The sequence below is a fragment of the Canis lupus genome, chromosome 18 (assembly GCF_011100685.1).
Source record: "Canis lupus familiaris isolate Mischka breed German Shepherd chromosome 18, alternate assembly UU_Cfam_GSD_1.0, whole genome shotgun sequence".
Taxonomy (NCBI): domain Eukaryota; kingdom Metazoa; phylum Chordata; class Mammalia; order Carnivora; family Canidae; genus Canis; species Canis lupus.
In genome coordinates, this window is record NC_049239.1 from 1,397,967 (window position 1) to 1,519,862 (window position 121,896).

Genomic DNA, 121,896 nt, shown 5'->3' on the forward strand with positions numbered 1-121,896 from the left:
AGAAAGGACAGCAACTAGCCAGGCATTTTACATATCTGAAGACGCAACGATGTTTCTGTACACATTCTCTCCCAGGAAAATCAATGAACAGAAGCACAGATCTCCCCAAATGGTCCTGTTAATGAGGATTCCAAGGCAACTACTTGTATTTTTGGGAGTAAAACTAAAATAGTCCAGAATGCATCTCTTAATTAAAACCAAGGATTTTTATTTTTACGTGATGGCTAGTTATTTTTCTCAGCTATGTCAATTATACGAAATACAAGTTGTGTAAAAGGGTGTCTGATTTTGGACCCGTAGTGCATGAAGACCAGCGTCTGTCCTGCTCTGCACAAAGTCCCCGTGGCAGCGGAAAGGCAGAGAGTTCTAGAAAATGGCATTCAGATAAGCCACGTTTTAGTGGTTACCTGGATAGCTTCTGCTTGGAAAACGGAACACTGCTTGTTGTCTCATACCAACTGTGCTTTATATGGAAAAACACACAGGGCTCGTAAATTGTCGACTTCTATAGGTTTTCAAAGGTCAGAATTTTCCTCGTTTAGGATAGTAAAGTCGGTGCGGGTGGGGGTGGGTAGGCTCCCGTATATGGCACAGTGCTCCGACAGCCTGTAGCCGCCTTCACCGAGTTAATTCAACCGAAACAAGTCTTGCAGGTTGGAAACTGTAGTTAAGGACGTACAGCGTTAAGAACGAAAGTCCAACAGGCACCTGGGTGGCTCAGTTGGTGAAGCATCCAACTCTTGACTTCAGCTCGGGTCATGATCTGAGGGTCACGGGATCGAGGCCCAGGGCCAACTCTGTGCTCAGCAAAGGGTCTGCTTGAGGTTCTCTCTCCTTCTCCCTCTGCCCTCCCGCTTGTACGCTTGCTCTCTCACTCGCTGTCTCAAATAAGTAAATAAATAAATCCTTAAAAAAATAAAAAAGTCCAACCCTCTGAGAGGGAGGCCCGCTGCTGTGCCCAAGGCTCACCCCGCACCTCACGGCAACAGTGTCTCAGCACACCTTCAAAACTGGATGGATACACCCAGATTAGGGCATTTCTTTTTTTGTTTAAGATTTTATTTATTTATGAAAAAATGTGCAAGCATGGGGGAGGAGCAGAGGGAGGAGCAGACTCCTGTTGGAGCAGGGAGCCGGATGTGGGGCTGGATCCCAGGCCGCTGAGACCATGACCTGAGCCCAAGGCAGATGCTTCACTGACTGAGCCCCCCACGCACGCGACCTGGGTCTCCTTTTTTTCTTATAAACTATAATACAGTCATTGTAGGAGGATAGGAAACATAGATTTAAAAAAAAAAAAAGACCATGAGAAAAGTTACGTAGAATTCCATTTTCTAGAAAGAACCACTGTTCACCTAGTGGCTATGTGCTTGCGGTTCATACGCACACGCATGTAAAATGCTTGGTCTTTCTTAACCTCCTTCCTCTCAGAGCGCCAGGCTCTGCACTGGGTGAGTAAACGCCTCTTCTCCTTTCAGGGACCCCTGCTTCAGGTTTGGCCCCGTTTACTGGAAGATTTGTAGCTGGAGGCTGGAGAAGCAGCTTTATCAATAAAGATGGACTTGCAAGGACGTGAAATGGCAAAAGACCCTGGGACACTGTGTGGGCGAGCACTCTATATTCTACTAGATGAATCCCCTTGCGAAGAACGTCTTGTGGTGAGTCTTCTGCACACACGGCAGCTCCCCAGGGTCCCGGCCGGGAGAATGAAGCGCGTGAGGATGCGGAGCTCGCCGAGGGGCAAGGCCCCGGGTAAACCCCCAAGGAGCCGCAGCGCATGCCCGGAGCTCATCTCAGGGCCCAGGGCGGGAGGCCGGGGGGCAGCTTGCTCCGTGGGCCAGACAGGGCTGCGTCAGACCAAAGAGGGTCGGGGCACCGGTGGCGAGGACGCACCCCGATGGGACCCACAGGAGGGGAGCACAGAGGGCGCCGCTGGACATGCTGCACCTGCCCAGCCCTGGACACGCTGCACCTGCCCGACCCCTGGACATGCTGCCTCTGCCCGGCCCCTGGACACGCGGCACCTGCCCGGCCCCTGGACACGCGGCACCTGCCTGGCCCTGGACACGCTGCACCTGCCAGACCCCTGGACATGCTGCCCCTGCCCGGCCCCTGGACACGCGGCACCTGCCCGGCCCCTGGACACGCGGCACCTGCCTGGTCCTGGACACACAGCACCTGCCCAGCCCCATGGGGTAGGAGTCACAGTGGAGACATCCCGACATCCCAGGTGCAGGGCAGATCTGAGCTCGGCCTCCTGCCCCAGGTGGGTGGAGGGGCGTGTGGTCGGCCTCGAGCTGGCTGTGAATCCAGCAGAAGCTCTAGGGGCAAACATCCCCCCTGCTTAGGACAGGTTTGCGGGGCCCAACACAGGGGAGCAGCAGCATCCTTGCAGGGGTGCTGGGGGGCTTCCTTGCGGGGGAACATCGCAGGAAATCATGGCCCGACGCCCTCCGTCTGAAGGGGCCCCCCTGACTGGGTTTTGTAAACAGCGAGCAAGGAGGCTCAGGGCCCCAAACCAGCCCCCAGGCCCGCAGGTGGTGAGGGAGGTGGTGAGGCCGTGCAAGCTGCCGGCCCTTAGCTCTCCAGACCATCCCCCTGGGGTCCCATCACCGCCTCCAGGCAACACCTGAAGGGGACTTTTACATGAAAGCAAGGCCCACGCTTGTGGAGGAGTCCGGGTGGGGAGGAGCACAAGGCCAAGAGCCAGCCAGAGCGTGCAGACCCGCGAGTGCCCGGCAGCGTGGGGGGCTGACCCCACAGGCTAGACCAGGACTCTGATGTGCCCGGTTTCACCAGGACCTGTGTTCTCATAAGCTGCCCGCGATCGCACAGCACAGAGCTACAACCACAGACCGGGGTAAGCCCCGACCTCCTGGGGCGACAGGTGGAACCCACCCAGGTCCACAGCTTGCAAAGCACAGGCCCACTTGGGGGATTCGGAGCAGAAGCAAAGCACTGGAGCAGAGCGCTCCCGGGCCAGCCCTTGCCCGTTCTCCGCCCTAACCAGGCTGCATCTCCCCAGCACCTTGGGTTCCAGGCAGGGAAGGCCACACTGAAATCCCAACATGCTGGGCTGGGAGCCCCTTCTCGGAAGGAGCTGGGCATGCGGGGGGAGAGCTGGGGAAAGAAGGCTGGGAGAGATTGGGAAGCAGCAGCAGAGAAGGAGCATGACCCCGCTCCAGAGCCCTGGCAGGTGGACATCTCTCCAGTAAACTTGGGGCCAATTGGGGAAATGACTGCCCAGTTCCCAAAGCAAGTGGAAGTGTCTCTGAAAATTGCTTTAAAAAAAAAAAAAAAAAAGAATGTAAGACAGTATTCCCTGCTAACCCAGACATTCAAATTGTAAGCTCTGTTTCTGGCTCTAGAAGGACCTCTCTCTAAAAGCGCAGGCTCCGGGGTTCTCTCACTTCCATGATCTGTGGGCAGACTTGTGCCTTCGTGACAAATTCTTTTCCAAAGCAAAGAAAGAGCCCCAGTCTCCTGTCACAGGAAGATACTAACTTTAAGCAACACGGTGTAATAGAAACACTACATGCACCAGCCAACAGTGAGGCCCCAGCCGCTAGCTGCATAGACGACCGCACTGTCCCCTAGGAGTTCTTATTTGTCACGGCAGTAAACGTGCTATGGATGAGATTAATCTTCCAACAAAGAGGCATCAAAAGCTATTTCTAGACCATTAGAGATGGCCTAGCGCTACTTCTAAGAATTCCAGTATCTTTTGTGTTTGGATCAGTTTTATAGTTTCTTCAGCAATAAATGGCTGCCACTCAAGATGGCCCTTGCCTCCGTTGGCATGGGGTGGAACAGCTCCTCCATCTGCCAGCAAGTGCCAAGGGGATGGGAAAGCCAACTATTCCCTGGACTCAAAGCTACGAAGAAGCAAGCAATTAGCCGCTGTTAGTGGAACAGATGGGCATCGGGCAAAGGAGAAGCCAGGGGATTCTAAATGGGATGCCTGAGATCGCACGTATCGTTCAGCGAGACAAGGAGTCTGGAGTAACAATCCCCAGGACAAAGAACAGAATGGCATCTGAGGACTTCAGAATTACAAATGTGTGCATAAACATCAATGTAGTCAGCATTTTTAAGAGTTGCCTTGCAGGTCATTACAAAAAGTTGCTTCTGTTGTCATGTCGATGGTCACAAGCTGAGGCCCAGTGAGTCTACAGATGTTACACACACACACACACACACACACACACACACACACCGTTCTCATATCTATATAAAGAGTAAAAAGAATCTATCAGAATGGGAAAGAGCTTCTCTTGGGTCAGGAATTTTTGTTGCTTTATTTTCTTAATGCAAGGTTATAATTCTCCAAATGTCCTTACACGAACATAGGTTTTTTATTAAATGCCCTTCATATGATCTTTAATATCAATAGAAAGAGTGTGTCCCTTCCCACAAGGAAATTACAGTACAATGAAAGAAATGTTAGTCCCCAAAAACATTTGCTTCGATCCTTTCCACAAATCCCAGGATCATGAAGTGATTTCACTGTATGTCAAAAACCTCTATCAGCAAAACTCTGATCACACAGAAGAAAGAATGTCAAAAACTCATTTTTTCACCTTTTGATTTAGGAAGAAAAAAAAAGGAGAAACTTTTATGATAATGTCTTCTTGTAGAAACTGCTAACATAAAAGGAGTTGGTATTATGCAACAGAAATAGGGTCCTCAGGTTTAGCAAATAAAAATGCAGGATTCTCAGTTAAATTTGAATTTCTGATAAACAACATACAATATTTTTAGTATAAGTATGCTTCCTGCAGTGGTTATGCCTTCCCAAGTGGAAAAGGTCCCAATCCCAAGTGGAAAAGGTCTAGGATAAGAAGACTTATTTTTTATTTTGATTTATTTATTTTATTTATTTGTTTGAGAAAGAGAGAGAACACAAGTGGGGGGCAGAGGGAAAAGGAGAAGCAGACTCCTTGCTGAGCAGGGAGCTGAATTCCGGATTCTGCTGGATCCCAGGATCCTGAGATCATGACCTGAGCTACCTAGGCGACCCAGAACACTTCTCTTTTATTCTTAAACTCTTACCCTGGCCTTAGGACCTGGAATTCAGTTTTCCATATTAAATAGGACCACTGGCTAGTGACTGTCTTAATGTCCTATGTAGAGGCTTCTCATGCCCTATAAGAAGCTTCCCAAAGGTTGTGATGACTTAAAATATTTTTTGCCAAATTTGGGCCTGAGCATCTTGAGACACAGGCTTTGAGGTATTTGTTCTGTTTGATTTAAATTTTTTAGTTTCAGTTTTTAAATATATTTTTAAATCATATAAGAAGGTACTTCCTGTTAGTATTCAGAAGACTGTGGGAAAAAAATTACTCCCATCACACCAACAAAAAGGCAAAGGAAGGTTTTTAACAAGTCATGGAAAAGCTGTGGGTGCAAAGAAACTGAAAGAACTAAAGTCTAGAAGGACAAGCCTGTCCTAGTGATGGAGGGCAGCCAACATCTTTTCCTGTTGCTACTGAGCTTGGTGGCAGAAATGGGGGGGGGGGGCTAACTCAACCTGAGGAAGTGCAAGAGTGTTCAGATATAAAGACACCACACAAGCTGCTGATAAACATTTGGGACAACATGACACTCTTGAGTCTCGGAAAAAAATAAGGGCAAAGATAATCCATCCCCTCCACCATAATTATGTAACCTATGACTTTTGCTGGGGGTCTTGGATGGGGGGTAAGGTTGGATCATGAAACTCCCATCTGTGAATCTCACTCCTGCACCATCTGGAACTCAGCCACTGGCCTCACAATTTCCGTAGCCAGCAGCCTCTGGGTCTTCTAGATGTGAGACACTGCAGCCTAGTGGTTTTCCTGTGTGACCCCAGAGCCCCAGGACCTTGCAAGAGGAAGAAGCCTGGACTCACCTCCAAAGCATCTGAAGTGACAGGTGAGCTGAATCTAAATAAAGATGCAACCAAATACCAGCCCAATTCAGCTTGTGTTAAAAATGAGGGTAGACATCCCTTTGCATTTCAGAAACTTAGAAGCCAAGCTGATAAATGAAGTAATTCTGGTGCTTGCATTGCTGCTATAAGTATAAAAGTCCATCTAACCAGTTCAAGTCATGATCGAATCAAACTCATCAGTCCAAATATTCTAGTTGTCCTATAGATAAAAGAGAGTGTTTCCTAAAATAAAGAGAAAATTTCTGTATCTATATCATGTGAATTGGTATATGTCTATATCTAAACTGTATCTGTCTACACACATATGTATACTTTTTTTCAGCATATATTGTATTATCCTCTTAGAAAACATCCAGTACATCAGCACACAAAAAAATAAAGAAATATGCAAGGAAATAAATGATAGCAAACTATACTCCAGAGAGCCAACAGATGGCTTACCTTTCAGAATCAGCAGATAAGTACTTTACCATACCTATTAAATGAACATATTTTTTAAAAGTATAGGCAGAGTAAAAAGATGAATAATTTTAGGAGAGACCAAAAAAAAAAAAACTATATAAAATGACAGTAGAATAATGAAAAGTGAACTGGAAGAAAAGTCAATATAAATCATCCAAGTTAAATTATAGGCTGGGAAAATACTGTTGTTGTTGTTGTTGTTTTTTTTTTTCAAAAAAAATTGAATAGAGGAAATAAACAAAGTAGATACTAAAAAGACAATACAAAAGATCAATGGAACTGAGAACTGATTTTTTTGAAAAGATAAATAGAACTTTAGCTAGACTCATCAAGAAAAAGAGAGAGGACTCAAATAAATAAAATCATAAATGAAAGAGGAGACATTATAATGGATACCACAGAAATACAAGTAACACTGTGAACACTTAGACACCAATCAAATGGAAAAACTATGAGAAATGGGTAAGTTCCTAGAAACCTCGAACATACCAGGACTGGATCATGAAGAATTAGAAAATTTGAACAGATCAATAATGAGTAAGGGGATTGGATCAGTTACCAAAAACCTCCCAATAAACAAAAAGCCCAGGACCAGATGGCTTCACAGGTAAGTTCTATCAAATATTTAAGTAAGAATACCAACTCTTTTCAAACTGTTCTAAAAAATACGAGGAGGGAACACTTCCAAATGTATTTTATGATGTAATCATTACCCTGATACTAAAACCACATGAGGACATGACAAAAAAAAAAAAAAAAGAAAGAAGAAAGAAAGAAAGAAAGAAAGAAAGAAAGAAAGAAAGAAAGAAAGAAAGAAAAGAAAATTACAGGTCAGCATCCTGGATAAACATAGATTCAAAAATTATCAACAAAATATTAGCAAAGCAACTGCAGTAATACAATCGAATCACACATGATGATCAAATGGGATTTATTCCAGTGATGCAAAGATGGTTCAAAATATGCAAACCAAACAATGTGATACACGCCATTAACAAAGCTAAACATAAAACTAATACGATCATAGGGGTGCTTGGCTGGCTTAGTCAGTAGAGCATGTGACTCTTAATCTCAGGGTTGTGAGTTCCAACCCCATGTTGGGCATAGAGATTCCATAAGAAAATTAAAAATATAAATAAAATGATTATCTCAATAGATGCAGAAAAAGCACTTCATGAAATTCAATAACCATTTATCATAAACACTCTCATCAAATTATGTACAGAAGGTGGGGACCCTAACATAATGAAGGCCATATGTGACAAGCACACAGTCAATATCATCTCAATGGTGAAAGGCTGATAGCTTTTCCTCTAAGACCAGAAAAAAGACAAGAGTGCCCATACTGACCTTTTTTATATATAGTATAAAGTATAATATTGGGAGTCTTATCCAGAGCAAGGACAAGAAAGAAAAGGCATTCAAATCAGAAAAGACATAAAACTGCCTCTATTTGCAGATAACATGAGATTACAAATAGAGAACACCACAGATTACACCAAAAACCTGTTATAACTAATAAACAAATTCAGTAAAGGCTTTTACTGGAGCAAAATTTATAAAGGGAGATTCAAATATACAGAAACGGTGGAAAGAACTTTCTAAGGAAGACTTATGTCCTGCTTTTGATCATTCACCAACCAAAATAATGACTGAAAAACACAATGGGAATAGGATAGGCCTGGAAGAAGAAAAACTGACAGGTGACAGATATACAGGACTATCCTCTAAAATACAGGATACGATGGAGGAGAACAGTGAGAGCGTTCTACGGAAACGTATTCGAGAGGACAGAAAAGCTAACACAGCTCAGAGGGTGCAGCAGATGAAACAGAGGCTAAATGAGACTGAACGAAAAAGGAAAAGGCCAAGATTGACAGACACCTAAATATTCATGACTTGAGAATATTCTGCAGCTATAAATTTTGAACCATTGATGTGCAAAGCAAGACCTGAAGCCCACTCCGGAAACTAAAGTGAGGCTTGATAAACCTGTAGATTGCCTCACATTTGTCTGTTTACAAAGTAAACTTTACATCCAGGGAACGAAGAGCGTCACCAGCAGAAGACTTTGCAGAACCCTCTAATTTGATGTATTGTTAAGTTTTTTTTAATACATGTATGAAATGTAGAAAGATGTAAAAGAAATAAATTAGGAGAGACTACTTTGTATTGTACTGCCATTCCTACTGTATTTTTATACTTTTTGGCAGCATTAAATATTTTTATTAAATAGAAAAAAAAACTTTTACAGGATACAAAATCAATGTACAGAAATCATCGTATTCCTATACATTAATAACCATCTATCGAAGGAGTTGAGAAAACAATCCTATTTATAATTGCATCAAAAAGAATAAAACACCTAGAACAAATTCAACTGAAAAAGTGAAAGATTTTTACACCAACAGCTCTAAGTCACTGATGAAAAAATTAATGACACAAATGAAAAATAATCCATGCTTATGGTTCGGAAGAATCAATATTGTCAAAATGTCCATACTATACACAGCAATCTTGATATTTAATGCCGTCCCTATCAAAGTGCCTACCCAATGGCATTTTTTTATTGCAACAGAACAATCTTGAAATTTCAAGCTACATTACAAAGCTAGAGTAATCAAAACAGTATGGTACTGGCATACAAACAGATCCATAAATGGAAGGGACAGCAGAGACAGCCCAGAAATAAACCCATGCATATGTGGTCAATGCATATACATGTGTGGTCAACTAATGTGCAAAAATGGAACCAAAAGATATTATGGGAAAAGTATAATCTCTTCAATAAAAAGTGTTAGGAGACATGGCCAGCTTGTGTGCAAGAGAATGAAACTAGACCTCTATCTTACTTAATACACCCAAATCAATCCAAACTGGATTAAAGACTTCAAGGTAAGACCTGAAACAAACACGCAAACAAAAAAAACCTGTAGAAGAAAGCACAGGAGTAAGCTCCTTGACATGAGTCTTAGAATGATTTTTTTTTTGGATCTGATACCAAAAGCAAAGGCAACAAAGGCAAAAATAAACAAGAGGGATTACTTCAAACTAAAAAGCTTCTGCACAGCAAAAGAAACCATTAACAAAATGAAAGGGCAACCTGCTAACTGAGAGAAGACATTTATGAATGATTTATCTGATAAAGGCTTAATGTCAAACCGTATGGTCCTCAGATACCTAGAGGCCTCTGCCTGCTTCAAACCTTGTGTGGAGTGGTGATGAGGGACAGTGGGGAAAGTGGGGGAGTATGAGTAACTGCCTCTCCTTGAACCCCAGATCCACTTTCATCCTGACCAAGGACTGGAGATTCACCTTCAGAGTGGCCCGGCTGCCGCTTAGGAGGAGGAGCCCATGGTGATAAAGCACATGCTGATTGGATCCTGCCAGATGTGCAAATAGAAGGCGTTCAAGTCGAGATGATGCTGAAATATCCCTCAGTTTCTCCAAAACCCATTTGCGCTCTTCTGTTAATGGTTTTGGAGGTGAGGGGGGGCAGAGAGGGAGAGAGAGAGTCTTCAAACAGACACCCCACTGAGCGTGGAGCCCCATGTAGGGCTTAATCTTGGGACCCTGAGATCATGATCTGAGCTGAAATCAAGAGTCACACACTTTAAAGTGACTGAACCACCCAGGTGCCCCTCTTCTATTATAATTTTGACTAAGTTTTCATGTGTGGCTTGTGAAATCAGAGGAGGAGCAGTTGTTGCCCATATATGTTATCACACGTTTAGCTGGCTTTGCCAATGCTTTCAAGGTCGCCAGCTAGCTTCATGAGTACATGCAAATAGAAAGCAGAATGACTCTTTTTTTTCTACCATAAAAATATCCCTTAAAGCAAAGAATCCATACTAAACTTTGTATTAAATTAAATAAATCTGCAAGTAAGACACACTTATTTAAAAGAAAAAATATGTATAATTAAATATATATATTTATATAAAGAATGCATACAATTCAATATTTAAAAACAATCCAGGGACTCCTGGATTGGCTCATTGGTTGAGCATCCACCTTTGCCTCAGGGTGTGATCCCAGGGACCTGAGATTGAGGCCCCATGGGGCTCCCCACAGGGAGCCTGCTTCTCCCTCTGCCTGTGTCTGCCTCTCTCTGTGTGTCTCTCATGAATAAATAAATAAAATCTTAAAGAAAGTAAAGTTGCAAAAAGAGTAGATCTTAAAACTCTTAACACAAGAAAAAACATTTGTAATTATACAAGGTGATGGATGTCAACTAAATTTATTGCAGTAATCATTTCGCAATACATACATATATCAAATCAGCACGTTGTACACCTACAATAAATCTCAATAAAGAAAGGGGAAAAATAATTGTTAAAAAATGAAGAACACCCAGTGACCTGGGTTGTCAAGCATTTGGAAGTAGGTGTAATTGGAGTCCCAGTAGAATAATAGGAGGGAGAGACAATCCAGGAAAGAAAAATGATTTTTTTAGATGTTAGCCAAAGGCACCTAGGTGGCTCAGTCAATTAAGGGTCTGCATTTGGCTCAAGTCAGGATTTGTGGGATCTAGCCTCTCATGGGACTCTGTGCTCAGCAGGAAGCCTGTTTCTCCTTCTCCCTCTGCCCTCCCCCTGCTGGTGCGCAAGCTCTCTCTCAAATAAATAAACAAATAAATCTTTTTAAAAATAAATAAATAAAAATGTTGGCCAAAATTTGTCAAACTTGATCAAAAACAGCAATCCAGATATTCAGAAAGCTCTGTAAATTTAATCAGGATTGATACGAAATGATAACTGACAACAACATACAAATGGCTTAAAACCACTGATTTCTACAAAATCTTAAATGGAACCAAAGAAAAATCCACAATAGATAGAAGGGATCAATGTATTTTGTTTTTTGTTTGCTTGTATGTTTTTTAATGCTGGATTTCTCATTCAAAACAGTGGAAGATCAAAATACTGAGATCATACCTTTAAAGATCTATGGAAAATAAAAAATCTATCACCCTAGAATTCAATATCCAGTAATCAGAATTTTCCTTAATGAAAGTCAATGTTGTGATAAATGAAGGCTAAGAGATGTTGCTGCTTAACCGTCAGACCTGCTACTGGGAGTTTTAAAGGCTGGAAATAAACCCCAAGAGGATATGAAGTGGAAACCTGCATCTAGAGAAAGAAATGAAAAGTCCTGGAAAGAGTAAGTCTGTAAGTAAATAGAAATATTATTTTCTCTTTTCCCCTATTAAAAAAAATCTAAGTGACTGTTAAAAGTAAAAAAAAAAAATAAGTATATGTTGTAGTGTTTATAACACATGCAGAAGTAAACTACATAACCACAATAGCATGAAGAATAGGATGGGGTGTATCTGAAATTATGATGTAAAGGTCTTGTATTATGGACGAAGTGCTATAGCATTAATCAAGGCTGACCATGATTAAGGTAAGGATACCCGATATAATCCCCAGAGCAACTGTAACAAAAGTAACACAGATATTTAGCTTAAAAAGCCAACAGAAGATAGGTCATGACATAACAACAGCAACAAAAAAAACTAATCATTCCAGAAAAATAAAAATAAAAAGAGGAACAAAGAAATAAAGATCATAAGGGACAAACGGAAAACAAACATCAAGATGGTAGACGTAAACCTGACCATAACAACAATTACAGTAAATAAAAATGCACTAAACACTTCCAATAAAAGGCAGAGATTTTCACTTAAAACGTATTAAAGACCGAGAACCGAGAGATGTTCATGCTTGGGGATGGCCAGCTGGGCCTTGCCCACCTTCATGCAGTTTCCGGGCAAGAATGTTAATGCAAAAGGTTAAATACAGAGGGATGCAGACAGATTGAAAGAAGAGAGAACGAGAGCTCATACAAACCCTAAGCCTAGGAAGACGGGCGTGACTCCCTCAGACAGGATGGAATTTCAGAGGAGAATTGCCAACAGGAAAGAAGATGGCGAGGGGACGTAAGCGTTGCTAAAAGGGTCATTCAAAGTAGTGCCCAGGGGTCCTAAGGAAGCCCCCCCACGCCCCTGCTGGGGCCAGCCCAGTTCTCCCGCTGCCATTGCCCAAACACGGGGACTTCCCCCTTTGGGTCCCTGCGGCGAGTCGGTTGCACCTGGATGGCCTCCTACCGCACGTCGCTCTACTCTGGGCTGAGGCAGAGATAATGCAGCATCTGTGAGCTAAATAGCCCATCATGTATTAGATTGTCAGTTTAATTTTGCCAGCACCAATCATAATTCTTTCAAAACAAGTTATGTAACCTAGTGTTTTTTGCCTCTGCAAGCCTGCACTCCCCACTTGCAATTCGGAGCACACGTTCAATTTGGGTCAACTCTGTGTCTCCCTGATTACAAGCCCCAAGACCCCAAATAAACCCTTTTGGTTGCTCTACGTCCTCTCCCTGGTTGGTGCCAGATATAAGGGGAGTCTTTTTCATGGTGACAGAAAGGTCAAATAATCAAAAAGTCATAGCAATCCCCAATGTGTATGAAAATATGTAACCATCTGAAAGCTCACGGAGCAAACATGGGCAGAACTGAATGCACTTGGAGCACATGGTCATAGTTGGAGATTTTAATGCCCCATAAACGATAGAACACTTTTTTCAAGCAGAAATTCACTAAGAATAGAGAAGATATGAATAAAATTCTCAACACAATTGACATTTATAAAACACCACACCTGATATCTGCAAAATACAAAATGTTTTCCAGGGCTCGTGGAATATTGACCAAGAAGGATCATGCTGGGCCATGAAAAGAGGCCCCGTACATTTCAAAAAGACTACAATCATGAATATGACGTCCTCTGACATCTCGATTACATTATAATTCAGTATTAGTGATCGCAAAATATGCAGAAAATACTTGGAAAATTTGCAGCTGACTTTAAATAAGAAAGCGGTCCTCAAAAAAATCCCCAGAAAAATTAGGAAATATTTTGAACGGAATGATGAGAAGACATTTACAGGATGTCGTGTAGTGTCTTTTGAAGTAAAATTAATAGCTCTAAATAGTTATATCGTAACAAAAGAATGTAAAAATTAATTGTGTCAGCTTCCCATATAAAAACACTAGGGAAAAAAGAGCAATGAAATGGAAAACAAATTATAGAGCATAACTGTGGAGCCCAACTTTGGTGCCTTTGAAAGATTGATGGGAACTTCCAAGGGAATAGAAGAAAACCCCTGTTAGATGGAAGAAATTGGAATGACAACCAGAGACTGGATTGTTCAGGCATTAAAAGGATGGCAAAGGCACATTATCAGCACGACTATGTGAAAATAATTTGACATCTTAAATAAAATGACCAAAGTTTTTGAAAATATCTTACCAAAGTGGCACAGATGAGATGATCTGAACTGTCAGATATTTATTTTTTAAATTGGATTTATAATTAAAAATCTACTCACGGGTGTCGGTGCACAGCCTCGGGAGCTTCCCGGTGAGATCCGAAGCCAGCCCTGGCCTCAGAGGGCGGGGGGCCGAAGACAGGTAGCCACCCCGCACGGGCACCACTGGGGTCACGAGCAAGGGACCTCACACATGGGCCTGGTCTCGGGTGCCACGGGGCGAGGAGCCCTCCGCCCCACTCCCAAATCGTGCGGACGGACGCGGTCCCTGGGCTCAGTTGCTGAACCACGTGGGTAGGCTCTGCTGCACATCACTGCCGCGGGCTGTGTCCTTGGGGCAGCTTCTGGCAGCAGGGAAGGCGAGGGGGACCGGCTCCCCCAGAGCAGGGGAGAGGCTGGGGAGCCGGCGGTCACCCAGGTCGGGCTCTCAGGTCCACGGGCAGCCACGGCCTCTCGATGACCCCCTTCAACAACAAACCCCTGCAGGTGTGGATGCCTTCGCTGGGGAGTTACATCAAACCCCTAATGAAAGATCATCTGAAGCTCTTTCAAAAGCGAGAGGATGAGACGACGCTTCGCAGTTTCTCCTCTGCAGCCAGCACTGCCCAGCAGCAGAGCCCGACGGAGAGCTCTCAAGAAAAAAATTACGGACCGATATTTCTTGTGAGCATAAACATAAAAATCTGCATTAAATACAGCAGGTTGAATCCAGCACCGCAACCGAATAGGGTTCGACCCAGGAACGCTGCATTTGCTCGACGTTCGAAGATCAATCAGCATTAATTCAGACGTTAGGAGGAAACCTTGTGATCGGGTTAACAGATGCAGAACAGAGGGACAGAACTCGGCACTTGTCCTCATAAAAACAATCAGCAAAGAAAAAATAGGGAGGGATTTCTTCAATCCGAAAAGGACGTCAGATACAAAAACCTATAGCCGGCACATGTTTAATCATGTACTTTTGAACGCTTCCCATGTGTGATTAGAGACAAGGCTCTGATCCTTTATTCCGTGTTTTGGTGGTGGTCCCCAAAGAATGTAGGCAAGTGTGAAAAGATAACAACTAGTAAGGACTGAAAAATAATTAAAGCTGGCTTTATTTGAAGTCCCTATGAGTTCTGCTTAGAAAATCGTGAAGAAAAAAAAAAGAGAGGAAAAAAAAAAAAAGAAAATAGTGAAGAATGTAAAAAATAATTATTAGAATTAATAAGCGAACTTAGCCGAGTAACAATAATGCCCCGATTTGTCATCCTCCCGCTCAGAAACACGGACACCTATAGTCACAAAAAGACTCGTACAAGAATGATCATATCGGCCGTTATCGACGAAGCAGAAACCACGCGTGCGTCCACTGGCGGGTGAGCGGAAGGACCAGCCGACAGCAGGATGCTGCTCGCAAGGAAAACGGGCGGCTTCTCGGTGCCCAGAGCCCGTGAATCGTCCCAGGAGCATCGCAGTGGGTGACAGACCCGGACCCGGGAGGCCTGTGGTGCCAGGGATGCCGTGGGCACAGGTCACCACCCAGCAAGACGGAAGTGATTTGGAATATAACTACTACGTGACGCTGTTAATGCCACTTAAAAAGACACTGCACTACCTCCCGTAAACGTCTTCTCGTCATAAATCAAATCTTTAAAAGAAATATAAAGTCTGCAGGTTTTCCGAATATTTTCTACGTATTTTGTAATCACTAATATTGAAGTTTAATTGAAATGTCAGGGCAGCCCGGGTGGCTCAGGGGTTGAGCATCTGCCTTCAGCCCAGGGCCTGATCCTAGAGTCCTGGGATCGAGTCCCACGTCGGGCTCCCTGCATGGAGCCTGCTCCTCCCTCTGCCTGTGTCTCTGCCTCTCTCTTTCTGTGTCTCTCATGAATAAATAAATAAAATGTTTGAAAAAATAATAACTGAAATGTCATAGGACGTGTGCTATTTATGATTGCAGTCTTTCAAAACGCGCGGGGATGCAATTCACGGCCGGGCGTGATGTTTGTCGGTCAAGGCGGGAAGGACATGAGGGGCAGTCAGGCAAGGGACGACTGAGCAGGGAGCGAGGCCAGGCGGGGTCTACGCCGAGTGCAGTGTTGGCCACACCTGGACACACATTTGTCGACACGCGCCAGAGTGAACACAAGCTGTGCGATGTGTTGTATGTAAACAGCTCCTCGAAAAAGTCGGTCAGAAACCACAGAGGATGTTTGGGGCCCCCCGACGGCCCGCTGGTGGGGGAAGGCGACCCGAGGTGGCCTCCGTGCCGCTGCGACACGTGGCACAACTCCAGGGCTCGCAGACTTGCTGCAGAGCGACAGGGAGGCTCCACGAGCAAACGCGGCCGTGCTCTGTGGAGGCTGCCGGGACCTGGTGGGGAGCACGGACAAGGCCTGGAGGGTGCAGCCCCCACGAGGCCGAGCTCAGAACCCGCAGACCTGGGGACCGAGCCTCCCCTGTCGTCCGTCCTCGTAACCAGAGGGGGCTCGGCACAGTTTCGTTAGTCCTGGGGTCCCTTTGATATCTGACCTGCAAATTCATTTTCCTGGTCGCTTCCAAGCCAAAAGCCCAAGAGTCTGTAGGCGGTTACGTCCGCATGTATTTAAGTGGGATCACAATAAAAGGAATGTGCGTAAACACTGGGGGGCTGTGAGAATATTTTCTCCTTCGAAAGGGATCAATACGTTATTCAAGGCTGGGAAACGCTGAGTATTTCTAAATGGTGTTATAATTGGAAGAGCTCCAGAAGTCTTGATTGGATGCTGGGGCTGCCAGAAAAAAATGCAGCAGAGCTGGCAACGGGGACGCTTTGCACAATTCAGAAACAGTTCTGCCTCTGAGCGCACAGAGGCCGATTTGCTGGAAGAGCATGAAAGGAATTCTTGTGCGAAAGGAAGCGGGGGGCCCAGTTTCCAAGGGAGGGGGCGTTTTGGAGGATGCCCAGGACGGGGCTGAGGCGATCTACAGTCTGACCATTGTGGGGGGACCCGGGGCTCTGCAGATACGCTTCGGGCCACCGTCTGAGTTGGGGTGTCCCTGAATTCAGAGAACTGTGTTATGTCTCAGGGCTTTGGGGTTTGCAAGGGAGAGAAATTCAAATCACTGCCCCCCTCCCCAGCCCCAGGGCAAGAGAGAGATTGAGACTGAGAGAGAGAGAGAGAGAGACCTGGGCTTTGGCGACTGGAGACACCGGGGAGAAACTTCTTGAGGCTGTGAGGGCCTCACGTAAACATTTTTAGGACTTTTTTTTTTAATTTTTATTTATTTATGATAGTCACACAGAGAGAGGGAGAGAGAGGCAGAGACATAGGCAGAGGGAGAAGCAGGCTCCATGCACCGGGAGCCCGACGTGGGATTCGATCCCGGGTCTCCAGGATCGCGCCCTGGGCCAAAGGCAGGCACCAAACCGCTGTACCACCCAGGGATCCCACATTTTTAGGACTTAATTTGTCTTGTTTTCTTGCTTTGGTTTTCTTCCATGCTGGCTCCATTTCAGGTACAACCTCTCACTCCTGAAGCCCCTAGCAGATCCGCCCTTCATAGTTTTAAGACTCGATTCTAGGGGCACCCGGGTGGCCCCATGGGTGCAGCGTCTGCCTTCAGCTCGGGTCATGATCCTGGGGTCCCGGGATCGAGTCCTGCATCAGGATCTCTGCTCAGCAGCGAGTCTGCTCCTCCCTCTGCCTCTGCCCCTCCCCCCTGCTTGTGTGCACGTTCTCACTCTCTATCTCTCTCCGTCTCAAATATGTAAATAAAAATTAAAAAAAATAAAAGCTCAAGTCCACTGGGAAAGAGAAAAACTTTTGTTTTCAGATGGCTCCAGTGTGAGTCTCTTGGTCCCCAGTGAGCTCACATGAGCATCCGTGGCCACCCCCCCAGGCCCAGGGACCAGGCTGCCGGTGGCACCTGCCCAAACCAAGCGACGGCTCTGCCTGAGAAGCAGGCGACTGAGAAGCGGCGCAGAGCTTGGCTCTCCAGAGGATAATCAGATTAGGGTTTGTTACCAGAAACAAGCATATAGGCCCTGGATTTCAGGCAGTTATATTTCTAGAGCCATGGAGATTCCTGTAGCTATTTACCTGCCCACAGGCTCCAATGCAATAACTAATGCGCACGTTTGTCACGAATCATGAGCCCAGAGGCTCATGTGTGAAGCCAGCCCAGCCTGTGAGCCCCAAGCTGGGCCCCAGACCCAACCGTGTTCAGAACTCCCTCCGTCCTGTAGCTCCCCATCCTCAGATCCCATCACCAGAGCAGCTGATGACATCGGGGAGAACATGAGATGCCCCCAGGCTATTTCAAAGTCCCCTTGGTATATCATGGAAGCTTCTAGTAGCAGCTTGGGGTCTGGGAGAGAAGTCATCCCAGGAAGGCTTGTTGCCTGATTTTCTACCAAAGACACATGTGCCACCCGTTTATGTTCTCAATTCACCTGGACATACCCTCCTCGCCACGCTACTGGCTGCTGGGCCCAGCCCAGCAAGGCAAGCCCCGCACAAGCCATGCTGGGGGCCCTGGGAGCACGGGACAGAGGTGCTGGGTCTCTGGCTGGGCCATAGCTGGACCTGGCGCCGACTCCTGCAAAGACCGTGGGCCAGAGAAGCAGTCAGGAGGGAACACATCCCGCATTAGCAGTGCCCCAGGGGCACCGGGGGGCTCAGTCAGTGAGGCGGCTGCCTTTGGCTCAGATCACCATCCCGGGGTCCCGAGCAGGGGGCCTGCTTCTCCCTCTCCCTCTGCCTGCCGAGCCCCCTGCTGGTGCTCTTTCTCTCTCTCTCTCTTTCTCTGTGTCAAATAAATGAATAAATAAAAATCTTAAAAAAAAAAAAAAAAAGGTGGTTGAGAGTGGCTTCCGGATTCTCTTTATGAACACCAAGGAGGTCCTGCCCGTAGTCTGGGTGGCACCCGGCACCTGCCATAGACTTCCTACTCTGGAACTGTCTAGAAGAAGGAGAAAACCTTAAACAGGGCAGCTGAGCTCTTTCCACTACCCTGCGGTGCACATGGGCCCTGTCCTCCCAGGGCACAGGGACCACGCCACACCTCTGACCTAGGTGCCTGCTGCGCCCCTTGGGCCGACACGCTCTGCTGGGCCCGGGCCCCGCGATGATGGCTTCTGACACTGTCCTATGGGCCAGCGTGTGTGGGGCCTAGGATGTTAATGCAGTGCACGACTTGATAGTATATTAAAAACAGATCCCTGGAAACCTCCTTTCAAGGAACACAGTTTTGCCACTGATTTTAGAAGAACGTCTGTGAGTCATCCACTCGCTTATCTGAACAGATGCCGCAGACTTTTGGCCTGACGGCCGGAGGGAGGCCTCTCCGAGGTGCAGGGCAAGAGCCTCCCGGGGAGCAGTAACTACGCCCCAGGCGTTGCCTCTGCTGACTGCGAGCCCAACCCAGGGCACAGCCTTAATTACTGGCCCCTTTGCCGCCAGGCTGCTCCTCTGCGCACGTGCAGAAGCCACCCGAGGGCCAGGGGTGGCTTGTCCCACTCGTCAGGTTGAGCTAGTGGTCATCCTTCTGTCGGGACCACAAAAGCCTGCTCATCCTGGATTTCCCAGGGAGGGGCCTATATCCTCCTAACGCCACAAGATGAAGGTTTTACAGCTTTTCCCTTCTGCGGCTTCTCCTTTCCCCTTTTCCTCATTCCTCTGCTGGATCCGAGCCACTCTTCATCAGGTCACCCTGCCTCAGTTACAGGGCACACGGCCTGGTCTAGTCCCTTCCGTGTCCCAGGGCTTCTCTGGGCCTGGGCGTGAGAGGCCCAGTGTGCACAGTCCCAAGAGAGGCAGGATGGGGGTTGGGAAGGGCTGCGGGTCCAGTCCAGGAAGGGACTGACACAGTGTTCCCCCTGCAGACCACCCGTGGTGCCCCCCCTCCAGGGGACAACAGAAGCCCAACCAGAGTCTGAGGTTTCAGTGCCAGCTGGGCTCTAGCTCTGTTAGCTGTGACCCCAGCGGGTCTCGCAGGGAGGGGAAGGGAAGATTTCTTGTATCCATGTAAAATCCTTCCATAGTCTTATTTAAAATGGAACAGAGGACTGAAGAGTCACCTTGGAGCTTGGCCTGGAACCAGTGTCCTGTGCCTGCTGCTGGGGATGGGTGCTGGCTCCCAGACTCCCTGCGAGGGTGCTAACCCGGCCCCCAGAGGGCACGTGCATGGAGCCACTGGGTTCGCACGGACAAGGGGGCAGGAACACGCCACAGTGCCCGGGCACCTCAGGCTCCCCATCCATTTGGAGGCTTTCTTTTCTTCCTTTTGAAGATGAGAAGACAAAGGCCCTGAGACACCTGGTGACTCATCCCGGGTCCCAAAAGCTGCCCTTGCTGGATCCCAGATGACTCCCATGTCACCTCACCCACTGATTGGAAATCTTTCTGCTGCCACCTCTTTATCTACAGCCTGACAAGACAGTAGGCAAATACAGAGGGGAGGGGGGGAGGGGAGGGGAGGGAGGGGAGGGGAGGGGAGGAGGGAAGGAAGGAAGGAAGGAAGGAAGGAAGGAAGGAAGGAAGGAAGGAAGGAAGGAAGGAAGGAAGGAAGGAAGGAAGGGAGGGAGGGAAAATAGGAAGAAAGGATCATTTTTCTAATGCAATGAATTGCAAATCCTTCTGATGCCTGCAAAGTTCCAATAGTTCCTTGAATTTCTCGGCTAATCAAGGCTGCATGGGTATTATTACCTAAAAGGACAGAAGTCCTTCTAGAACTGCCCCCTCCCTTTCTTCCCACCACCTCTGAGAGCTTCTGACAGAAAGTGGTGTGGATGCTGGCTCGCACAATTAGCTCCTAATTTTGTCAGGCTTCTCCCCGCGAGCCGCTCCGTCTCATAATCACGGCTCTCCGGCTCTCCGCTGTGCCCCGGAGGCTGCGACAAAGGCTCGCTGATTCAACGGGAGCTGTGATTGAGGTGGGATCGATGCAGAGACATCACCAGTCCTTCAGTCGGACCCCCGGCCAACTTGCCAGCCAGAAGCGGAAGCTTGGGGGCACACAGGGTTTTGTTATCAGCCCATGGGCTTGGGGCTACCCCCAGGCCATGACCTGAAAAGAAAGGGATACACGGTGGCAGCAGACTTAGCGGTGGCAGCAGACTTAGCCTGGGTGGCCGGGCTGCTGCACCCCCCACGCGAATGTGGCCTGCTTCTTGAGGTCAGGTGACAGGAAGGAGAGATGGTAGGGACTCCAAGGCAGAAAGGCTCAAATCATTTTGGACATACAGGCCCTTTACCCAGCCATGGTTGTTTCTTCTCCTTCTCCTCCTCCTCCTCCTCCTCCTCCTCCTCCTCCTCCTCCTCCTTCTTCTTCTTCTTTGGATTTTTCATGTTTTTTTTTGGGGGGGGGGGTTGGTTTTTGTTTTTGTGTGTGCCTGTGTGTATAAGGGGAAGCAGCTTCTCTCCACCGCCTGCAGACTCTTTGTCCTTTCTAGTACCCTCTGTTTGTCCACTCTATGGGAAGGGGGAGTGGCACCCGGGGGGCTCAGTTGGTTGAGCACCCCCTGCTCATCTCAACTCAGGTCTTGATCTCAGGGTCCTGAGTTCAAGTCTCAGTTGGGCTCCAGGCTCCACCTTCAGGGCACTTAAGAGAGAGAGAGGGATGGGGGCCCTCCTCCCACGGCGCACTCCCCAGCCCAGAGCCTGACCTCGCCTGGAAGAAGTGTTTGGCCCCAACGTTTTCAGGGATTCTCCGAGGACACTGCCCCGGGGCTGCACATCCCTATAGAGATGCCATTAGGGGAATTCAGGGGAACAGGTACCGTTTTCCCTTTATCCAAGAAAAGTAGCGCATCCCCTGGCCAAGATCAAAGGGCCAGCGAACCCAGGGCTGCACAGGGCTCTGCTGAGCAGTTTAGCATCCGCAGAAAATTAATCCGAATGTTTCTATTTGGGGCCTAAGAGCGCGCCCGGGGAGCCTGAGGGGCGGGAGCGAGGTGGTCCGCTGCCCGGGGGTGTAGAGTGTCTATGCCTTTGGGGCTCTGACCCTAAGGAGGAGGCAACTCCCCGCGGGCTAAGCCCAGCGGCCCTGGGTCTCCAAGCCCGGCACCGCTGGCCTGGGGCTCTTCAGCCGGCACAGCCACGCGGCCGAGGCCGGAGGGGGCCAATTAGGCAGGAGGAAGCCGGGGAAGAGCACGGAGGCGGCGGGAGGCGCGGGTGAGGGGGGGGGCGGGAGCCGGCGGGCGCCCACAGGTGGGCGGGGCGCGGGGGGTCCCCGACCCCAGACCCCGGACCCCGGACCGGGACCCGGCAGCGCAGCCTCGCCAGGCAGCGGGGCCGCGGAGCAAGGAGCGGGGAGGGGGAGCGCGCGGGGCGGCGGGAGGATCCAGGGGGCGGGGAGCGCGCAGGGGGCGGGTGGGAGTAGGGAGCGCGCGGAGCGGGGTGTGCAGGGCGTGCGGGGGGGTGCCGGGGCCGCGCAGGGGTCGGGGGGGCGCGCGAGGGTGCGGGGGGCGCGCAGGGGGCGTGGGGGGGCGCGCGGGGGTACGGGGCCGCGCAGGGGGCGGGGGGGCGCGCTGGGGGGCGGGGGGGCGCGCGGGAAGTGGGATGCGGGGGGGGCGCGCGGGGGGGCGCGCGCAGGGGGCGGGGGGGGGCCGCGGGCTCCCACGCCGGCCTGGGTGCCCCGCGGCGCGCTCCGGCGGCTCGTGTCCCTGGGCGGCGGCGCGGCGGCGGGGCTGCGGGGTCCCGCGCGGAGGTGTCCCCAGCCCGCGGAGTGCAGAGCGCGGGCGGCGGCGCCGCGGGGACGAGAGCCGGGGCGGAGCGGCGGCGGGCGGCGCGGGCACGGAGGCGACTCGGGCAGCGCGCGGAGCAGCCCGCGGAGCCGCCCGGCCGGGTGCACGCGCCGGGCGGAGCGCGCAGGTGGGGCGCAGGGCCCCCGCCCGCCGCTGCTGCCCCCGAGCCCGCGGCGAGCCCGGCGTCCGGCCCGCGCTCTGCGCTCATGTATGTAGGCTGCGCGCCTCCCCGGGCCCGGGGGTGCATGCGGGGCGTCGGCGCCCGGCGCGCCCTTCCTCCTTCCTGCAGCTCTGAGGACCTCCCGCGCCCCCGGCCCCCCGGCCCCCCGGCTCCCACCTGGAATTCGCAGATTGGAGGGGGTGGGGGCGGCTCTCCCGCGCTGAGGACTTCGGCCGGGCTGGGAGTGAGCACAGGGCAGGACTGTCCCAGCCCTACCTGGGGTGGGGGGTGGGGGGGTGGGGGCGACCCCTGGGCGCGCCGGGCGGAGGCCGCTGGCTGCAGGGCGAGGTGGAGAGAGGCGGCGCGGCCCGCACCCCGCGGCGTCGACGGCTCCCTTGGCCCCTTCGGGCTGCAGAAACTTTGGGACCTGGAGAGGCTTTCGGAGCTGGGGAGAGTGACAGGGACGTGCCCCCGCCCTGCATCCCCGACGCGCACCCTGGGGCCGCAGGGACCCTCGTGCTCCATCGCTGCGCCCCCCTCCCGGGTGGAAGCGGCCCGCGCGGGGGTCTCCCACCTAAGCTCTGGGAGCCGACTGGCTGGCTGGCTGGGGGGGGGGGGGGGCGGGCGTGGAGGAGCCGGAACTCCCGGGACCCCGACCCCGTGCCTGTGGTGCTCAGGACCATACTTCCGCGCTGGGGGCCAGGGAGGAGGGGGCGGGGAGGCGGCGTCCGCTCCCTGCGCTCCAGGCTTTTGAAAAGTTGTTGGAGATGCGTCCCGGGCCCCGGGAGCTCTGCGAAGCCCCTCCCGCGCCCTCGGCCTCGCGCCCTCGGGCAGCCCCCGCGCACCGGCCCCGCGCGCAACTCCACTGCGGAATCCTCAGGCATGTGGCGAGCCCCGGGAAAGTGTGGCTAGCACCCGGGGAGGGGCGCGCGGGGGGCTCCCGGGCTCCGGATCGCGCGGCGCTGTCCGGGGTGTGCGGGGGGCGCGGGCCCGGCTCCCCCGTGCGCCCCCCCGCCCCGCCCCGCCCCGCCCCGCGCGGCCCCTGCGCGGCAGAGCCGGCGTCCGCCTGGGCACCGGCACCGGCACCGGCTCGGGCACCGGGGAGGTCCGGGCTGGCTGCCCCCGCCCGCGCCGCGCGGCTCGTTCGTCTGGAGCGCGGCCGGGGCCGGGCGGGGGCCGGGCGCGCGCGGGCCGCGGGGCTCAGCTGTGCTGCTGTTCTCTCCGCAGGGACGGCGGCTCCCGGCTGGCGGCGGCGCGCCCCCGGGCCGTGAATGCGACTCGCCCCTCGGCCGCGCCCCCCGCCCGCCCGCCCGCCGGGACGCGGGAGGGGATGCCCCGCGGCGCTGCCATGGCCGTGGGCGCGCTGTCCAGCTCGCTCCTGGTCACCTGCTGCCTGATGGTGGCTCTGTGCAGCCCGAGCATCCCGCTGGAGAAGCTGGCCCAGGCGCCCGCGCAGCCGGGCCAGGAGAAGCGCGAGCACGCGTCTCGGGACGGCCCGGGGCGGGTGGACGAGCTCGGGCGGCCCGCGAGGGACGAGGGCGGCGGCGGCCGCGACTGGAAGAGCAGGGGCGGCCGCGGGCTGGCCGGCCGGGACGCGTGGAGCAGGCAGAAGCAGGCCTGGGCCGCCCAGGGCGCGGGCGCCAAGGCCGGGGACCTGCAGGGCCGGGCGCGCGGGGACACCCCGCAGGGGGAGCCCCCGGCCCCCGCCGCGCAGGACGCCGCCCGCGCCGACCCGGCGCCCACGCCCGAGCCGCCCGAGGAGTACGCGTACCCGGACTACCGCGGCAAGGGCTGCGTGGACGAGAGCGGCTTCGTGTACGCCATCGGGGAGAAGTTCGCGCCGGGCCCCTCGGCCTGCCCCTGCCTGTGCACCGAGGAGGGGCCGCTGTGCGCGCAGCCCGAGTGCCCGCGCCTGCACCCGCGCTGCATCCACGTCGACACGAGCCAGTGCTGCCCGCAGTGCAAGGAGAGGAAGAACTACTGCGAGTTCCGGGGCAGGACCTACCAGACTCTGGAGGAGTTCGTGGTAAGAGGCGAGCGCCCGCCGGCCCACTTTGCACCTCCCAGCGCCGCGGGGCGCGACCCCCCGGGCGCCCCGTGCGCCCCACTTTGAAGAAGAGGCGCACGGCTGTGCCCGCGTCCCCTCGGCTCGATCCCTCTTTGGGTGCAGAGGTAATCTCCAAAGCGGTGTGGCCCATCCGGGTCCGCGGTGACTCCTGGGGCCTTGGGGTCTCCCCCGCGGAGGGGTCTGGTCTGGAGAGGGCGAGGCCCCCCGGCGGGGCGGGGCGGGGCGGGGCGGGGCGCGCTGCTCCTGTTGCCGCGGCTGCAAACTCAACCTGTTTCCAAGCGCAGGCCGATTTGCGTGCCATTTGGGATACATCCTTCGGATAATGCCTAATGAAGGAAGACTAGTCACATCAATAAGCCATTTCCCCAGATTAGGGGGTGGGGTGTCATGCACAAGTTCTAAAAAGGAAAAGGAGAGGAAAATGCTTGCTCATGGGCCCCCGGGACGTCGAGGAGGGCAGAGACAGGAGGCCCAGGGGTAGGGTTAGAAATCGTGCAGGTCCAGGTGGGTACCGGGAACACTGTGCAAGGGCGCCCGGGCTCCTGGATGCCCACGCTGTGTGTCGGGCTCTCCTGAGGTTTCCAGGTGCGTGGACTTAGCTAAACCGCGCACCACGCCGCCAAACAGGTTATTACCTAAGATCTCCAGTTGATGGAGAGGAGGAAACCAAGGCACTGAATCTTTACATAATGTGGTGAAGGCGAGGCGGGTGTTGAGAAGCAGACTCATGTGTCGGTCGGGCCAAGCAGTTCAGTTCCACTGTGACACCTTCTCCCCCCACACTCTGTGGGACACACAACCCCCCCGTTCAGCCAGGGGCAGGTTTGCATGGAGGTGCTGGCTGGCACCACTGTGGGCCCCTTGGGGAACTTGACAGCCCTGCCTGTCACTGGCGGGCTGGGCTGAAACGCTCAGCTCCTCTTCCAGGGCCCCCCCCATGGCCGGGCTGGACGTGGCCCGCGGACGTGGCACCTGGGAGGTTTCCTGGGCGGAAGGGGGCAGCGTGCAGGTGCAGCCGCGAAAGCCGAACGGAGAAGGCAGTTGGGAAGGAACCCTGCCTGCTGCTGGAGGCTGCCCAGCGCCCAGCCTCGGAGACCTGCACTTCAGGGTACGCCCAGGATGCGATGGCACCGTGTGGATTTCAGGAATAAATCATCAGGGTTGTAGAGCCAGAAAGCCAGGAAGGCCAGACCTGGAGATAAAGTGGAGACAATGCTGGGATTTAGTCAGGAAACCGGGGTGTCCATCCCAACCTTGCCACTAACCAGCGGAGCGCTTGTCCCCTCCGGGTTCGTGTTCCTGGTCTGCCAGGTGAGGGGCCGCCAGGTGAGCTGAGGCTTGCTGGGGCTCTGGCAGCCTGAGGCCGGGGGCCCACCTCCATGCCCACTGCCTGGGGGTACAGCTGTTCAGGGGGCCCTTTGGAGAAACAAAGAAAAATTGGTTGGGCGACTCCTCCGACCCAGGCCGGGCCTGTGCCATGAGGACGGTGGGAGCGGGCGGCCCGGTGCTCTGGCTGGGGGCCAGCTCAGGCCTCTCGGGGCGCTGGCGCAGAGGCAAGGCCAGAGGAGGGCCCTTCTGTGCTGGCCTGCGCAGGACTGTCGCCGTGGGCCTCGCACACAGATCTCTTGAGTTTGAGGCTCGTAAGGAAACCTAGGACGCAGGAGAACACATGCCAGCTGTAGGGTTTTAATTAATGACGTTGATTGTGAGCCCTGGGTGTCGTCGTCCGAGGAATCACTGCATTTTTTATCTGGAAAGCCCAAGCACATCACGAGGTGGCCGTTGCGTCCCCGAGACGGCAGACAGAAGGGAGAGTTCGCACTTCGGCTTCCGGGCTCGGCCGCTGAGCGCGGGGGCCCCCCCGAAACTGCCTTTGCCGGGGGACGAGGGAGCCCTTCCCGGACTCCCCGCTTCCGAAGGGAGGGGCTCAGTGAGGAGACTGTGTTTCAGGCGCTGGACACGGGCGACGTTAGCAACAAAAGGGAGATTGCAAAGATTATGATCTTGGGAAGATTAAGGTACCGGCGAGCCTCTTTTTAGAGCATGAAGAGCATCTTCCATCCTCAGGTGACGCCTCACTTCTAACTTTCATCCAATCACCACCGGCTGCCGGGCTGTGCGTGGGCGAGGGTGTTGCAGAGCTGCTGCAAGCTTTCAATTGTGTGCTTGCTCCTGTGACGCGTGAAGATTTCACGCCTGGACGGTGTGCACCCCGTGCTCCTCTGTTTCTGTTGCTGTCAGGAACATTCTAGGCATTTCCCTAAGTCACTGTGGTTTGGTGCAAGTCATTTCGCGTCCATGTCTTTGTTTCCTCTCATGTACCAGAAGGGCTGTGGCACATTGCTGGGGGTGTCAGAGGGACGAGGGTGCGGGGCCAGCACTGAGCCCCGGGCGTCTTGGGGGTTGCCGTCGCGCAGAATTGCGGGGCTGGGCGGCTGTGTCCACCTGCCTGGTCTGGGGGCGCCGAGCTTTGCAGGGAGCGCCACCATGGTTGCCATGTGCAGAGCAGGGGCGTGGAGAGAGGCTGTGGAGAGGCCTTGCCGTGGGAAAACGCTCTGCTCTTCTCCGAAGATGTAATTGAGGCGAAGCTTGTGGGACCGTGGGGCCCTGCGTGGAAGGCTGTGGACCGTGGCAGGGAGGAGATGGCAAGGCGGCGGGTTCTGGGCCTCTGTCCCTGGGAGGCACCTGTGCTCTCTGCTGGGTGGGGGTCCTGCCGGGGGCTCGGGGGTCACACTGGGCCTCCTTCCCTGGGAGGCACACAGGCACCTGTGCTCTCTGCTGGGGGGGTCTCCTGCTGGGGCTGGGGCTCACCCTGGGCCTCCTTCCCTGGGAGGTACCTGTGCTCTCTGCGGGGGGGGGGGGGGGGTCCTGCCGGGGGCTGGGGGGTCACTCTGGGCCTCCTTCCGGAAGCCACTAGAACAGTAGATCCTGCCCAGGGCCTGCAAGGCAGGTTTGGCTCCAGGGGGGCCTCCCCCGCACCCCCTCCGTGCCGGGTGCCTCTCCATCTTGGACCCGTGGCTCCCTGCCCAGGTCCAACAGTGAGCTCCGTCTTTTCCTTCCTCTCCGGGCTCCCCGCCCTGTCCCAGCCCCGCTCTGCTCCTCACCACCTGCTTGATCTCAGCCCGGTGTCGGCAGACAACCTCGCTCACTGCTTCCAAGGCGTCCCGTTAGGCTGCTCGTAATAAGATACCCACATTTTTCTGGGGGCATTTGCAACTTAACTTGTATATGCAAACCAAACACCGAGTAACGAAGAGCATATTCCGCGCTGGCTCTCAAATTCTCCCAAGTAGCCTGGTGGTCAGCTTATGCCAGCAGGTATCCGACTTTGAATGAGGAAGCTGGTCTGTGGGTTTATATTTTTGTATAACAATGGTGTTTTCACGTGCTGCCTCCCAGGTCTGTTCACTCGTGGGGCCGCTGTGACAAAGTGCCGCTGACCCGGCGGCTCCAACGGTAGAGACTCATTGATTCCCGGCCCTTGAGGCTGGAGGTCTGAGATCGAGGTGTGGGCCGGGCTGGCTCCTTCCGAGGCCTCTCTCCTGGGCGTGTAGACGGCCGTCTTCTCCCGTGTCCCCACCAGGGCCACCTGTGTCCTCCTCGTAGCCGACGGGGGCCCACCTGTATGGCCTCATTTTGACGTATCTCGTCTCGTGTCTCGAAATACAGTCACGCTCAGAGATACCGGGGGTCAGCACTCGAACACGGGAATCTGGGAGGGAGGACGCGACCTGGGCTGTAATGCAGCTGTCACGGGTGTCGAGGCCACAGTTGACCACAGATGCAGGAGCCCAGGGAGGCACAAGGAGTGTGGGTGGAGGGGGTCGCGGGGAAGGCTGCAGGGGCAGGTGCGATGGAAGGCTGGGAGGGACTGATGACAAACTGGACGCCGAGAAGCAGAGCCAGCAGCCCGCCCGAGCCCGCTCGGTCCGTGTCTGTCCCATTCTGGGTGCCACGTTAGGGGCTACTCTACTACCTCTGCCCTGGGGTCTGAGCTCTTGGGGGCTCCACGGGGCAGTTTCCAATCCGTCCCGACGGCTACCGGGCAGGCCAGCAGCACACCAAAGCTGGACCCTCCTGTGGAGCCGCAAAGTAACTCATCCCCGTCCTGGGGTGTCTTGACCCCCAGAAGCGGGGTCTGCGGGCTCATTTCAGTGTGCTGTGGGACCCGCTTATATGGCTCTCGCGGCCGGCGGGACACCCGTTTGGTCTCGGCACAGCGGCCCTCGTAGGGAGCAGGAGCTCTGAGGGGCGGTTGTGGCTCGTTGAAGAAAAGGGGGAACTTAATTATGAACGAGCACGGCCTGCTCGACTGTCTTTGAGAGCAAGAGGCCTGTTGGACGGGAGGCAGCTGGCCGGAGACCCACAGGCGCGGGGCCAGGGTGGACCCAGGCTCCCCCAGGGTGCCACTGTCTGCCCCGAGATTCACCCCGCTGCGCAATCTCACTTCCAGAAGTTCAGCGATGAAAAAAATTCTTCCATGAGATTTGGAATCCAAAGCTCCACTGACGGAGATCTCCGTCGTTACCAGGAGGTGCCGACGGGGAGGGAGACCCAGGCGTCGTACTTTTCAGTTTCATGGTCTTTATGTTCTCTTGGCTGATGTCCCCTAACACAGAACAACACTGTTATTATTTACCTTTGCAGAGAACGCGGAGTCCAGCTGTGTGAAGCTGGCGTTCTTAAGCTGGCCCTGATGCTCGTGCTGTGTGCTCCTTCTGAGTTTGTTTTGGTTTCAAGTCAGATTTTCTAAATTCTGGACTTTTCGGTTTCTGCCTTTCTATCCAAAGCCATGTAAATAGGTAACAGTTATTTATTTCTTTATTTTAAGGATTTTTATTTACTTATTTGAGAGAGGGAGAGAGTGCACACACACAGGAGCGGGCGGGAGGTGGGGTGGGGAGGGGCAGGGAGCCCGATGTGGGCCTCGATCCCAGGACCCTGAGATCAGGACCTGAGCTAAAGGCAGACACTTCAACGACAGAGCCCCCCGCCCAGTCGCCCCTAAATGGTAACAGTTATTTTATTTTATTTTATTTTATTTTATTTTATTTTATTTTATTTTATTTTATTTTATTTTTATTTTATTTTATTATTTTATTTTATTATTTTATTTTATTTTATTTTATTTTTTATTGGTAACAGTTTCTTTAAAGGGGGAAGTCCATATGCTTCCTTGGGAACGTTCAAGTGTGGTCAGATGTTAAGCTTTAAGATTCAACGCAGTTAAGTAGGTTGACCAAAGCCACGGAGCCAGTACGTGGGGGGACCGGGGTCTGAGTCCTAGGCTGTTGTACACTGATAATCGTGGGCTTCCAGTGGCACCGTCTTAGGTTCGTGACCAAATGGTGATGAAGTGTCATCTTGTGCGTGACGGAGAGAGTTCTAGGCACGTGAAGAAGGGAAAGCTCCTGCAGGTTCAGAGCACCTGCCTCACATTCGTGTCCGGGAGATGTGGGGTCAGCTTGACCAAGCATTTATCGATGTGGGTTTATGCCCTATTTGAGGCCGCCTAGGACAAAGTAAATACCCGTGTCCTTCAACGTATGCCATCTCGAGTTGGAAGGAGGACAGAAGCGTTTACTTCCAGGAGCTCCCTGAGGGCAAGCGGGGGGAGGATTCCCGTGGGCAGTGGACAGAACAACAGATCTCCAGACGTGGGCGGGACCCCAGGCGTTGTCAGGCCCGCAGCAGGCAGACTGGTGGCCCGAGGCCAGCTCCAGCCCAGGGAGGTGTTCTGCTTGGCTCACCACACGGAAGGCGTCCGTTTGGCTAGTACAGATATTTAACAAATGAGTCGCTCGTGTCTATACCTCGATTGCCAATTTGCTGTCAAAATGGAATGATTCCCAAATGGCAGCCACCTGCCGACGCTGTGCTGGGCTGCTCCCGTGGAAGGGCCCTTGCCCTCCAGCTGACCGCAGCCCACGAGGCGCGATTCACCCTCGGCCCTACGGCCACGGGGCTGTGTAATGCCTCTCTGGTTACGGGGGGGAGAGATGCCCGCTGAGGAGCCCGGGTCCCATGCTAGCATGCCCTGCCCCTTCCGTGTGAGTAGAGTCAGCGTCTTCTAGAACTTCGAGGACAGAGAACTTGCCAGCTAAAGAGCTCTGTGTGAGCCATTTTTCCGTTGTGTCCCTGTGTCCCTGAGCAATTCTCAGACCTCCTTGTGGTACAGAGCGGAGAGTATCCTGATTATCTCTCTGTTTATGAGAAGTAGATGAAATATATGTGAAAGCAATTTGAACCTACACATCTCTGAACAAATTAAAAAAAAAAAAAACAGAAACAAAAAAGCCTGCAGCTAGGTTGGTGTGGTTTCTCGATGTGTCTTGTTGCCTGTGCCATCTCATGGGGATGACTACCCCCTGGCGGGGTGTTTGGTCCCTGGTAAGCCTTCCTGCAGAGGCTTGTCATCAGGGAGGGGCTCTCTGGGGCCTGCCCATAAGTATTTCCTTGGTGAACGGCATCTCTGAATCTGATAAATCCCCCAAAAGAATTTATTCTTGTATGCTTTTTAATTCAAGACATTTTTTTCTTTTTCTGTTTTTTCTTTTTTCTTTTTCTTTTTTTTTTTTTTTTTTTTTTTTGGATAAATGTTTGCCAGGCACTGCACAAGGTACTGGAGACATGATGACAAACCTTGGAGTGCCTCCAGTAAACAGGCAGTGACCCCAGAGTGTGTGATATGCTGTGAGGAGCATCATGGGGCTCTGCAGGGTACACAGGTGGAAGCCGCCCATCGAGACTCTCTGGTTGCTGGCTTGTTTTTAAGCGACCGAGCAATCCTGGGGCAGGTTTCTAGGGAAGAGATGAGAGTTTGTCTCGAAGAGAACAACTGAGAGTCTGGGTGGAGGATACGATTTTCCACCCCAGCCTACATACCCTATAGCCATCCTTCGTGGTATGGTTCTGACCACATAGCTGGAAATCCTTTTCTTGCTGCTTCTGTTCCAAGCCTGAGATCCTGCCAGCTGGATTTCACTTCTCATTCTATTTCTGTCGGGCACTGGGGTGCGGCCAGGACATGGAGTGCCTTTCGAATCTGCAGAAAAGGATGATGTCAGGCATCTGCCCATGGCCCTGCAAGTTCTCTCGGAAGCCCTAGGCCCCTGGAAAAGCATAGGGATGGAAAATTAAGATGGCATGTGGCTCTGAGCATTTCCAGAAATGATTTTGCTTTAAACATGATGAGACCACCCCTTGCTTGCCTGGGAATATGTAACAACGATAGCCTGAAAACCTACCACTTACAAAACTCGTGAAATCCCAGATATCATATAAAATACATTTTCTTAAAAGCACAGCTTAAATGGCAAAAAAAAAAAAAAAAAAAAAAGTAAGAGAAATTAATCCCTGGAAGTAGAATCCAGACAGGAAAGTCAGCCCTGCAGCAGTGGCCACCTGAGAGCATCTCCTGATGCCGGGGGTCCAGGCCGTGGGTACTCAGGGCCAGGCTGGGGCACGTGACAAGCCCAGGGCCCCGAGGAGAGAGCGTCAGGTCAGGATGAGTCGCAGGAGACCGTGCTCCCCTCAAGAGCACGTCCTGCAAAGAAGCAGCAGACTGCCCTGCGTGGGCCTCAGGGCTGAGCCCAGTCGACAGGCTTGCTCTGAACACTTGCTGTCTCCAGGGCACACGGTCTCTTATGAGCATGAAGCCCGTATTCATACTCCCCTGGGTGGCCCCCTCAAAACCCGGGTGGGGTATTTTCATTTAAAGGATCCACTGGTATCTGACAGTAGCCGATGCTCCCAGGAGGAATGCACACTCCACCCGGGCTGCAAAGAATCTCCACAAACAGTGTTCCAAGGAATGTGACAGCACAACGGAAATCACACACGAGGAGGGGCATCATAAGCAGAAGTCCGCTGAGACCAAAGTAGTCCAGTAGGACCCAAATGTGGGGGTATAAATAGGGCTACTTAATGTGCAAAAATATACATGTTGACATAAACTGTACGGGTAAGCATAGTCCGGATACTAGTCAGCTTCATGAAAGAGGTGGGACTTCTACAAAGAGAGGATATGAGAGTCTGGATTAATGCTCAACAGGGGACTCAACAGCACATCAGGTGGTTTACGGGTCAATTCAGCGAACCGGCAGATAGATTTGTAGAGGTCACCCAGGTCAGACAGGGACGCACAGATGGAACATAGGAAGGAGATGTTTGGATCCATGGAGGACACGGAGAGGACATTCAATAAGGATCAGATCAGAATTCTGCAAGAGGTGATAGAGAGAATATGGGAGAAACGAGGGGTTGGTGTCTCAGGCTTTTGGATGGAAAGACTGCTATTTTCTTTTTTTTTTTTTTTTTTTTTTAAGACTGCTATTTTCTGATTCAAGAATCCCCCCCGAACCTAAAGAAAGAGAAACCAAAAGGTTGTCCGACCCCCTTGCCATGTTATAGTGAGACGGCAAAGCACCCAAGGCAAGAGGTTTTAAGAGCAACCAGAGAGAAAAGACTTGACCTGCAAAAGAGCAGCATCTAGGTGGACGGCTGGCTTCTTGTCAACAGTGGAAAACCCAAATGGTAGAGCATCTTTAAAGGAGCAAAGAGGGAAGAAGAGTTAATCCAATTTCTATATCCAGCAAAACTATCCTTCAGGAAGGAACCTGAACAAAGATATTTGATTTTTTTTAGAATTATTTTTGTTTAAGATTCCATTTATTTATTTACAGAGTGTGAGTTGGGGAAGGGCAGAGACTCTCAAGCAGACTCAGCACTGAGTGTGGAGCCTTACCCGGGACTCAGTCCCATGACCCCCGAGATCATGACCTGAGCCGAAATCAGGAGTTGGATGCTTAACTGACTGAGCCACCCAGGTGTTCCCGATCAAAGATTTTTTTTTTTAAAGATTTCATTTATTTATTAGAGACACACACACACAGAGATACAGACAGACAGACAGACAGGCAGAGGGAGAAGCAGGCTCCATGCAGGGAGCCTGACGTGGGACTCGATCTCGGGTCTCCAGGATCATGCCCTGGGCTGAAGGCGGCGCTAAACCGCTGAGCCACTGAGGCAGCCCCTATCAAAGATATTTTTAAACAAAAATAGAGCGCATGCTGTCAAACGAGCATGCAGGGCAGCCTCTGACAACCACCTTCAGCAGTGCGGGTGCTGAATGCCCCACCTGCCTGAGGAGGGGAGTGGTCTCCGGGCTGAATTTTGGGTTGGGCACTTTATTTTTGAACAAACAGGAAATGACCTTTGATAGAACTTAAATGTTCTTGGATAAAGGTTATTATGGGCGGGGTGGGGGGGGCAGCTAGCTCAGCTCTAGGCCCAGTAATGCCACAGGTGAGCGGTTCCAGAGGCCCCTCCTGCTTTCCAGGGCTGTTGGACACAGACGCCACCAAGCTTTTATGGCCTATGGGTCATTGTCCTGACCTTCCTGTGGTAACACGTCCAGGCGACAAGCCCCCCTTGCTTGGCGTGCCATTCCTGTGCTCCATGAGGCAGCTCGGAAGAAAATGGTAATGCCTCTACCCGGATCTGCCGGTGGGTTGGTCCTTCTGGAGGGTCTCTCTGCTTTCCCCGTGGGTTGACGTGCTACACAAACATATTTCCCTCATTCAGCTTTATTTCTTTTTTAAAATATTTTATTTATTTATTCATGAGAGACACAGGGAGTGGCAGAGACACAGGCAGAGGGAGAAGCAGGCTCCATGCGGGGACCCCGAAGCAGGACTCGATCCCAGGACCCCGGGGTCACACCCTGGACCAAAGGCAGATGCTCAACCACTGACCCACCTGGGCGTCCCCCTCATTCAGCTTTAAAAACAATTTCTTATTTATATTTTACTTTCAAACCTCATGTGTCTCTTGAAAAAGTATCTCGGTGTCTCCATAGAGGCTTAAGGCAGATAAAACACACGCTTAGTTTCAGGCGAGCCCAGACTCATTTATTAATCCCCGTCAGGGTGTCAGAAGTGATCACCGTGCTCCTGGTCACACTGTGGCATCCTTGACAGTTATGTTCCGGGGACACGAGCCTTCGGCCAGCGGACGGGCTATCACGGTGGCGTCTCTGTCCCCACGGGAGCAGTGCAGGAGGCCAGCAGTCCCCTGTCTCGTCCCTGCGCACCTGTGCCTTGACCCGCTGGTAGCTTCGCCGTGTCGCACATGCGGACGTGTCAGGGGTGCAGAGGTGGGCAGGGAAAGAAATCCGACAAGGCCACTGCCTCTCCGGGAGCCTGTGCGGAGCAGGACGGGGCAGCCTGAGGGATCAGCTGTGTTCTGATGCCAGCCTCAGCTCAGGTCGCCTCCTGCTGATGGCAGAGTCGCCCTCTGGTCGCTGCGGCCTCCGGGAAGCCAAGTAGGAAAGCACATCTTGCTCCTGGGGGCGGCGGGCGGCTGTCAGGACCACGCGGCTTGTGAGAGAGCCCAGCTTAGAGCCCCGTGGAAGGGACCTCGTTACCTGGAGGGACGGCTGGCGGCGTCCTGTCGTGATTCCAGGAGGTTTGGAAGAGGCCCAGCTCCAGGGAGAAGCACGGGGCCCGCGTGTTAGGCGACAGCGCCCGCTGCCCCGGGCTCCGGCCCTGGTCCAGCACCTTCTGGGTAGTTGGCAGCTCACACTCGCTGAACGGAGCCTCAAGGCAGCCAGACTCTGACCTCAGATGCTGTCCAGACAGGTGTCTGCGGGCCACCTGAACCCTGGGGAGTACGAGCCCTGGGCCTGGGGCCTGGCCAGCTTGGGGGAGAGGAAATGCACCTATTCCTTGGCCACTTTGATTCCTCTCCGCGAAGATGCGCCTTATTACTGTCCTCTCAAATGAGGGATGCCGCAGCTGAGCGGCATGGCTTAGTTTTCTTCTGGGGTCTGTGTGCGCACCTGTGAGGACGACGTCGGCCTCTTGTGTCCCGTGCGTTGTTTCCCTTCTAGTGCGTCGCAGTCCCCACCCCTCCCTACTAGGCACCTGTTGTTCACCAGCTTGTTTCCTTACCCTGTAGGCCCCTGAAAAAAAAAAAAATCTAAATTTGTGACCCTTGCGAGAGCCAATCCCCCATCACACCCTCACATCCACCTTTGAAAAGCCTCGTCTTTGGATCATTTTAGTCATTTGTATATTAAGGGAGGGGCCGGGGTCTCCGCTTCTTTCTCTCGGGGGTTTACTCGGCTCTCACCCTTCACTCCAATTCTGAAACAAGAGACTTTAAAATGAGGAAGTCTGGCTTCCGGAACATTTCTCGCAGGGCTGTCGTCCACGGGGTGTGACCCCGGGGTGGGGGGGGGCACTGCCCTGTGGGCCATGTGTCCCCTCTGCTCAGGGCTCGGGTAGGAATCTGTGCATGAGCAGGGCGTCTGCTAAGGGAGCTGCACCCTCTGCTGCCGGGTCGGGCGGCCGGGGCCGTGAGCGGGGGGCCAGGGTGCGGGCTGGGGCTGGCCCTCGGGAGCACGCACGTGCCTCCACCGCACACGCTCACAGACACTTGCTTCTCCCCGTGGGGGAGGCCGGGAGCCCTACCCCGAGGTGCCAGCGGACCTGCTTCATTGGCGGCCGGGAGGTGGCCGCCCTCTCCCCGCGTCCTCCCGTGGGCAGTGCTCCCGCGGGGGCCCCAGCCTCCTGACCTCGGCTCCTAGTGTCCCCGCCCCCCCAACGCCGTCCCTCTGAGAACGAAGGCTTGGCCTGGGAGTCCTGGGGGGATGCCAGCCACGTAGCCCAGAGCGGGAGGCTGGCGTGGTCCGACTGCGTCCCGGGGCTGCATCTGGAGCCCAGGAGGAGTGGCCTCCTCGCCGTTGTCCTGACCCCGCAGCGGGTGCCCCGAGCACAGCGCACTGTCCACACTGCCAGCCCGGCCCCTCCTGGGTCAGCTTCCGGGGGACGGTTCTTAATTAAGTCCCTTGGTGTGCACGTCCGTCTCTGACAGAAAGCGGAAGGACAAAGAGAACAAAACAATGCAATCCTCCTTCCCGACGGGCGCGGGAGGCAGAGGCTTCCTAGGGCTGCGGGGCCGGGGCGGGTGTTGGAGGCGGGAGGGTGGCCTGGCAGGAGCCGCATTCCCCTCGGGCCCGGGAGGCAGGTGCGGAGGGGCGTGCGGGAGGCCTGGCCCTGAGGCTGGGGGCGCCCTGGGGGCTCCTCTGTGGTCCCTCAGGTGGGGGCGGGACAGGGCCCTGCGGTGCCGCCGCCGCCTTCGTGACATGGCTCCAGGGGAGGAAACTGGCTGGGCCCTGGGGACGGGCTGAGAATCGGTGACAGCGCGGTCCCCCCACTCCCCAGCTTCCTGCAGGGGCAGGGGGGAGGCTGGGAGAGGCGGCCGGCTGGTGCCTTCCTGGGACTGCCCCGGTGGTAGGGGGGTGGCCTCACCGGGTCCCTGTCCAGGCTGCCGTGCACGTGTTCCTGGCGACGCTCAGACTCCTGGGTGTGTTTTGCTCCAGAAACAAACAAACAAAAAAGGTACAGAAACCCCCACCTGAAGGGCAGCGCCCGCAGTCCTCTCGGGCTCCCAGGTCGCAGGGCTCCTGCAGCAGCGGTCCCACCCGAGACTTCCCTGTGGGCAGTGGGAGCCCGGAGCTCGGGCGCCAGCTCAGCCGCTGGAAAGGACGCCTCTGCCATCTGGTGACCAGAACGCAACTATGACTCGTGGGCCGGCTGCCTGTCATCCCCACCCGGAGCCACCCGGCCGTCTGCCCGCGCCCCAGGCACCTCGTGGCCCCTTCACCAGGGTCAGGATGTGCAGGTGGGGCCCAGGTGCAGGGGCGGGGGAGGGACGCCCCGTAGCTTTGGGACGATTGCCCTGGCCTGTGGCCCCCGCATCTGCCGACGGGCGAGACCATGGCCCTTGGAGCTCTTGGGAGTCTCATGGTTTGGGGTAGTTACTCGGCATTGCAGGATTCCTCCCTGCTTGAGGACGTCTCTCACCTCCTTCGTTCCTCCGCAGACCGTGCCGGGGGCTCACGCCGCCATAGGGTGTTGGGGAGGGTGGCTCGGCCCCCGGAGAGGGGCCCTGGCAGGTGCGGGGCTCCCGTGGGGCTGAGGCCGCGTGTGGGTGCTGTGCCCCCCAGGGCTGCGGCCGGGGCCTCCCTGCAGGGGAGCTTGGGGCGTCCGTGCCGCCCTGACCCCCCAGGACCCCCTGGCCCCTCGCCCTCCCCCCTGCGCCGTCCCCGCCGTCCTTGGCCATCGTCCCTCCCTTTCCGATCAGAGGCCACAGCTTTGCCTCGCAGGTTCTGACCACGCACGAGCTGAGTCCGCTCCGGCCACTCTTGCCCTTCGTCAGCGTCTCATTGACGCGTCCTCGTCCTACCCGGGCCGAGCACCGTGCCGCACAGTGACCTGTCCGCTCCTGACCGCGGGGCTGCGGGACCCCTCAGGGCAGGGGGGCCGTGGGGTCGCACAGATGTGGGGGGCCGGCGTCGGGACCTGGGGAGGCTGGTCCTGCAGTCGCCGTCCTAGGACCTGTGTGTCCGTCGTCACCAACCCACAGGCCGCGCACCGTCTGCTGGCTCAGCGAGCGAGTCTGGGTCCCCAGCCACTCGGACGGAGCAAGAGGGTTAGGAGCGGAGGCAGGAGGGGCTCGGTGTGACCTCTGACCCCGCCTGGGGACTGCTCCGGCCGCTCCCGCAGGGTCTGGGGACCCTGCCTCCCCACGTCGGGCAGGCGCCGCGTCTCTGGGTGCACCCGGCTCACCCGCTCTCGCCCCATCCCTCCGGGGACAGGCCTTCTGTTCCGCGTGTGGATGACACGTGGCCCCTGCCCGCGGAGAGGCTCGTCTGTGTCCCCCCGCCCGGGTGTGGGCACCCCGCGTGGCCCCCCTGTTTCCCAGGTGCTGAGCGACCCTCCTGCAGCCGAGCCGTCCATCACCTTTCCAGGGTTTTCCGTCGTAGGTGGTGAGCCGGGCTCACTCCGTGACCACCCCCGTGTGACTGATGCGCGGTCTCGGCTTTGAGTCATCCCGAATCCGGCGGCTGCTGCCCTGGTGCTTGGGAGCCCCGAGCTCCTGGGCCTCCGGGGAGGGGGGGGAGGGAGCGGCCGCCCAATGCCAGGCCCTACTCCGTTCTCAGGTTTGTCTCACTTCAAGGCATTGCCGACCCCGGTAGTTTGGGGGTCACGAAGGGAACAGCTCTGCTGATGGCAGACACAGAGCCGGGGACAAGTCTAGCTGACGGGGAGCCCCGTGCTCTCAGCCCCTCTTCTGCTGCTTCTCTCTGGGCTGACACCCGCCCCATCTCCCCGCATGCTCCAGCATTTTGGGGACGGTCTGCCTCCCATGTGCCTGCCCCTAGGGAAGCCTCTGCCTCCAGCCTGGGATGGCTTGCTGGCCACCAGGAGCCACCAGGAACCACCAGGAACCTCCAGGAACCACCAGGAACCTCCAGGAGCCACCAGGAGCCTCCAAGAGCCACCACGTCGGGAGCCACTGGGGTTTCGCGGCCGCTCCTCCGGGAAGCGTGGTACAAAGTTCCAGACTGGACTCTAGCAACGGTGACAGGATTCGGGGGACCCGCGGCGTGGTGCACCTGTCCCGCGGCCCTGTCTGGCAGCACACACCCAGAGGGAGGCCGAAGCTGTCGAAGCTGCACTTGGGGGACGTGGGTGGCTGACTGGCCAGCGGACGAGCGAACGCGGTGGGCGGGAAAGACGCAGTCTCAGTCTCCCCGGGGGGACGGGACTTGGGACACGCAAGACCAGGCTTCCTCGTGGTCACGGCGACTGAGATCCCAGCTATGATGTCGCACGAGGCGCGATTCCCGCCGGCCGACGCCTGTCGACAACCCAGCTGGCTGATGTAAAACATACGAGACGAGGTCCAAGAGATGAGGTCCAAGGGGCGCACGTCGGCCTCTTTAGGACCGTCCCACCCGCCTGTGCCCCTCTGCCGTCGACATCCTCACTGATTGCGTCCGGGCACTTGATTCAAGCAACACCCTCCGAGTGGGCGTCCCTGCACACAGAAGAGCCGCTCCCCTCGAGGCTGGGGCGCCTGTGCCCACGCGGCTGGTTGGAAATAGGTGCGACCTGGATCTCCCGGCCCTACTGCTGGCGTCCGGGCTGCGGACACAAGCACCTGACCGGGAGGCCGTGTGGCCGGGGCGCCAGCTCCGTGCCTCTCCCAGGGCCCGCGGCCGCTGCCCGGCTCGCGCACCCGCCCCAATTCCCGCCCGCGCTCCTCCTTCCTTCCAGAAACAGGGCGGGAGCGGGACTCGCCCGTCTGACTTCGGGCCCGGGGTGGGCGCAGGGCTACCGCGGAGCCGGCCGTGCGCGTCCACCTGGTCCCTGCTCTGCCTCCCTCCGGCCCGCGGTGCAGACGCTCCCTCCACGCCCGGGGGTTCCTGGAGGCCGTGCGTGCCTGGAGGCCGTGCGTGCAAATCCTGTCCATCCGCACTCGGGGCTGCGCCCGGAGGATGGCAGGGTGTGTGTCGCACGCCGTGCTGCACACGCTGGACGAGCCGCTTTGCCAGCAAGGGGCACTGTGGTGTCGAGGTTAGGTCACCGCTGGCCACGCGTCTGTCGGGGAGAGGACAGCTTTGGAAGCAGAGGCAGGGGGCCAGTCTGTCGGCAGAGAGGCGCCCGGAAGTTGGCGCGGCCGGTCCCAGAGGTGGAGGTGGGGACGCGGCAGGAAGCGGGACACAGGACACGGCGATGGCGGGAGGCCTTGCGGAGCTCAGGCTGCTGGGGGAGGACCACGCGGCCTCAGGCCTCCCACGCAGACACGGCGGCCAAGTCCTCCCCCCGCGCCACATGGGCACATGGCGTTGGGGTGGCAGCGTCGGGGGCTCATAGCTCTGCAGGCTTCCCGCCCCGGTGCTGCGTGTGGCCTGGGGGGCATCAGGGGTGACGGGCTCCACGGGGGACCGTGCCACAGGTGCGCCGCGGGAGGCTTCCCAGAGGGGATGCGCTCGGGCTGAGCGTCAAGTGCAGAGGGTCCAGCCGATGCTGAGCCCTCCCTGGGCGACGGGACAGCACACGTGGCGGCGGAGTGCAAAGCCCGTGTCCGCGTGGAGCCGTGCTTGGCTCGCATGGGGCCGGCCGGGCTTTGGTCGGCTGCATTGTCGCCGGCCGGGTAGGTGGCCCGGGGCCCAGCAGGAGGTCTGTGCCGTGGGCTGGGGGCCCCCGCAGGCCCGCAGGGGTCCGGTAAGTGAGTGGATTCCCGGGATCTGTGACTAGATCGGGGAGCTCGGCTCAGAGGGGACCCTTCCCTGGTGGGTCGGCGGCGCCCACGTGTCCTCCGAGGGGATGGGGGTCTGGCCGCCTGTGTGGGCCACTGGGCTCAGCGTGGGGCTCGGCGGGGCCGGACCCCTGTGCGAGGGCGGAGCTGGGCCGGTGGCCGGAGGTGAGGTCGGAGCATGATGCATGCGCACCTGGGATGGTCCTGCCTCTGAGCTTCAACTCATGTGTAGGATTCATTTATTTGAGAGACGGAGGGAGGGAGGGAGGGAGGGAGGGAGGGTCGGAGGGAGACAGGGAATCCCGGACTCCGCGAACAGCGAGGGGCCACAGGGCTCGACCCTGCGCCCCTGAGGCCATGACCTGAGCCAAACCCTGCTCAGCCGTTGGAGCCCTGAGCCACCTGCCGCCCCCCCACCCCCCTGCCACTTCATGGTCTTGAGACATCGATGTCCGAGCCGTTGGGGCAGGATTCCTACACGTTCTGCGGCAGCAAAACTCCCCAGGGACCTTGATAGGGTTGCAGAGCCTCCAGGGAAAGAGGCTCAGGCCGGGGCACCGTCGGGCCTGTGTGTGCTGCAGGCGGGAGGGGCGCCGGGACGCGTGTGCCCAGGCCTGTCCTCCCAGGTGCCCTGCCCCGCGTGGGGCTGTGGGCTGAGGTCCACTCTGTCGCGCGGCCCGGCGTCTGCGTCCTTTGGGGCCTGTGGTCGCCCCTTCGTGGCTTGTCCTGGAGCCCCCCTGGGGACACAGCTGGAGGCCTGGCCGCCCCTTCCTTCAAGGCCCCACGAGCTTCCCGCGTCCCCACAGGGCAGCCTGGGCCATGGCGCCGGCCTGTGCCCCTCTCTAGGACAGACCCCAGCGATTCCGGGCCCCCTTGTTCCTCTAGGACGACCGTCCCCTCCAGCTGGGCTGTCCTCGCCCAACCCAGGGCCCCCATGGGGCTCTGACGCACCAGGAACCCCGCCTTCTACCTGCACAGCCTTTCCCTGTGGTGCCTGCTACCTAGTCCACCTTGCGGGGGGAGGGGGGCATTGCGGGGGGGCGGGTGCAGAGGCCCTGCCAGGAGCAGGGGAGCCCGCAGTGCCCACCGCCCTCCTGGGAACCACAGCCCCACTGCAGCCAGACAGACGGGCGTCCGCTCCCCAGGCCCCTCGGTCTCCCTCACACCCGGGCACACACTTGCTCACACGCTCACTCACACACACCGCTCTCGCACTTGGCGCTCACTCGCAGCTCGGCCAGCTACAGGCCAGAGCTGGACCATGGCCCTGAATCCTGCCCAGGTGATCTCCAGCCCCCCGAAGCAGCCAGGGGGTGGGGGGGTGGAGGGGGTGCAGGTCTGAATTCTCCTTTCTGCGGGCAGGGGCGGCGGGCGGAGCTGGCAGTGGCCCACCTGGGAGGGCGTGGGGCTCGACCAATGGGGCAGTGGCTGCAGCGCAGTGGCAGCCTGGGAGAGGCCTGGGTCACCCAGGTCACCCAGCAGGAGGGAGCCCCGAGGTGCTTGGTGGGGCCACACCTACATTCCCTTCCGGGGGCAGCCTCCTCAGGAAGCGTGGACCTGAGGCTGTCCTGGGATGGCCCCAACAGGGACCTCCTTCCTCACCCTGCCCCCACTCTGCTCTGCCGTCCACCTCTGTGGGGGGGGGCACCTGGGGGGGGTGGAGACCTGTGTGCACCAGGCGGGGGGGGGGGCGGGGGGGCTATGAGCACCAGGCTGGGGGGGGCTATGAGCACCAGGCTGGAGGGGGCTGTGTGCAGTGGGCCAGCAGCCAGTGACACGCAGCCCCCCGCTCGGCCTGGGGCTGGAACCTGTTTGACGTTGTAACACACCTGGGCGTCCGCAGGCGGTCGGGGGCGGGGGGGGGGAACGCGGCGGGGGGAGGGGCACACGGAGTCTGACCCCGCCTCTGTTACAGGTGTCTCCGTGCGAGCGCTGCCGCTGCGAGGCCAGCGGGGAGGTGCTGTGCACAGTGTCCGCCTGTCCGCAGACGGAGTGCGTGGACCCCGTGTACGAGCCGGACCAGTGCTGCCCCATCTGCAAGAACGGTAGGCCCGGCGCCCCAAAGCCCCAGAGCCACCCCTTGTCGTCCCCCACCGCCCCCAGACCCCGTGGGGGCCTCACGCCTTCCCCCGAACCCCCCTACCCTCCAGGGCCGTGCCCTCCCCCCATATCCTTCATCTGCTGCCCCCTCCTCCCGTGGGGCCACCCCCTGCAGTCCCCTCACTCAGGTTGGCTGCCTGCTTCCTGGGGGAGGAGGGGTGTCTGCATGGGAGGGCTTGAACCCCTGTCTACCAGCCTCACATGCACCCCACGTGGCCATCAGAGCTGTCCCCAGGACGGCGTGCTCCCCGCGGGTGTCAGCCCGTGTCCCTGATCTGTCAAGGAGTGCGTTGGGGAGAAATTCAGTTTCCAGAGTGCGGAGAGTCACTTATTTTAATTTAACTTTGTTTGCTCTTTGCAAAGCAGTTTCTCTCTTTCCAAGACAAATCAAACTTGCCGGTTGGGCTCATTTACTTTTCATTACTAAGTGAATTAAACTTGGGACGTAATTGAATATTTTTCATAAGTAAATCAGGCAGGAGGAGAACCCCTCTGCAGCGAGAGCCCGTGGCAGAGCAAAAGCCTCAAGGATGTCCTTGATCACCGCTGGCTCGGGGAGAGCACTGCCTCATCCTGGACACTGGGAGTTGCCTTGTGCGTGGAAGTGCCGAGTGCCACGTGAGCCTTCAGGGGTTTGAGTCCCTGCGAGCAGGACGGGGTGTCTGTCGCTCTGGGGCCCGGCGCTAGGACTCGAGGTCAAAGCTGCAGATTGGCTCCCGACAATGCAAGCAATTCCCCAGCCCGAGCAGATGGGAGAGGGGTGGCCGTGTCCCCAGGTGGCTAGCTCGTCGCCGTGGGCTCGCGGGGCCCCTGCGATCAGGCTGTGAAGGTGGCGGGTGATGAAACAAGGCTGTTGGTGCCTGAGAGGAGCCTGAGCTCTGCAGTCAGGCCATTGGAAGCCGGGGGGCCGCAGAGGCCCTGGTGCACGCAGATGCTGGGGGCTGCAGCTGCGGGGCCCAGGGGGCCGGAGGCTGTGGATGCCCTGCAGGGGGTACATGCAGATGCTGGGGTTTAAGGGGGTCGGGGGAGCCACAGAGGCCCTGCAGGGGTGCATGCAGATGCCAGGGGCTGCGGGGGCCGGGGGCCATGGATGCCCTGCAGGGGGTACATAGATGCTGGGGGCCGGGGGGTGCCCTTCAGGGGTGCACACAGATGCCAGGGGCTGTGGGGATCACAGGGGCCGGGGGGCCGGGAGTCGTGGATGCCCTCCAGGGGTACATGCAGATGCCAGGGTCAGGGGGGACCCTTCAAGGGTACACGCAGATGCCAGAGTTTGCCACAAGCACAGACAGAGGAGGGAGCGCAAGCTTCTGTGAAAGAAGGACGGTCCAGGAGGAACAGGCTCGGGGGCTCGGCCTGCACAGCGCTCTGACCCTAAGGGGACAGTGTGAAAGGGTGGGGAGTGCACCCCGTGGTGTTGGCCGCGTGGACTGTGCCGAGTGTGAGGAAGGGAGCACAGGCTTCGCTTTTTACAACTCGGGTCTCACCCCCGGTGTGCAGAGCGAGGGGCCTGCGGGTGCCGGTGGGCCCCTGAGGTCCGGGCGGCGCGTGTCCAGGCTGCGGTTCCTGCTCGGAGGCAGGGGCGTGCACTGCACAAGTAACCTGGCGGGGAGTCCGCGCTGTTTCATGAGTGGCTTACCTGGGGGTGCTCAAATATTCGGTTTCTTAAGAATCCAAGATAGCGTGTGTCTCTCTGGCCAAGCGCGGTAGGAAACAAAGTTTGGGCATTAAAGAGGGAGTCTGGGCATTTCCAAAAGATGGAAGATGCGATGTCAGCCTCTGAGGAGGTCCTAATCCTTGGAACTTGGCAAAGGTTTCACACCCACGGAGAAGCTGGACCGCCCGGACGGTGCTCGGTGTGTGCCCTGCACTGCAGTTACCTTTCACGACCCTTTTGCCATTTTTCTTCATCTCTAGGGTCCCTGTCCTTGTCCCCGCTCCTCCCCGTCTCTGGGTATAACCCAGCGCCCTCAGTACGTTTACTTCGTCGCTCTTTCCCTTCATACAGGTCTCCCTGGAGACCTTCCGTTTACACCACCCCTCGCACGAAGCCTACACGGTGCATTTCCAGATTTTTCTTTGTAGCTGTTTGCTCTTAGGATTTACCCCAGTTAAGGCACAAGAGTCAGTGAACGATGTTTAGAAATCGTGTGAAAAAAAAAAAAAAAGAAATCGCGTGGATTAATTCTTTTTTCTCATCCCCATGACGTTGGTTTTATAAGTGAAAGTTTGCGCCTCTTGATCCCCTTCACCTGTTCCTCCCAGCCCCACCCCTTCCCCTTGGCGGTCACCAGTTGCTGGTTTGTTCCTGAATTAACCCCTAATTGGTATGCGCATGTTAAAGTTTCAAGGATTCTCACTTTGAGAGACGGCTGGGGATGGAAAGAGGCAGGATTCCGGGATGGCATATAAGAGATTCTTAGAAGGAGCTTAAATATGTTTCTTAAAACCAGATTCAAGAAGGATTACAGATTATAGGATTTGTATGGAAAGGCCTGATCCAATTATGTCAAAACATCAACAACTTCTTATTTGCAGGAGTACCAAGTAGAAAGAAGTTTAAATGTGCCCAATGGTATAAACACTAATGAGTTTTAGCATATTCACCAGATGCAACGGGGCTTTCTGCCGGCCACAGATAGCATTCTGACCCCGACAGGGTGGATGGCGTTGGGATTCTTACCAAAAGGTTGGCTTGAAAAAATGAATTTCTATTGAACGTGAATGCCCTGTAATAATTAACTGAGTTTAGCGACTCATTTATGGTAGTCCATCCCACCACCCGCACACGGAAAACAATGTTTTCGTAAGAAAATATTACACGTGGACTCACAGATTATAAGACATCAAAATCAATGCCTTACACAAAATGAAATGGGTGGATATTTAGTCTGGGTAGACTACGAAGGTTGAAATCCTGATCTCAGGAAACAGGCCTTTTCTCTGCATCCTCTAGTGTCTTGACCTGTAGCATGAAATCCTTCCTTCTCCCGACGGAGGGAGAATTGGAGATTGGTTGCCAGCTGCCAACGTCAACATTCAAAAGTTTGAATCCAAGAATGCATGAGATATAAATAAATGATCACAACTCAAGTATGACATAATATATTCACTTTGGTGACTTGTATAGTTCAGTCCCCCAGGGATTTTCTTTTGATAAAATGGCTTGTGTGGCGCTGCTTTTTTTCTTCTTCTTCTTCTTCTTTTTCCAAGTGATACAAACAGCAAATGTGATTTATATGGATTTTTCAAGATTTCGTGTTTGCTCTGGCGACAGGTGTGCTCGCAGGGGGGTTCCCAGCACTCATCCCACCCAAGCCCCTTAGTCTCAGGACACTTGTGACGTGAGAGATCAGGAGACTGTGCTCTGCACCTGGGCACGCTCTTCCTTCGTGCATGCAAGCAGGGCACGGCCTTGACTCTGTTGGGATCAGCTCTGGTTCTCTAAAGGGGAAGAGCACACCCAAGGGGGCATGAGGCATTTCGAGAGCACCAAGGCCCTGAGTTTGAAGATTGTACATGTGCAGTGTTTCTGCCACGAACAATACAGTTGACCCTTGAACAACATGGGTTTAAACCATGTGTGGGTCCACTTATATGCAGATTTTTTTCCCAATAAAGACAGGACAGTTCTATAAATGTCTTTTCACTTCCTCATGAATTTCTTAACATTTCCTCTTCTCTAGCTTACTTTCTTGTAAGAGTACAGAAAATAACACATACAGCATACAAAATACGTTAATCAATTCTTTGTGTTATTGGTAAGACTCCTGGTCAACCCTAGGCTGTGAGTAGTTAAATTTTGGGAAGTCAGAAGTTATACACAGATTTTTGACCGCACAGCAGTCAGTACCAGAAACTCCTACACTGTTCCAGGGTCGACTAGTTACTTGCAGCTTTATTTCCACAAGAAAATAAATATGGCTTTTTGGGGAAGGAAATGAAAACTTTTATTAAAAGTTTTTAAGAAAAATATTTTATTTTATTTTTATTTTTAAAAGATTTTATTTATTTACTCATGAGAGACAGAGAGAGAGAGAGGCAGAGACACAGGCAGAGGGAGAAACAGGCTCCATTCAGTGAGCCTGATGTGGGACTCGAACCTGGGACCCCAGGACCACACCCAGGACCGCTGAAGGCTGCGCTAAATCGCTGAGCCACCTGGGCTGCCCAAAAAATATTTTATTTTTAAGAAAAATACTGAGACTTCAAAGCACTAGGAGCCTTCCATGAAAAACACATGAGAAACAAAGACTAAGAATTTGGGTTTTCTGTTTTTTGTTGTTGTTCTCTCATGTATTTCAAGTGGGATAAGATCATAATTAAACCACATGTGGTGAGTTGGACAGTACTGAGTGGTGTGTGTGCATGTGCGTATGTGTGTGAGAGAGAGAAGGAGAGAAATTCCTATCAAGGTCCTTCTCACATGGAAAAACCTACTCTCATTTGACCTCATCATTGAATCTTTCCAAAATCTTTACCAAAGAAATAGTACCAATCTTATGGAAATGCTCACATGACATGATTTTCTCCATTAAAAATATGAAGAACACTACAAATATCAGAATTAACCCTTAATACAAAGTTGTTGTACAAGGTCAATATGCAAAAATTAGCCATGTCTCTATACACCAGCAACCAATAGAATGACTTCAAAACTAATCTTTAAAATAGCATCATACACATTAAATATTGTACCGTGTTCATAATTGGGAGACTCAATAATGTGAAAATTGTCAGTCTGTCTCAAAGGAAACTCTTGGTTCAGCACGATTTCAGTAAAAATGAAACCCAATGATTTTTGGGTATGTGTGTGGATGTTAATATTAACATTGATGTTAATAATTAATAATAAATAAATAAATAAATAATTAGCATTAATATTAATATCCAAAATAATTGTAAAATCCACATGGAAATATAAAAGTTAAAGGCTAGCCAGGAAAACAACATAGCTGGAAAATGTATGCTACAAAAGTAATGAATATACTGTGATACAGTCTTGAATATAAAACGATTGATCACTGAGAGAAGAATGGAATCAGAAAGGACCCAGACATAAGGGTCACTAGATGTACAGCTAAGCTGGTCCTGCAGTGTGGTGGGGAAGGGGCGTCTTTCCAGTAAATGGTGCCCGTTTGATTGGATACGAGGTGTAAGATACCTTGCCTTCTACCTCACACTGTACAAAAAAATCAATTCCAGATAGGATTTAAATATGAAGGTTAAAATAATAATGCTTTTAGAGGAAAACATAGGAGACCATTTTTATGATTTTCAGTAGGCAAAGATTAACTTAAAAGGACACTAAGAACATTAACCATGATGAAAGGAATTGATAAATTAGACTTTGTTAAAATTAAGAACCTCTGTTCATCAAACATTTTTTTTTAAGCCAGCAGGGCAAAGCAACCCATATATTTGGGGAAAAATGCAGTACATATATCTGATAAAGAACCAAACAACCCCAACACATTAAAGCAAAGTTTAGAGATAAAAAAGAAAGAAAAATGTGATGAGGATTCCCAATGCTCTTTTGACCTCAGTGTCCTTCTTCTCTTTATTGATCAGAGAGACAGGTATTCTCACTGAGTTTTGAGCACTGCCACTCCCCACTCCTTCCACAACATAGCACTGGTATGACAGGGCCTATTCTTGGTGCAAAGACATGAGTGGGGGAAGAAAAAATTAGATTTCTTATTTCTTATTTTGGTGAAATTAAATCAGTATTACTCTAAAGGATATTGTGATAAATTGAGATGCATGTTAAAATTCTTAGAATGGTAATTAAAATCAACAAAGGAATTAAACATGGCACGCTAAAATTATTTATCTGACTTTAAAAAGGCAGTCAGGGAGGAACAAGATAAAAGGCCAGAAAACATGCAGAAAACAAATGAAAAACGTCTGGGTGCTTAATAACAAAGCCCCAAAATACATGAAGTAAAAATTGACACAGTTCAAAGGAGAAATAGGAACTTTGAATAACTATAGTTAGAAATTTCAACAAACATTCAATAATTCAAAGAGAAATTAGAAAATTACCAAGGATATAGAAGACTTGAATGACTCTCAACTAACTTGACCTGACGTATGTGTAGAAAATGGCGCCCAGCCACTGAAGAATTCCTTACAAGGAAGGGTGGACGGTCTCTGGTGTAGACCATTTGTCAGGACATAAAACAAGTCTTCACATATTAACATAAAGGACAATCACATAAAATATATTCTTTAATCATGACAGGATTCAACAGAATTGGGATCCCTGGGTGGCTCAGCGGTTTAGCGCTGCCTTCAGCCCAGGGCATGATCCTGGAGACCCGGGATCAAGCCCCACGTCGAGCTCCCGGCATAGAGCCTGCTTCTCCCTCTGCCTAACTCTCTGCCTCTCTCTCTCTCTCTGTCTCTCATGAATAAATAAATAAATAAAATCTTTAAAAAAAGGATTCAACAGAATTAAATTAAACAAGCACTATAAACAAAAATCTTGTGAAACTAAATAAAAACGTACTATATGTCTGAATATTGAGAATATGTGTCCACATAAAGATGTGTATGGAAATGCTCATAGCAGTATTATCCATAATAGCTAAAAAAAAAAGAAAAGAAGAAAGAAAGAAAGAAAGAAAGAAAGAAAGAAAGAAAGAAAGAAAGAAAGAAAGAAAGAAAGAAAGAAAAAAGAAAGAAGAAAGAAAATGGAAATAACCCAATGCCCAAGGACTGGTAAATGGATCAACAACGTGAGGTATACGTACATAATGAGATACCGTTTACCAGTAAAAAATGAGTAATGGGATGTGCTACAACAGAACGGCCCTCAAAATCATTGCTGAATGAAAGAAGCCGATCACAAAAGCCGACCTGCTGTAGGAGTCTATTTTTGTGGAAGGTCTAGAGTAGGCAAATTTACATATAACAGAGAAAGTCTGTCACTAGAGGCCTAGGCCTGGGGTCGAAGAGGGAGGTTTCCCTGCGAATGGACGTGAGGGGATTTATTGAGGTGACGGAATGTTTATAAATTGGGTGGTTAAATATATTTACTAAAATTATTAAACTATATACTTAAAATGGGTAAGTTTTATGGTATTTAAAATATCTCAATTATGCTGCCAGAAGTATTGACAGTCTCTTAAAAAGATAGACAAAGTTGGGGCGCCTGGGGGCTCAGTTGGTGAAGCATCTGACTTCGGCTCAGGTCGTGATCTCAGGGTCCTGGGATTGAGCCCCGCGTTGGACTCCATGCTCAGTGGAGGAGTCTGCTTCTCCTTCTCCCTCTGCCCCCACTTCCTGCTCATGATCTCTCTCAAATAAATAAATAAATTTTTTTTAAAAAAAAGAAAAAGTGTAACTTTTGTAATTTGCCTCGACTCACTCCCGAGGCTATGCTAAGTACGCGCCCTTTCATCGTCCCTCGGAGACCGCCTTTTCAAATCCTGGTCTGGGGCCTTTGATAACTATGGGCTCTTCTAATGAAGCCTGTTGAAGCTGAGCCCCTGCTGGGTGTTGGGCCCCTGCTGGGTGTTGGGCCCCTGCTGGGTGTTGAGCCCCTGCTGGGTGTTGGGCCCCTGCTGGGTGTTGAGCCCCTGCTGGGTGTATACTGTCGTTGACGTTCAAGAGCTAGAGGGTGGTAAAGAATAGCAGACGTACAATCCCAGCCGAGGTGGACGGCTTCTCCCAGACTGGCCGTGCTCCGGCTCCCCTGTGCTAGCACCGACGTCCGGCTCCCCACACGTACCCCGTCTGGTTATCCTTTGCTTGCATTGTAGATACCTGTCCTCCTTCCAGTGCTCACTTCTCCTAGTCATTCTAGACTCTTCCTCTTCATGACTGAACTCCCCAGAACCTGGGGCCGCCAGTACCAGGAGAACGGGGGCCGCGAGGTGCCTGCAGGCCTCAGGCAGGTAGATATTGTGCTCTTGTGGCAGCCCAGACCCCAGGATGCAACTTGCACCCACCTGAACCCTGGTGAGCATCAGAATTGCTTCTAGGGCTTATCCAAACACAACCCTGCTGCGCACCCCTGCCAGAGCTCCTGACCTAGAAGGTTTGGGGCCTGAGAATTTGTATTTTTTAAAAGGAAACTTTATGCCCAACATGCAGCTTGAATTCTACCCAGAGGTCAAAAGTCTCACGCTCCTGCTTTGGTTGCTCCTGGGGTGGGGAGCCCCCCTGGAGAACCATCGATTTCAGGCAGGCACTTTCTCACTCTGTCCTCCTGGTCAAGTGTAAGAAGAGAAGGACACGGAGGAGCTGTGAGGCTTTACACATGCATGACATCATCCAGAAGTTTGGATGCATTTCCTTTTTTTTTAGAAAGGTTTTATTTATTTATTTGAGAGGTGGGGAAAGAGAGCAAAGAGAGAGGGAGAATCAGACTCCCACTGAGCAGGGAATCTGATGCAGGACTCGATCCCAGGACCCTGAGATCATGACCTGAGCCAAAAGCAGACACTTAACCCACTGATCCACCCAGGCACCCCTGGATGCGTTCCCAAAGGCATTATTTTATAGCTGGTGTTTCTCTAGAGATTTTAGAGTTTATGGAAATCTATAACAGGTAAAAGATTGAACTATCAGGGCGGAGAGAAAATGACTTGCGTGACAAATCAGAAAGGCTCCTCGCGGCCTGTGCTCTCCATCACCCCACACGGCTCATAGGGTAGATGGGCCGCGGATTGGACTCTCAGCTTCCTAGAAGCCAAAGCAAGAGTGAGAAGGGTAAGAAATGGGACCTACAAAGAGAAATACACCACAATTCTGCTTTTCAGTAGTGAACAGTTTGCCTTGGAATAACACAAGAGTGGATTTTTTTTTTTTTTTACAAATATAAAAGCTTTTAAGGGCGCCTGGCTGGCTCTGTTGTAGATGCAAGTGGCTCTTGATCTCAGCGTCATGAGTTCCAGCCCTGCATTGGGTGGAGGGATTACTTTAAAAAAATCTTTAAAAAAGAAAAGAAATGCAAAAGTTTTATTCGGTTTCTATTAGCATTTCTCAACACATAGATCAAGTGCTCAACTCCTCTGAGTGCTGACGTGTTTCTTCTCCACGCGTCTTTTACTTAGATTTTGGTGTTGTGGGAAGAGTGATGCAGATGGCATCCCATTAATGCTCATAAAGTGAGCATCAATCATCCTTTCTTTCTTTCTGAAGATTTATTTATTTATTTATTTATTTATTTATTTATTTATTTATTTATTTTTAGAGGGGGTGGGGTGGGGTGGGGGTGGGGAGCAGACTCCTCGCTGAGCATAGAGCTGATGCGGGGCTCCATCTCATGACCCTGAGAGCATGACCTGAGCCAAAACCAAGAGTCAGATGCTTAACTGACGGAGGCACCATTTGTTCTTTATTTTTTTCATTTTTTATTTTTAGATTTTATTTATTTATTCGTGAGAGACACAGAGAGAGAGAGGCAGAGACATAGGCAGAGGGGAAGCAGCCCCCACGCAGGGAGCCTGACGTGAGACTCTATCCCGATCCCGGGACCCTGGGAATGCGCCCTGGGTCCAAGGCGGATGCTCAACCCGCTGAGCCCCTCGGGGGTCCCTCATTTGTTCTTTAGGGAAGCTCTTGAATGTCCCCTGGTGTCCTCCTGGCTCCCTTCACCAGCCCCTCACTCCCTGGAGGTTGCACATTCCAGGCTCAGATCCTCGGGATCCACAGGGGAGCTCGGATGGCTCTCAGGGCTCCTCCTTTCTGTTAGATAAAGGGATGAATAGAGCGTGAAATCTTAAATTCAGGAGCTTAGTTTGTCTTCATCTCCTCCTGAGATCTTTGCCTTAGCTGCTCTTCTTTGTAAATGTGTGAGTAGCTTAAAAGGACCCTTCTGTTTGCAAACATCGGAATCCCATTTGTAAGATAAATAGCTCAAGTGAGACCTGGACTGCCCCAAAGTGCTTGCTACCTGATTATCATGAAGAACTGCTTTCCAGAGTGAAGGGTAATTCTTAAACTCCCGGGCAGGAAGTGTATGACGGTGGCTTTTGTTGTTGTCATTGTCGTTTCCTAAAGTCAAACTGCATTTGGCCATGAATTAAAAAAATAAATAAATAAATAAATAAATAAATAGAAATAAAAATAAAAAAGAATTTCAGACAAAGCAGGGCCTCTCAGGTCAGCAGCTCGCGTCCACCAGGCTTGGCCATTTCCGTTGTGTACTGTACCTGGGATCTTGCTGGGGACCGGACCTGGAGTCCCTCTTTCGTCCCCCTTCTTTGTGAAGAGGTGTGTTCGCCTGTCCTCACCTGGAACACCTTCTCTGGACTGCTTCTGAAGGCAGGTTCGTGGCACTGTTGCTGCTTCTCAGAGGCCAGAGCCCTAATCACCTTGCATCCTGATGCAGGAGCTGGGGGGACATCATGAGTTAGACGTGGTCTTCTCTTGAACACTTGGCTTTTTTTTTTGGACGATGAGAGAGGAGTGTGTATACGTGCACGTGTGCACTCACACAGGTGCATGGGCGCATATATGTAGCTCTTATAAAACATTGAGGCACCTCTTACCTATTTTACTGCAGGTACAAAGAGGAGTGGAGCGATGGTGCGGGCCCTTAATGAGCTCACAGTCCAGGGGGACGCTAGGCCTGTAAGTGACTCGTGTCTGCTGCTTTGCTGGGATTTAGGATGACAGCGGGGAGGGGGACCTCTGAGTAACACGGCAGTAAGCGTTACCGTGTGAATGGCCTTTATTTGTTTTTGCATCATTTCATTTGGATCAATTCCCAGCAGTGAGACGATTAGATCAAAGGGTTGGAACATTTTTATGATTCGGATACATATCGTCATGTTGTTTTGAGGAAGGGGGTGCGCATTTATAAAGTTTTTGGTCTTGTGGTAACCTTGCTAATCCTTTTAATTTATAGAAAATGTTGTTGTTTTCATACTAAGCACCCAGACTCTAAAATATTCCATGGCGTTTTTTTTTCTTCCCTGCAACATAGTCTACTCTGCTGCCTTCTTTTTTTTTTTAATGTATTTTTTATTGGTGTTCAATTTACTAACATACAGAATAACCCCCAGTGCCGTCACCCATTCACTCCCACCCCCCGCCCTCCTCCCCTTCTACCACCCCTAGTTTGTTTCCCAGAGTTAGCAGTCTGCTGCCTTCTTAACAAAATAACTTGGAGCAGGACTTTAACAGCCCGTGATGTCTGAAAGTTGCTGCTGTGGAAACCACATCCCAGGGGCCCTGCAATGCAGACAGGTGTGGAGAGAGAGTTTGCTCAAGGCCCTGGGTTCCTCTGTGCCTTTTCGTATCCGTAGAGGGGACGTAGAGCCACATCAGTGGAGGTCTTGTAACAGTCAAGGCGCAGGGTGGGCTCACAAGGGCTTCATTGGTTCAGTCCAGATTCTGACATCATCACAGTCTGCCCTAGGAGGTGCATTGGCAAACGGGAAGAGCTCTGGAAGCACACATCCTGAGAGGGAGCCAGCCCCCTGCTCCCCACTGCCGAGCTGGGAAGCTCCTGGGAGAGGAGGAGGGAGCTCTGGACACGGGAGGAGCCAGGACGGTGGTCCCGGGCGGGGGACACGTGCAGGAGTGAAGGGGCTGGGATAGCCTGGATGGGGGAGAGAGGACTGGGGGACTGTAGGATGGGCGCAGAGAAGCTCGCCAAGGAGCTTTGTGCCAGGCCAGTGGTCAGGGAGGCGCCCCACAGGGGGCTTTAGGGTAGACGAGGCACGAATGTATTTGAACCGAAGCAGCCAGTCTGGGTTGGGGCTCGGCCCCGGGGACAGCGGGCTGTGGGCTGGGTGGAGGTGGAGTCTTTGTGGACGCCCTTGCTGGGCATTTGGAGCTGTCAAGTTAGGCTAGATTCCTTGAAGAGGTGTGGAGACCCCTGGCTTTGGAGCCAAGCAGGTGTGACTTTCCGGCCAGCCGAGTCCCCGTCCCTTGGGGCCGGCCCGTGGGCGCCCTGCGGGGAGGCTCAGACACATCAACGCCTTCTGCGGGGTCAAGACTCAAGCTCCCTTTCCTCCGTCCCGAGCTCCGCTGCCCGTTGTGCTTCTTCACAGTCACACTTGTCGCCAGGTTATCGCCGGAGGGACCCCCAGATTCGTAGCAGGGACGCTGTGGCCGCGTGCCAGGCCTCAGGCAGACGGAGGGGGCCGAAGGGCTCGCGCTTCCCTGTGTCTCCGGACTATCGAGTCATGGTCTTTGGCCGTTACTCATCTGGTAAGAGCCGCTTGGTCGTTAGCCCGGGGGCCTACGTGTCCCCAGCCTGTGTCCTGGGCAAAAGGGCAGTCAGTTGTCGCCCTGTGCGGTCAAGCCGTCCGTGCGGAGGCGGGCGGGTGTCTCCGCGCGTCCAAAGCACGGTCCTGGGGCCCATCACCGCAGGAGCGTGAGCCGCATCCGGGGCGCTCGGCGGGGTGCGTCGGGGAGACACGGGCCGACGCTGTGAAGACAGGAGCCCGCGGCCCGGTTCCCCAGTCGGCCTCCACGTCCAGGAGAACGAGCCACGGAATATTCTTGGAGCGGAGCTCGGGGCTGCGCCGGGAATATAAAGTACCGTCTCTGTTGATCAGAAGACACATTTGGCGCTTACGGAAAACCCACACCTTCTATTTGTCTTGCAGGAAGATAAACCTTAGGTGTAAAGGTGCCCATTTCCCCAGGAGGGATCCATCAACCACCGGTTCTGAAAATTGTATCTCATCTTTTCTAGAACAAATGCCTTCACTTAAGGGTGCTTACGGTTTGGTAACCCCGATGGCTGTGTGCTGAATTTATCTTTAACCAGACATTTGCTGAGTCTCTTGAAAGCACATCAGCCAACACTAAGGAAAGCATTATCGTACCGGACAAATCATCACCAGTTCTTTCATGAGAAGCAATTAAATTTCATAGATAATGAGAATTGGGAGCCCTGAAAGGAGGGTCTGGGTTTTAACCTGTGTCCATTTAAAAAAAAAAATTTATTCATGAGAGACACAGAGAGAGAGGTAGAGACCCAGGCAGAGGGAGATGCAGGCTCCCTGCAGGGAGCCCGATGCAGGACTCGATCCCGGGACCTGGGAGTCACGACCTGAGCTGAAGGGAGATGCTCCACCCCCGAGCCCCTCAGAGGCCCCTTAACCTCTCTCTGTTCCAACTTGATTCTCAGAACACGGGAGACAAAAGCAGTTGTTGGAACAAATCTGTGGTCGCGTGAGGCGCTGACCCTGGTGGGTAGACCTCGGACCCCAGCAGGAGGGAGGCGCTTCCAACCGTGAGAACAATCCCTCAAGAGTCTGCAAGGCCCTGGAGCCCACGTCACACGTGGACAGGAGCGGAGGCTGCTCTTTGGCTGTAACGCGCACATGTGTCCCACATCGATACTCAGCAACCCACTTTGGACGCACGGAGAGAACAGGGGTGCTTTGTCCGTCGAAGGCACCATGGTTTCTTGTTTTTCCCCCCGTCTTACTTGTATCAGTAAGTCATTTTGTACATGAACAAGATACTCGCTTAAAATAACATGCGCACGCTTTGCAGACCCACAGAGAGACGGAGAGACTCATAAAATCCAGGCAGGGGACCTGGGAACCCTGGCAGGGTGGCGGGCGGGTTCCACTCGGCCCTGCCGCCGCCTGCATCCCCTCCGGTCCTCACTCTCCTCATTTGTAAAAGGAAGTAGGTCACATGGGAGAGAAGACATATGAAGGCGCCTTTGGGATTTCTTTAAAAGGTTATTATTTAAAGGGGAGGAAATGCCTTAGAACATAAAAGAGGTATGACTAATACGGTTGACCTTGAACCACGCGGGTTTGAACTACGCGCTTCTACATGGATTTTTTTCAATAAATTTAAAGGACTCTAATGCATTTTCTCTTCCTGATGATTTTCTTTTTTTTTTTTGAGATTTTTTTTTTAAGAGAGATTGAGCACAAGCAGGGGCAGAGGGAGAGGAAGAGGGAGTGGGAGAGACAGGCTCCTGGATGAGTGGGGAGCCCGACACGGGGTCAGTCCCGGGATCCTGAGATCATGACCTGAGCCGAAGGCACACATTTCCCCATCTGAGCCCCCCACGTGCCTCCCGATGATTTTCTTAAAAACATCTTCTTTTCTGTGGGCTCCTTTATCGTGAGAACACGGTATATATTACATACAATGCACAAAATACGTGTTGGCCAACGGCTTAAGGTGTCGGTGAGGCCTCTGGTCAGCAGCAGGCTGTTAGTGGTTCTGTCTGGGGGGTCAAGAGTAACATGGATTTTCGACTGTGTGGGTGGTCAGTGCCCATAACCTCCGTGTTATTCAAGGGTCAGCTGTATTTACGAGACGTGTTGCACAGTTTACCCCTGAAAAGTGCAAATTTACTTACCTCCTAACGCTTAGACCTTTGGAGTCCTCCCACTGGCCCCCGGGCACGGCACGGCACCCGCACCCCTCTGCAGCCACCTTCTCGTGTTGAATGGACATGATGCTGCGGGCTCATCCCTTCGCCTGCTCTTCCTCCGTTGCTCAGTTCCCCGGAATGCCTCGAAGCCCTTCTAGAACAAGCAAACCCCCATCTGTTTTCAAGGGCCAGTGCCCGTGCACCTCGCTTGCCTGTTCCCAGGCGCCCCACCCTGGCATCCAGACCCCGAGGAACCATCCCTTGGTGGCCTGGTTCTCCCCAGGAGCCTCAGGACAGCCCAGGGCTAGGGGACTGGGCTAGCTCATCTCATGCCCCATGGGGACGGCTGCGCAGACTAACGTGGAAGCCACTGTGCCCTGGGGTCATGTATCTCCGAGGTCTTTATCTCATCGGAATGAAGCCAGCCCAGAGGGGCCAGCTGCCCTGCGAGCTTTGAGAGGGTGACCACGCCACGCTTCTGGAAACCCCCGGAGGAAATTGTGTCTCTTAAGCCCCAGTGGCTACTTCACCGGCCCTGTACCCCTGGGCTTCCCTGGGCTTCCCCGGGCTCCGAGCCATCTCGGGCCACGCACGTCCCTCACGCCACTGCTTCCAACTGCAGGCCCCGTGAACGCTACTTGCCAAGGCAGCCTCGTGTTCATTATCTCAGCTAACAGCCTCGGGATGACGGGGATGCCTGGTCTGCTCCCTCCAGGCCCCAGCAGTACTGAAAAGCCCGAAGGAAGGGCTCATTCGTTAAGATCTTATAAGCAGGCGAGAAGAAGATGTTTGTTTTAAAGAAAACCAGTTTTGCCCCGTCTAGTCTCGCTTTAGAAGAGCTGTGTCAGAGAATGTAAATTTATTTGAAAAAATAATAATCACAATGAAATGCAGTGTCTGCAAAAGGGGGCTTTGACCCGCTGGTGAAAGGTCTCCCTAGTAACAGCTTGTTCACAAATTCTAATGGGCCTGAGGATCATCCGGGTTTTGCTTTGTGTTCTGAGGGGTGTGCATCCGTACGAGCAAGTGCTGGGAATACAGCTTGGCTCCTCCCATCCTTTAAACCGATGGTGCTGTTACGGCTTCTGACTAAACGGGTAGAAATCGGTCATTTGAAATGACCAAAAAGTTAAAAAGTGACAATCATACCCCAAAGAAGCAACGTGCATCCGCGTAAGCCGAGGCGGGTGCATCCACGGGGAGCAGTGCAGGGGATCCCGAGAAGGCGGTTGGCGTGCGCAGAGGGGAGCCGTCCCGCGGCCCGGGGTGCGCTCCGGGGAGCTCTGTTCGCGGCTAATCACTTTATGAGCAATGAGCTAAAAAAAGGGGGGGGGGGAAGGAAAGGGATAAGATTCGGAGGAAAAGTGAACATTTAGCAAACAGTATTGACTTTGTATTTCTCGAGGCTCTTTTTTTTTTAAAGATTTTATTTATTTATTTATTTATCCATGAGACACACACACACACACAGAGAGGCAGAGACACAGGCCGAGGGAGAAGCAGCCTCCATGCAGGACTCGATCCCAGGACCCCAGGGTCACGCCCTGAGCTGAAGGCAGACGCTCACCCCCTGAGCCACCCTGGCATCCCCCACTCTTTGTTTCAGCTCAGGTCCAGATCTCCTGGGTCGTGAGATCTAGTCCCATGTCTGGCTCCCCACTCGGCAGGAGTCGGTTTGGATAGTCTCTCCCTCTTCCCCACTTGTGCGTGTGCTCTCTCTCCCTCTGTCTCTCTCTCAAATAGATTTTAAAAAATAAAAATTAAATTTAAAAAAGAAAACATTGCTACCAGTTCAGAAGTTAGTACTGATTTTAAGAAGACTGTCTAAAAATGATGATTTCAGGTGGGAGGCTACCGAAGGTGTATTTAGCTGGCCTTCTCTGAACCATGAATTCTCATGAGAGTCACTAATGGTGGGTTAATGCACTCATTTTCAGTTGCATGTATTTGGGTTTGTTTTTTGTTTTGTTTTGTTTTTTTTTTTTTTTTTTTTTTTTTTTTTTTTTTTTTTTGGTCTTTGTACAAAAGGTAAAACAACAGCTCTTAATCTGGTATCTCCAATACCAGAAGAAAAATGCAGGGGGAAAAAAAGCCAGTTTTCTATCAGTTTCTCCTATACCTCGGATAGAAAATCAACTTCATTATTTTCCAAACCAAAGTCAGTTTTGTTTTGTTTTGTTTTGTTTTTGAGATTCAGTTCCTGGAATCAAAGCAAAATTTTTGAAAATTAATTCTATCAAAAGTAAAACATGAAAAGCAATTGCTAAGTCTATTTTTGATGCATTTTAATGAGTTAAAGGTTGCAAGTAAAATCATTGTCTGGCTGCTATTATGAATACATTTTTGGCAGAGTATCACCATAAAAACATGATCTTGGGCGCCCGGGTGGCCCAGTGGGTGAAGTGTCTACTCTTGATTTCAGCTCAGGTCATGATCTCAGGGTCATGAGGTCAAGCCCCGGGTCGGGCTCTACCCCGGATGTGGAGTCTGCTTAAGATTCTCTCTCCCTGTCTCTGCTTCTACACCAGCCCCAACCCCCGCCTTGCTCTCTCTCTTTGCGAAGCAAAACAAAGCAAAACAAAACAAAACAAAAAAACCCACTGTGATCTTGCTAACTTCATAAACCAGTAGGATAGAAATGCATTTGAAGTTGAGTGTGGTGCACACGATATTTGCGATTGCATCCCAGCAAACCGTGGTAGTATCCGAGAGATAAATATGGAGGCTCTAATTGTCAAAATTTCAAACTAATCCAAGCACATCATTTTGTGAAAAAAAAAAAAAAAAATCGCTGGCTGATTTGTTGGTGCCTCTTTCGCCTGCTGGGTTTTCTTCAGAAACAGGTGAACCTTGGAAGGTCTGTAAAGTCAGCCTAAGTGCCTAACAGTGCTTTTTGACATATATATTTTTAAAATAAAGGCATTGTCTGTATATTTCTTTTGAGATCAATTGGAAATCTTTGGTCAAATATTCGACAAATAGAAGATTTTAGCTTTTGACGTCTTAGAAAGTTACCACTGTGAAAGCCAAATTTTTGAACCAGATAGTACCTCGATGGCTCTGGGCAGACTGAGCAGTGTACACAACGGGCCGCCACCGTGTGTGATTTAGTTTTCACATCATCATGTGTAGGGATATATCGGTGTGAGAAGAATATTTCTATGGAGCTCGTATGTTAAATTGGATCTCTAGGTACTCCGTACTGAAATGACACAAAATTTAGAAGCTCTGTGGCTTTTCTAGCATTTGAATTCTGGGAACACTAAAAAAAAATTTGTAAACAGAGACAAATTATATGGTGAATTTTGTCTTAAAACATATTTTTTTTAAGGAAAATTACTCTGCAGTGCTATAAGGGTAGTACCTATGAAAATATTTGGCATACCCATAAATACCATTATTAGAAATGAAAATGTCTGCTGCTTAGCACTTTTTCTGAGTTTGCCAGGTAGTAGCTCAGCACCCATAGAGAGAGAATTTTCTCAATTAAAAACACACTCTTTAAAAAAAAAAAAAAAAAAAAAAAAACACTCTTTAGAGAAGTCTATTCAATTTGCTAGTAATTCCAAATTTATAGGCCCCATAAAATATAATTTGGAAAAAAATTCCATGTAATTTTATGGAAACATTTAAAATAGTAAGACTATTGAAAAAACTCTCTTGAAAATGGGGTTGTATCCTGAAGAAACTGAAATGAAGTTTCTGGACTATACCAAAAATAATGATTCCCGGTGTAGGGGAGAAGAGAGTTTTCCTTGTCCCTTTTCAGGGCCCTGGCTGGGTCTCAAAAGAAAACTGATAGAGACAGATCAAGAGAAAAGCACACAAATTTCATTAAATTTCTACACATTTATGGAGTCTTCACAAGGGAATAAAGACCTGAAAAATGACCACAGCAGGCAGCTCTTTGACCTTTTAGACAAACAAACATCACACCTGGGAAGAACTGCCAAGCGTGTTTGGGCCCGGGGGTAGTTGGTGTCGAAGAATCACGAGGCTGGGGCTCCCACCTGGCTCACTCAGACGAGATGGGACTCCTGATCTCAGGATTGAGCATCCGAGCCCCTTTGGGGTGTAGAGATTACTAAAATAAAAGAAATCAACTGAAAAGAAGGAAGTACTAGGAAGGATGGTTTAGCAAGGTTGGTTTGTACAGATTTTCCTTCCTGGTTAAATTAATTTTGTTTGATCATATATAAATGTCACAGTACTTTAAGCTCAGTTTTAGCGTTTACAGTGTTGCAGCAGTTTTAGTTGATACGTAACAAAGAGCCCTGTTTGTGACTGTGTGGTTCACCTCTCAGCCCCCACCAGACACCTGTTCTGAGGCAACTGTTGGTCGGATTTCTGTCTCAAGAGGTTTTTTTTTTTTTTTTTTACCTATCATTTATGGAATTTCACAAAAATGGAATCATAGAGTGTGAGTCTTTGTGTCTGGCTCGTTTCACCTGCCAGGTTTTTGAGATTCATGCACGCAGTTGTTGCACGCACCGGTCCTCTTACCCGCTGAGTAGCATTCCGCTGTACAGCGCGGCTGATTGCATTCCTACGTGGAGACCACAGCTTATTGAATTCCACTTATGAATATACTGCGGTGCGTCCATGGACGACTTGATGGTCACTTGAGTCGTTCCCAGTTTCTGACCAGTATGAGTAGGGCGCCTGTGAATCTTCACGTATAAGCCTTTGTGCAGAGCTAGGGTCTCGCAGATTCCTAGCGAAGGGATTGCCGGGAGAGAGTGTGTGTGTTTGACTTTGACAGCACAAAGGAATTCAGATCCCTGGAAGGAAGACCTCTGTTAGGACTCCAAAAGGCAAGGTTCCGGGGGGCCACACAGCTGGTGCATCCAGGGACAGGGTGAAAGCAAACCGCAGCCATAAGAGGTGCCTTGTGTATGGCAGGCGACACTCAGGTGACCAAGCGGAGCTACCTAGACTTCCTGGGGGCCGGGTTTTCAGTAATTCCGTGGTCCCAGGTGAGAAGGGGCCATTCTTGGGTGTGAAGTATCAGGGTTTTGGCAGCTGGAGATGTGTGGGTCCCAACTCAGGAGCGTTAGTGTTTGCTAAGGGAAGGAGCTGGACTGAGGGCTTAGTAAACCGCCTTCAAAGGGAGATTGACAGTTTCAACCATGACTTCAAAACTGGGTCCATGCATTCTGAAATATATTGCACACTCACGTCACATCCTTGCCGGTGCTTGGCATTGGCAGTGTTTAGTTTCAGAAATTCTGGTAGTTCTAGTGAACTTCAGCTTGACTTTCCCTCAGGGCTGTTGCTGCTGAGCATCTTTTGACATGCTTATGTCATGAAAGGCCTGCTCAAGTCTCTGGCTCATTTTTTTTTAATTTTTTTTAAATTTATTTTTGATAGTCACACAGAGAGAGAGAAAGAGAGGCAGAGACATAGGCAGAGGGAGAAGCAGGCTCCATGCACCAGGAGCCCGACGTGGGACTTGATCCCGGGTCTCCAGGATGGTGCCCTGGGCCAAAGGCAGGCGCCAAACCACTGCGCCACCCAGGGATCCCTCTGGCTCATTTTTTTATGGAGTTATTTGGTTTTCATGATTGACTTCGCGTAATGCACCTCCTTTGTGATCCATAGTGACTACTTTCTCTCAGCCTGTGTCTGGCTTTTCCATTTTCTTAATGGCATCTTTCAAAGAGTGGAAGTTTTAAATTTTGGTGAAGTCTAATCATCAGTTTTTCTTTTACAGTTTACACTGTTTATCTATGACGTGTTTGCCTAATTACAGATTAGGAAAATTTCTTTTATGTTGTCCTTCCGACGTTTTATGATTTTAAGTCAGATTTGTTGACTGTGGTCCATACTCGTAATAAATGGTGGAAGATTAAGGGTGATGCTTACGTTTATCCCATGTTGATATCCGAGCACTGTATGTTGAAAAGAACATCTTTTCCCTATTGAATTGTCATGACTTTTTTTTTTTTTTTTTTTTTTTGTCAAAAAGCAATTCATTGAAGTTTGGCCTAATTCTTGACCATCTTTATTCTAGTCCATTTATCTACCCATTTATCTTTATGCTAATGTCAGACCCTTGATGATTGTAGAATCATATTAACTCTAATATAATTGGGAGTTGGGAAATGTAAGATTTTTTTTTAAGATTTTATTTATTTGAGAGAGAGAATGGGCGGGGGAGAGGGGCAGAGGGAAAGAGAGAAGCAGGCTTCCCACTGATCAGGGAAACTTTCTGGGATCATGACTTGAGCTGAAGCCAGAAACTTCCCTGAGTAAGCCACCCAGGGGCCCCCGGAGCTATAAGAAGTTCAACTTTGTTTTTAATTGCTTTGTTTTTTGCATTGTTGTGAAAATTTTAAATCAGGTTTCAGTTTCAGCCTATTTGGATTTTGCTTGAGATCTATTGAGTTTAGAGAATAATATCAAGGAGAATAGACAACTTAGCCAGATTGAGTCTTCAGGTCCTTCATGGTATGCCCCTCCATTTGGGTCCTTAATTACTTTAGATGATGTTTTAGAGTTTTTTTTGCACAGATCTTGCACAACTATTGTTAATTTAATTCCTAGTATTATTTTTCCCTAATGTGAAATGGAAATGTTTTATTACATTTCATTTTCCAGTTTTTTGTTGCTTTGGCATAGGAATGCATTTGATTTTTGTTAATTCATCTTGCATCTTCCCACCTTGCTAAATACACCAGATTCGCAAGTTTTTCAGCCATTACTTCTGTGGTTTTTTCTCTCTCCTGTCCTCCTTGGATTCCAGTACACATAGGAAAATTTCCTATATTGCCCCACAGGTCTTTGAGGACATAGTATTGTTTCTCTTATTTCCTTTCTGTTGTTTAATTAGATGGTTTCTATTGACGCACCTTGAAGTTCACTGATTCCTCTGCTCTTCAGTGTGCTGTGGAGTTTTTGTCATATTAGGAATTCCACTAAATCATTTTTTAATTTTCATTTCTCTGTGTCCAATTATTAAGATTCATTAAGACCATATTTAAGGAATATGTATATATCTTTTTTATGGATTTATTTTTTATTTTAGACACACACACACACACAGAGAAGGGGAAGGGGCAGAGGGAGAGAGAGAATCTCCAGCAGACTCTGGATGCAGCAGGGAGCCCGACATGGGGCTCAGTGTGGGGCTCAATCTCACAACCCTGAGATGGTGACCTGGGCGAAATCAAGAGTCAGATGCTTAACCAGCTGAGCCACCCATGCGCCCCTGGACATATCTTAATAGATGCTTTGATGCCTTTGTCTGTGGATCCAACATCTAGACCCTCTCAGACTTAGTTTCTAATAGTCTTGTTGCTTCTGCTTGGGGTAGACCTATTTGTTGTCATTTCTTTTTGTGGCTGCTGATTTTTGTTTAAAAACTGTACATTATAGATATGCTGCTGCAGCAACTCTGGATTCTGTTGTTTCCTCTAAGGATAGACGTCTTTCTGCTCCTGTGGGTGCTAGGCTTACCTGAACTCACACTGTAAATGCAGGCCTCTCCCAGGAGCCTGGCAGCCTTGCCCTGACCTTTGTGCTTACGGCTGCTTCTTTTCCAGCCAGGCCCTCTTGGGTCTTGCTGTACCTGGGCAGGTTAGTGGCCAGCTGTGTACTCATGCCATTTATGCTGTGATTAGGTCCAGCTTTTTTTTTTTTTTTTAAGATTTTATTTGTTTATTCATGAGAGTCACAGAGAGAGAGAGACAGACGAAGACAGGCAGAGGGAGAAGCAGGCTCCATGCAGGGAGCCCGATGTGGGACTCGATCCCAGGACTGTGGATCATGCCCTGAGCCAAAGGCAGATGCTCGACCACTGAGCCACCCAGGTGTCCCTGGGTCCAGCCTTTCCATCAGCTTTCTTGTTTCCAATTTTCTCTCCGACTTTCCAGCTTCTCTACCCATCCCACCTGTGTCTTCTGACATCTGCCGCCAGCAAGACTTCAACTTTATCTTGCACAAACTACACTTCTGCTGGGAAATGCATGTTGTCAAAGGGTAGCATAGTCACAGATGTGACTCGCTATGCTCTGTCTTTCAAGGATAGACGTCCTCCGCATTTGCACCTACTTTATAGCAAGTTCCTCCGACTCTGTGCTGCACATGTGTACTTGCTAGGAATCCAGGTCGATTTTGTACTTGGATTTTGCATCTTATCCTTCTGTGGCAACTCTCCCTTCAAGCCTGTAAACTTCCAGCTGTTCGATCAATGCTGACTCTGTCCTTAGGGCAGTGAGACTGATATTTCAGTGACTAGAGGAGAAAGAGGGTGTTGGGAGTGCCTTCAAGCAAAAAGCCACACCCTCATTACTCCCATGCTTTGCTGTCTGTGCCTGTTAAGCATAAACACTCTTGGGTTTTTTGCCTGCTTTTGGTGGCTTTCCAGTACCTTCTAATAGTTCATCTTTTTGTGTTGTTTTCATCATTGTCAACTGTAGGTTTTTTTCAACTGCATTACCACCATTACAGGATGTCTACTACTTTTTTAAATGAAAATGTGAGAATTCTTTAACACATTCAGTTCAATAATCCACAAATAAAATCTTGTAGCCAAAAAAGAAAAGAAATGGCTAAAAGTTTTAGGACCTCTAAAAAAAGTAATCATAGACTAGGCCATTAATAGATTATTGATGGATTCAAGAAGGTGAAGCCCATAATCAGGGAAGCAATGATTTTCAGTCACGTACCTGCCACATGCCGAATGTGGTTCTAAGTACAGGGTATGCAGATAAGCAAGTATGGGTCTGTATCTGGAGGTACCTATGTGCCTGGCCTGAACAATTCCAATTAAAAAAGAAAAATTCTCCTCTCCGTTATTTTTAGCTTAATGAAGAAATCAGGCTGAAATCATATAATGTTTAGCAATGAATGGAGGGTGCCTGGGCAGCATAGTCCATTTAGGATCTGACTGTTGGTTTCCACCCAGGTCACGATCTCATGGTCATGAGATCCAGCACAGCATCTGGCTCTGCACTGAGCGTAGTGCCTGCTTGTCCCTCTCCCTCCCCCTGCTCACTAGCTCTCAAATAAATAAATAAGTAAATAAATAAATAGAAATAAATTTTACCTGTCAAAAAAATGAGTGACAATTTTTTAAGGATTTATTCATTTCAGTGAGTGAGTGTGCAGTGGGGGAGGAGGGAGTGGAGTGCAGAGGAAGAGGAGAGAGACTCTCAAGCCGACTGCACTGAGCCCAGAGGGTGATGTGGGGCTCAATCAATCTCACAACTCTGAGATCAGATCTGAGCTGAAACCAAGAATCAGACGCTGAACCCGCTGCACCACCCAGGTGCCCCAATGCGTGATAATTTTTATTATTGATATTTTTGTATACTACAACCTGGTCAGAAGTTTTTAGCAGGTACGTGTTAAGTCTATAGTAGATTTCTTTTGCGTGGAGATAGATTTGAATTCCTTTTTGAAACTTTGGAAAACATTATCACAAAAGCTGACATAAGTTATTCTGACACCTAATTAAGTGTACTGTATAAATATACATATGAATTCAGCAAGTACTATGTATTATTTGCCCTGTGGTAAATTTAGCATTGCATGAATTATTTATATTTTCTAGGGTGAAACTTTCATCTTTAGCAAGTCAGGACAAAATAATGTATTCACAACTAATTTTTCTTTGTCTTATATACACCGTATGTATACATATCTCATCTCTGTAACTTTCCCCTGTTTTAATATAATATTTACTGTATTTTCAGTTATTCTTATAATTTCTTTGTGTGGTGTTTCATATTCTTCTTTTTAAATATTTATTTATTTTAGAGAGAGAGGGAATGAGTGGGAGGGGCAGGGGGAAAGAGAGAGAATTCCTCAAGCATATTTCACTTTGAGTGCGGAGCCTGGATAAGGCTCAGTCTCACAACCATGTGATCATGACCTGAGCTGAAATCAAGAGTGAGATGCTTCACCAACTGAGCCACCCAGGTGTGCCTCAGTGTTTCATAGTCTGATACTACAGTTAGATATTACAGATTTCAGTTGTGTTCTTGAGTTAAGGCTTGTAATTTTTGTATTTTTTATAGTTTTCAATGTTTTTGGTTTTTCATACTCGATTTTTATACATTTATATTCATGCCAGGTAGCTTGAAGCTTTGCCCATTCTAAAACTTTAGTGTATATATTTTGATCTTCAGTGTCTTTTTTTAGTTTGAAAAGTTTCAATTGCCTTAAATTTTATTATTCATCTTAAAGGCAGCAAGGTCTAATTTTTTACACAAGAGTTCAGCACATTTTGGTATTTTTAGAGATACTGAATCCCATTTTCCCATAGGTTCAGCATTGTTGCTAGTCTTTTGTTGTCTCTCTTTTTATTGAGGTATAACTGACACATATTAGTTTCAGATTTGCAACATTATAATTGAATATTTGTGTACACTGTGAGATGATCACTTGCAGTAGGTCTAGTTAACATCCATTACCATACAGAGTTACACATTTTTCTTCTTATGACCAGAACTGTTAAGATTTACTCTCTTGACAACTTTCAGATATGCACAATATTGTGAATTATAGTCACCTCTCCATCCATTGCATCCCCATGACTTATCTATTTTATGAATGAAATTTTGTATTTCTTGACCCCTTTCACCCACTTTACCACCTCTAGACACCATCCCCTCAGGCAGCCATCATCCTGTTCTCTTTATCTCTGAATTTTGTTGTGTTGGTTCATTTGTTTTGTTTTGCAGATTCCACATATAAGTGAGATCATATGGTTTCTGTCTTTCTCTGTCCAACATAGTTCACGTAGTAATAACCTTGGATCCAACCATTGTGTTGTAAATGGTAAGATTTCATTCTTTTTTTATGGCCAGGGAGCATTCTATTGTATGTATGTATCACATCTTCTTTACTCATTCATTCATCAGTAGACCCTTAGGTTGTTTCCGTATCTCAGCTTTTGTAAAAACTACTGTGAAAACAGAGGAGTGCATATATCTTTTCAAATTAGTGTTTTGGTTTCCTTTGGATGAATACCCGGAAGTGGAATTGTTGGATCATACGGTGGTTTCATTTTTAATTATTTGAGGAACCTCCACACCATTTTCCATAGTGGCTATGCCTATAGTGAATAAGAGTTCCCTTTTCTCCACATCGCTGCCAATAGTTGTTATTTCTTATCTTTTGTATGTGAAGTCATATCTCATAAGTGGTTTTGATTTGCATTTTCCTGATAATCAGTGACGTTTAGCATCTTTTCATGTGCTTGTTTGCCATTTTGCCATCTGGATGTCTTCTTTGGAAAAATACCTCTGCCCATTTTTAATCAGATTATTATTATTATTGTTTGCTGCTGAGTTGTGTAAGTTCTTTATTCATTTTGTATATTAACCCTTTTTCAGATATATTACTTGCAAATATTTTTCCCAGTTAGTGGCATGCCTTTTCATTTGTTGACAACCTTTGCTGTGCAGAAGCTTTTGATGTAGTACCACTTGTTTGGGATTTTATTGTCTTTGCTTTTGGGTTTCAATCCAAAGAATCACCAGGACCAGTGTCAAAGAGCTTGCCACCTATGTTTTCATCTGTGAGTTACATGGTCTTGGGTCTTACATTCAAGTTTCCAGTCCACTTTGAGTTGATTTTTGCATATGGCATAAGGTAGTAGTCTAGTTTCATGTTTTGCTTGTGGCTGTCTAATTTTCCCAACACTATTTTTTGAAGAGACCCTCCTTTTGCCATTTTATGTTCTTAACACCTTTGTTATGAATTAATTGACAATATATGTGTGAGTTCATTTTTGGGTTCTCTATTCTGTTTTGCTGATCTATGTGTCAATTTTTATGCCAATACCATGTTGTTTTGATTACTGTAGCTTTGTGATGTCATTTGAAATATATGAGTATGATGCCTCCATTGTTGTACTTTTTTTCTCAGGCTTGCTTTAGCTCTTTGGAGTCTTCTGTAGTTTCATACAAATTTTATGATTGTTCTATTTCTGTAAAAAAATACAATTGGAATTTTGATAAGGATTTCATTGATCGCTTTGGGTAATGTGGACATTTTAATAATATCAATTTTTCCAACCAATGAGCACAAAATATCTTTCCATGTATTTGTTCTTTCTGCAACTTCTTGCATCAGTGGCTTACAGTTTTCAATGTACAAGTCTTTCTCCTCCTTGGTTCAGTTTATTCCCAGGTATTTTATTCTACTTGATGCAATTGTAAATAGTATTTCCTTAATTTCCCTTCCTGGTAGTTCTAGTATATAGAAACACAACATAGTTTTATATGTCAACTTTGTACCACAACTTTACAGAATTTATTAGTTCTACCAGTTTTTTGTTGAAGATTTTAGGGTTTTATATATATATATATATATATATATATAATCATGTCATTTGTAAATAGTGACAATTTTACTTCTTCCTTTCCTGTTTGGATGGCTGTTATTTCTTTTTCTTGCCTAATTGCTGTGGCTAAGACTTTCAATACTATGTTGAGTAAAAGTGGCAAGAATGGGCATCCTTGACTTATTCCTGATCTTAGAGGAAAAGACTTCGGCTTTTCCACTCTTGAGTATATTTGCTTGGATCATGCCCTGAGCGGAAGGGAGATGCTTAACCACTGAGCCGCCCAGGCATCCCTGTGCAGCTATTTTTATTTTTGTCTTTAACCTTCATACTAGCTTTGTAAGTGAATAATCCACTGCCTTTACTATGTATTTACTTTTATCACAGGAATTTTTACATTTCTTGATTACTAATTAGTACCCCTTTTATTCATCTTAAAGAATCTTTAACATTTTTAAAAGATTTCATTTATTTATTTATTTATTTATTTATTTATTTATTTGAGAGAGAGAGAGAGAGCTCATATTAGTGGGGGAAGGAGCAGAGGGAGAGGGACAAGCAGCCTCTATGCTGAGTGCAGAGCCTGATGCAGAGCTTGATCTCTTGACCCTGAGATCATGACCTGAGCCAAAATCAAGAGGTGGATGCTGAACTTACTGAGCCACCAAGGTGCCCCTCCCTTTAACATTTTAACAAAAGACTGGCTCTGTGGTATGGAATTCTTTTAGCTTTTGCTCATCTGAAAAACTCTATATCTTTCCTTCAATTCTGAATGATAAACTTTCTGGGTAGAGTATTTTTGTTAGGAACTATCTCTTTTAGTGTTTTGCATGTATTTTACCACTTCCTTCTGATCCGTAAAGTTTCTGCTGAAAATCTCCTAATAGTCAAGTGGAGGTTCCTTTGTATGCACCAAGTTGTTTTCCTCTTGCTGCTTTCAAGATTCTCTCTTTAACTTTTGACATTTTAATTATATGTTTTGGCGTGGATCTCTTTGGATTCCTCTTGTGTAGAAGTTTCTGGATGTCTATTTTCTTCCCCAGGTTAGGTAAGGTTTCAGACATTACTTATTCAAATATGTTTTCCACTTTTCTCTTTATCTTCTCTTCATGGGACCTCTATCATGTGAATATTGTTCCCTTTGATGTTATCCCATAGGTCCCTTAAGCTATCTCCAGTTTTTAAATTCTTCTTTGTTTTTTTTTTGTTTTTTTTTTTCTGTGTGGGTGAGTTCCACTGCCCTGTCTTTCAGATCACTGATTCTTTCTTCTACTCCATCTAGTCTGCTGCTGAACCCTCTATTGTAGTATTCACTTCAGTTATTTTGTTCTTAAGCTCTGTGACTTCTGTTTGGTATATTTTTATGAAAGAAGAAAAGAAAGAAGGAAAGGAAAGCAAGAAAGCAAGCAAGCAAGAAAGAAAGTGAGGAAGGGAGGAGGGAAGGAAAAATATATACTTTCTTATATATCTTTGTTGAAGTTCTCACTATGTTAACCCATTTTTCTGGGTTTAGTGAACATCTTTATGATCATTACGTTGAAATATTCACCAGGTAAATTACTTATCTGTGTTTCATTAAGGTCTGTGTATGTGTTGAGGTTTTATCTTGTTCTTTCACTTGGAGCATATATCTCTATTTCCTTGTTTTGTTTCTTTCTATGTATTAAGCAAAACAGATACATCTCTCAGTCTTGAAGAGTTGGCCTTGCATAGGAGATGAATCTTATCATTCCACTTTGCTCTAGCTCTTGTTGTCTTTCTGAGCTTTGTGATTCTTTTTTTTATGGAGCCTGGTTTATTCCTAAAAGATCCAAGATGTTGAAGGTGTCAGTGTTCCACAGGGAGAGATGTCAGTTAGTACCTAATTTCAGGCTGACTGGAAGCAAGAAGACCCTCAGGCAGCAGCTTTTGGGTTTTCTAAGATTTTATTTTTAGAGAGAGAGCATGAGTGTGAGTGGGGGGGTGGGCAGAGGAAGAGAGAGAGAAGCAGCCTCCCTGCTGAGCTTGGAGCCTGATGCAAGGCTTAATCTCACAATCCTGAGATCATGACCTGAGCCAAAATCAGGAGTTGGTTGCTTAACTGACTGGGTCCCCCAGACCCCCCCAGGCAGTAGCTTTTAAAGTATTCAAACATTTATAATCCTCTGAAACCACAGTTGTAATCCTTGCTGGTCACTAGACTAGGTGATCAGGAGGCAATGGTTGCAAAAATCAGAGCCCTAGACAAGTGCAGAAGCTCCTTTCTTGGAGATACTGGTGAGATTTAGTGAGACTGAGCGAGAACCCAAAGATGGTGTCCCCCTGATCCTAAGAACACCTTTATAGCCTCTAGATATGATGTAAACCTGGAGCCTGTCCCTCAGGCTGAAGCCCTAGGACAAGTAAATAGGCCTTTTTCAGAGAAAGACAGGAGGTCTAGTTCAATCCACTATCTATGAAGTACTGTGGGGATAGTAACCTGCCAAGAACAATCTCTCCAGTAGTTTCAGATCCATGGGACCCAGAAATGCAACATGTCCCCCACCCAAGAACCATGTGATCCAAGGGCATCCCCTGGGTGGGCTGCATGTACCCACTGGCTTTAGCAAGTTGTCAAGATAGCACAGAGCCACGGTGTGTCTGCAAACTTTAGAGTACCAGCAGGAGAGCTCAGGGCTGGGATCCACCTGCCCATTTTAGTGGGAGCAGCAGGAGAGCTTAGGGACTGTGTGCACCTGCCAGAGCTAGCAAGGTAGCTAGCAAGGTAGGGAAACAGTGCACAAATGACAAACCACACTGCCTCCACGTCAGGAGACAGTTCTGATAGGCCCCAGCCCTCCAGCAGACCCTTCAAGATTTGCAAATGAATCTCCCTAACTTATAGTCTAGGTACTTCTTAAAATGCTGCTTTTGTGCCAGGCCAGGGTGAGTGAGTCTGCACATGAGTCCTTTAAGAGCAGTGTTACAGTTCCCTGGGTCTACTGGACGTGAGCCCTGTCGGTTTTCGAGGCCAGATGTTCTGGGAGCTCCTGTGTCCAGTGCAGCTCCTAAGGGCTGGCATAACTGCTGTGGGGCAGGAGCCCCTTGCTTCTCAGAGAGAAGCTCAGGATTTGTGAGATCTCTCCCCGTGTGGGTCACTGCACCAGGGGTGGCACTTTGGCAAGACCGTATCTTGATATGGTCCTTTTAGCGCTTGTGAAGGAGCCGGTCAGCCAGTTTTCAGGTGTTTCTCTGAGGAAATTATTGGATATGCAGCTGTAGGTTCAGTGTTTCCATGGGAGGAGGGGAGTTCTGGATCTGCTTGTACCGCCATCTTGGTGGCCTATTGTCTTCTTTTATTTCTATATTTATTATTCTAATCTCTTTGTATGAGACAAGAAGTAATTGCATGTGATTAAATTTATTTTCTAGGACTGTTTTTGAGTGTAGTTGACACACAATGTTACATTAGTTTTAGGGGTATGACTTATCAATTGAAGAGATTTATACATCATACTGTGTTCACCATAAATGTAGCTACCAGCTATCCCGTTCCATTATTACAATAATTGACTATATTCTCTGTGCTGTGCCTCCTATCCCTGTGACTTACTCACTCTGTAACCAGAAGCCTGTATCTCCCATCCACTTCACCCATTTTGCCCATCCCCCACCCCCTTCCCCTCTGGCACCCATCAGTTTGTTCTATTTATAGATCTAACTTGTTTATTCATTTTTTTTTAAGTTTTATTTATTTGTTTGAGAGAGAGAGCATGAGACTGGGAGGGGCAAAAGCAGAGAGAGTAGCAGAATCCCCACTGAGCAGGGGGCCTGACGCAGAGCTCGATCTCCCAGGACCCTGGGATCACAACCGGAGCCAAAAGCAGATGCTTAAACTACTGAGCCACCCAGGTGCCCCATTTATGAGTGGAATTATATGGTATTTGTCTTTCTCAGTCTGACTTACTATAATATTACATTTTAAAAAGGTGCTTTCATTGCTTTCTGCCATTCTTACAGGAAATCCTCTTGTTTACGATAATCACCATGTGAGATGTCCACTTTATACAGGGAACAATTGTACACTATCTGTAATGTCCTATGGACTCTCTGCCTCCCTGACTTTCTTTGAATCTTCTCTGATGGGGCATCAGGGACAGGTCCTCTGGACATCCCTTCACTTCTTAGTTCTTTAGTTTTGTAGCCTGAGGCTGATGTCTGAATATGTTTTCAAAGTGAATTTTGGTTGTTTCTGTATTCTGATCAAGCTTGTATTGAGGCATGACTTACATGCAGTAAAGTGCATGTATCTTAATTATCCAGTTTGATTTGATGTGTACATTTATGTCATGTACATCCACCTACCCATCACCCCAGAAAATTACTTCAGGTACACAGCATTTAATCTTCACCCCACTCCACTTGCCAGAGGAACCTATGTTCTAGTTTCTATTTCTATAGATAATTTTTGCATGTTTGTAGACTTCATATAAGTGGAGTCATACATGAGATATTATGTGCCTGGCTTCTTTCACTCAAGCAGCATTTCTGGTAGTCTTCCATGACTCTGGCTTTTTTGTGTTTTGGCTCCTTTTTCTTGCTGAGTGGTTCTCTGCTGTACAGGTAGGCTACAACCTGGAGATCTATTTCCCTGCTGATGGACATGTGAGTCGCTTCCAGGTCTGGCTATAATGAATGCAGTGCCATGAACGTTTGTGTACCAGTCCTTGCATGGACATACACTTCTGCGGCTATTGACTGAACCATAAGAAGTCGGCCGTGCATTAGGTCTATGTTTAAAGTCACAAGAAATTGACAGTTTTCAAGTGTTTGATACCATTTCACACATCTCTCATGGAAGGCTTGTCTTTATCCACTTGGGGCCTTTTTACTCCAAAATGATTAACACATTAAACACCATCAAGCCCAGCTATGGTTCTCGAGTGTATCCAGCTCCTGGTTTTGGTGGGAGGGATGATGTCCTGAGACTGTTTACTTGCTGGAAACAGTTCCAAGTACCTGGAAGCCGAGCTTCCCAGGGCTTCATTTGTATATCAGCAACTCTTTTTTTGGTTATTGTTGCTTCTCTACTTAATCTGCTCTCAGATCTCTGTTGCTGCTTATAATGATTTTTCCAGCCATGGGAGTGTATTCAAGGATTTTTCTTGTGTCCTCCAGCTACTGAGACATTTTTCTTCTGCCTTCAAAAGAACGTCAACACAGCGGAGGGTGGTGTTTGAAGGGGTGGCTTCCCTTCTCTTGGCTGTGTTTGTTTTTTTCCTTGAAGGTCTCCCCTGGTTCCAAGTTCCCAGGAGCAAATCTGAGGCATTCTCCTTTTCTCTGTTCTTACAAGTCATAGGATTTTCAATTTTCCTTTAAAGTTTAAAAAAGTATGGGATGCCTGGGTAGCTCAGCAGTTGAGCGAATGCCTCGGGCTCAGGGCGTGACTCCAGTTCCTGGGATTGAGTCCCACAGCAGGCTCCCTGCACGGAGCCTGCTTCTCCGTCTGCCTTTGTCTCTGCCTCTTTCTCTGTGTCTCTCACGAATAAATAAATAGAATCTTAAAAAAAAAAAAGTTTTAAAAAAAAGTTTTAAAAAGTATCCTTAGCAAGTAGAAGTCCCAGAATGGAAGTGAAGCCACTTCCTTAAGAACTCTGGGTGGTGCTGGGTGCTCTATGTGGTTGGAGTTCTCTGATCTCTCTGGAGTCTTGATTTCCTGGTAGGGGGAGTTAACTGGAATTTGTGAATTCACCTTGTGTTGCTTTTGTTTTCCTGTCCATTTGTCTGGTGATAGTTTTCCTGGACTAGCATATATCTCACATTAATCTTCCATTGTTCCTTTCTAGTCAGTAGTGTTAACCTTCTGGAAAGTTCATTAATCCCAAGTCCTCTGAATTCATGTTTTAGCATGCACAATGCAATAGTGTGTGCTTGTCACTTCCTCTAGGGAGTAACCCTTCTTCTGCTGCTTCGGGAAGGCTGTTCCTGGCTCCCAAGGAGAGGACACGTGTCCCCAGCTGCCTGTTCTTGTGTTGTTCCAACAAACTTGCTTCTGGCGGTTCTTTGGGGTTGTCCTAATTAATTTTGAGTGAAATATTATTCTTTTTTTGTGAAATATTATTCTGTGCTTTAGATTATTTGTACTTTAATCTTTTTAAGATTTATTTATTTTATTTTAGAGAGAAAGAGCATGAGCAGGAGGGATGGAGGGAGAAGGAGAGAGACAATCTCAAGCAGACCTTGATTCTCTGTGCTGAGCACTGAGCCCAATGTGGGGTCCGATTCCATGACCATGACCTTGAGATCAGGAGCTGAGCTGAAACCAAGTGTTTGATGTTCAGCTGACTGAGCCACTCAGGAGCCCTTGGTACTTTAAGTTTTTAAGTTGTTTCAGCCACAGTCATAAAAAAAGAATCATTCCATGTAGTATGGACACCAGGATTTAGGGATGATACTACAAAAGTTGTATTTCTTTAGCATAACTATTTAATCTGGAGAAGAGAAGATTATAAGGTTTCAAGGGAGAAATGTAATAACTGAGCCCTTATTTAATGGGGAAGAAACTAGATTTATTCTGCATAGCTTAGAGGGCCCTGTGGATAGAATGAATGCACAGGTGGCAGATTTTGGCTCAGTGTAAAGAGAAACTTTTAATAATGACTAAGGGTGCATTTGTCATGATGAACACTGAATAAAGGACAGAAATGTTGAGTCACTATAGTGTACACCTGAAACTAATACAACACTGTGTTAATTATACTGGAATTAAGAAATTTAATTTAAAAAAATCCTACTTAGTAGGACTAGACTTTCATTCAAGAGGATTATTGCAAGGGGGGAAGGGAGCATTGCAAAAGCCAAAAACACTGTGGCCATAAGACCTGCAGGTGGCCTCAGGCCATATGGGTTTTCTTTGATAGGAATAAACAAGGCAGAGATAACTGGGTTTGGGAACATAGGATGAAGGGAAGGAACATTCTACCTGAGGCCAATGTGTTCCAGGTAGGGGCAGCATTGTTTGCTGCTCAGGCTGACAGTGGACCAGAGGAGAGGTTAGCATGCGTTTTGTTCTGATCGATCAGGGGGGATAAATCAGTCCCACTAATCACTTATGAGAGCAGAGTAGGAGTATAGAGGTTCTGTGTCTGGCTCTGTCATGAGTGAAGAAGGGAGCATCTATGAAACTCATCTAAGTCATGTGGGGAAGAGTCATTCTTGGTAGTCAGTCATTTTCCAGAAGGCAAGACGATGGACCTACCAAAGAAGGACCTACAGAAAAAACTCAGCATTGTCAAGACTTTCTCATGTGTTCTTAGCTTCTTGGCAGTGATCTGTGCCCCATAGTCATTTTGCTTTCCTCGACCATTTATCAAATGCCTACCACATGCTCCACTAGGCCCCAGAGTTAATGATGTGGCCCATAAATTGACCCCGCCCCAAGGAGATCACCCTAAAAATGTTTCAGGGAGAAAGGCATTTCCACAATTGCAGCTCTAGACCATGTATGTCTTGAGTGGGAAATGCACAGAATCCAGGAAATCAGGATGAGTAGAATCAGGACTAAAGACACCCCAGGAAGCCTATGTGACTTGCTAATGGATTGAGTTGGGGCATTAAAGAGAGATGTGCAGATTAAGTACAAGAAATTCAGCCTAAGCAGCTAGAAGAACAGCATTGATATCTGTTGATGCTGAGAATGTGGGCACACCAAGATGGTAGGGATGGGTTAGGAGTCCAGTTTTAGATGAGTCAAGTTTGGCAAGGCTGTTAGAAATTCAAGTGGTTTTATCACTTAGAGAATTGGAGTCTGTCAGGAGGCGTCCAGGCCGGAGAGGCAGATGTGAAAGTGGTCTTTGCATCATCATATCCAGGGTCTGGAAGGTTGGCCTTGTACCACGGGGACAGTATATTGGTTGGGCAAGACTAACAGTGGTTTTCCAGAGTCATGGGTTGATGCATAGATTTGGGAAAGAGGTAGGGTTACTATTTTCCAAAAACAATCCTCCCTGATCCTTGAGCAGGGCTGCTGCGTTTAACTGAATAACATTTTATGGGTTATGTGGGCCTTGGGGCAAACTTCAAGGTTGACTTGATGCAATTCATTTGGTATGTTCCTCTGTCTTCTGCTCATTATCCCCAAGGGCTAATTCATTTCCAGGAGGGACTCTGTGGGAATTAAATAGTTCAATTATATGGAGAGTGAATCTAGGCAGAGAGCTTTCATCACACATTAAGAAGCCCATGCTGGAAAGAAGATACAAAGCTTTACGAACAGAATTCCCATTATGCAAATATATATTCTTCCAACAAGCTAATGAGCAAGTTGACTATTCAGCAATTTCATCAGTCCTACTAAGTGTCAGTGTCAGTGTCTGCATTATAGGCTGAGGTATCAGTAGAAAATGTAAGATTTTCTGGAAACATGGGAGACAGTGCTGAGGCTCATGAGTCTTCCTACTACTCACAAGAAATTCTGGAAAAAATATATATATTTTTGTTTTTGAAATGTGTAGCTTCATCTGAAAGTGAAAAAGTAAGTAAAATCCCCCAGGTGCTAGGCATGAAGTGGAAACCAGATTAATATCAGACAGTCATTATCACAGTGACCTGGCAGTTTGGGACTGGCTGGAGGCCCCAGCGATTGGCCTTGTGGTCCCCCATGGGGATGGGGCATTTGGCTGTAGGTGACACAGGTAGGAGAGGAAAATAAATCCCTCTAACTTTATGAGTTCTTGCCCAAGGCCCCTGTAACAAAAGACAGACTTAAATGGGAGAAAAGTAAACAGATTTATTAACTGTACACTCCATGTCTACTTGGAGAGACCCAGAAAAAGCAAATAAGTCCCCAAGATGTTGGGGCGTGGAAGCCAGTTATGGGAGGTGATCAGGAAAACAGCAAACTAGGGTAAGGTTGTTAGGAGATTTAAGGCACTGCCTTTCCCAACAATAAGAGTTTCTTATGATTTAGCCTGCTTTCTCTTCCGGATATGAATCATGATTTCTCTTATAAATTTTCCTCCGAAAGGGCAATCTCTGTTTGCAGAGATTTCCCTGTGTTTGCAGCCTCTCAAAAATAATCAGCCTCAAATGGTCCTTATACTAAAGAGGCATATTTTAGGGTGGTGTATTCTGCTCCCCATCACACACATGGGCTTGGGGTGCAGATTTTTCTGTGTGCAGGGTGAGGATCAGAAAAAACAGGGTTAGAAATTGTCAAGGGGCAGCAGCATGGACAGTTGTTGCAAGGGGCAAGACTGAATCTCTTCAGCCCACTTCAGTCGGGGAGAGAGACCAGTGTAGACAGAGCTCAACGTCAGCCAAGATAGGTAAGGAAGTTTCTGGCAGAGAACAGAGGGAACAAAGGGGTTTTGGGGAAGTGAAAAAGGGGAGCAAAGAGGGGATTTGGAGGCTAGGGAAATGGAAGTTTCCAGAAGAGAGGTGATGGAGAGTGACCGAACGTGGCTTGGCTGTGGGTTGGATGAAGTAGTTTAGCAAAGTTTAGCAGCTTTGCATTTTCTTGAGCAGAGACTCCACAAAGACTAGAGGAGCTGGGGTGGCCTCAGTGGGCCATGCAGGTGGGAGCCAGCTACAGACAGGTTGGAGCATGCAGGTGGGAGCCAGCACAGTCTCAGGGGGCCTATCACACTTGGGAGTTCAAAGCTCACAAATTAACATTTAGACACATGGAACACTGTGGAAGGAAGCTCACACCACCCCTGTGACATTTTCACAAATCAGGAACAAAGGAATCCCTGAAACTATAAAACTGCACTGAAAATAAGGTCACAGTGAAAAATAATGATGGACTCACAGTATGAAGCATAAAATAGAGAAAAGACACAAGCAATATTTAGAAAAAGACATGAGACCTAGTCACAACTATAATTGGGTTTATAATATTTAGAAGAATACAATGAATAATTTTGTGCAAAAATATTGAAAGTGTGAGTGAAATAGACATTTTTGGAGAAAGATAAATTTCCAAAATTGATCCAAGAAAAGAATAAAAATCCAAACTGCCATGCAAACATTAAAAAAAAAAAAAATGGAATCAGTGACTTAGTCTTTAAAAGTCTAATCACAAAGAATAGGTCCAGATTGTCTTACAGACTTTCAAGAAACAGGTAACCCTTGCACTTCTATACAGGGTGTGGTTGACAAAGGGTGCCAAAGTCACTCAGCCCTTCATGAAGCAAAAGAAAAGAAAAAAATCTTTGACAAAGGTAGTGTCTGTAACAGTCCCACAAACACAGATAAAACAATTACTACATAAAATATCATCAAACCAAATCCATCAAAGTGGCACGAAAACCCCTTGATGATCAAACAGCATTTATCCATGAATTCAGGGACGGCTACGATAAGAAAATCAGTTGAGATAATCAGTCATATAAAGGGATTAAATGTGCGATTCTTTTAGCAGGCTTCAAAGAAGTATCTGACAACACTCGGTTCTTATTCATGACCAAAAAATAAAAACCACCATAAATGAGGAATAAAAGCGAAGTTTAAAATCTGATACAGTATGAAAACAAGACAAGGACCTAAAGGAAATATATTTAAAGGTGAAACATGTTAAGTATTCTCTTCAAGAAAAAGGAAAGACTACCCGTTCTCATCATTTTCCTTTTTTTTTTTTTTTTTTTTTTACTCAACATTTTATTGGAAATCCTAACAAATACAATGAGACAAGTGGAAGACACACGGGAATAAGAATTGGAAGAGGGGTGAAGGCAGTGTAGTAACTGGACTGATGTGAGTCCTAGTGTCAACCCTATGGGATGTCATCACGCAAAGGAGGCTTTATTTGCAGCAAATCATGGGGAATAGCTTCCACAGCCCTGGCTCCCCAAGTAAGGGTGAGTGGGTTCCTTCTATTTAGGGTCAAGATGACTGAACACTCAGGGGAATGTAGTCATCACATGTGAGGGTGGGCTTACGAGTGCACAGGTGTGCTTAGAGCACATGCCTCAACGTGGGTGGGATGTGAGCTTAATGACGCGTGTGCTCCTCCTAGAGTGGAGACCTCAACATTATAATGAAGCAAAGGTATTTCTTGGCTCATTTGCACTGGTGTTGACTTGGTGGCTGAGCTCAAGCCGGCCTCGGCTGCCTTAGGCTGGCTAGTTCTGAAGAGTCTGGGGCTATTCTGTGATCTAAGACCAATAGGGTCAGGAATGGAAGACCTGGCTTGCTCCTGGGCTGGGACCGTACCAGTTGACCTAGAGTCCAGGCTTCTGCAGAGACAGTAAAGGTTCAGTTCTCTTCCCAGAAGACAGAATGTAGAAAATCCAAAGAATCTAAAGATAAGCCATCCGAGCTAGTAAGAGAGTGCACTAAATTGTCAATACGAAAATAAAAAGGAAAAGAAAAGAGAAGAAAAGAAAAGGAAAGGCCAGTGGTTTTCCTATGCACCAAAACCAACTAATTAGAAAGTGTGATAAATGGGTTATTGACTGATGTCACTGGAAGGACACATACAAACTATCGTCATTGGCCATCTGGCTTGTTAATACTTTTCGTTTCCTTCCTGACATATTTTCCCCCATTTTGTTATAATGACCATCAGGGGAAAGAAGAAAATGGAAGCCTTTATCGTGATGTGGGTAAGTTCCTTATACAAAACAATTGAAGATAAATTCAGTTGCTTTAGATAAAAATGTCATTCCTTGGCGTTCTCTTCCCGGATGTCGTCTGTAGATAGTAGTGAATAGAAGCGGGAGGACAAGGCTTCGTTAAGCGGCTTTCATTCTGGTTTTAACCGCAGTCTGTGATGCTGTTTTCTTAGATTATTAACCCAATACAGGCATCAGGCCGCCTCTTTAATTTGGACACAATATTTCAGCTGGACCATTCCAGAGGTGTATTGGCACATAGAAAAGAAATCAGTAGCAATCCTTGACTTAAAGTAAATTAAGAGATAGCTGACTAGGTTGACGACGTTCATTAATATTTTTATGATTTTACCAACAATATCACAAGAAGTAGTGTTTTGTCCAGGGCTCTTATTCCAGACTCATTTAAAATCTATACTTAAGTGCACACCAAATTCATAAAAGTATTTCTTGGGCTCTGGCAAAATAATTCAGAATTTGGGGACACAAAAGGATAGTTGTGCACTCAAAAGGAAACCAAACCTCTATTTAGTTGTAGACGTGTCTATATTATGTGGTCTGCTCGGAGAGAAGTCAGGTTCACACAACCTTTGTCCTGCCCGTGAGCAAAATTTCAAAAGACGCGAGAACGTGCGCACAATTAATTGCTACAGAATATAGTCAGTGATTACTCGAAGTTTGAGTCTTTGAAGTCTAAGTTATTTGGTTTGTGTGACATCAAAAATTGGCTTCTTGAGATGATGTCACGTGGCAACCATTGAAGTGAGTTGAGAAACTTAACTGAAACGACCCAGTTCTTTTCAAACATTTTTATTAAACATATTCCATAGAGATGTGAGTATTTTAAATTAAGAATTGCAACTGTGATATTCAATGAGGGAATATTCAAATAACCGGAGCTCTGTGGAACTCAGTGGACCATGCAAACGTTTTTCATACTGCCTTGTGTAATCAAACTTAATTAAATTCAGACATACTTAGAATAATTGGTGAAAAAGGGTGTCTGTCGTTTGCAAAACTCTGGCATTCAGTGCGAGGGAAGCCATACTAACAAGGGACCTGGATCAGGCGAGAGCACAGCTGGAGGACCCTGGGGTCCAGGATGTGTGACGGGGAGCTTTTGCATCCCCCCTTCTTGGGCACCAGTGGAGACCCCGTACTCCAAGCCCTCCCCAGAGGCCCGAAGGCCGTGCTGGGCCACGGAGGCGCTCCGGCAGCGGCTCCCGTGCACCCTCCGGTGCGGGCCTCTGCACCCTGCGCTCGCGGGCCGCCTCTGATGATGTTGGGCCGCGAAGGGCCGTCGGGTCACGGTCAGGGTCAGGTTCCCACAGAAGCACCTGTTTGAACTGTCCTTTGCTTTCGCTTATGGTGTGAATTGTGAGATGATGTTTCTCCCCCCAGATATCTGGGGCCCTGACTTCCACGCAGCACCAGGAGCTTTATGCCTAATAAGCTGCAGACTCACCGGTTGGGTCTATGGGTCGGGCGTCCGGGAAGCTTCTCGCGGGCCTGCGGCAGCGGCCCAGGGCCTCCGGTTCGCTCTGAGCCGGCCCGAGTGTGGCCCGTGGCGCCCCATCCTCGTGGGCCCTGAGGCCGCGGTAGCCTCAGGTCAGTAAGGCCACGGGGACGTGATGCAGGGGGGCGGGGACCCAGACGTGGTGGCCGCGGCTCAGGAAGGCACCCACCACCTCGCGCGGAGCTAGAAGTCGCACCTACACGCAGACGCCTTGCAGGCCCGCTTGGCGGTGCAGGCCGCTGGGGCCCATGTCCTGCGGGACCTGGACACGGGCCTCCTCCAGCCGACCTCCCGGGAGGCCAGGCGTCCTGCGGGCCTGCCCTCCCTGGCGCTCGTGCGCACCTGCCTCCTCACCTGCCTCCCCATCCGGTGTCCTTGTGCACATGCTGCGCGATGTGCCGTGGGCCGCGGGCACGCGTGACGCAGAGCCCGTTGCGGGGAAGCAGAGCTCGCCTCTCCCCGTGGCCCAGCACCAGAACCTGTGTGGGGTCCGGCCTCAGCCCTCGGGGTCACCAGCCAGGTGCCACAGCGGGCTTGATGGAGAACGGGGTGATGTCGGGAGCATCACGGAAACGCTCGGGCAGCCCGTGCCGATTTTTCCCTCATGTGCTTGCATGAAAAGTAATGGCTGTTGCGACACCGCGGCTTACACGAAAATGCTGTTGCAGGCAATGAAAGTCTTGGAAAAAAATCTCTCCTCCATCCACCTTAACAGAATAGGGGGAAAAAATGCCATGACTTATTTTTATTTTACTTTACTCTTATTTTGCTTTATCTTATTTTATTTCACTTTTTTTTAAAATTTTACTTTGATTGTAAGCAGATGCCTATCAGGCATGGCAGTTCAGGCAGGTCATTGTGGGAGAACAGAAAATTCCAGATAACAGGAGCACAAAGCATGGGTCAGAGTCCGAATGTGGGCGGGGGGGATCCACCCTGGGGGGGCACTGGATGGCGTGAGATGAATCTGTGGGATTCATGCAGAAGTAGATAAACAGATCACCCCGAACCCGTGTCAGTGAGCTTAACTGGAAGCCCTTGCCAGAACGGTCCACGCCCGTGCACCTGGTTAACTGTCATCGACGCTACTGAGCATCAACACGGGAGATGATGTAATAAGCAGGGCAAAGGCAACGTGAGCGATTGCTGTGGGGCTGCGGACAGAGAGAGCCCCGCGGGACCTGCAGGAAAGAGCCGTGCTTGCCCTGCTGAGTCACGGGGCCCGATGCCTCCGTGAGGTCATCCACGTGCTTTGGCGCCCAGACGGCTTACTTCCCATGACCCAGAAGACACAGCAAATACAGGAACTCCAGTACTTGCCCATATTCTTGTAAATCCAGATTCAAATTCTGCTTTTTAAAAAAAAAAGATTTTCATTTACTTATTCATGAGAGACACAGAGACAGAAAGAGGAACAGACCCAGGCAGAGGGAGAAGCAGGCCCCGTGCAGGGAGCCTGATGCGGGACTTGATCCCGGGACCCCGGGGTCATGCCCTGGGCCAAAGGCAGACGCTCACCAGCTGAGCCAGCCGGGCTGCCCCAAATTCTGCTTTTTAACTTCATTTTCTCTGGGTTGAGCCGCTGTGTCGTGGGGCCCGGTTACTGCAGGCCCCGGAGGGTGCAGGCTGCAGGTCAGCAGTCGCCAGGCCCACAGCTTTGCGGGGTAAGGAGGGGCGTGGCTTGGGGGCGCCGGCTGGCACCGGGCGCAGGTCTGGAGGTTGGGGCACATGCTCTCAGTCGTCGTTCCAGGGCCGGGGTCTGCTGGTGACGGGTCCGGGCAGCAGGGACACAGCCCCTGCCCGTCCTGTTTCCCTAAAGCAGCTCCTTGGGGAGGACAGACCAAAACACTCGAGAGTCCCCCTCAGCGCACGGAAGGGGTTCCCATCCCAAGTGCCTGTGCTCCTCCCTGCCTGCCGTCCTTGTTCCGCGGTCCCCAGGGGGCTGGGGGCTGGGGAGCCCGCTGCAGGGCTCCTACGCAAGTACGGCTAGGGTCTGGCCCCAGGCCCACGAGTGGCCCCCCAGGTCCCGGACACCTGCCTGCATCCTGGGGACAGGCCCCGTCGGACCGTGTGACGGTGCCGAACGCGGACACACCTGCTTTGGGGAGGCGCCGCAGAGTCCTATGGGAAGGCGGCTGGTGCAGGGACCGTCCCCATGGGGTAGGGCCACGTCTTCTGACGCATGTGTCAGGGGCGTGCTCGGGCTGAAATACCGCAAGGATGGGTTTCGGAGTCACGGCAGTGACCACTCCTGGAGACCCCGTGTGAGTGAGCACACACGTCCACACACACCCTCTCCTTCCGCCCCGGATGCCCCCCTGTGCTACTCCAACGGGAGAAGCTTCTGGAACTGGGGCCTCGTGCCACGTGCCACAGAGAACCATAAAGCTTACCCAGCTCTTATGGGTCATTGGTCTGAAATGTCAGCACCTCCTGCCACGAATTATAATTTGTGTCCAAAGCACCACGGGGGCTTGTTGGCTTGACACCGGGGACGCCTGCTTGTGAAGACGGACCTCGTTCTCGGCCCAGAGATTCCTTCTCATGTGAACGTCTGACCCGGGTCACACAGACGCGCGGCCACCTCTTGCTGAGTCCTGCAGTCTCATGGCCTGGCTCGCTCTTCACGCTTCGTTCTTTTTTTTTTTTTAATTATTTATTTATTTGGGGGAGAGAGCAAGCGAGTGGGAGGAGGGGCAGAGAGAGAGAGAGAGAGAGAGAGAGAATCTCAATCAGGCTCTGCGCTGACGGAGGAGTCCATGGCAGGACTCGACCCCGTGACCCTGGGATCACGACCTGAGCCGAAAGCAAGAGTCGGGTGCTCAGCCCACTGAGCCCCCGGGGGCCCCGCGTTGGTGCTTTTGTAGTGAAACTACTAAGTGTCGAAGGGGCGTCCCTGGCTGGGGCGAAGGTCACTATTGAAGTTACTGACCCACGTGCACATGGGCGTTTGCGTGGAAACTGTGGCCCAGAAGCCCTGGGGAAGCTGGGCTGGGCCCTGGACATCACGCGCTGATTGCCTGCCTTTGCAAAAGAGCAAACTGAGGCCAGAGCTGGGGAGGAGTGACTCGCATACGTAAGGTGGCTGCTGTGTGTCACAGCCAGTGACCCCCCAGACCAGAGGGTCCCGCGTGGCTGGCCTCCCTTCCCCGCCTCTGCGCCCCCTCTACTTGGGAGACCAGGTTTTGCTGCTGCTTCGTGGCTGATGGGTGAGGAAGCCTTATCAGGGGCGCAGGTGAACGGGGTGTTGTCCGCGAACCGCCCAGGGGACTTCCTAGGACAGGGCGAGGACCATGCCCGGAGCCGGGCGGTGGGGATGACAGCCGGGGCTCCCCGCAGTGTGAGGTGGGGAACAAGACCCCCAGCTGAGCCGGCGCGGTGCTGAGCGGCTGGAAAGGCGCAGAGGTGCAGGTGATGGCTGCCCAGGCCCCGGTGGCCATCCTCCCGCTGGATGTGGGCGCCCGCACCCTCCACCGTGGCTTCCCCGTGGGGGGGGCACCAGGCCTGCCCTCCTCCACCCTCCCCCAGCAGACCCTGGGACCCTGGGCATGGGTCCCCCCACCTGGTCCTGCATCGCATCCCGCAGGCTCCCGGCCCAGCCCAGCCATAGGCCCCCCCACCCCGCCTCCCCTCCCTGACGCCCTTCCTTCCCTCTCCATTCTTCTCGGAGAGAATAACGGGCTGGCCTCCCACCTCCGCTTCCCTCTCACCCACCGCCTGACGTCTAAGGTGACAGTGGCCTCAGGGTGTGGAGCGGCTCACCTCCCCAGGCGCCGGGCGTCACGTCACAGGGCTGGCCCCTCGCTCAGGCTCCTCGGCTGTCCTGCTGCTGCCTTCCTGTCCCCCCAGGCCGTGCTGCTCCCCACGGGCCACTCCCCACGGGCTGTGCTGCTCCCCATGGGCCGTGCTGCTCCCCATGGGCTGTGCTGCTCCCCACTGCTCCTCACAGGCCATCCTGGTCCCCACAAGCTGCTCCATCCTGGTCCCCATGGGCTGGTCCTCACAGGCTGCTCCCCACAGGCGATCCTGGCCCCCCTGCCCTTGTGGCTCCCCACACCTGCAGGCCACAGTGAGGTGTCAAGAGCCTTCCCCTCCTCCCGCTGCCTCTGCACCTGCCGCTCCCTGGGCTCAGCCCCCCCCGCCCCGGTTGGGCTGCAACCCCACGGGCCCCCTCAGGACACCATTGTTAGCATCGCCTTGGCCAGGAGTGTGATACTGGGATGCTCTGCCGGCTGCACTCAGCGGGCCCACCACGCGGACGGCGTCGGGCATCCACGGACCCAAGAGTCGCTCACACGCTAGTCCCTCACCAGGGATTGGCGGTGCTCGGGGCCCCTGCATTCCTCCCACCCCCACGTGCACCTGCCTTCCCCAGCACCCCCCACCCCCAGGCCCAGGGCTCAATTCCTAATCACCCTGACGCCTTGGCAGTTTCTCGTGGATGCGGTAAACTATTACGATACAAATACTTGATTGTTCTTAGAGAGAATACTTCGCGGCCTGGCGCCCCGGGCGTGTGATTGCGCAGCGTGAGGCTGTGACTCTCTGCCCGCAGAGTGTGGCTCGGGCGAGTTCCAGCTGTGGACGGCCTCGACGTGTCGGCTCCTTGTTTGCAAAGTGTCTTAAGAGAACAGCGAGCTGCAGGGATGGTCTGGTTGCAGGAGGAGCGGAATCGTAAAGGTCACCCCGCGCCGGGACCTTCCGTCCTAGTGATTGTAAGAAGTGGGAGGGAGAGCGTGTCCCAAGGTAACGAGCAGCCGGGTGACACATGGCTTATCTGACAGGGTCGGGCAGGTGACCCTGGACAAATCATGTGCCGTCTCTTGCCTTGTGTCTCCGATCTAACTCGGTGTAGTCGTGGGCCGGGGGGGCAGGCCTGTCGCAGGGCCAGCAGTGCCCTGGCTCGCCAGCCGGCCCGTTTCTGCGCCCCTCCCGGGACACGCCCTTTGCAGGGCCCTGGCTGGGTTATCAGGGCAGGGGAGCCCACACCTGGGGAGACCAGGGCACCTGGGGAGACGGGGGCACGCAGCTGCAGACGTCACGCCAGGATCCCAGGGGGCGGCCTGAGGTGGAGGGAGATGGACGCACCTGCACCAGAGCCTTCCTTGTGCTTTGCATGGTGGGGAGCGAGGCAGGGCGGGGAGACTGACGGGGGTGCCCTGCTGATTCCAGAGCTCCTGTGCCCTGCTCCCGCCCTGGTGCCCGGTCCCTGGCCCCCGTCTGGCTGCTTGTGTGAGGACGCCCCGAATTGCGTCCTTCTGTAATACAGGTGTGGTGCTTATCTGATACCTGTTGTCCCAGGGGCTCAGTCGGTGAGCTCAGGATGCGCACTGAGGGAAGATTCTGGAACCTGGGAGCCAACCTGAAAGTAAAAGCCCTTCAGGGGTGCACGGGTGACCGGGAGATGAAGCAGGGGTCCCTGGCACTTTGTGAGAGCAGCTGTGCCTTTGCCTGCCATCGCAGGGGCAGGTGGGCTGCGGGCGGCAGGTGCTCCTCGGGGCGTTGGGAGAACCTGTGGTGCCAGACACGCCCCGGGGCTGTCAGGTGTGTGGCGGTCCCCAGCTGGGGGTACAGCTAACACAGGGGCTGCCATTTCCGGGCGAGGGCCCAGGTGGAGCCAGGCAGAGAAGCCCATGGGCCTAGACATGTGTGGAGTCCTCCGCCCTCCTGCTGTCCTCGTACCTGTGGCCTGAGCCAGCTAAGGGCTCTGGGGCCTTGTCGCCTTGGCCACCTGCCTGCTGGGGTCGCTGTGCTCGTGCACATCCGCTCAGAGGACAAAGCGGAGGGGGCCTGGCCAGTGTCATGTGCAGGGATGGCTGGGGTGGGGGCGGGGGTACTCGTTCCCATCGTGAGACCAACGTGGAGGCGCCGGGGCCTCAGGCGGGCACGAGCCCAGCTCTCAGTGTGGCTCAGGTCAATTTGTGACCTCAGGGCTATGAGGTGGAGACGGACCCACGTGGGGCTCCAGGCTCATGGGGCGTCGATGGTCTATCTGCAGATCTCTCTCCCCCGCTGGCCCCTTCCTGCACTCTCTCTCTCTCCCTTAAATAAATACGTCTGTTAAAAAAATCAGTTAGCTACAGACTTATTTTGATTTATTATTATTTTTTAAAGATTTTATTTATTCATGAGACACACACACAGAGGCAGAGACCCAGGCAGAGGGAGAAGCAGGCTCCATGCAGGGAGCCCGACGCGGGACTCGATCCCGGGACCCTGGGGGTCACGCCCTGGGCCGAAGGCAGATGCTCACCCACTGAGCCACCCAGGTGTCCCAGTTTATTCCTTTTTCATTTCCATTTTTATACCGAGGTAGAGTTGACCCATGCCGTGTCTGTGTCTGGAAGCATGTGTGCATTTCATCTGACTTAGGGAGCACACTATTCATATAAAATCTAATCCTTCTTACTTTTGCAGGTTCCCATTTTTATTTCCACCTTTAGTTCTTTGTCTTCTATCTCTCTCTCTCTTTCTCTCTCTCTCTCTCTCTCTCTCTCTCTCTTTTTGGCCTCTAGCTACAATTTGTCTACAGCGTTGATCTTTACAAAGAACCAGCTCTCTGTTTTTCGTTTATTCTCTCAATTGTCTTCCTGTTCTCTGTGTCATCTAGGCTTTCAAGTTTATTGTTTCCTTTCTCCTGTTAGCGGTGGGCCTCATGTAGGCCTTTTCCCGAGTTCTTTAAGGTGTAAGTCTGGTGGATTGATACAAGAGTCTCCTTATAACGTAAGGATTCACAGCTATGAATTTCCTTCTTAGCACGGCTTTTACTGCATCCCATAAATTCTGATGTGTTTTCATAAGTTTATTTTTTATTTTTTATTTTTTTATAAGTTTATTTTTTTATTATATTTTTTCATAAGTTTATTATTGAAAAACTGGAGATGTGATCGCTACAACGTGACAGAGGCAGTGGTCAGATTCTCGTGGCTGCACCAGCAGGTCGGCCTGGCTGTCACGTCCGAGGCTGTCGCAATCGGCTTGTGTGGTGATTTTTCTCAACCTTTTTTGTGCAGAGTGTGTACCTTGTCATCGTGCCACCGAGTCTCTGTTCCTTAGCAGCCGTTTCGCATGTGTTGTGTCAGAGATGTCCTTGAGTGTCAGGGAAGAGATGGCAGGCTGTGCAGACAGGCTGTCCACACCCGGCCCCGGCCCCGGCACCGTGCTTAGCGGGGCTCCTGCGGGCTGCACGGATCGGCCAGCCCGAGGTGGGAGCTTAGGGTCTTTGCAGGACTTTCCTGGGCACGCGTTTGGCTTGCAGTGCGTCCGTGGCTCGCGAGCTCCCCGCCTCAGCACCTGGGAGCGCTCGGCACCCCAAGGACACTTGGCCCCGGGCTTCCCCTCCTTCGCTGCGGGAGGCGGCGGGCTGCGACGTCCATGAGGCCGGGGTGCTGCAGGCGGTCACCGTGCACACTGCACCCTGAGCGGCGGGGTCCGAGCTCACAGAAGCCCGTAACGGTCCTGCCGGGCCTGGCAGCTCCAAGCACCCGTCCACGTGCTGGGTGCCGCTCCCCGTGCCCAGGCCCGGCTCCCACGGGAGGGGCAGCTGCAGCCTTCGAGGGGCACACGGGGTGGGGGGGACTCCGTTCCTCTGCTGCCTGCCCCTTGGTCCCGCGGCCACGGCTCACGGGTGGCGCCTGCTTGTCGGCCCCGCTGCCCGGCTCTGCCGTCTGGCCCACGCGGCCCCACGTGTCCTGAAAGGTCTCGTTCTTGGTTGTAAATAATCATGAATGGTACACGGCATGTGCCACGTTTTCCAGCTGGAACAGGTCGTGTAGAAATGTACTTCGGTCCATTGCTTTCATGAGCACATGGACGTGAGCGAGGGGGACTGTCCTGGAAGCGGGGCCGGGGCGAGGCGGGCAAGGTGAGAGTGTCTCGAGGGGCTGCAACCAGAGTGCACCTGACCTCCCCTCCGTCGGATCACAGGTCCTCTCCCTTCCGCGGGGTCACCTGTGTAAGTCACTGAAACGTCAGCCCCGGGGGGCATTTCCCGGCACCATGGCCGATGCCGTCGTGATCTCAGCAGCCGTCTGGACCAGCTGAGGCCTGCACTCGCCTGACATCCTTAGCGTCGAGGCCGCGCCGTGTGCTTCCCGGGGCCGTGTCCTCCTCTGAGAGCCTTTCTCTCGTTGGCCATAGGAGAAATGAGAGACTCTTGTGTTTCACCCCCGAAATGCCTGGCCCCCAGATTCCAGTACATTCTGCTTCTAAGCGAAATAGCTCCTCCTTGTCCCCCCATTCACACCCTGCCATTCCCGGCTGGGAGGACAGTGACTCCCAGGTGCATCCCAAAGCAAGTGAGGTGCCAGCTGCCCTGGTTGTCACATGTGCCAGCAGTGTCACCCCCGCCAGATCCGGCTTGGCTGGCGGCGTCCGTCTGCACTACCCGCCCAGCCTCCGCCGGTGGCCCAGGCCCCACGCCTGCACCACACGGCAGCTCGCAGCTGGTCCCTGGTGACCTCGGGGCCGCAGGACAGGTGACAGGTCGGGCCAGCGGGTAAGCCCTTGGCAGGCCCACTCATTAGCTGATGCGCCACAGGCTGGAGCAGGTCACACGGCCACATCCTGGCTCAGAAGATGGAGAATCTGACCCTGGTTCTTCCTGGAGGGAGACGCGGGGTCTCGTCACACAGGGGTGCCAGGAGCCGCGTCGGCAGCGCGAGGAGAGCTGCGGTTTCCCGTTCACTAGAAGGGGGCCCGTGGGAGCCGCTGTCTGTCGGGGCTGGACCCGCACCTGGAGCCGGGCTCTGAGCGGCTCAGCCCTGCGTCCCCGCTGTGGGCTTGCACGCGCGTTTGCTCCGTGCCAACCTGGGCAGCGGGGTGGGGGGACGTGCCGAAGGCGGTGCGGGCCGGGGGATCCAGGGAGGCCCCTGGGGCCTCTTGCGGCTGAGAGAGGCCTAGGTGAGACTCCACCGGGGCAGGCGTCATCGTCGGGCCCGGTGACCTTCATTATCCCGTACGTCGCTTCAGAGACTATGGCTCGTGGAATTCAATGACAACACCCAGCGCTCTTGCCAGCGGTCCGGGGCAGGCTTCGCTAGAGTCCAGCGTATGCGGAACAGGGTGCGGGAAAAATCTTTCTGCTGTGGCCGCCTCGCTGCACGGAGACAGACTAACCGCACCGCCTCCCGACTCCTCAGAGAAATTATGTTGCCCCCAAAGCTGTCACTGCGATATGTATTTAAAGATCTTTCGCTCCCGGAGATGGCCGGGGAGGAGGAGCAGGGGGAAAGCGCGGAGAGCTGTGCCTCAGCCCCTCGTCGGTGCCGGAACCTGCCTGGGCCTCGCGGTGCGCCGACCGGCCACGCCGCGTGTGCTGGCCCGGGGCCCCGTGCAGGGCATGGCCCCGTGCTGCGCTGGAAGGACCAGAGGCCCGAGCAGCTCGCCCCTGCAAGCTCTGGCTCCGGGAGCGGCCCGGGGTGAAGACCGGAGAACCCTGGCCCTGAGGGACACCCGCCAGCTTGCCACACGCCGGGGCTGAGAACATCCCCCCGGATACCTGTAGGAAGACCGGGCTCTTTCCAGGTGCCCACTGTCCCCAGCAGCACGGGTTGGTGGTTTTTTTTAAGAAAATCCCATTGTGGGTCACAAGGACTCAGCTGATAATCCATTTTCCCAACAGTAATGGCGCTCTTGTCCCTTGAGGTAACGCTCCATCCATCGGTAACCTCTGTCTCCCCAGAGCTCAGGGCGAGGTGACGTTCAGTTAGCAGAAGGCATCAGCTGTTTTAATTTATTTAATTCCATTTATTTATTTATTTTTCACTGCTTTAGGCAGACGCCAGGTTTGGGCCTCCTTGGCCACGTGAAGTCTGTGACTTTCTCAGGGAGCACGGGCGGTTGGTCTCCGTGACGCTCGCTGAGCGCTGGTGAGGCGAGGCGCATCGTGTTCAGGTCACCGTGTGCGCTCGGGGCTTATGTTTATATTTCACAAAAGCACCTGAACCCCCCGGAAGGAGAGAAGGTGCTGACAAACGATCCCAGATGTGGATTCCCGTACGCCGATCATCAAGGTCCCCAACGTTCACACAGCACGAAAACGCTCCCGCGTGGGGAGGCAAGGAAGACGGTTGCGTGGCAGGAATTGTTCTTGCCTCAAATATGTGCAGGGCAGCCTCGAGTATGATTTTCAGAGGGATAAGCCACAGCGTGAGAACACGTCGGTGCCTGCGGATCTTTCTGAATGGCTACTCTGCAAGTGCTGGGACGTTATGCTGTCCCGCAATTCCTCCGTAACTGCAGACGATGACGAGCTACCTGCTGAGGCCCTGCAGGAGTGGCATGTGGCGTCCTGTGGCTTCGGAGAAGGGCCGGGCTTCGGCCAGTGCGTGCGATGAGCGCTGCGGATGGAGGACGTGCAAGGTACACGGTGGCCGGAGGTAACGCTGAGCGGGTCTGCAAGGCGGAGCTCATGAGTCCAGGTCGGGGAGCAGCAGGCCAACAGATGAAAGATTTTAAAAATCAAGGCCCTGCTAGAGTAGGAGAATCACAGACGAGGGGAAAGAACGGTCTCACGGTGCCACAATCACCATGTGTGTCACAGTATTTTTAGGTTTTAAGTAGCTTAGATTTTTATATTTGATCCTTTTGCAAAAAAAAAAATTGTTTTTTGGTGTTTTTTTTTGTTTTTTGTTTTTTTTTGTTATTGTTGTCCTTGTTTTGTGGTTTTTTGGAGAGCACGAGAGAGCAAGCAGGGGACAGTCAGAGGGGGAGAAAGATCTTCAGGAGGTTCCATGCCCGGCCCAGAGCCCAACTTGGGACTCTGATCTCACAACCCTGAGATCATGACCTGAGCTGAAATCAAGGGTCAGATGCTCAACCAAGGAAGCCACCCAGGCGCCCTGATCCTTTTGCCAACTTTTAAATCCTTAATGGGACACTTTGCTGAAAGTAATTGAAATAAGGGTCGTAAACGAAGACTTACCAGAATGGTTAAAAATGCGAAGCCTGCCGGTAGCAGGAGACAGGGGACGTACAGCCGCCGGGGGCTCCCGGACTGTGCCGAGCGCCTCCACTCCTGGATACAGACCCAGGAGGAGCCGTTGCACCAAAAGACATTTGCAGAACTGGGCATATCTGTTTTAGTCAGAAGAGCTCAAAATTCCAAGCGGTGTCGGTGCGCATCCAGAGGAGGATGGACTAACAGACTGTGACAGACCCCAGGGTGCAGCATCACTCAGCCGTCGAAAGGGATGAACTACCTCTTGCACGCGAGCCCCGGTCCAATCTCAAGAGTGTTGTTCCGAGAAAACGAAGCCTTGAACAAAACAGTGCGTCTGTATGATTTTATGTATTTGAAGTTTAATCTACCCTGGGGGCCTGGGGAAGCTTCCTGGGCAAAGAAACGTTTCCGTCGGTGATGGGCATAGGTGGTCCTTCTGCGTGGGCATATGCAAATGTCCTCCAAGCTGTGAGATTTGTATTTTTTACTCTGTATAAAACTTAAGGTTTTTTTAAAGATGAGTAAAGGATAGGGGGGCCTGGGTGGCTCAGTCGGTTAGGTGTCCAACTCTTGATGGCGGCTCAGGTTGTGACCTCAGGGTCGTGGGATGGAGCCCTGAGTTGGGCTCTGCACTCAGCAGAGATTCTCTCCCTCTCCTGGTCCCTCTACCCCCTCCACACACACTCTCACTCTTTCTTTCTCAAATAAATAAAACATTCTAAACAAAATTTTTAAAAAAGACGAGTGAATGATAGATGATAATGGTGATGGTCACCCGGGCAATCATGCACCGGGCATGTCTCCAGGATGGAGAGTCTCAAACCTGCACACGTGAGCTGAGGCTGCAGGTGCCTTGTGCACGGGAGAGGGCAAGAGAGGCTCCCCTTTGGGGGAAGGAGTTGGGGAGCCGTGACATCGTCCTGGGCCGATGACAGAAAGCTCCCCCCATTCACTGGGCTGGGAAGGTGCTCTGTGCACGAGTCATGAGGACAGTTGAGTCCTCGCCGGAGACGAATATCTTTCTTCCATCTCATTTTACACTGATCTTCGTGGAGGGTCCTAATTCAAGAAACTTTTGGGGGGTGCCCGGGGGCTCAGCGGTTTAGCACCACCTTCGGCCCAGGGCATGCTCTGGGATCGAGTCCTGCGTCGGGCTCCCTGCATGGAGCCTGCTTCTCCCTCTGCCTGTGTCTCTGTCTCTGTCTCTCTCTCTCTGTGTCTTCTGAATAAATACATAAAATCTTTTTTTTTTTCAAAAAAAAAAAAAAAAGAAATGTTCAAGAAACTGGTTAGTGACAGGTGAATTCCATAGAGCCTGGGCGAAACTGCTCTGGGAGGTGAGACACCTTCTGAGAAGAACATCCTTTGGAGAACGAGTTGACCATTGAAAACGAGGAACTGTACTAAACACTACAAAGCCGTGGAAAATACCCCATGGAGCCGACACGTTGGAGAACTTAGTCGGAAGGATGCAGAGAGAATGGAGCGTTTCAAAATGGACCTCAAACAAGTGTATTCCGTTAGAAATACATAAAGGGCAGGGCGCCTGGGTGGCCAGGTGGTGGAGCCTCCGACTCCGGATTCAGCTCAGGTCACGAACTCTGGGTTGTGAGGTCAGCCAGCACCCCGCTCTGCGCTCAGCACAGAGCCTGCTTCTCCCCACCCCCGCCCGCCAGGCTGCCCTCCCCCTGCTCAGGTGCGCGCTCTCCCTCTCGCTCTCTCTCTCTCTCTCTCCCTAAAATAAATAAATAAATAAATAAATAAATAAATAAATAAATAAATAAATACATAAATCTTTAAAAGAAAGAAAAAAAAAAGGATGAAGGGGTATAGTCTCCATTTGCAGTGAAATTTTACTGGGAAATGTAAGATGAGTGACAATACGGGTCGCCAGTGTCTTCATGAGACTCCGGCTGCCTCGGGTGAACAGTGGAGCCTAAGGCTGACATCCGGTGGGGCCTCCAGGCCCAGGGGTTGTTCTGGGGAGCGCTGCAGGGAAGGCCTGCGGGGAGAGGACGGGTCCGTGGTGGGCTGGCTGAGGAAGGGCACGCACGCGGTCCTCAGTGACTTCAGGGGCGACGTACTGGTAGACGGGATGCTTGGTGGGGTTTCCAGGGTGTGGTTTCAGGTAGAAAAGCAAGAGACAGAGACGTGGTTTTCCGTAAGAGAAGCGTTAAACAGAACAAACCAAGACCTGTGTGTTTTTCTTCATCCGGTTCCCAAGTGACAGGAGGATGGGAGGAAGCACGCGAGGGTGCAGCACTGTGGGTTTGCACACACATGGGGTGGGGATTTGGGTGAAGGAAGGGGGAAATCCAAATACATGAATAAATGGCTTCTTTCTTTCTGAGGGACTTCGAGGAGTAGGAGGGGAGAGGGGACCTCCAGCAGGCTCTGCGCTGGGCTGGGCTCAATCTCACGACCTGGGGATCATGGCCTGAGCTGAAATCAAGAGTCTGATGCTTAACTGACTGAACCATCATGTGCCCCTAAACAATTTCTTTAAAAAATAGAAATGACAGGGACGCCTGGGGGGCTCAGCGGCTGAGCATCTGCCTCTGGCTTGGGGTGTGACCCCGGGTCCCGGGATCCAGTCCTGCATGGAGCTCCCCACAGAGAGCCTGCTTCTCCCTCTTTCTGTGTATCTGCCTCTCTCTGTGTGTCTCATGAACAAATAAACAAAATCTTAAAAAAAAAAAAGAAATGACAGTAGAAAATAGCATGGGTTATATAATCAGACTTCTGGGAAATTGCACACCCAAGCACACATGTACATGGGCATGCACAGCACAGACACAGGGAAAGAGAGACGGAGAGAGAAGCGGGTGGGAAGAAGGAGGAGACAAGGAGAAGTGACAAGACCATGTACATGAACAATCACTAAGAGCAAACCAAGGAAGAGCACCATAGAACAGCTGGGTACAAAGCAGAAAAAAGTAGTTACACTACAGAAAGAAGTAGAAGCAAACCCCAAACCTCTAACTGCAGTGGACTGGTCCCAGTTAGAGGGCGGATGGGGGAGCAGGGGGTGGAGGGGGCAGATGAAAGGGGCTTGAGAAAGTGCCCCTTCTGTGTCCTGGGACAACCGCCCGCACGTCACACCCAGCTGCGTCCCAGGGAAACCACGGGAGAAATCCTTGTAAATCATCCCAGAGGAAAAGCAGTTGCCCGTGGACGGCGTCCATGCACGGCGACGAACGTTCGTGTCCAGGCGCGGAGAGCAGGTGGTTTGGGCCTAGAGCCTGCAGTTCATCAAATTCCCTTTGCAGACGAGGCCGGAGGAGACCCCTGCGTATCCACAAGGATGAGGAATGCGCCGCTGCCCGGTATTGCTGAGAGACGCAGGGCAGGTGCACCTCAGCAAATCGAGTGTCATGCACGCAGGAGGGGACGGTGCCCAAGAGTGTGCCCCCACGCAAATAATCTCCAAACGGGTGATTTTCAAAAGTCTGGCGGTGGGCATGTTGCAGCAGCAGGGGCGTCGCGGGCCCAGAGAGCGGGCAGGTCCCCGTGGGAGCCCTGGCAGGGAAAGGCCTCCCTCGCGTGCACACCTAAGTCCTGGCTGGCTCAGACGTCCGTGTGTGAGAGCAGGTGATCGGGTCTTCGGGAATCTTACGGGCAGTGAAGATGTTCTCAACCAAGATAAAAATAAAATAAAATAAAATATAAGAAAATAAAAGAGAAGAAAAGAAAAAAACCGTGTGACATTTTTTTTTCTCCAGTAAAATATAACAAAGGCTGCGAAGATAAGGACTTGGTATCCGAATTGAATTAAACTATGAACGAATAAAAGTGTTGAGAAGGGAGCAGGTGCAGGAGAAGGAAATATTGCTGAAAATAGTCTACGGAGCACATATCCAAACTTGCTGGTTGCAAGGGGACCGCCAAACACTACCGAGGAAAGCGAAGCCCCACCCGGTACTTAGAGGAATGATCGTGACAGCCACCGGCGAGGATGCGGACGGCCGTGTTGCACCCAGAAGGGCAGCTCTGGGGAAAAAAGGGAAAAAAACCTGGCTGCGTATTTTACGTTTGTAAGTGAGCACAGCAAAGCAATTTGCAGCAACCGTGCATCTTTGATTCCGGGGAGAGAGAGAAGCCCACGTGGAATTCGTACAGGGACCTGGGACCGCGTGCACGGGTGCGACTGTTTTTAGTGACAGAAGAAGGAGGCAGGAGTCCGAGTAGCGGTCATCGGTGGAAGGGTGGAGAGGGGACTCGTGCACCCTGTGCACTGTACTGCTGCACGGCGCCTGTTGCCGGGCGCGCAGAGCACGATTGCAAGACGTGGTAACTACGTGAAAACAGAGGAACCATGATGCGTCCGTGTGAGCATGTGACGGTGTACTGGTTTCGGTGTAAACATCAAGCAAATAATGAAAATCAGTGCATTTTGTTGATGGGGGTGTGTGTCCGTGGAGCCGCAGCGCACAGCACAGCTGGATGGGGTGCTCTCTGCCGCGGGGGACAGAGGGGGACTGGTGGGCGGGCAGGCGGGCCCGTCACCCTGCGGTCACAGCGGCGGCCTAGAACAGGGAAGCCGCGAGCCCGCAGCCGCACACACGTGGACAACACGGGAGGAGGCTGGCGTGGCCGCCTCGTGAGGCACCATGATGAGGGCGTTCATGCCGGGCCCGTCTCTGTCCTGGGACTTCAGCGCTTACTGCACGAGTGGCCGGAGCGTGTCGCAGCCCGGGGGCCATGAACCCGTCAGCCTCCGCCTTCGCCTTCTCTGTGCATGTGGTTCCCCCCACCTGTTCCCTCCTGCTGGACGGAGCGCTGCCGGGACTCCAGGCTCCCCCGGAGGTTGTTCTGAGTTACGTGAAGACAGTTGAAGTGGTTTCATCATCATGATACTATTCACGTGCGTAGACTAAGACTGGGAGACAGGACTAGACGCTGTTGGTGACCTTGTTTCTAGAAAAAAAAAAGAAGAGAGTCCCTAACAGACATGAGTAATGGGGGAAATATGGGTACATGGATGTGATCCAGTCACGGGCCAGGTGGGGGTGCTGAGCTTGAGCCTCACCAGCAGCGTGTGTCCCTGTGCCACACGCTCTGGTTGGACCCGGGGATGCTCTCCACAGGGTCCGTGTGCGGGTTAGCACTTCAGCTAAATCCTGGTTTGAACAAAGCAAAAAAATAAATAAATAAATAAATAAATAAATAAATAAATAAATAAATAAATAAATAAATCCTGGTTTGAGGAAGCCATGCAAGTAAGTGAGAGCAGCCCCGGAAGAGGGGCCGGGCAAGAGTCTCCCCGTCAGAGCCTCTAAGATCCCCTCCTCCTCCCTTCCGCGAGGCCGTCTGTGCACTCAGTTATCACCTGTTGGGTATGCATAAATACGGTGTAATTAGCTGGAAAACGAGTCTCTTAATTGCAGTGTGGACTTGCTTTATTTGCTCAGCCGTCACATCTCAGGCGTGTGACACAACCTGCCAAGTCAACTTCAAACGCAGGGTCTAAATTTATCAGCGTGCAGCCTCCGACACGCTCATTCCACGGCCCCCGTGCTCCACTCCTTCCTTCCGACAGGACGGGAGGGCGCGCAGCCACGGTTGCTCCTTGTTCGCCCCAGAGTAGCTGGGCCTTCAGCCTGAGGGCCGATCTCTCCCAGGACGAGGGGCGACGCCAGAAGGATGGGACACCACAGTGTCCCCTGCTGCTGGCATCAAAGTCCTCAGAGAAATGATATGTGGACCCCTGGTGCTCTCCGGGCGGGTCGCTGATGCTCACCAGCCTCCCTGCAGCCACCTGTTCGCTCATTAATCCTTTTGCCCTCCTCCCCAGGGGAGGCTCCTGGAGGGACATGCTGTGGTTTGTCACCGCTGGATGTGCCAGCTAGTGGGGGGGCAGTGGAGGGGACACACAGAGCCTGGAATTGGGGTCACAGGCTTTACGTTGAGTCATGACTTATCCCCTGGACAGTCACTATCAGCTGCTTTCATTTGGCCTTGAGGATGATGATGATGATGACGACGATGATGATGACGACGATGATGACGACGACGATGACGATGATGATGACATGATGATGACGATGATGATGACCATGACGATGATGATGATGGTGACAATGATGATGATGATGATGACCATGACGACGATGATGATAACAATTATGATGATGATGATGACAGTGATGATGACGATGACATGATGACGATGATGATGATTGACGATATGATGATGACGATGATGATGATGCTGAAGAAGAGACGGGCGGTTCTCCGTCCCTGTCATCCCCCTCCCCCATCTGCTCCCCCTCCCCTTGAATCTGGGCTCCATGCTGTGGCTGCGGTGATAATGCAGGTGTTCCACTGAGGGCCTTAGCACCTGTATCAGCTACATTAGGTTTTCCTGTCCTTTTTTAATTCTTCTTTGACGTTTAAGTGGTTTTTATTCAATTTTCCCCCCCACCCCCAACAGCTCCAAAACTATCCATCACCTTATTAGGTAATTAGTTATTTTTTTGATGAGAACACTTAAGAGCTACTCTCTCAGCAGACTTCACATATACAGTCAGTACACAGAGACTACCCGTAGCTACCTGGCTGTACGTCAGATCTCCGGGACCTACTCACCTCACCACTGAGAGTTCGCACCCTCTGACGGCTCTCTCCCTACAGCCCCAGCCCCAGCCCCCGGTTGACCACTGTCTGTTTCCGTCTGATTGATCTTGAGGTTCGGCACATAAGTGAGATCATGCGGTCTTTGCCTTTCTGTGTCTGGCTTACTTCACGTAGCCTAAGATCCTCCAGTTGCTTCCATGGGGTCGCACATGGCAGGACTTCCTTCTATCTTAAGGCCAAGTAATGTTGAACCGTGTACACACCACATTCTGTCCATCCGTTCATCCGTCAGCAGACATTTAGGTCGCTCTCGTGTCCTGGCTGCAGGGAACTTGGGGGTGCAGACGTCTCTCTCAGACGGCGTTTTTATTTCCCTTGTGTGATAGCTGGATCCCATGGTAGTTCCGCTTTAGGTTGTTTCGGGAACGTCTATGCTCTTTTCCATAGTGGGCGCTCCAGTTCAGTCCCCGCCCCCCCCACCCCCCCGCAGCATATGAGAGCCCCTTAATCCAGGTCTCCGCTGACACTTTGCTTCTTTGTTTTGTTTTGCTTAACAGTGGCCATTGTAACAGGTGTGAGGTGATAGCTCACCGAGGTTTTGACTTGCGCTTCCCGGATGATGAGGGATGCCGACCATATTTTCATGTACCTGTTGGCCACCTGGATGTATTCTTGAGAAAGACGCGTCTTCAGGTCCCCTGCTGATTTTTTATTTGGGTATTTTTTATTTTTTATTTGTTTGTGTCTTTTTGCTATTGAGTTGTATACGTTCCTTATGTATTTTGGATATTGACCCTTACCGGGCCATGTGGTTCACAATGATTTCTCCCGCTCCGTAGGTTGCCTTGCATTTTTTTGATTGTTTCCTTTACTGTGTAGAAGCTTTTTAACTTGATACAGTCCCCCTGGTTTATTTATTTTTGCTTTATTATTTTTTCTTCCCCGTGTGCTTTTGGCGTCACCTCCAAGAAATCATCACCAAGACCCATGTCAAGGAGCTTTTTCTCTCAGTTTCCTTCTAGGAGTTTTACGGTTTCAGGTCTTATGTTTAAGCCTTTGATCCAGTTTGAGTTGGTTTTTATGTCTGGTGTAAGGCAGGGGTCCAATTTTTACCATTTGCATGTGGAAATCCAGTTCTGCTGACATCATTTATTGAAGAGATGGTCCTTCCCCATTGTGTGCTCTTGGCACTTTTGTGGAAGATTAAGTTACATAATATATATATGTATATATTATGTAACTTAATATATTATGTATATATTACATATACATGATTTAGATATATATATCTTTAAATAAATACAAAGAATCTTTTTTAAAAATAAATGAACAAAAAAAAGAAATAAACAGACATTAAGATAAAAATGTTTGTTATTTGGTATAGTCAAGTAATTAGTTGAGTAAAGTTTTGCTATTCCTTGTTTAAACTTGTCCTGAAAATAAATTATATTTTGATACCATTTTACATGCCTGAGAGCAAATGAACACAGTTTCTCCATAAGCATCCAAGTGCCATCTGCTTGCTTAACTGTTGCACGCAGATTTTTTTTCTGTTTTAAAAATTATTTAACACAGAAAATGATTGTGTATAAATATTTAAGAATAGATTTACACATGCCATCAAAACAGACTAGAGATATCATTAATACGCATTCTGTTCTTTTGTTAATTTATCAGAGAACAGAACGAAGGGAGTGACACTCTCTTCCCTACCAAGAGCTTGTCTGATATTTGCAATAGAAGTAGGAGCAGAGGTTCCTGGATCTCCCTCTCCGTTCTGCAAAGCCTCCCCCCACCCCGCCCGACCTCATCTTAAACGTTCGCACATATGTCATAACAATAAAAAGCAAACGAGGAAAACACTTTCTCGTATCAATAAGCCCCCACTGCCTTCACTTCTGTGTTCTCTTTTATTCTCTCCCACTGGAATGGTTGGATACAACAGTGTCGCTGGGAAGGAAAGGAGATGGGGAGGAGGGGAAAAAAGCGACAGACAGACAGATGTTGTCCTGCAGGGCTGGCAAGCGCGTGGCTTCCCCGCCCCCGATTTCAGGTGAAGAGGTGACCGCGGAACTGTCCTGGAGCCACATGTGAGCAATGTTGCATTCGAGAAGCCCAAGAAGAACCTACGCAAATGAGGTCGATTCTCTGTTCTAATTCCTGAAAGGGGATTAAGGCAATTTTCAAGCAGTAATTATGCACTTTTCTCATCTGAATTCCCCTGCCCCTTGTCCTCCCTGGAGCTGAGTCACGCCCGTCATCGGGCCTGGGAGGGAGGCACCTGTCCTCCCGCCCGTCCCCCGCTGCTGTCACCCGGGGTTTCTCTGCCCTCGTCTGTCCTCCGAGACAGAGAATCCGAGACAAGCCCAGAAACAGACCCAGAAAGTGACTTCTTTGACCAAACCGATGAGAGTACAACCTCTAACAAGGCAAGTAAAGGAAAAGATGAGAAGCATTACTTTGTAAAATTAGGAGACCTGAAGAGGATATAACAGCTGTGGGGCTGAGTTCACAATATTGAAGAAGCCATTGTACACGTGTGACGCTTAGCACATAATTGATTATTTAATTAATAAAGTTTCGAAGTCTCACAGACGTGAAGTATTTCCGGGTTTGCTAAAAATGCTTCAGAAGGAGAAGCAGAAAATTGGAACGGTCTTAAAAGCTTGTAAGAAATTGAAATGGTTGTTAAATAATTTAGTTTCAGGAGGGTTTTCCTGGTGACTTCACAAGCTTTCAAGAAGCAAATAATACGTCTCTAGTTGGAGGGGCGCTCGGTGGCTCAGTGAGTTTCGGCTCAGGTCATGAGCTTGTGAAAGGAGACGTAGTTTCTCAACACATTTCATGAAATCAGGGTATTTCTTCCACAACCAAATTCAAAGAAATAGCTCTGTAAGAGGCTACAGAAAACAGAAACCCCCACTCACTGGGATGCATAGGACGGTCACTTAAATATCAGCAAAGCACATGCTAGGGGGCAGTCACTCAGGAAGAACGTAGGCTTCGTTCTAAAAACGTCTTTAAATACAAGGGGTGTCTGGACCCAAGCTCCCTCTAAGAGTGAAAGGCCAGGATAGGCTTTTAAGGCTGAACACCTGTTCTCACTTGGCCTGGAAGGTCTACGACGTCTGAGACGACACGAGGCTGGTACCACGGTCGCAGAGTTGGGGGCCAAAAGGATGCGTTTCCGCTCCCTTTTTTTTTTTAAGATTTTATTTATTTATTCATGAGAGACACAGAGAGGCAGAGACACAGGCAGAGGGAGAAGCAGGCTCCATGCAGGGAGCCCCATGTGGGACCCGATCCTGGGACTGTGGGATCACACCCCGGGCCAAAGGCAGGTGCTCAACTTCTGAGCCACCCAGGCATCCCCTCCGCTCACTTTCAACTATTCAATCAAACATCCCGAAAATGAGAGCGAGGGGAAGCTAATGCAAATCGCGACTGGTCTCCTCTTTTCCTGCTGATGCAGGACGGACTGCGCGCCCTGGCGGGTTCCCTGGGAGCCGTCAGCAGTGAAGGTGGAGGACAGATGCTCATTCCTAGGGAGGATGGGGCTGTGCACCTGCCTGGGCCCCACAGCGTGGGTGCGGCACCCAGAGCCCGGGGAGGGGGCGGCCGATGGCTGGCTGTGGGTCTCTGCCCACCATCAGGGCGACAGGAGCGGGGCCAGCGGGGGCCCTGGGCTGGGGGGGGGAGTGGCGGCGGCCCCCAGCATTGCAGGGTGAGTACATGAGGGGGTGCGGCTGAGGAGGGAACGAGGGGCCAAGATGCGTCCGTCCCCCGAGGCCACTGCCGGGGGGGAGGAAGTGGGGGAGCTGGAGTTGAACCGGTTTTTTTTTTTTTTAAAGATTTTATTTATTCATGAGAGAAACACAGAGAGAGAGAGAGAGAGAGAGAGAGAGAGAGAGAGGCAGAGACCCAGGCAGAGGGAGCAGCAGGCTCCATGTGGGGAGCCCGATGGGACTCGATCCCGGGACCCCGGGGTCACGCCCTGGGCCCAAGGCAGGTGCTTAACCGCTGAGCCACCCAGGCTGCCCCTCGGAGTTGAACTTGTGACATGAATTCACAAAGGCGTGGTGGGTGCGGAGCGGGCGGGGAGAGGTTGGGGGGGGTTGCGCGCTCAGGATGCGGGGAGCCGGGTGCACCCACCGGGGCGCACCCAGGGCACTGACCCGCGCGGCTCACCCGGAGTGAAAGCCCTGTTCCTGGGTGGAGGCGCCCTTGGTCGCCGCGGCGCTTGCAGAGTCTCCTGGGGCCCCAAACGCGCCGCTAAAACGCCTCAGGTTACAGACGCGACTCACAGGGATGTGACTGACCTCCTGGTGTTGGGTCCAGAGGCATTTTCCTTCGGGTATTTCACGGGTACGCATGAAGCCTACAATTTCTTCATCATATTTTAGATTTCATTTTTTTTTAGATTTCATTTTTATTACAGTTTCCCTATTCATTTCTTTATATGTCATATGACAAGCTATTTTTCTTTTCTTTTCTTTTTTTTTTTTTGGTAGGAATGCGTTGTTTAAAATTAATCTTTCTATTTAGGATTTCTCGTCGGTGATTTGTGTTTGTGCTCCTTGCCGGCCACGTCTTCGTTGGCTCCTTTTGGTTTCTCTACGTTGCTCTTAATTGCAGACATTGAGCCTGTAGCAGACACGGAGATCTCTTCCGATGAGACCTTTCCACTTCATATTTTATGGCTCCTTTTTTGGGGTTTTTTGAGATTTTGTTTTGTTTTTTGGTTTGCTTCTTTTTTGTACTTTGCTGTTAGCCTGTTCTGTTTGCTTGTATCTTCTCGGTGTTTTTAAAACGTATCTTACATGGGCTCCTGCTGGAGTTTGGCCTCATTCATTTCTGGAGTGTTCTGCAGGCTCTGCGTGGCACTGCGCGGCCCCCTTGCCTGCTGGAGCCCGAAGGCTGCACATTGCCTCTGGGCCTTCGGGAGGGGCTTCCTTGACGTGGTTTTAGGTGGGATTGACATCGTGTTCCTTTTGTATCTGATTCTCCATGGTTTTCCTGTTGTGGATAGCATATGTTTTATTTTTCCATAACGCAGAACGACCCCCGCCCCTCGCTCTTTGTGGCACGTGGTGTGTGCACGTGTGCGTTGCCGGAACCGAACCGCGGGGTCTCGTGCGTGGCTCAGCCCAGCTCCCGCTGGCAGCTCCGGGTTGGACTCCGTGGGACGACTGCCCGCATCCCTTTCCTGCTTCTTTAAGCAGTTTTTTCCCTTGTTGCTATTCCAACGCCGGTCGTCAACACCATCACGTCACCAACTGCCTTTAATTTTTTTTCTTTTTTTAAATTTATTTATTCATGATAGTCACACGGAGAGAGAGAGGCAGAGACACAGGCAGAGGGAGAAGCAGGCTCCATGCACCGGGAGCCCGATGTGGGATTCGATCCCGGGTCTCCAGGATCGCGCCCTGGGCCAAAGGCAGGCGCCAAACCGCTGCGCCACCCAGGGATCCCACCAACTGCCTTTTTTGGTTGTTTTCTTTCTCCTGCTTGCAGTCCTGGTCCCCAGAACCTAGGGGCAAGCCTGGCCTTGCTTCTCCTTACCTGCCCACGATAACGTGGGTTTACCTATGTGGTCGGCCCGGCAGCTGTGCCTCCGGAGTTCAGTTCTCAGGCGACGGCGTCGCGGTCACATGGGGCTGGAAGGCTGTGGTGCTGCTACACGCTCTTCCATCGGGAATACAACGATTTGGGTTTTTCCTTCTGATTTCCTAGCACTGCGATTTACCCCCAGCTTGCCGGGCCACGTTAGGGGAGCCCGCAAGCCCCACTGCGCTCAGGGGAGGGGTCGCTGCAGGTGCGGGGCCTGGGAGCCCTGCCGTGGCGGGACCGTCCCAGTGCAGCTGCGGCCCCGGCCCGGCCTCGGGGCGCAGAGGGTGCTCAGCACCTGGGGGCTGGGCCGGGAAGCCACCCGGTGGGAACATGGGCTCCGTGGGCCCAGCCCTCACGGGGGCCACACGCGTCACCCCGTCCTCGTTACACATGTTGGGCTCCGTGCGTCTTAGGTGAATCCATGGCACCGAGGGGGACCACGGCCCAGGGGCCACTTGCCCGTGGCTTTTCAGGCAGGATGCCACCTCGGCTCCATTTTGGAGGTGACTTTGAGGACATGCCCAGGCCTTGCACGCATCGCTGCTCCATTGTACGTGAGGGGTCCTCCCGTGTGGGGACAGAGCGAAGGTGTGCGTGACACACGGAGGGTGGCCAGGGGCAGGAGGCCGTCCTGGGGGCAGACCCAGGGCCATCAGGCAGGCGGCTGCAGGGCACTGGCCTGGTCTGAAGTCAGGATGCATGAGCAACCCCTGGGGACCTTGTCCCCTCGGAGCTGAACCTGGGGACCCACACGTGGCTTCCAGGTGACCCACACGCTGTGGGAGGGAGAGCCGTGCTGGAAGGAACGCGGTCTTAATGAACATTGTTTCCAATCTCCCACTCGGATTCGAGAAGCCTTCCCTGGTCCTCGGCAACGGCGCGCACGTGTCCTGTCCCTGTGTGTCACCGTCACTCACACCTGGGATCTGGGAACAGGGTGGCCACCTGGCACGGCGGCGGACGGCATCCAGAAAGTCCGAGAGACAGATGCACGTTGTGCGGACCTGAGGCGTCCCGTGTGCCCTCACCGCCGCGCTCTCGGTGTTTCTAGGCCTCTGTTCTCCCGTCTTGGGGGGAGGGAGTCGGACACGAGGTTTCCAGGTCTGACGGTTTGGAAGCCGAACATTCTAAGCCCCAACTCTGCTGCCTTCGGTCGACAGCGGCGCCTCTGCCGCGGGAGCCAACAGAGGAGACACGGAGCTAAAGCAGAGCGAGGCCTTCGCCACCCAGAGCCACACGCGGGGGCGGGGATTACCGTCCTCGTCATCGTAGGGCAGGCGCATTTGCTGCAGACCCGAAAGTCGTATTTTTACATGAATTACAAATGGTAACATTATGTCTTCACATAAGTGGGTAGAGACACGCAAAATTGTACTTGACTTGCTAATGACCAGAGAGCAGGGAGATGAAAGAGCTTGCTTAAAACTGGGGACGGGATCCCTGGGTGGCGCAGCGGTTTGGTGCCTGCCTTTGGCCCAGGGCGGGATCCTGGAGACCCGGGATCGAATCCCACGTCGGGCTCCCGGTGCATGGAGCCTGCTTCTCCCTCTGCCTGTGTCGCTGCCTCTCTCTCTCTCTCTGTGTGACTATCATAAATAAATAAAATAAAATAAAATAAAAATTAAAAATTAAAAAAAAAAAAAACCGGGGACAAGGGGGATCCCTGGGTGGCTTAGCAGTTTGGCGCCTGCCTTTGGCCCAGGGCACGATCCTGGAGTCCCGCATTGGGCTCCCAGCATGGGGCCTGCTTCTCCCTCCTCCTGTGTCTCTGCCTCTCTCTCTCTCTCTGTGTCTATCATAAATAAATAAATAAATAAATAAATAAATAAATAAATAAATAAATAAATAAATCTTTAAAGAATAAAATAAAATAAAACTGGGGACGTGGGGCGCCTGGTGGCTCAGGGTCCTGGGATAGAGTTCCGCGTCGGGCTCCCTGCTCAGCGGGGCGTCTGTGTCTCCCTCTGCCCCTCACTCTGTTCTCTGTCTCCTTCTCTCAAATAAATAAGTTAATTAAATTAAAAATAAACCCAGGGATGTAGACAGTCCGTTCAGACAGGAGCACGCAGAGAAGACTCAGACCAGCTCCGCGAGCATCGCTGCCTCCCGGCCTCCCTGGGGGGACGTCCTACCGTCACCACAGGCGCACAGCCCACCGCACAGGGCTACGTGGGGTCTGCCCCTCTCACCTGGCAGCTGTGAGTCCGATGTGCTTTGAGAACAAAATGTTAAGTCCATGTTCCACTGTTGGTGGCCGGAAGTGAGGGCCTATGAGGAAGCCCCCCCTTCCCCCCCCATCTTGGGCTGGAGAGAGCAGACACGCATATTCCAAACAAAAACAAGCAAAGAAACTGGTTTGGAGGCAGCAGAGAGCAGGTGCTGTGGGAACAGGGGGCGCACCTGCCGTTGCTTCTCTGGGCGTCGACGTGTCCCCAGAGCTGGGGTAGGTGTTCCCCCACCAGCCGGAGCCCAGGGTGTGTGTGTGTGTGTTCAGGGAGCAGAGCCCAGGGCGGGGTTGGGGGGTGGGGGGTGGGGCTTAGGGAGCGGAGCCCAGGGCAGGGAGTTGGGGGGGGTGTTCAGGGAGCGGAGCCCAGGGCAGGGGGTGGGGGGGTTCAGGGAGCGGAGCCCAGGGCAGAGGGTGAGGGGTCTCAGGAAGTGGAGCCCGGGGCCGCGGCGGCCAGGAAGCTGGACACTGCGCCAGGAGCCAGGAGCCAGGAGCCAGGAGCAGGGCTCGACGGGCGGGCGGTGGGCTCCCAGGACTTGGGGGCACGATCACCCTTCGGGAACCAGGCCAGGTGTGCAGCCCCCGGAAGCACAGCAGAAGCAGGGCAGGGAGCACCTGCTGCCCAGCCCTGAATCAGGGGCGGCCCGGCTCCCGGGCGGCAGGCAGGTAACAAGCTAAGACAGCGGAGCTAAAGGAGGGAAAGCGCTGGATTCATCCACAAGAAGACCACGAAGGGAGAGAAAGCAAGAGGAACAAACAGGACGAACAGAAAGTAAATCCAGGAGCACAGATCTAAGCCCAAAGGTACGCAGCTTTGCATCCAGTAGACGTCAAGTGTCATTAAAAGATACAGATTTCCACGCAGCACTTTTTAGACTCTAGATGCTGCTTTCAAGAGACGCTTTAACTCTAGGTTTAAAATATATATATATTGGATGTGAACACAGGCAAAGACGGACCCCGTAACGTAACCGGTGGGAGCAGTTGGCCCTACATGATGTCAGAGATTTTAGATCCTAAGGCAAGAAGCATCAGGGGAGACCAATGGTAAAAGGATTGATATAACGGTCACACGTCAGTCATCTAAATATATATGTGCCCAATGGCGTGACCTTAAAGTAGGTAAAAAAATGAAAAATAAGAGAACTAAAAGTAGAGACAATAATTCTGTAATTATAATTGGATACTTTATTCACAACCATGTATCCAACACAGGCAGGACCGATCCACGGTATGTGAAGAGTTCTTACAAATAAACAAGAAACTCTGGACAATGAGGTAGGAAATAAATGCATATGACCTGCATGGCGCGTTCTGAATGTCAACACCGAAATCCTGAGTGATCAAGGAAATGCAAATTAAAACCAGGCGTGCCTGGGTGGCTCAGTTGCTTAGGCAGCTGGATCTTTTTTTTTTTTTTAAGTTTTTTATACTAATTTATCGATCTATCTATCTATCTGTCTATTTATTTATTCATGAGAGGCAGAGAGAGAGAGAGGCAGAGACACAGAAGGAGGGAGAAGGAGGCTCCATGTAGGGAGCCTGATGCAGGACTCGATCCCAGGACCCCGGGGTCAGATGCTCAACCCCTGAGCCCCCAGGCAACCCTAGGCATCTGGCTCTTGATCTCAGCTTAGGTCATGGCCTCAGGTTCATGAGATCGAGCCCCATATCGGGCTTCGTGCTGAGCTGGAGCCTGTTTGAGATTTCTCTGTCTCTGTCTCTGTCTCTCCCTCTCCCCCTCCCCATCTTGTGCTCTCTCTCCTCCTCCTCCCCTTAAATTTAAAAAAAAAAAATAGGGATCCCTGGGTGGCGCAGCGGTTTGGCGCCTGCCTTTGGCCCAGGGCGTGATCCTGAAGACCCGGGATCGAATCCCACGTCGGGCTCCTGGTGCATGGAGCCTGCTTCTCCCTCTGCCTGTGTTTCTGCCTCTCTCTCTCTCTCTGTGTGACTATCATAAATAGATAAAAATTTAAAAAAAAAACTTAAAAAATAATGGAAAATAAAACTACAACCCAGTATTATGACACATGCAGCCGATCTGATAAAATATAATGCAGACTAACAGTGTCAGGTGTTGTGCAGGACCCGCATGAACTGCAATCACCACGTACTGACCCTGAGGGTCCGAACTGGCACCCCCGCTGTGGGGCAATGTGTGTGTCTGGGTTTGCAGCAGGGCCACAGGGCCGCACACCGCATGAGCCGAGCACCCCACTCCTGGGGCCGGAGCGCACCCTGGACTCACACCTAAGCATGTAGACAGCGGCCTTTACTCTGAGAACGGCTGCCCTGGTCCCACTCCAGCCGTCTGCCGGGGACAGAAGTTCAGAGGCTAGACACCTGTCAGTAGTAGGATAAATAAGGTGGAGAATGTTCCTGAAACGGAACAGGAATGAGCCAAAGATGTGGGGGCAGAGGGACAGATCCTGGACGGCGCTCCGAGGAGGAGGCCCGCTGCACAGGATCCGGGGCCGATGGTTCTCCTCCCACCAGGTGCGGACACGGGCAACCCTGGGGGTCGCGGTGCATGGACCCAGGGCCCCAGGAGTCCTCAGGCAGCGCCCCGCCCCTGGGCTTGTGTGCGTCCTCACCGGTGTGTCGGCTCAGGAACACTCACCCAGCGCTGCGACCGAGTATTTGTGTGTTTTTCTGGATGATGAAAAGTTGACGTCAGCAGTGTCCAGAGAAGCGCCGGCTGCCCAGGTAGCAGGTGCGCGCCGGGCGGGCCCATCACAGGCAGCGGCCTCCCCCCAGGCTCCACAGGCGGGTGGCAGGCGACACGACAGTCCCCAACGGCTCCTTATGCGTTCGTTACTTTTAACGGAGCCCCAGACCCACAGCCAGCGGCCGAGGCCTGCCGTCTTCTCCTGGTCTGCGTGGACTGATGACAGGACCTATAGTTCTGGAGCCAAGCTCAGTACAGATTGCCCCCGTGGTTGCCACCCAGTGTCAAGGTGAGCAGTGTGCCCGTGGGCCGTGGGGTGGGGGTGGGAGCGTGGCCTGGGCTGCCCCCAGGGTCCCCTGTGTGCTCTGCAGGTGCGGCGGGGGGGGTCTGTCCCCCTCTCTGCCCTTCTGCTATGGCCTCATGTTTCAAACACTGCTCCGTGGATTAGAAACGCGCGTCGGGATGTTAGCAGCTGCTTGTGCGCCAAGGCCCCCGTGCTCGGGGAGGGGGGAGAGAGTCCGGAGAGGGGGTGTCAAGCCCTTCCTGCAAGGCTCTCGGGCCGGGTGGGCCCCGCCTCACCTCTGGGGTCTGCAGACGGAAATTCCACTGCAGCCTTGAATGGAGCTTGCCCCGACTTTGCTGATGGTGGGGGCTTTTTTTTTTTTTTTTTTTTTTTTTTGAAACAGCAGACCTTTCACCATATTTCAAAACTTCAGAAAATACTTCTTGCATTTCTGCATAGGATTTACTAAAGTGTTTTCTGAGAATGTCTCACTTAAAAACGAGGGACTGTTTTGTTTCTTGGATTTCGGCGCAGGCTGGGGGTGTACGATGAATCAGAATTTATGGACTGGAGGGACCGGAGTAGGAGGACCTGGGAGTTAGCGCCTCCGTTCCGGGAATCTGGGAAGGACGCGCTCTGAAAGGAAGCGTGAACGGTGTGGGACACCATGTCCTCCCCACACACTCCCGGAGCCGCTCCCAGGGAAGGACACTCACTTCAGAGTAGTGTTCTTTTGGAGAAAACGGTTCCTTTTGCAGAAACCGAGTCTATTTCCTTTTGGTACGTAATTTACTGCCATTTAAAATTTTTCCCCATTTTAATTGTCCTTTTTGCTGCTTTCTGGTTAAGAAATGCCTCTGTACTAGATCCTTCCCGGAAGAACGTGGATGTGCACATGGACACGTGTGCTCACACATACGTGAGCACGCACTTGGTGATTTTGTTTAGCGCGGCAGGAGATGAGACTGCACATTAGGGAAACAGTATTTCCCGTCTTTTTTTGAAACCAGTGCCCTGCGAATCTAACATACGCCAGGTGCATGTCAAGGAAATTGAAATGCATTCGTGGCTTCCTCTGTAAATACCAGTGGGGGGATTTCATGTTCAGAAGAGACAGATTTGTGGGTTGGGAACGTGATTTGCAACAGGGGAGACAAACGTCGCTGTTTCAAGACCGGGAACTGATACCGAGTTGTGCATCGTTGGGAATTATTTTTTAACATCATGGTTCCCAAGGAAAGAATGCCAGTCGTCTAGTGCCCCGAATAAAGTGGGCCGCCTTGAGCCAGTGCTGGCCCCACGGGGCTCCGACACCGCGAGGACCCCTGCTCCAGGGCCCTGATGTTCTCGTGCTCCGGGCTGTGCCTCGGTGTTCAGTCTTTGATGGAAGAGAAGGAGATACGCCTCCAGGCACTGGCGTAGGTTTGCCTTCATCAGTACCACGTCTTCTTGCCTCCTGGCATTGCTTGTGGCTGAGATCCACGGGATATTATACTATATGTTGGCAAATCGAGCTCCAATAAGCCAAGTTAGCAGAAGCAGGAGTTGTTTTTTTTCCCCCTCAAGATTCTTAGTAGCTCTGGAGTTACAAATCTGTAAAACTAAATGTGTCATGAAAAGGAAGATACAACCCATCCACACCCTTGAGACAACAGCTAAAGCAGTTCCAGGAGGGAAATTTATGGAACTGAATGCTGACATTAAGAAAGAAGAAAATTCTTACATCAGTTAAGTCATCACTTCAAGAAACTAGAGTAGTAACAAGAAGAAAATAGTAAAGATGGGAACAAAAAATCAATAAAATTGAAAACAGAAAATCACTAGAGAAATATCAATGAAAGAAAAGCTAGTTCTTTGGAAAGATCCACGAAATTTATAAACTTCTAGCAAAACCGGATTTTAGGGGGGAGAAGATGCAAACTACTACCAACAGGAATAAAACAGGATAGATGCCTATATTTATGCTTATGAATAAGTGAAATGAATACTAATATGGATGCAATGGCTGGGAGGGAGGAATTGGGATTATTTGTTATTTGTCATTATTCACACTACTCTTGAAGCACAAGTGTTATTTGCAAGTGGGCTTGGATTAGTTAAAAAAAAGTGCAACATATGCTTAAAAAGAAGAGAAAATGTAATCATATAAAATGCTAAGTTAAATCCAGAAAAGGCAGAAAGAAAAATACAAAAATAGGAACAAAAAATAAAGGCAACAAATAGAAAAGAGTAACAAATATGGTAGATACAAATCCAGTTATATCAGTAATCACTTTATTTGTTTAAAGCTTTATTTTAGAGAAAGCATGCATGTGTGTGCATAAGTGGAGTGAGGGGCAGAGAGAGAGAGAATCTACAAGCAGACTCCCCACTGAGCACGAAGCCTGACGTGGGGCTCAGTCTCACCACCCTGAGATCGTGATCTGAGCCAAAACCAAGAGTTGGGCACCTGACTGAGCCACCCGGGTGCCCCTCAATATTCACTTTAAATGTTAATGACCTAAGAGATAGAAGTAGAGTAGTTCAGAACTTAAGACCCACCTATGTGGGGGCACCTGGGTGTCTCAGTGGGTGAGCATCTGCCTTTGGCTCAGGTCATGATCCTGGGGTCCTGGGATCGGGTCCTGCATAGGGCTTCTCATAGGGAGCCTGCTTCTCCCTCTGCCTCTCTCTTTGTGTCTCTCATGAATAAGTAAATACAATCTTATAAAAAAGACCCAGCTCTGTACTATGAGAACCCACCTTAAATATAAAATACATATATATATATATATATATATATATATATATATATATATATAGTAAGTGGGTGGAGAAAAATATATCATTCTAACACTAATAAAAAGAAAGCAGGAGTAGCTGTATTAATTTCAGCGTAGATCAAAGCAAAGAAAGTATCCAAGATAAAGGAGGTGATTACTCATGATAAACGGGTCACCTCTCCAAGAAGACATAACGATCCGCCATGTGTACTCACCAACAATAGTGTCAGGATACATGAGGCAGAAAATGATGGAAGGAATACATGAATTCACTACTACAGTTGGAGACGTCAACATCTCCTATTGGAAAAGGACAGATCCAGCAGGCAGGAAATCAGTAAGGACATAGTTGAACTCAGTACCATCAATCAACTGCATATAATTGATACCTATTGACTACTTTTCCAACAATGGCACAATGCACATCCTTCTCAAGTTCACATGGAACGTTTACCAAGATGGAGTGTGATCTGGGCCATAAACACGCTGTGATACATCTAGAAGAATAGAAATCATATAGTGTCTACTCTCAGACCCCAGTGGAATTAAACCAGGAATCAATAACAGAAGGGTAACTGGAAAATCCACAGATACTTGGAGATACACAACAGCCTTCTAAAAACACATCGATCAAAAAAAGACATCTCAAGAGAAGTTTTAAAACATTTGAACTTCATTAAAGTGAAAACACAACTGATCAGAATTTGTGGGATGCAGCAAAAGTGGTGCTTGGAGAGGGATACATAAGGAGGCACTGAATGTGTATATTGGAAAATAACAAAGTAATGAAATCAGTCCAAACTCCCACCTAAGGAACTGAAAAAGAGACAAGCAAATTAAATCCAAAGGAAGCAGAAGGAAAGAAAAAAAAAAAGTAAAAATTTTAGCAGAAATCAATTACATTGAAAATGTGAAAAAAAAATAAAAAGAAAAAAAAATAAAAAGAAAAGAAAATGTGAAATTCAGAGATAAAGTCAAAGAAACTGAGTTGGTTCTTTGGAAAACTCAGTAAAGTTGAGAAGTCTCTACCAGGCTCACTGAGGAAAAAAGAGAGAGGACACAATTTACTAATCTCAGAAATAGGGGGCATCACTCCAGATCCTACAGATGTTAGATAGATAACAGAGGAATTCTAGGGACAATTCCGTGCCCACAAGTTCAACAACCCACGTGAAATGACAGTGCAGTATTGGCAAAAGCATTGATAGATAAATCAATAAACAGAATTGAGCCCCCCCCCCCAATACACCCAAATACGTAGAGCGACCTGATCTTCGACAATGAGGTGAACACAGTGCAATGAAGAAAAGATCATCTTTTCAACCAACGGTGTCGAGCAGTTGGGCATCCACACGAAAAACTATGACCGTGTGGTACTTGTCTTCCTCCGAATGACTTGTTTCACTCCGCACCATACTCTCCAGGTCCATCCATGTGGTTGCACGTGGCAAGATGCATTCTTCCCAGCGGCGGGGTAGCAGTCCAGTGCGCGTAGATTCCACGCCTTCTTCGCCCGTTCGCCTATCAGTGGGCCTTCAGGCTGCTGCTCTGGCGCGGCGGTTGTCCACCACGCTGCAACGCCCGGGGTGCACAGAGCTTCCAATTAGTGGGTTTGTCTTTTGGGTAAATACCCAGTAGTGGAGCCTCTGGGTATACCATTGGATGGTATTTCCATATTTCATTTTCCGAGGAACCCCCATGCAGTGTCCACAGTGGTCGCAGCAGTTTACACTGCCACCAGCCGTGCACAGGGGCGCCTCCCTCTACATCGTTGCCAGTGCTTGTTATTTCTTGTCTTTTGATTTTAGCCACTCTGACAGCTGCGAGGTGGTATCTCGTGGTGGTTTTGGTTTCCATTTCCCTGACGGCGAGTCATGTTGAGGATCTTGGCCTGTGTCTGCTCTGGCCACCTGGATGTCTTCCTTGGAAAAGTGTCCATTCGGGGTCCCCTGCCCTTCTCTAAAGGAGGCTGTTAAAGCCCAAAACAATGAAATTACTTAGTCCAGGGTCACATAACTGTTAAGCAGTGCCATCCGATTTTGAATCTAGATGTTTCAGGAGAGGGGACCTGCAAGTGCAATTAGGGCGTGTCTTTAATGTGCAAGGCATACTGAGAGATATTAGGGCCAATTAGAAGGAGATTGCATCCTTGGATTAAACTCCATAAAAGAGACAAACAGAAAGAAGCACACTGCAGAGAGCTAGAGTGGACTGTCAAAATCACAGGTGTCTCATGCGCCGAGTGGGCCAAGTGTAGACAAAGTGGGTCCCACCCAGAACGGCTGTCGTGGCGCTGTTGGGCCGTGACCTCATGGAGCTGAGGAAGCCGTCCTGGGCTGAGGACGTCGGGAAGCAGCCCCGAGTGGGTTGTGCAGGCATGTGCCAGGCTAGAGGGCCTCACACCGGCCGTCTGGGTGGGCAAGGGTCTGTATTTAAAATATGGCAAAGCCGGCGGAGGGGAGGGACCTGACCGCACCCCGGGCGTCTGAGGTATCAGCGGGCGGGACACACGGGACCCTGCTCCAGAGAGAGAGAGGGTTGGAGCTGCAATTTGGATCCACTCCCAGATGGATGATTGTTAACTGCTAGAGGTCTCCAACGGAGGTAAAGTAAGTCCCGGGAGGAGCCCTGTGGGAAGGGCTGGGGGCGAGAAGCAAGCAGAGTCCCCGCGGGAGCAGGGGCCCTGTGTGTCGGGGCGCGGGGACCACGCGGTGGCATCGAGGAGCTGCTGTGCTTGACCACTGGGCTAATGTGAAAACTGTAGCCGCGAAACCGTGAGTTCCTGTGCTTGGGACTCCTCTGCCTAGAAGCGTCGGAGCCAGTCTTGCTCCTGGAGCTTGTTTGGATTCGCTTATTCTTAACAACTGTGTAGACGAATGTTTCTCGTGCCCTTAGGATGGCGTCCCTCCCAGCCCGGCTCGGGGTAGTGGGAGCGTATTATCGAGGACCTAGAAGTGAAGAGGGGGAGGGGGGTGGGGATCTGCCTCAGCGCTCAGGCTTGGGCTGGAGGCCCTACACAGACCCCACACCTGTCATCCCAACCGGGTGTGCGAACCACAACACAGTAGCTTCTGTTCGACTGGTGTCTTGGAAACCACGTCTCCGCATCCTTGACCTTCCACGAAGGAAGATGCAGGGGGCTGGGAAGCGCACGGCGGAGCGGTCGGGGGGTGCAGAGGCCTGGTCACCGCGAAGCCGGTGGCAGCGGCAGCAGCCCCTGGGCCGAGGCCCCGAACCCGCCCAGGGGGGAGGGGGACAGGCAGCCAGTGTTGCCAGCGCCCCACAGCCCACTCTGGCAGGTGTGGAAGCTACACGGCGCCCACCATTGCCCCGAGCAGCTGGCCCGTGTGCACTGCCCCTTGCAAAGCTGCCATGAAGAATAAACCCGGTTCTTTGAAAGCCCCAGTTAATTCATTTTTCCCCTACGATTGCTTAGAATTCATTAAATCAAAAGACTGCAGGTTCGACTCCTGTCTCAGGCCCACAAATGGAACAGCGGGTGGAAGTGGCAGTGTTGCCATAACAAACCTAAACCACACCAGTTTCATTTCGGGGCCAAAAGTGGGAGTATTTCCTTCTAGGCTGAGCCCTTCGCAGCATCATTCCTGAGACCGTGGACAAACTACCCGGGCAACGCGCGAGGTGCACCTGCACGCTCCTGACCTAGACGGTTTTTGTGTGTTTCAGGCCCAAACTGCTTTGCAGAAACCGCGGTCATCCCGGCCGGAAGAGAGGTCAAGACTGATGAATGTACCATATGTCACTGTACTTACGAGGAGGGGACGTGGAGGATCGAGAGGCAGGCCATGTGTACGAGGCACGAGTGCCGGCAGATGTAGAAACGGGACCATAAAAAAACAGACGTTTTTCTAGAACCTTTTACGGATGGGAACCTTCCAGAGGACCCTGGGGAGCATCCTTCAATGGGAGGAGACTTCGGATGAGGAACGTGGAAGGTGGGCGGCGCTTCTGCGATCCTTGCTCCCCCGAGAGAAAGAAATGGGTACATTTCAAAACGTCCACGAGAACTCGGGGCATGAGCCCCCTCTCTAAATAAATGTGCTATTTTCACAGTAAGTACACCGAGGAGCACTATTATATATTCAATGTATTTCTATAATCCCTCCATTAGAGAGCTTATATACGTGTTTTCTATAGATACAGATTAAAAATGCCGTGTTGTCAACCGTCCTCACTGTGTACCTGCCTGTCGCCTCCAGTTCGGGTTCTGTCCGCGAGCTCGGTGGCGGCTGCCGACGCTGCTTCTCTTGCGGGGCCGACGCCCGCCCGTCGATGCACCACGAGGCACGGGACCCTGAGATCCGGCCCCGTCCCGTTCCATCACAGAGACAGGCCTCGTGTCTGTCCTTAGAGACCCAGCACGTCAGTAGCTTGCCTTCCCAGTGACGACCCCCTGCCTTTACCGTCCCCGCTCCCAGGTGCTGGGAGATGCGGGGACAGAGATATGTGGTGTTCAGGGCCCCAGAGCGACCCAGACGTGTACCCCCCGCCCATGCACACTTCTTTCTCTCCTAAGCCCCCCGTGGGCCTCGCAGCAGGGGATGATGACGTAGGCACCGTGGCTCCAGAAGCTGCAGCGGGTGGGCCCGGCTGGGTGCAGGGCCCCCGCCATCCACGCAGCGGACTCAGGCTTCTTGCTGGAAGGACCAGCCACCCTCCGGAAGAGACCGGGTAACATCTGAAGGGCCTCCCCGCGTGAGCCACACTCGGGGAGCAGAGAGGGGACAGAGGGAGCCCCTGTGCGCTGCTCCTTCGGTTGCTTACCTGTGATCCCACATGGATTTTCTTTCTCTTCGCTTGGACAGGGAATTAAAAAAGCCACTGCAAATATCCTGATCTCTGGTCCCCGTGTCCTAGAGAATATTTCTGCCTTTAGCAACCTCGTTGACACCTGGCACACTGATGAGGAAGGGCGCTGGTCTTGACAGGTGTGCGGGGAGACATGATTATAATCGCTATTTGACTCCTTATAGGTTTTTCTGCCATATTTTTATTTACTTCAAAATTTTGAATTGAGCACCTATTAAGTAGCAACCATTGGATGATCAAAAAAAGGGGGGGGATAGAGCATGGTTTCTCGCCTTCATGGGCCTTTGGCCTAACATGAGTAAGAACTGAGAGTGCCTTGGGGCAGCAGGTCAGTCCGTCAGCAAAGAGGCTGGAAAGCTGTCCTGAGAAGAGCAAGGAATACGGAAACACTGAAATCGTTCACTCATTAAAGGTCAACTAATCAAGAAAAATGGATATAGTTGTCGTTATTGAAAACGTGAACCACTGTGTACCTTAATACATGGACAGCCGGCATTAGCGGAAGCTTCCAGAACTTTCCACATGCTCACAGTCTGTGTGCATCTTGTTTATCAAGAACACGTTGGGCCAAACGGGCTCCATGCGCCTAGAGTTTTGAGAAAATCCTCAGGGGAAGGATTAGCAAGTAGCTTTGGAAAACTGAACATTTGGCAGTAAAGGCTCCTCGATGTCGGCCATCGTCACTCTATTATCCCAAGGTAGATTTTATTTTATTTTTTTTTTTGAGACCAGGTTATGCAAGTGATGGTTTTGCCAACAGTGGGCTCTCCTTCCCCCGGGGCGGGAGGTGGGTCATTAGCTGTCCTAACAGGACACCTGGTGTCATGCGCCTTTCAACTAGTGGATGCACTAAACACATCTCACTGCTTAAAATCAAACATCAAGATAGAAGACACCTGAATTGTCTGAAATTGGATTTTTTAGACATTGCATGCACATAACGATTGTGTTGGGGGGACGGAGAAGCGTTTCTTAAACATACGATGCTGTAGGTCTCACAGCGTGTGAGCACGTATCTCTGAGACGCCGTTGGACGGCGCACGGGAGATGGTCCACACCAGCTTAGCCAAAACTTGAGAGCTCACCTCTATTATTTTTGAACTTACGGAAAACAGAATTATAGACACAAGCTGAACCTAACAAATATTAACAGTTTATTATATTTGCCTTAACAGGCAAGAGATCAAGCCTACTGTTACTATTAAGTCTTTAAAAATCAGATGCTTTTCTGCAACGCAATAGGGAGCGGTGAGGGCACCTGGCTGGCTGTCGGTGGAGCACACGACTCTTGATCTCGGGGTCACGAGCTCGAGCCCCACACTGAGGGTGGAGGTTACGTAAGCAATTCAGGAAGGGTGACCAGGTGCCCCCCATCCGTGCGAGGAGGCCGGCCACATCGTTGGCCCGTGTAACCTGACCTGATGTTGCAGGCCGCCCGCCCGCCGGCTGTTTGGTGCTGCAGGCTGTGCGGGGCAGGTGCGTGCTCTCCTGCAGAGACCGCCGCTCACCCGTGGGGTGAAGGCCTCCGAGCCATGCCACGTCCCACCTCCGGGGCCCCCTGGCTCACCCCCCTGCCCCGCAGCTTCCAGTCCGCCAGGCTTACCTCCCGGACACAGGGCGTCTGTGCCCCCGAGCTGGGCCGAGCTCCCCGCGGGCGGCCTGGCATCTTCAGGGTTCCCCGCAGCCTCCCACTGCCATCGGGCCTGGGCCTCACCACGCCCTGAACCAGCCCCTGCCTCTCAGCCCTGGGGGCCCAAGGACTGTCCCGCGGCGCCTCCGCCGTGCCACCCATTTGGTATTTGACGCTCGCACGGTTTAACGATTTAGAGACCACATCATACTTCTCATCACCCGCTTTGTCTGTTTGCTCTCTTATTTATCCTAAAATCTCCTTATTTCAGGCCGTGGAACATTTGGTCCCTGGAAGGTCATCCAACGCCCTTATGTTAAAGGCGTGTTGAGTCGTAGTCAGTATATTAACCCAGAGTCCTCTGCTGTCCGCGTGTGAGGCCAGCAGCTGTTCTGAAGAGCAGCCCAAGCTCCGGGGGCTGTTGGCCTTCCGCTGTCACTGCTGTCGCTGTCGCATGCTTTCTCGGGTGACTTGCAAATCTCCATGTCAGGGGACGGCAACCTGACCGGGACCAAACCCCACCAGCCCTTTTTGATGCAAGTCAGGAAACAAATCGCTTTTGGTGCGAAATTTCTGATGGTGGAAATAATTTCTTACATCGAGGTCCTTAGTGACGGTTAAACAAGTGGAGTTTACAGCTTTGGTCTTTGCCGTATTTACTTACCTAGTTTCAACTTTCAGAATATAAACTTCCTGTCTTAGACCTTCACAGTCCAGTGTGTATGCAGACTTTCATCTGCACACATAACATAGTCACTCGATGGGTGTCGAATAAGGTAATTGGGTCATTTCTGCAGAAACACACATTTCCAGAGGCCATTGGAAAAGTGTTGGGAGGTGGTGCTTGTCTATGTTCCACCAGATGCCGACGTTCACTCAAGAGGTTTGCAGAGCACGTGGTGTTTTTTTTGTACACCTAATTTTTATTTTTATTATTTTTTTTACATTTTTATTTTACTTCCAATTAGTTAACTACGGTATTATTTTGTTTCAGGTGTACAATACAGTGATTTAACAATTCTATGCATCACCTGGTGCTCATGACAACAGGTGCACTCCTCCATCCCCACCCCTGCCCACCTCCCCTCTGGTGACCAGCAGTGTGTTCTCTAGAGCAAAGAGTCTGTCCCTTGCTTTGCCTCTCTCTTTTTCCCTTTTGCTCATTTGTTTTCTTAAACTCCACACATGACTAAAATCCTATGGTATTTGTTTTTCTCTGAGTTGTTTTGCTTAACATTTTACTCTCTAGATCCACTTATGTTGTTGTAAATGGCAGGAAAGGCAGGATTTCACTTTTTTAAGGGTGAGGAATATATATTTTCCAACCATATATATATATGTTCCATATATATACACGTATATATATATATATATGTGTGTGTGTGTATATATATATATATATACACACACACACATACCGCATCCTCTTTATCCACCCATCAGGTGATGGGCTGCCTCCATAATTTGGCTATTGTAGATAATGCTACTATTTGGATGTAGTAGTCCCAGTAGTTCATTTTTTATTGTTTCCCTTGCCTCAAGAGTCATCTCTAGAAAGAAAAATTGCTATGGCTGATGTTGAAAAAGTTCCTCTGTTCTTTTCTAAGAATTTTATGTTTTCAAGGTCTCTCATTTAGGTCTTTAATCCATTTTGAATTTATTTTTGTATATGGCATAAGAAAGTGGTCCAGTTTCATTCTTTTGCATGTTGCTGTCCAGTTTTCCCAACACATGTGTTGAAGAGATGGTGTTTTTTCTATTGGATATTCTTTCCTGTTTTGACAAAGACTAATTGG

At 51.1% G+C, this 121,896-nt stretch overlaps 1 protein-coding gene across 2 annotated transcripts; it reads left to right on the forward strand.

The window, feature by feature from the left end:
- The first annotated feature begins 23,926 nt into the window (after positions 1–23,926).
- On the forward strand, positions 23,927–121,670 carry VWC2 (von Willebrand factor C domain containing 2). Of its 2 annotated transcripts, XR_005372997.1 has the most exons (4): positions 23,927–24,622; positions 42,693–42,822; positions 117,328–117,713; positions 117,799–121,670. XR_005372997.1 is itself a non-coding variant. In XM_038562553.1 (3 exons), exons 1-3 carry the CDS (start codon positions 23,927–23,929, stop codon positions 117,477–117,479), a joined length of 978 nt encoding a protein of 325 aa, XP_038418481.1. In that variant the 3' UTR covers positions 117,480–117,831. The 2 variants fall into 2 exon arrangements, 1 of the variants encoding a protein (XP_038418481.1); XM_038562553.1 differs by having other exon boundaries at positions 117,328–117,831.
- Positions 121,671–121,896: the final 226 nt, after the last annotated feature.

What these genes read in the sequence shown, in the direction of transcription:
- VWC2 (XM_038562553.1), top strand. Translation starts at nt 23,927, where the DNA reads ATGCCCCGCGGCGCTGCCATGGCCGTGGGCGCGCTGTCCAGCTCGCTC. An exon ending in AGACTCTGGAGGAGTTCGTG is followed by an intron (nt 24,623 to 42,692) that starts GTAAGAGGCGAG and finishes CCTCTGTTACAG; the next exon opens with GTGTCTCCGTGCGAGCGCTG. An exon ending in CTGCCCCATCTGCAAGAACG is followed by an intron (nt 42,823 to 117,327) that starts GTAGGCCCGGCG and finishes TGTGTGTTTCAG; the next exon opens with GCCCAAACTGCTTTGCAGAA.